Source organism: Oncorhynchus mykiss, chromosome 26, assembly GCF_013265735.2.
Source record: "Oncorhynchus mykiss isolate Arlee chromosome 26, USDA_OmykA_1.1, whole genome shotgun sequence".
NCBI lineage: Eukaryota > Metazoa > Chordata > Actinopteri > Salmoniformes > Salmonidae > Oncorhynchus > Oncorhynchus mykiss.
The window spans coordinates 38,388,370-38,532,548 of record NC_048590.1 but is presented as its reverse complement, the minus strand read 5'-3'; the positions used below and the strand labels follow the sequence as shown (position 1 = coordinate 38,532,548).

The window sequence follows — 144,179 nt, the reverse complement described above, 5'->3', positions numbered from 1 at the left end:
CGGTGCAGTGTGTGTGTCCCTTGTTGTTAACCGGTGGGAATGTGTGTGTGCCAGTCAAGTCCAATCCCAACCCACAGCCTGGAACAGAAAATCCAATCAGGGCCTGGGAGGGAGCTCCCATCCAACACAGCTAATTCACTTAACACGAGGCAAGGCACAACAGCAGAACAATGCCCACCTCCAGCCTTAGATTTCTCACCAGAACTAGAGATCATCAACAACATGCCTAATAAAGCCCAGGACAGAACTAGGAACCCTGCGTCTGCCTCTCTTCAGTGTATTTGGGTCTGAAGTGTTTCTGCTGCCTCTCTTCAGTGTATTTGGGTCTAAAGTGTTTCTGCTGCCTCTCTTCAGTGTATTTGGGTCTAAAGTGTTTCTGCTGCCTCTCTTCAGTGTATTTGGGTCTGAAGTGTTTCTGCTGCCTCTCCAGTGTATTTGGGTCTAAAGTGTTTCTGCTGCCTCTCTTCAGTGTATTTGGGTCTAAAGTGTTTCTGCTGCCTCTCTTCAGTGTATTTGGGTCTAAAGTGTTTCTGCTGCCTCTTCAGTGTATTTGGGTCTAGAGTGTTTCTGCTGCCTCTCCAGTGTATTTGGGTCTAAAGTGTTTCTGCTGCCTCTCCAGTGTATTTGGGTCTAAAGTGTTTCTGCTGCCTCTCTCCAGTGTATTTGGGTCTAAAGTGTTTCTGCTGCCTCTCTTCAGTGTATTTGGGTCTGAAGTGTTTCTGCTGCCTCTCTTCAGTGTATTTGGGTCTAAAGTGTTTCTGCTGCCTCTCTTCAGTGTATTTGGGTCTAAAGTGTTTCTGCTGCCTCTCTTCAGTGTATTTGGGTCTAAAGTGTTTCTGCTGCCTCTTCAGTGTATTTGGGTCTAAAGTGTTTCTGCTGCCTCTTCAGTGTATTTGGGTCTAAAGTGTTTCTGCTGCCTCTTCAGTGTATTTGGGTCTAAAGTGTTTCTGCTGCCTCTTCAGTGTATTTGGGTCTAAAGTGTTTCTGCTGCCTCTTCAGTGTATTTGGGTCTAAAGTGTTTCTGCTGCCTCTTCAGTGTATTTGGGTCTAAAGTGTTTCTGCTGCCTCTCCAGTATATTTGGGTCTAAAGTGTTTCTGCTGCCTCTCTTCAGTGTATTTGGGTCTAAAGTGTTTCTGCTGCCTCTCTTCAGTGTATTTGGGTCTAAAGTGTTTCTGCTGCCTCTCTTCAGTGTATTTGGGTCTAAAGTGTTTCTGCTGCCTCTCTTCAGTGTATTTGGGTCTAAAGTGTTTCTGCTGCCTCTCCAGTGTATTTGGGTCTAAAGTGTTTCTGCTGCCTCTCTCCAGTGTATTTGGGTCTAAAGTGTTTCTGCTGCCTCTCCAGTGTATTTGGGTCTAAAGTGTTTCTGCTGCCTCTCTCCAGTGTATTTGGGTCTAGAGTGTTTCTGCTGCCTCTCCAGTGTATTTGGGTCTAAAGTGTTTCTGCTGCCTCTCTTCAGTGTATTTGGGTCTAAAGTGTTTCTGCTGCCTCTCCAGTGTATTTGGGTCTAAAGTGTTTCTGCTGCCTCTCCAGTGTATTTGGGTCTAAAGTGTTTCTGCTGCCTCTCCAGTGTATTTGGGTCTAAAGTGTTTCTGCTGCCTCTCTTCAGTGTATTTGGGTCTAAAGTGTTTCTGCTGCCTCTCTTCAGTGTATTTGGGTCTAAAGTGTTTCTGCTGCCTCTCCAGTGTATTTGGGTCTAAAGCTTTTCTGCTGCCTCTCCAGTGTATTTGGGTCTAAAGTGTTTCTGCTGCCTCTCCAGTGTATTTGGGTCTAAAGTGTTTCTGCTGCCTCTCCAGTGTATTTGGGTCTAAAGTGTTTCTGCTGCCTCTCTTCAGTGTATTTGGGTCTAAAGTGTTTCTGCTGCCTCTCCAGTGTATTTGGGTCTAAAGTGTTTCTGCTGCCTCTCCAGTGTATTTGGGTCTAAAGTGTTTCTGCTGCCTCTCTTCAGTGTATTTGGGTCTAAAGTGTTTCTGCTGCCTCTCCAGTGTATTTGGGTCTAAAGTGTTTCTGCTGCCTCTCTTCAGTGTATTTGGGTCTAGAGTGTTTCTGCTGCCTCTCCAGTGTATTTGGGTCTAAAGTGTTTCTGCTGCCTCTCTTCAGTGTATTTGGGTCTAAAGTGTTTCTGCTGCCTCTCCAGTGTATTTGGGTCTAAAGTGTTTCTGCTGCCTCTCCAGTGTATTTGGGTCTAAAGTGTTTCTGCTGCCTCTCTTCAGTGTATTTGGGTCTAAAGTGTTTCTGCTGCCTCTCTTCAGTGTATTTGGGTCTAAAGTGTTTCTGCTGCCTCTCCAGTGTATTTGGGTCTAAAGTGTTTCTGCTGCCTCTCTTCAGTGTATTTGGGTCTAAAGTGTTTCTGCTGCCTCTCTTCAGTGTATTTGGGTCTGAAGTGTTTCTGCTGCCTCTCTTCAGTGTATTTGGGTCTGAAGTGTTTCTGCTGCCTCTCTTCAGTGTATTTGGGTCTAAAGTGTTTCTGCTGCCTCTTCAGTGTATTTGGGTCTAAAGTGTTTCTGCTGCCTCTCTCCAGTGTATTTGGGTCTAAAGTGTTTCTGCTGCCTCTCTTCAGTGTATTTGGGTCTAGAGTGTTTCTGCTCTGAAAAGTGTACAGCAAGAAAAGTGTCAAATAAACCCTTAGCGAGCCTCAGAGAATGAAACACATCATCATGAGACAGGGCAGCTCTTCATGGCTTCTAACATGAGGGCCCCTCGGGGCCCTGAGAAGTTACCTCTGGTTAATTGATATGGACATGGGTTAATCCACCTGATCAGGAGTTTGAGGTGTGTGATCACGTATAACCCGCGTTGGGACAAGGACAGCATTCTTCCCCGTTCCCTAATAGTCTTAACAACAACTGCCTGAGGAGGGCTTCAATGTACCCTTTATCTTTCTGCCAGATCTGAGAACTTCCCACAGACTCAGTCCTGTCGTCAATATGAAACTGTGCGCTCAAACTTAAGACTATTGAAGAATGACATTTCAATTAGGCAAAGTAGAAAACAACAAACATTGTATTGGCTTATGTCAATTAAATTCAAACTGGGGATTTGAGTGATGAGGCCATTTGTCTCATCGCTACAAGTTTATTGCGTTTGCTGCCAAATGAACATGATAAAGACCACACCAGGGCAGCGTGTTAGCTACTGACCTGCCCCTAAGTAGGTGTTGGATTGTCTGGCCTCTCTCCCTCTTCTCATCACTCTGCTGGATAGATAGCAGCCACTGCCTCCTCACCCTCTGGAATTGTTGGTTCATCAGATGTTGAGGAGGCCGTCTAATGTTAGCCGTTGTATCCATTTAGTTGCATTAGCCGAGCTGAACTCTCCCCCCTTTGCATGCTGCGACAAATAAAAGGTTATTTTCAGCCACTTGAACAACGTTGGCCTGTCCACATGTAATAGAATCCAGATGCCTCCCTGCCATACATGACGCTGCTGCAAAACCTCTAAGCCGGAGAGAAGACTACAGAAGTGCAGAGATAGTGGGTTTAAAGTAAAGTCTCTCTCCAGCCTCACTTAGCCTCTTTCTGCCTCAGTCACTGTTCCCATTTTGAAATCTGGAAGGGAGCACTGGCTGCGCTCCTATTTTCTCTCCCCTCCACTAATAAACAAAGAATGGATTCCCTTATATAGGTCTAATGAGTACCCATACGGGCAGGCGACATCAGAAAATGCTCACACAAAATAGTCAGAAAGATACCTCTGCGTCCCGAATGGCACTATTCCCTACATAGATATTTTTTGTTTACAAGCAAACATCACATTCGAGTGATGTGCACACATCTTCACACCAAAAAGCTCTAAAACAGGATAGCTAACGCTGATGTTGGGACCTTGACAAACTTAACAGTCTGAGTGATGACCATGAAAACACACAGGGCTGGTGGCTATTGCTAATTAGCTATGTTCAACAAGTATATTATTCTTCTGGCTTTATCTAGCTCTATTTGTGATATTTTACCTTGCTAGGTAATCAATACTCCGATGACATCTGTGATGTCGTAGACAAAAACCATCTAAATGAGGTTTTGTTAACTTGCACGAGCTGCATCTCAAGTTGGAGGATTCTATATTGACTCCTACATAAACAAAGCCCTTTCTGGCGTGAACCCACACGCGCTACTTTTCATGATACAGCTAGGAAATGGGTCTATCCAGCTAGGAAATGGGTCTATCCTGCACTATTGTTGAACAGGGCCCATGTAGTGGTATATTAAAAGGGCACTTAAAGAGCTATTTTCTGGTCACAGTGGATGCATTTACTGTTGTTGCATAGGGCAGTGACAGTGTCAGATAGGTCATGTTTGAAAGGACTTGAGAAGCAAAGCAGCACTAAACATTTCAACACAAGAATGTGTCAAATAGGGCCATGAAAACAAGTTTGTCTTGGAACATCATGATGCAGAAGCCCGAAGGCACTTTAGGCCTAGTAATTAGAGCCAAGCAGAAATAATGTATTTGTAAGTCACAAGTCAAGATCAAAATGCAACAAAAGCAATTAAGCAAAGTAGAAGGGGCTTCCATTTCTGACTAGATTATACATGAGAAAACATGGGCAAAATCTTGCCCAACCAAAATCAATTATTGGTAGGTTTATCAATGGACATTCCATTCTCTGTTCAGTGTTTTTAAAATAATTTTCTAAGACGCCACGTGGTCCTCTTTGAAAAAGAAATTCCATTCTAAAGACACCAACATGAAAATGTGTCAATAGTATTCCCAGGACAGGAAAAGGTAACAGTAATACTTGTTAACAATATGTTGCCAGGTCGGACTTCAATCAAACATTGACACTTGTCTGCAAAGTGCAAATACCTGCACAATAGGATGAATACACCATCTCCTCTGGTTTCCAGAGGCTCACTGAGGCTGTACAGTGACAGTCAAACTACCAACTATATAACTGGCCCCTGATCGCTCCACATATAGCTTGAAACACTTTGGCATTTAGGTCAGAAAAAGTGTGTTTTAGGTTATTGTCTTGCTGAAATTATGAATTTGTCTCCCAGTGTCTGTTGGAAAGCAGACTGAACCAGGATTTTGACTGTGCTTAACTTTATTCTGTTTCTTTTGATCCTAAAAAAAACTCCCCTAGTCCTTGTCGATGACAAGCATACCCATAACATGAAGCAGCCATCATTATGCTTGAAAATATGTGGTACCATATGTGGTACCACTTTGCCACAAACAACGCTTTGCATTCAGGACAAAAAGTGAATTTCTTTGCCACATTTTTTGCAAACAGGAACCATTTTTTTGAATATTTGTATTCTGTGTTCTTCCTTCTTCTCACTCTGTCAATTGGGTTAGTATTGTGGAATAACTACAATGTTGTTGATTCATCCTGTTTTCTCCTATCACAGCCATTAAACTCTGTTTTAAAGTGACCATTGGCCTCATGGTCAAATCCCTGAGCGGTTTCCTTCCTCTCCGGCAACTGAGTTAGCCTGTATATTTGTAGTGACTGGGTGTATTTAATATATATATATATATATTTATTTTTTTACCCCTTTTTCTCCCCAATTTCGTGGTATCCAATTGTTGTAGTAGCTACTATCTTGTCTCATCGCTACAACTCCCGTACGGGCTCAGGAGAGACGAAGGTTGAAAGTCATGCGATACACAACCCAGCCAGCCGTACTGCTTCTTAACACAGCGCGCATCCAACCCGGAAGCCAGTCGCCCTCCCTAACCAATGTGTCGGAAGCTACACCGTGCACCTGGCCGCACTGCGCCCGGCCCGCCACAGTCGCTGGTGCGCGATGAGACAAGGACATCCCTACCGACCAAGCCCTCCCTAACCCGGACGACGCTAGGCCAATTGTGCATCGCCCCACGGACCTCCCGGTCGCGGCCGGTTACGACAGAGCCTGGGCGCGAACCCCCATGGCACAGCTGGCGCTGCAGTACAGCGCCCTTAACCACTGCGCCACCCGGGAGGCACGTGACTGGGTGTATTGATACACCATTCAAAGTGTAATTAATAACTTCAGCATGCTCAAAGGGATATTTTAAAAAGTCTGCTTTTTTTTTTACCCATCTACCAATAGGTGCCCTTCTTTGCGAGGCATTGGACAACCTTCCTGGTCTTTGAGGATGAATCTATGTTTGAAATTCACAGCTTGACTGAGGGACCTTACAGATTATTGCATGTGTGGGATACAGAGGTGAGCTAGTCATTCAAATATCATGTTGAAAACCATTATTGCACACAGTGGGTGCATGCATCTTATGTGACTTGCCAAGCACATTTTTACTCGTGAACTTATTTAGGCTTGTCATAACAAAGTGGTTGAATACTTTACTCAATACATTTTATTTTTAAATAATTTGTTAAAATTGAAAAACATAATTCCACTTTGACATTACGGGGTATTGGGTGTAGGCTAGTGACAAAAAAATCTACATTGAATCCATTTTAAAATTCAGGCTGTAACACACTGTACAAACATTCAACATAATAGGCACTATTTATCCGACACACAGTCCTCTGAACAGAACGAGATGCAGAATTGCTAATTAGATTATTTATTTGGGAGAATCAGTGATTCTGTGCAGTCCGACTGCAATGTACGGAGTCAATCTCAAACATGCACATACTGTCTTCTGTCTCTAGCCTCTCAGGATGAGTAACCAACCAAGTGTGGAGTGGGTGGAACAACTTGAAACCATGACCCTCCCTCAACTACCAAGGCAGGCAGGAAGGCTAGCTGGTAGCAAGAAGAGAATCTATCCTTATAGGAAAACCAAAAATAGAAGCCCTTGCCTGAAGCCAGGCTAGGGAAGAGGCAGAGCAGGGGGGTGGGTTCCACCCACATGATCTCAACAATACAACCAGGGCCAGACACACTTTCTGGGGTATTCCAACCAGGAATGCCATTTTCAGCATGGTTACCACCTCAACGGAGTCAGAACAGGAATACATTTCTGATGAGTGATATGAATGGTAGAATTGTGTCAACAAATAATACACAACCATCAGAAGTCCATTTGTTTATGAGCATTTGGGGATAAACAAGGTGACTTAGCAATAATTGGTTTGAACAACCAATGAGGGAATGTCCAATGTGTAGCAAAGCTAGTAGCAATACCAGAATGAAAGTACACCCAAAAGCACTTCAACCCAGCTTGAACAACAAAGAGAATCAGGTGCTGGACTAAAGTTTAATTTACCCACGACACTTCAACACCCAGGAACATAAAGGAGAAATATTATTTTGGGCTATAAGACTGTTCCACTCACATCAGCCAGGTTTGACTTTCTCTCATGAAAAAGGAACATTTCACATTTTTACAAAAAGTAGTTCCACTGTCAGTTTGTATCAGTCTTGCAGATCAGAACAACTCAACCAGACAAAGTTTGAAACCTGTTCACTCAGGTTGGATAGAGGCTACTCAAAGGGCTCGCTAAACTGAAATCGAATTCTGGATTCCTCTCTGGGCTAAATAAGGTCACAAGGATCAAGGTCAAACAGGCAGACTACACAGTGTGTCAGGCAATGACATGGCCAATCATCACAGCATCTGAGCTCATAGCAGTGTGTCACTATCATGGCTGCGTTTACACAGGCAGCCCAATTCTGATCTTTTGCCCAATTATTAGCAAACGATCTGATCTGATTGGTCAAAAGACCAATTATTTGCAAAAGATAAGCAGCCTAAGTAGTCAGAGTTTTACACACCTTAGGCAAGTAGCCACACGATCAGACATTGCAATGCTGTGGTCATTTACAGTTACGAGACAACACGGTGTGTCAGGTAATGACATGGCTAATCATCAAAGACTACGAGCTAATAGTCTGTGTGGTTTTACATATGATAGCCAAGCAGTCATTGCAATCCAATGCTGTGGTCTTTTACTGTTAGCAGACACCTGATTACAGATCAGACATTTCTGTCCCGGTGACTAAGAGACATGAGTCCCGGCCCCCGAGGGGCCTGGTGACCATGCCATCCATGGAGATCTGCCAATACCAAAGTCCAGCAATAGCGGAGGCTTTCAGCTGCAACCTCAAACAGATTTCAGAGCAGATCTGCTTTCAGCTGCGGTGATCCAGTATGACAGTTAGTTCCCCTAGCACTGGCCTGGGCCAAATGGCACCCTATTCCCTAAATAGTTTATTACTTTTGACCAGGGCTCTTTAGGGAATGCAGCCAGTGACACGACACCTTGAATTTGGCCCAAAGGCCAGTAAAGTGCACCTTCTTAGGGAAAGTATGATATCCTGTGTCCGATTTTGGCATATAAACATGTTCAGTACAAGCTGGAGTTCCGTGGTATGGGGTTCTCACTTCACAGGCTCTGTCCCTTTCATTAAATAAAAACTTGTCTGTTGTTAAATTAAATTTTTATAATGTAAATGTAAGTCGTTAGAACCCACAATCGCTTTCAATTACAGAATGCAGTTCATTTGAAATGTATTTCTAATGGTAACGGATCACTGTTGGAGGAAAGGACAAAGTCAATACAAACTAATTAAATATAACAACTATTTCAATTAATCATTGAGAAAAGCCAACCTACATCCAAGGCAATTAAAGCAATATAGTGAACAGTGTAAGTGGATCATTAGCTGATTCTAGCACAGAAGCTAATGAAACAGGTTGCCAACAGTTCCTAGAAGATACTACAGTAGTTAAAGAGATTGAACGGGATGTTAAGCACTTACAAATGGGTAACATATTGTACGAATTGGAAATAGATCTTTTTTTTTGTGGGATATAACATATTATACAAAATGGATGACTCGTTTTGGCTCGTTAACACTATTTTTAAAAACTACTGACAAATTATGCAAAACCTTAATAAAATACATCTTTAAGCACCAGTTAAATCTAGAACCAGTCATAATTCAAGTAATTTTGGTCTAGCAGAAGGAGGAACAGCAACACCATATAAGATATGAGGAACAGTTGTGGAGTTAGTAACACATCTCTTCAGGCTATGGGCCTACGTTTGGAGTGCTGCATGGGTCTGGATATGAATCTGTAAAGTTGCTTTTTGCAAAGCTTCAGACTTTAATTTTCACAAAGACACCATAGGCTACAGCCAAATGAAAAATCTTATCAAAATAGTCCCCATTTTTAAAACATAATTCTCACAAATGTTCCTTGCCATCTGAACTAATGCAGCTTGTCCTGTCAGTTTACACAGGCTACAGATGAAGGGTCATTGTCTCACATGACATAACAGTGAGGACTCTCCTGCATGGCAAACACCACAGGCCAGAGAAGTTGTATTCAAGAGGCAATTCCAGAGAAATAGCATCACTGAATCATCTTAAAAAAGGTACAGTCTTGGATCTGTTCAATGGTCATTTCAGTTCTATTTAGTCCTACTCATTGACTGCATTTAGAAGTCCATCTATGAATCTGAGAGGGGTTACATTTCCGCAGCCCCATCCCTCCGCTGTATACCAAAACAAATGGCCGGGCTGCAGCTGCTTTCTCTAATCTCAGAATGTAGCTTTAAGCCTGGCATCTCTTTTCAATTATAGGACTTCTTGCATCAGAACTGCTAAGAATGATCAGCCCTCACCACAAGCATGGACTACCCTTGTGTAATGTACAGAACTTAAACAAACTATTTACAAAGGCCAATCAAGCAGAAATAGCTTTGAGACATGCCTGGCAAGCAGCCATATTTGATTTGCAATGCAAACAGGAAGGCCTTCACATTACAACTCAAATGCATGGAGGCAGATGAGTGGAAGTGGAAGGGACACAGTATGGGACATATTGACTGGAATATGAATACCCAATTTCAACCTCCAACCTTTTGGATCCTGTGCATGTCAGAGGTGTAGTATTTTATCAGTTGCTGTTGGCAGGACTGTTGTCCAGCGAGCTGCAGCTGTGATACTTGAATGGCGTGTGTTGCTTGTTGCTAATTATACCTGAACATGAGAATGTGACAGGGTGGGAGAGCACAGGAGTGCACCCACTGAACCGTGGGTTTGGGTCACATGCTCTTAACTGTCTGGGTCCAAACTAACTACAGTTCTCTACACTTCTCCCAGAGTATGCAATAGCACACTTTCTCAGATGGATTTTACAACGGTGGAAACCAATCCCATGCTTTTTAATCAATACACTTATGGAAAAGGGTGGAGAATCAGATCGTATCCTAACTAAGTGTTAAGCACAGGCAGGCACAGAAAAGCCTGGTCTTCAAAGTTCAAAAGGAATCCTGCCAAAGTATTGGAATCTCATGATTTGGCTCTTTTGTATAAGGTTACACATAGCTGGGCTGGGTCACACTGAGGTGTGAAATTCAGATATATTGTTGTTAATGTGCACGAACACAGCCCTGGGGCTGCATTCCAGAACGTGGCTGCTACTATGGACTGCATTCATATAGTAGCTTACCTTTCATACTCACACCTAAAATGGTTCTTCAGAGAATTATAGAGGTTAACTCACCTTTATACCCAAGTGTGTTACCCAGTGGAGTGATACACAACGCATTAATCAAGAGACTGGCTACAACTCAAGTGATCAAATGATGTAGTCAAATAAAATCAATTGGAGACTAAGGATACACAGTAGTTATCGATAAGAATAGTTCTCTGCCCCAACCACTTCCTCTGCTCTGCAGTCTGCACACATCAACCAAGCCCACAGAGAGCTACTTATCTTCCCCTGCGTCTCATCTTCATCCCAGTAGGCCTGGGCCTCACCTCTCCCCCCAGAACAAAGGCACCTGACTGCTGGCCTTGGCAGCAAAGCCCCCCTCCTCTCCCCTGGTCCTCCAGACCACCAAGTTGACATTGTACATCCTGCTGTCATTATGCTGCCTGTCGACAGACTGGTTGACTCCCAAATAGCACTCTATTCTCTACAAAGCTCATCAAATGTAGTGCACTATATAAGGAATAGGGTGCTATTTGGGACTTAGGGCAGCCTCCAGCCCTGCTCATTACTTCCTCTCCCTGGGTTGTGATGACAGGCAGCAGAGGCCACTCTGAACACAACACAGGCAGGATCAATAAATTAGCCATCACAGTCGTGATGAACTCCTCCACAACCGGATGCTATTGGCCTTAGAGGTCTTTATAAGCCATAAACACATTGGCCTGTGGCTTTGAGGCTCTTATTATCGCCTATAGTTGGAATGTGGCACTATCAGGTTTAGTATGTAAAATACAGAACAATGCATGAACCAGCGGTCAGCACCATGTGGGAAATGGCATGGATGCCAAACAAACTGACAGACTGTAGCCTATAATCATAACAGAATGTGTATTAACGCTTACAATCATATTGCCATTAACGTAGAACAGACCCACATACAAATGCTGTCATGTATCCCCATCATCACATATTCATATTAAACTTCTGCTGCTAAAGTGATGTATTCATTGTTCATATTAAACCATGTGAATATAAATACTGCATTCACGACTCCATTCACGGGAAAATAAGGCAGCTATGCTGGTTAGCATCAAACAGCAGTTTCATAAAGGGCTTGATTGTTATTCTAAATACTGTCACTTCATGCCACTCATCTCAGTGCTGGGAATTGGACAAACAGGCCCATTGAAACAGTAAGAATATTTGTCAATCACTGCTGCTTTGACAGAATGTAGCTCAAACTGCTAATAATGTAATGGATGAATACACACGTTTAAAAAGGTCGGAGCAGTTTCTAATACAAGGAGGAAAAGGCTTTTGATTTATGTTTTTCGTGAATGTCAGATGTGTGTAAGCATGAAAACGATAGAAGTTAATGCTGATGATGACTGACCTGCAGTGCATACTAAGCATCAATAAGAACGGTTAAATAGTTCTTATGGAGGAATATTTTACAAATGGTCAAGTGGAAAATTAACCAGGGTTGCGTTCAGTAAGACAAAACGGTGGGTAACAGCGGAATTCAATGGAAACGGTACTGTTCGACCAGTTGAAAATCATTGTGATTATAGTGCTGTACGAGTTGTGATTTCAGATGGTCACACCCATATTGATCAGGCCACACATATCAAATCTGAGCAAACATACCTCAGACTGTTGTCATGACGTTGGCCTGGGGTTAGGTTTATGACAGTCATAAATACCTCTTTCCCCCTTTTTCCTCTCTCTACCCTACTGATGTCACATTTGCAAAACCCTTGGTTAACATAGAGATTCTGGGACCATCAGAAGGTGGGGGGAAATGAACTATATTCTGGTAATCCGATCAATTGAACATATGCGGTGGTACTTAATGAATATGATGTCAGTTCGGTTGTCATCTGAGACATTCTCATCAATGATAAGATGACAAACTCTACAGTGGAAAGTCTACACATCAGAGTTATCGGATTCACATGGAATTGTTGTCCAATTTAAATATTTGAATATGAAATTATTCGTGATGGGATGAAACATGATTTTAGCTTCTAAAATGTGAGATTTTGGTTTTCATAAGACAGGGCTCTGCTCAATCAGTTGCCCTCCCCTGTGAAGGGACATGGGTTATAAAACATTTCAAACACGCCCTCCTCTCCCTTCCTATATAAGCCCTTGACGACAATATAACCTCCTGTTCCGAGGACGACGGTCCGATGTCAGAATGGTTCAGATAATAACTACAGAACGAAGCCAACATCAGCGTGAGCTTTGGTTGCGAATTGTATAAACTTTGAACTCTTATTCACTACAGAAGTGATACCTCCTAGCCGTTGAGTTAGCAACAGCCGCTGCAAACGAGGGTTAGGAAGGAACAGACAGAGTATCCCGTCTACCACACAACGACATTACTACAACCTATTCAATTTACCAGCAGAGACATTCTTCAAGGACAAAGTACTCGGTTGGGCAACACGGCCTTCCATCTACCACCAACCTACCGAAGCGCAGCTCAGAGTAAATATTTATTGCATTTTCCTTTTCCAAATGGACGGTAATTTAGAATGCATATGATACTGTATTTACGATAGCACAGCTTCGCCCTTTGTTCCTCAGTCTTCCCGCTCTTTCACTCAAACCCAACCCTTTTCTTTTGTGTAACCAGTGGTCATATCTGTTTCACCCGCTAGGGACGTTTTCCTTTATGCCGTCATTTGTAATCAAGTTATGATTTAAACATGTGTATGTGTAATTCTGTGTGATTAGTTGGGTTTAATTATTTATTTACTAAATACCTAATTTTGTATTGCTGATTTAAATTGTTAGCCAGGGTTCGTGCAGATAACCAAGAATTTACAACTTTCATATGAGACTGAATTAAGATGACGATTAATACTGACTGCTATTGATGTAAAATATTACTAGGTCTTTAAGAGTTTATTCGGAAGATAACAGCTCTATAAATATTATTTTGTGGTGCCGACTCTAGTTAATTACATTTACATGATTAGCTCAATCAATAAATTATTTTATAGAATAGCATAGCCAAAGACACGACACTGTTGATGAACGTGTCAAAGTTTTAGGGAAACGTGTCGTTCAGTACAAACCATCACACAACCTAGCAAACGTTGATGCAACCTGAATGCTCCCCATGTGTATTCAAATACTTCATTGCTTTTCTATGACAGAGTGGAAGACCAATCCTCTGGGAAAAGCCATGCAGCCCCTCCATCGGCTTCAACAACTAGACCAGGGCCCAGTTTCCAAAAAGCGTATTAAAGCTAAGTTAATCAGAACCACTGAGCTCAATGGTTCTAACGATGAACATAGCCTTACGATGCTTCTGGGAAACCGAGCCCAGGGCTGTTAAATTCCGGTCCTGGAGAGCCCAAACGCTACTGCTTTTCTACCTGGCAGTTAATTGCACTTTCCTGGTGTACTCAGTCTTATTAGAAGAAGAGCATGAAAACTAGAAGTGTTTTGGCCCAACAGGATTGGCATTGAACAGCCCTTAACTAGATGAAGAGAAGGGAAGGTGCCAACCCCATGCATTACCTTGCCCTGGCCGATCAATAGGATCAATGACTCATTTCACAGACATACCTACCATACTGGGATTTGCTGTCCCAACAGAGCTACCAGTCAGTCTTCTGAGACATTATGTACCCAGAACATCTTCACTAGAAGGCCATGTCTTTTACTGGCACGCCAAGGACTAAACCAGGGAGTCTTCTGAACCATGTACTTTTTGTCCATAAAACTGCCCCCAAAAAACCTAGCTTGTTCAGCAAACATTTCAAACATCACCCTTTTTCTGCCACTCATAACAATGTCAACCTTCTGCTTACCAGCTGAAACCAGCTGAAACCAACAAGTCTACCTCTAGCCATACTCCAAGATTCTTATAGGCTAAATGACAAGTTTGCCAAGCTTTACTAGTGGTCCTTTACAAACAGCTATAAAATAAGAATGTATCAACACTGTGCATGCAGTCATTTGAATAACGATTCACCACATGAAAAAATAACATTATATTCGTAGTATTCTCAAAAGGATCGAATTGTAGTTACACCAAGCAATGGTAGGCTATACCGTGCAAAATTAATGGTCAATTGATGATATTCTGCATTGAATAGGCTACATGATCACAGTGGTACGTCAATGCAAGTCAAGGGGTGTGGCACTACCATGCGCTGCAAGAAGGCACACAACATCTTTAAATCACAAAGTAAATATAGTAATTCGTGGAAATTCCACAGCCAACAATTATCCGGACCGTTGCATATTCCTGGTTACAATGTTGCGGTTCTTAAGACGAGCGACACCTTGATATATTGTAGCGACCAGCACCCACGCTGATGCAAAGCTCACGGACGTGGAAAACTGCTGCTGAAATACAGGACGAGTGTGGTTGGATTTAAAATGTATTCGCGTGCTTATTCGGCCAGATTCATCTATGCAATGAGTGCCTCTGATATAGGGAAACAGCTTGGCACACTGTTTTGTTTCATATTAAACATATCAAAGCATAGATACTTCAATGGCGTATCATGTATAAACGGAGATAATGCAAAGTTTTAAAAGGTGTCTCTAGTCTAGTGAGCCGCTACCATCAGTGAGTACATCGGGCTATAATATGGCGGTTTCAAATCGCACCCCTCCATGCAGTTACAATTGAATTGCCATGACCCCTACGCATGCACAGCCTATATTTCTAACAAGAATGTAGGCCATTTGTTACATTGGATATACTCAGTAATGTTAAGTTTACAAACGTGGTGTTATTATAAAGGGCTCAATTCGCCACTCATTTCACAAACAGAGCGACCCCAAAACACATGGACTTCGACTCCTGCTTCTCTTCTTACCAAACGCAATATATGTGGTAATTTACCCGAAAGGGTACATTTGGTTCTAAACTACGGAATTTCCTGTAGTATTATGAAAATGCAATGACGTTAAGGTGAAATTCCTCCACAACCAACATCCTCTGCAGCCTAATCTCACACCATGAAATGTGATTTTGACCATAAATTCCCGAAAAGTAGGGGACACGCTCACGAATTGAAATAAGAAACTGTATGCACAACAGTGCAGACTTTACATCCCAGTAAAAACTATGCAGTAAGGATAACTCTGAAACAAGACATACAATCCCATTCATTCGATAGTCAAGCAAGGGTTCTACATCGCCTTGCTCGCTGTTTTGCAACGCACTCCCATCAAATCCCTAATTAAACCAAGCATGGACAGAGAGAATATCTCATTTCGACGTCTATTCAAGAAGCGGACTGGACATAATAAGCCGGCAGAAAATGCTATCCTACCTGCTAATGTTCTACTGCTTCATTGCCTGCAATCAGCCCTTCAGATGCACATATAACCAGAAGTCCTGCTCTATTGAGTAAAAACCCCTCCTCGCTGAGGAAATCTCAAAGTGGCCAAATAGTGAACTGTAGTGGTGCTTGGTGTTGAAGGGAGGGGGTGTAGGGGAGAGCGGAAATACGTCATAAAAGAGGGACCTTAAGGGGCTTTGTAGTCACTTCTGCATTGTAGACAATTACGTCCGTAGCTGTGTTCCATCTACTGTCGTAAAAAGCGCGTTGAAGTCCATTAGAGGATAGGGTCTGAGAGAGACGTCGCCATGGTACCACAAGCAGGGGCATAATAGTGAAACATAATAGAAGTAGATCAGATGTAACATGCGTTTCCCAAAACACCACACATACTTACCACATCATTGCGCACATGTTAGGCTACACGTCATGAAATATATTGAGACAAATTACAGACAGAAGCCTAGAAGTAGCAAACTATAACTGAATTGACTATACATTAAATGTACAGTACTAGTCAAACGTTTGGATACAATTACTCATTCAAGGGTTTTTCTTCTACATTGTAGAATAACAGTGAAGACATCAAAACTATGAAATAACAGATATGGAATCATGCAGTAAAAAAAAGCGCTAAACAAATATATTTTAGAATCTTCAAAGAAGCCACCCTTTGCATTGATGACAACTTTGCACACTCTTTGCATTCTCTCAACCAGCTTTATGAGGTAGTCACCTGGAATGCATTTAAACAAACAGGTGTGCCTTGTCAAAAGTTAATGTGTGGAATTTATTTTTATTTGAAGCATAATTGTATACCTTGCTTGTTTGTATCAATTGCAAAGACATTGGCAATTTGTATTTGTAGTCAACTTTGTTCTGAAGTTATCAGCAGAGAGTTAGGGATGAACCATGTGATTCTATGTTTAGTGGAGATTTTCTGTGTATAAAGTGACGCGGTAGGCCAAAAAAGCATCTAACTACACACTTAGCCCCCCCAGTCTACTATAGAGGAGGAACGCTGTGTAGCCAAACTTGGCCCTTGTTTTCAGGGCAGAGTGTAGTAGAGGAAATAATTTGGCACTCGTTGTCAGGGCAGAGGAATGTGAAAATAAGACAAACCCGTAAGGTGGTGTTAACCCACAGAGTGAGCTGCAGACAGAAGTATAAGGACAACATTATTCCAGGGATTCTGATGTGAACACCCTGGAACACCTACACTCAGTTCAGACCGCCTGCTGCTAATCCTTACCCTTAGTTCTCATGTTAGGCTTTACTTTGTCCAAATGTTTTATTCTATTTACTATACTAAATCATCTTTCAGTATAAGGAAGTGCATTGATAAGCAAGACTGCTCCTAATATAGTATTAAAATAATATATGCTGAACAAAAATATACACGCAACATGCAACAATTTCAATGATTTTACTGAGTTACAGTTCATATTTAATTTTTTCACCTTTATTTAACCAGGTAGGCTAGTTGAGAACAAGTTCTCATTTACAAGTGCGAACTGGCCAAGATAAAGCATAGCAGTGTGAACAGACAACAACACAGAGTTACACATGGAGTAAACAATAAACAAGTCAATAACACAGTAGGAAAAAAATAGTCTATATACATTGTGTGCAAAAGGCATGAGGAGTTAGGCAATAAATAGGCCATAGGAGTGAATAATTACAATTTAGCAGATTAACACTGGAGGGATAAATGATCAGATGAACATGTGCAGGTAGAGATACTGGTGTGCAAAAGAGCAGAAAAGTAAATAAATAAAAACAGTATGGGGATGAGGTAGGTGAATTGGGTGGGCTATTTACAGATGGACTCTGTACAGCTGCTGCGATCGGTTAGCTGCTCAGATAGCAGATGTTTAAAGTTTATATTGAAATAAAGTCAATTTAAATAAATAAATTAGGCCATAATCTATGGATTACACATGACTGAGCAGGGGCGCAGCCATGGGTGGGCCTGGGAGGGCATAGGCCCACCAACTGGGGAGCCAAGACGAGCCAATCAGAATGAGTTTTTCCCCCACAAAAGGGCTTTATTACCAACAGAAATACTCCTGTTTCACCAGCTGTCCAGTCTCAGACGATCCAGCAGATGAAGCTGGATGTGGAGGTCCTGGGCTGGTGTGATTACACGTGGTCTGCGGTTGTGAGGCCAGTTGGACGCATAGCCAAATCTTCTAAAATTACGTTGGTCGGCTTATGGTAAAAAAATTAACATTCAACTTTCTGGCAACAGCTCTGGTGGACATTCCTGCAGTCAGCATGCCAATTGCATGCTCCCTCAGCATGTGGCATTGTGTTGTGTGAAAAAACAGCACATTTTACAGTGGCCTTTTATTGTCCCCAGAAAACAAATTTGTTCACAAAATTTGAGAGAAATACTCTTTTTGTGTTTATGGAACATTTCATTTCAGATCATGAAACATGGGACAAACACTTCACATGTTCCATTTATATTTTTGTTCAGTGTAGTAATACTGTAAGAACTCGTAAAAAGCTCAAGTCTCACTCAGTCTGGATGTGTACAGCACAAGGATGTCTACAGGTACAGTGGGGCAAAAAAAGTATTTAGTCAGCCACCAATTGTGCAAGTTCTCCTACTTAAAAAGATGAGAGAGGCCTGTAATTTTCATCAACTATGACAGACAAAATGAGAAGAAAAAAATCCAGAAAATCACATTGTAGGATTTTTAATCTAGTGAATGACCTGCAGAGAGCTGGGACCAAAGTAACAAAGCCTACCATCAGTAACACACTATGCCGCCAGGAACTCAAATCCTGCAGTGCCAGGCGTGTCCACCTGCTTAAGCCAGTACATGTCCAGGCCCGTCTGAAGTTTGCTAGAGAGCATTTGGATGATCCAGAAGAAGATTGGGAGAATGTCATATGGTCAGATGAAACCAAAATATAACTTTTTGGTAAAAACTCAACTCGTCGTGTTTGGAGGACAAAGAATGCCGAGTTGCATCCAAAGAACACCATACCTACTGTGAAGCATGGGGGTGGAAACATCATGCTTTGGGGCTGTTTTTCTGCAAAGGGACCAGGACGACTGATCCGTGTCAAGGAAAGAATGAATGGGGCCATGTATCGTGAGATTTTGAGTGAAAACCTCCTTCCATCAGCAAGGGCATTGAAGATGAAACGTGGCTGGGTCTTTCAGCATGACAATGATCCCAAACACACCGCCCGGGCAACGAAGGAGTGGCTTCGTAAGAAGCATTTCAAGGTCCTAGCCAGTCTCCAGATCTCAACCCCATAGAAAATCTTTGGAGGGAGTTGAAAGTCCGTGTTGCCCAGCAACAGCCCCAAAACATCACTGCTCTAGAGGAGATCTGCATGGAAGAATGGCCCAAAATACCAGCAACAGTGTGTGAAAACCTTGTGAAGACTTACAGAAAACGTTTGACCTCTGTTATTGCCAACAAAGGGTATATAACAAAGTATTGAGAAACTTTTGTTATTGACCAAATACTTATTTTCTACCATAATTTGCGAATAAATTAATTAAAAATCCTACAATGTGATTTTCTTGATTTTTTTTTCTCATTTTGTCTGTCATAGTTGAAGTGTACCTATGATGAAAATTACAGGCCTCTCATCTTTTTAAGTGGGAGAACTTGCACAATTGGTGGCTGACTAAAAAAAATACTTTTTTTGCCCCAGTGTAAATGTTTATGGTACAGCAACCTAGTAATGTTATATTTGGTGCAATTAAAGCAAACTCAATAAGTGAGAAAATATAGAGGCATATTCAGAAACCAGATTTCACAGAGATTTATTTTCACTCCGACACATTATCATGTTCAAACATCTTGCTTCCTCTAAAGCAAGTAACCGCAGGCATCAATGGGATAGACTTCAAGGCTAGGGCCTGAATCCAACTTGACTGTAGATTCATGGAAATTTCTACATATGGAGGTTTTAATGTCGTGCTTCGGTATTACACACAAAAGCAGAAACAGAGTGAAGACCACTTTCCAAAATGTAATATGCTAATGTGGGTCTAACCTGTGGTTAGTGAGAAGAGATTAGCACCGTTGTCTCAGTGGCACCCTACCAGATACATGAAGGGTTATATGAGTTACTCTTTCTTTTAAGGAAATTATTTGAGTTTCTGGAAGGAAAATAAAATCGGTATTCCATACTTGTTCTAAATGGGTTTTTTTTTAGATTCTTTAACCTATGTTTTACCAAAACAAGTTAGTATGGCTGAGTTAAATTCCATAAAAGAAGGGCTTGCCGCATGTGGATGAGCATTAAAATAAGGCTATATTCGGCCATAGCCCTTCTCTGGTTATTGTATGACTGCTGTATGACAGGTCAAATAAAGTAAATACTGCCACCCCGTGATTACCCGTGAGAAGTGCAAACGTGCCGCACACCTGCTGCTTGTAAGAGGGCATGATTTTTGTACATTACCAAAGACACTTCCTCTTTGGAATGACATGCGGTAACTATCTGGGTTAAAAAGAGAAGTCAGATCATAGTTCCAGTCTCAAACATGATATGGCATCTAAAAAGGTCAAATTGAAAGACTACCATGCCTGTGTTGGAGACAAAGGATTCAGTCTCACACAGCTGGTTTGGGCTATCCTGGATACAATCATTTTAATGAACAAATTAATCAAACAAGTTAGTTCTGCTTTGGTAATATCCTTATTTGTGGCAGACCAACTAGTAGAGCAACCCCTCTTCTTCCTCCTCCTCCTCTTCGGCTGCTTTGGGCTCAGGCTTCCCGATGGAGGACTCCATCCCAGGCAGACTTGTCCTCCTCCGGGCAGCCGTCTCAATCTTCTGCACCAGCTCCACATCCCAGGGGTGGGTGACAAAGCTGAGCACCTCCCCATCCTCCATACTCCCTACCCGGCCCACCCGTCCAGCCCGGTGGATGTAGTCCGTGTGGGATTCTGGGAAGTCGTAGTTGACCACCAGACAGACCCTCTGGGTGTCCAGTCCTCGGGAAGCGATGTCGGTACAGATCATTACGTCCACCTATAAGGATAGAATGTGAAACATAGCCTATAACATGTATCTTATTAATAACATGTTAGCTATGTGTTTTGTTATGATCTGTGGTCAATGTGTTATTGTTACTGGGTGTCTTTTTAAAGTGTTTCTTTATTGTGTGACATGGAGCTTGTCACACAATATGGACATGGATATTGTCACATGGAGTTTGATAAGGAATTTGACACTGCATGAGCAGACAAAGTATTTTCTCATCTCATATCACCTGTCCCTTCTGGAAGGAGTGGAAGATTCCAGCCCGGAGGGAGGCAGGCATCTCCCCCTGCAGTCGGACGTGTCTCAGCCCCATGTCCTCCAGGGAATAGCCCAGCCAGTTGACTGTAGAAGCCCGGTTACAGAACACCAACACCCCAGCCTTGTCCTGCTCTGCTGCCTTCAGCGCCTGGTGGAGCTCCAGAAGCTTGTCAGCTCCCCTCACCTGACCATGGAATAATATAGATTTGTTATATATAGTATACTATAAATTATATTCTATCGTTTATACTTTAATGCTATAAATTACTACATTTATAGTATACTAATGTAATTCATTGTATTCTGTCAAACAATTTAAAAAAAAAGTGAAATCGCAGGATTTGCTATGATGAATCGCAATTAAGTTCAGAATTTGCTCAATTTGAGCTGTAATAGATTTTTAGACAAAAAGCATTATGGAATATTGACATCTCGATTTTGTCCAAAGTAACGGTAAGCAAAATCTGATAAATTGATATACTCTTTCTTTAACCTCAATGTCAACTTGATTTGGCATCGCAATGTTGTTTTTAGCTGTAGAGATGATGTATTTTTAATGCCTTCAGACAATGTGAATAATCACGATAAAAAAAATAGTGTGCAATAAAATTAGTGCAGTTAACAGATTCACTTTGACAGCTCTACTATAAATACCTAAGTACTAGTACATGGTTTTTATATAGGCCCCATAGACACTTTACAATATTGAAGAACACCAAATAAACAAAACACTAATACCAAACCAATGAAAACAAGAAAAAAAGAGGGGAATACCTTCAGGAAGGTCTGTTTTACATGTGGCATGAGGAAGTGAAGATTCTTGCTCTTGATGGTCACCATGCTGCCCAGGTCCGTCACCTATAAGAACAAGTCAGTCTCATTTTAATATGCATTTTTCCATGGGTCTCAACACATTTTACATAATGAGGCAGGAATATGCACTACTTTTGACCAGAGTCCTATGTGGTAGTGCACTATAGTATAGGGAGTAGGGTGTATAGGGAGTTTGGGACGCAACCAATGTAGAAAAAAGTAATGATGATGACCTGGCTGAGAACCTCTCCGACCCCACCGGGGAACGTGGCCCCCACAACCACCAGCTGGGCCTTGCGGGTGGAGCCGGGGCCCTGGGTCTCTGAGGGGTCACAGGCCACACGGGTCTGGGCCAGGATGCTCTCCAGCATGCCAGAGAAGCTGGGATCAAACATGGTGTCTGCCTCGTCCACCACCATGAAGCTCAGCTCCCTCAGGTCTAGGTAGCGTCTCCGCAGGGCTTTGACAAGGGCCCCAGGTGTGGCCACCAACACATCCGGGGGACCCTTGGTGAAGGCCAGCTTGATGTTGCCCACACCTCTCCCACCTCCCACTGTCTTCACCATCAGCCTGAATGGGCCACACAGGCTCCTAGCCACAGCTGAGACCTGGTCAGCAAGTTCTCTAGAGGGGACAATGATAACAGAGCGAGTCCTGGGTGTGGTCTCTATAGACTCGGAATCTGCTGCTTTCTCAGCCTGTAGTTTGTGAATGACAGGCAACAGGTAGCTCAGGGTTTTGCCGCTGCCTGTCTCAGCTGCGCACAGGATGTTGTAGCCTTTCAGGAGCTTGGGGATGGTTTGTAGTTGAACGGTTGTAGGGCGAGTTATGTTGTCCTTGCCCAAAGCCTCCACTAAGTCCGGGCAGAGGTGAAGGTTGTGAAATGTAATAGGTTTACTCTTCTCTTTGAGTTTGTCACCCTCCTCTTCCTGGATTTCAGTGACAACGGGTGGAGTAAGCTGAGTGTTGTTAACCGTGAAGTAGTCACCAAATGATTTGTTGTGTTTCCATCCTTTGGAGCAGAGATGGGGCTGCTCAAATTTCCCAAGTGTGTAGCCTGCGGACTGATTCAGTTCTGGGTTCTTGCTTTTGATTAGGAGCTTGCCAGCCTTGATGGTGTTGACTTTGTTCTTGCCTCTCACCTGCTTCACATTTTCTACCTGCTCCTGCATGTGTCTGGGAATACGAATGACCACAGGCTGTGCTGTGGTTGACATGGGATGGGCACCACAGGCTGAACTGATTGTACCATGACTACATGCTAGTGCTCTGAAATGACCCGAGGACGAGTAGTTGTGTTTTGATATCAACGTAAACAATACTGAGTAGCCAACCTTCACAGACTGCATTCCGATGGTAAGTTAACTAGCTTACTAGCTAGCTAACGTTAGGTAGGAAGAATCAGCTAGTGCACGTCTTCACAAATAGACAATACCGTTTCTGTTGTATTTCATTATAGTGTATAATTTATCAAATGCCTCCGAGAACAAGATATATTTGATTATATACGTTTTTACCGGACTGTATTTTCCGTTCAATTTTCAAACATTTAAATGCACATGCGTCCGTGGCGAATAATGATGACGTCAATCTGTCGCAAGAGATGACGCATTCCTTATTGAATAGAACGGGTAGCCCAGATAGAAATCTAATATATAGAATGGACATTTCAACAACAAAAAAATTGCTCTCCAGTTTTTGTTTTTATGACATTTTGCTGTTTAGAAAGTATGTTAGATGTAATGTATATTATGGAGCGTTTTTAATAGTATGTGTCGGCTACCTGTGGAGTACTCAAATGGAACAGGGTAAAATGTGTGGGCCAACTTCCATCCACAGTGGGATCAGTCTTATATTTATGTTTTGTGTTAATGTATTATTGTACTTGAGTACAACTTGAGTTTGGCTGTGTGGATTGGAGATAGACAGCCACGTCATTATTGTGTTTCAATACTGGGTTAATTGTTCAATTCAATTATGCATGTATCTGTCTTAAGACCATTTTGATATTGATCCTTACTAGTATGGTTAAACTTTGCTGTGTACGTATGTGTGGTAGACTAGTTTGATGAGCTTCTATCCGTGCTCTGCCATGATGATACATGTACTAAATCATTATTGTAGACTATTGTACTGAAGAGCCACTGACAACCTGTGGACCTTTTTTGGCATTCTAAATCCCCAGCCCATACCTGTTTGAACTATTTTATAATAATTTACATTAAAATCGATATTTTGCGATAACCTTATGGTGACTTCCAGGACCAGTGCCTATTCAGGTCTTCTTTGACACCGCTGACCTAAAAGAACATACTTCAGAAAATAGAATAGACTTGTACATTTATACACTAAAAAACAAACAAGAAAGTCATACATGTATTGAACTTCTCTCCACCCTAGATCAAAGCCAATGTGATGGTACAACCCACATAATGAGCTCATAGCTATTTTCACCCTGGACCTGATGATGAGGATTGCCTCTGATGATCTCTGTGGTTCAGTAATTACTGATCTGTCACCAGTATTGATCCCTCACCAGGCACAGTTCCCATGCTCTGAATGAACCGGTTGTCTGATTGATTTTCTGAAGCATCAGAACATCACACATACGCTGCCAGTAATAGGGTGTCTGACTGTGTCACGTGTTGACTGTTGGTTCAAGCGTTGGGCAACACCCTGACATTGCTATCCAGAACAGTACTGGTGGCAAAAAGAGGAAAAATAGAAGAGCTTTGACAGTATTAGAGAGAACTACGGGAAAGAAGTGAGCAGTGAGGAGAGGCGAATAATGTTGGGTCTTGATTGATTTTGCTGTTGTTCTTTCAGTAAACAGTGGAGGGCAGCCTACACCAAGGATGAAAACCAGTAAGTCAAACCCGTAAACCACAAAACCTGTCATATGCTCCACTCAATGTCTATCCTGTGTATGCATTTTACACTCTTCAGAATTTTTGTACCAATTTCTCAGCCAATTTTTCCAGTATACTTCTGCATTTTTTCATAGTTACATAAAGGTTCAATTTAAATGTAAAACAATTATGAATAGGCTACATGGTGTCTACATGTAGCTATTTTCACTTAGGTGTTCAATCAAAATGCTTTTCACTGTTATACTCAGTTCAGTTATCTACCAATATGAAATAGATATATTCCTGCCATTTGCTTTCTTGTGGTTCTGTATTTTAATAAAAACAAGCAGGAAAAATACATCTGAAATAATCCTGTCTTCTCCGATATTTACAAAGTTAGAAATAAGCCTCCTTCCTCAAGTGAGGAATTCAGACAGATTCTTGTGCAATATAATAATAACAGTCAATATTTAACCCATATTATGGTTCATGTCAGTCAAGGTGATGCATTGAAGTTGTGCAGTCTGTGTACTATGCTGTGCAGAAGCACAAGCCTCAATCCTTGAAAGAGAGCGTCACATACCTCTCTCACACACAGGACAAGTGAGGGGGTAGAGGGTTTATTTGTTCCCTCACTACTTTCTTTACGAGAACTTAATATCGTTAACCACATCCATACCCTCCCACACAATTTGTGTACACTGTGTTCTTTATCTTCTCCCTTTAATGGTAAGATGAGAAGATAAGAGGCACACGGGTAACCTGAATTAAGCAGCAACCAGTAGTGGGTCTGGAGACATGCTCTTACAGCAGTAGTGTTATAATGCCTTGGTGTCATGACGATCATATACATTACATACCATACATACCCATGCATTCTGCATTGTACTCATACAGATGTCAATAAAACAAATAATAACCTACCATACAAAAGAGAATGCATACAAATCCTACTGAGTCAGTGTTTACAGTGTTGGACAGGTTGTGAGGTAGACAAGAGCTAAATCTGTTATTTACTTTTTAAATCTTATTAAAATATATTTTTTAATATGGTTTATTAAAACTTAATGTTCAAAATAACTTTTATGAAATAACATCAGGGAACTTCAAGGTTAGTAAATTATGTTATTTCTCTATTTTGGCCACATAACACCTTTGTACATAACACCCTTGTCCTATATAAATCCAATCATTTTCTCATAATATCGATATCGCAGCTATAAAATGCAGTGATTAGTTTGTTGCCTAATGTAACCAAAAAAGAGGGTTATGCTTCAACAATGGATTGTCTTGTGAATTAAACTGTCATTTCTAATTTAACTCAAACGTGCACTCTCAAGGTAACATACCTATAGCAGTTTTATCAGTATGATCTCAAACGAGTATATTTTGTAATCAATTTCAATTTCGCCAGCTGATGGCATACAGTGAATGTCAGTGAGGTTTACATGTAGTGAGCGCTTTTGCTTGGAAATTTAGACCACAGGAAATGTGATATTTTTTTCCGCATTGCTTTTGTGAACTTCAGCGTCTGTACGCCCACATGTGTTAAACAAAAACATTCTCTTGTTTTTTCTTATCTTTGCTGTATCCGTTATCTTTCACGAATATTCAATAAGAGGATTCTGTGTATGCAGGTGTTTTGTCTCAATGCACCCCAGACAGCTGCAGAAAAATTCATATTTTTCTATATAGGCCTATATCACTACTGGAATATATTCCCCTAAACTCCACAAATATGAACAATGTCCAAGAAGAGTTATCAATTAATGATTTATGTCGGTTATATAAAGTCATATTCATGTACTTAATGTATTATTGTGGAGAAATTAGCAGTAAAGGACATTTCCCTTTGATTTCTGTTGATGTATAACTCCTGTGCATATGTCATATAGAGTCAGACATCGGCACTTTAAGGTTTCCATTGTTGAACGATGTAATCCAGTACGAGGGGACATTCAACTGTCCTCATGATGTTATTGGACCTCTCTGGTGTTATTGAACCTCTCTGGTGTTATGGACCTCCCTGGTTTGAACCAACTTCTTTGGTGTGATTAAACCTCTCTGATGTTATTAAACTGCTCTGATGTTATTAAACCTCTGATGTAATGGAACCTCTCTGATATTTTTTTTACCAATTGAGTAATTCATTTTTATGATGTAGAAATTAATATTCTAACTAATGTAGCTATGTATTGCACTATGAGGTGCAATGATGTTAGGAGAATGTCCCTGTTTGACATATTTATATTGCTGTATCTTTAATCAATAACCAGCTACTTTTATTGTTGCACTTCCAGTACATCAATCAAAGCCACAACAGTACAGAGGCTTATAGAGAAGGCCCTAAGTGTTGATCCAGTATAGCTTTGCATAAGTAGATGGCTGGGTCACAGAGGGGAAATCTTGATACTATCAGGAGGAACAACTCTCTGAGCTGCTGGGTTTATTTCTTATTTATTCTACCATCAGATTCACCCTGCAATAATTCCCAGTAGCTCTTCTTAGCTTTCTTTACCAGTTGAAACCCAGTAGTGCAAGGCTCTATCTGAGCTAAAGTTATTGCACTATTTCTGATCTGTACATTGCACTCTTGAATTATATATATATATATATATATATATATATATATATATATATTTGTATTTATAATGTGACCCTCAGCTTTCATTCACTGTTATATGTTCAGTTAAAGTAATATATATATATATATATATATATATATAGTTACAATATAGTTACAATATAGTTAAGAGAGAAAGGTTGAAGGTTGGCTATAATTTGGTTTAATCTAACGGTGCACATAATGGTTGGCAGTGATACAATTAAAGTGATTATGAAATCTGCTCAACATGAAAGGGTCAAAAGGTTTACTTGATCTGCCCAGGCCAGAAAAACTATCTGTATAGTCTATCCGGAAGGGTTCCGCGACTGGCGGCCCATTTGTATAAATGTTGGACATAAAAGACTGTAAAAACACCAGCAAATCAACTCCACGTGATTTTAATTTTGGAAATCTGTTCCAAAGTATTCCCACGCATAATAGAGACATACTGTATATGTGATCATATAAAAATGTAAGCAAGGTTTGAAATGTTTTAGTCAAATGGGATATCTGTTTGGGCTTCTTGCGGTCAATTTGCAGTCTACAAATGATTTGTAATTATGTTCCGGTTCCCTGACCATCTGCTCAAGAAAAAACCGTCCCGCGGCTGAATCTAGTTGATGATCCCTGCTTTAGGGTATAGGATATATTGAACTAATCACATAAGCAATGCATTCCAGGAAAGTGTGATGGCCTACTTAGTATAAAGACAGATTGAAATACTAATGCATATGTCACAGACTTTATCATCGACATGCAGAACTATTGCATAGACCTTGGGGCAGGCAGTCTGTTGAATTAAGTGTAATTTAATTTGGATTAAATCCGAGTAGTACAACAGTGCTGTACATCTAGATAACTTTATTATACGCTATAATAAGGTTCACGTTGAGGAAATGTGTTTCAATATGAGATTTAACTACATATCCTAGGAGCTCTTGCCAGCCTTATCCGTGTTTGTGCGTGTGTGTGTGAGATAAATGTTTACTGTTAATTTCTGATTGTTTATTTAACTTTTGTTTATTATATATTTCACTTGATTTAGCAATGTAAACATACTGTATGTTTCCCATGCCAATAAAGCCCTCTGAATTGAATTGAGAGACAAGAGTGCCAGCGCTCTGTTGTGTTCCAGGGTTTGCTGACGTCACTACTGGAACTGCCCTGTCACGCGCAGTTAGTAAAAGTTGGGATAGAAGGCGCTCCAGTGAGAGTCAGTTTCACCGACAACCTTGCCTGTCTTGTTGACACCAAACAGCGATAAATCAATTTAACGTTCGCAAGGACAAAAGAGTAGACTCGTTGTAGGACAATCAAAAGTTTAACGAGCATTTTATTACCAAACGTCGCCGGGGAGGAAGAATAATTTTTGGATTTCTAATCAAGGAAGAAAAACTAGTTAACGCCGCTCTCGGATCGATTGCTCGCTACAATTTTGATTTGCTAAATTAAACACGTTTTGTTGTTTCAGTTAACGTTAGTTCTGTAAATGTTGTGACATTTAAAATAGTATTTTGCATTAGCCGTCGTTCGTGTGACGGGTGTACCCGAGCTGTCAACCCCGATGACTACTGCAAATTGCACTGGTAATGAGGAGCTGGACTTCAGGCTGATCTTCGGAGAGGACGGCCAACAGCAGTCGCTAGGCCCCGCAGGTTAGAATTTGATCTTTGCTGCGAATACCCAGTCAACTTCTCTTGACGTAGAAGAGTGCACAGATGCGATGACATTGCAAACAACAAGAACATTGCAGAAGGGGCATTGGTTACAACAGATTAGCTAATGTGAACAAGCTAGGGAATGTTCTGGCAGCAGAAAGTAGAATAAGTAGGCTAAACATCAACATTAGTCTTTTCTATTTTTGTATGTGCAGTTGCACACGGACTTTTCCACAGTTAAAATATGGGTTTTTTAGGAACATGAGCCTAAACAGCAAACAAGCGCGCGACAGCAGCTGTCAAATAGCGGTGTCCTCGTGCTAACTTTCTAATTCCCACCAAAAGTTGCAAGACTGTACTAAATAATGTATAAATAATATATTTAAATACTGCAGCACATGCTGAAATGTGTATGTGGCTCCTAGCATAAATAATAATGTAGCTAGCTAGAAATGTATTTCAAAAGACTAGCTCGGCAGCTGAGTAGGTAAGATAGCTAGCTCACGAGAGGCACAGCTGTAAGTTATTCAGACACCTAGCTTAACAAGAATGCATTATGCCTGCCTATCAGCTCTACTACTTGTTTCAAACATTCGCTCCAATCAATCCATTTTATTATCGATTATGCTTCAGAAAACGAATTGAATAGGTTTGAAACAGCAATGCCATGAACTTGGCAGCATTGGGAACGTCATATTGTAAGAAACTACCATGCATGCATTCCCAACTCTTCCATTTTGTAATCTAACTTGTTAGTAGCGTTAGTGGTCATGCAATCGATGTTGTTGATCATAATACTGAATAGAACTTAAAAAGTACAACAATTAGACATAAATAGCAATATAGTGAATGTAATAATATAGTTATTAGTATTACAAGCAAGCAAATATGCTCTATTTTTCTGCTTAGTTATTCTAAATGACCTCATAAATTAAGAGGTTATTACATCAAGTAGTATTACTCCCTTTAACTATTAATTTGTAATGCAGATAAATGTGTAAGGTGTATGTTTAAATTAGAGTATTTGGTGCGTTGACTATGCAGCTTGACAAAACTCCATTACAACAATAAACAACACAATAAATTAAACTGAATTAATAAACTGAAACTACATATTTCCCAGTATACAAGACACCTCACAACCTAGTTTAAACGTTTTTTTTTTGCATAATTTCTTTGGCCAGTAAGGCCAAAGAAATTTCAATCATCTCTACAGTTTGCGCCCAGTTTGCCGGCCACAGTGGCCCAATCCAGTATTTGACTCTCACAGATAGAGGTGTGCGTGTGTGAGAAGGTGGGGGTTCATATCAGAATCTCAGTGTGACCAGGTGTGCAGAGAAAGAACCAGATCTGTGGAAGTCTGGTGATGCATCATGCCACAATATTATATTTGTGTTTTGTTTGTGTATTTTGGACAGTTCTTTTGGAAACAAGACTAGACAAGGGGTTTAACCATTCTGAGACAAGAGAAGACAAGCAAGCTGCCATTCATTCATTCATAACCACAGATCTGGGATTCCATGCTATTTCAAAAGCATCTGTCTTTCACATAGCTAGAATGCATGCTTGGATTCTGTGAAACTAAAAGAAGCACAACTGCAAATTGTTTTAATTCAAAGCCTAGCTCAGCCCTTTTCATGAAGCTCTCGCAATACTATGAATCCAAGGCTTTGCTAGACCTTTCTCCGCCGCAATCAATTTTTCCCTAGATTATAAAAAAGTCTAATTTGGAGACAAGTAGGGAAAAGTGAAAAAAGTGTTTTTGGAATAAGCCAAGAAATAAAAACGCCACTGTGCAAGTGGTTTTAATCTGGTTGGACTGTGTGCCTTGGCCCGTATGGCTAGTGCCTGTTCACATTAATAACTGGAGTGTAACGCAGAGACACAGAACCAGAGTAACGGTGAGTAGAACGGTATGGCTCCAAGTTGAATTGCTCTCTCTCTTTCTCCTTCCTCCTCAGTCCTAGCCTCACTCACACAAGTCAGGGCTCGCTAGAACAACCTGGAGCACTGCTAGTAAGCTTTCAGTCTGACCAACTCTACCGCAGTAGGTCTTATCTCTGTGTATAAACATGTGATTAAGAAGACTGCACTGTGTCACACTTGGCCTCTCACTCACTCACTCACTCACTCACTCCTTCCTTCCTTCCTTCCTTCCTTCCTTCCTTCCTTCCTTCCTTCCTTCCTTCCTTCCTTCCTTCCTTCCTTCCTTCCTTCCTCCTCAGCCCTAACCTCTTTCTCTCCCTCTCTCCTTCCTTCTCAGCCCTAGCCTCTCTCACTACCTCTCTCTCCTTCCTCCTCAACCGTAGCCTCTCTCTCTCTATTTCTCCTTCCTCCTCAGCCATAGCCTCTCTCTCTCTATTTCTCCTTCCTCCTCAGCCCTAGCCTCTCTCTCTCTATTTCTCCTTCCTCCTCAGCCCTAGCCTCTCTCTCTCTATTTCTCCTTCCTCCTCAGCCCTAGCCTCTTTCTCTCTCTCTCTTTCTCTCTCTCTCCTTCCTCCTCAGCCCTAGCCTCTCTCTCTCTCTCTCTCTCTCTCTCCTTCCTCCTCAGCCCAAGCCTCTCTTTCTCTCTCTCTCTCTCTCTCTCTCTCTCTCTCTCTCTCTCTCTCTCTCTCTCTCTCTCTCTCTCTCTCTCTCCCTCTCTCTTTCCCTCTCTCTCGCCCTCTCTCTCCCTCTCTCTCGCCCTCTCTCTCTCCTTCCTCCTCAGCCCTAGCCTCTCTTTCTCTCTCTCTCCTTCCTCCTCAGCCATAGCCTCTCTTTCTCTCTCTCTCCTTCCTCCTCAGCCCTCCCTCTTTCTCTCCTTCCTCCTCAGCGCTAGCCTCACTCACACAAGTCAGGGCTCTCTAGAACAACCTGGAGCACCTCTATTTCCTACATTTGTATTTATTTAGTTTCTTGAACTGTGCTATTATGATTGTTCATCACAGAGGATCATACTGTTAACAGCAATTATATGATTATTAATAAAGTAACTATGAACCCAGAGAAATAGCCCAGCAGATTTCCATCCTCTCAAATAGAACAGTAGGCTGGCTATACCTTAGTTACAGGTAGTGACAGACATGTTATTCTCAGTCACTCTCTGAATCCTGTCAGTAAGGTATGTAGTACCCAGCTGTTTGTTTACATGGACTAATTGAATAGTAAACGTTAGTGTAAGAACCATTGAGAAAAAACACATGAGCCTATGTAGTCTAGACCCACTCCATTTCTTAACTTTTCAGTCTGTCCTACTCTACCGCAGTAGGTCTTACCACTGTGAATAAACATGTGATTAAGAAGACTGCACTGTGCCAAGCTTGGACTTTCTCTTCAAAGGCTTTATTCACATCGGGAACGTGTTTACATTGCCAAAGCACGTGAAATAAACAAACCTGAGAAGACACAAAACAACATCAACAAAAAACTATTTGAATTTAATAGTAAATATTGCATTCAAAAAGGTTTAAAAATATATTTGTTTTATTATCAGCTATGTACAGTGTTTTAGCAATGTGCCAATAGTTGTAGTACGAATAGTAGTGAAAGATAAATATTAGTGGTATCCACTGGCTGCCCTTTGATCAATGGCAATGGGCTACACATCTTGCTGAAGAGATTGCAAACTGAGGTATTTTGTCTAACAGATATGGGAGTTTATCAATGTTTGATTTGTTTTGAAATTCTTTGTCAGTGTGATCTGTCGGAAATATGTATCTCTAATGTGGTCATACATTTTACAGGGGGTTAGGAAGTGCATCTCAGTTTCCACCTCATTTTGTGGACAGTGTACACATAGCCTGTCTCCTCTTGAGAGCCTGGTCTGCTTATGGCAGCCTCTCTCAATAGCAAGGCTATGCTCACTGAGTCTGTACATAGTCAAGGATGTTCTTAATTTGGGGTCAGTCAAAGTGGTCAGGTATTGTGACTCTGTGTACTCTCTGTATAGGGCCAGATAGCATTCCAATTTGCTCTGTTTTTTGGTTGAGTCTTTCCAGTGTGTTAAATGGTTATCTTTTTGCTTTCTCATAATTTTGTTGGGTCTAATTATGTTGCTGTGCTAGAGAAGAGTCCCCTCAGCCAGCTGGTACTAGGGCTCTGTTCACAAACAGACTCCACAGAGCCCCAGAACCAGCTGGCTGAGGGGACTCTTCTCTAGGTTAATCTCTCTGTAGGTGAGGGCTTTGTCTCTTTCTCTCTCTCTCGTGATTTGTTGTTCAGGAAATGCAGTTCCCTTTGAAGTGAGGCATTCCAGTGAGTGCTGTAGTAAAATGCAATAGCCTAACTCAGTCAATGCTGAAGGGTTTTCCCCCACTACTGTAGGCCTACAATGGTGTTGAATGGAAGAGGGAAAAATATGGACTAATAAGTCCTTCAAATCAAATAACAATGTGACAGAATGTTCAACTCTACTGCCAGGATTAGGCCTAAATTAGTCTAAAGTAGCAACCTGTCACTTTGACAAGGTTATTCATTTAAAGGGTAAGGGCGTATTCACTTCTCACTGAATCTCGAGAGTAGTGGGGATAAACTATAGATATACTTTAATATGGTCCTTTTTTTCCTATTTAAGAAACAAACTGTTACTCTTTTTCTATCCCTACATGGTAGCTAGTGTGCTCATGTGGTATTGAGCGAGGCTGTGTACAGTGAAAAGTGAAGATGTAACACTAAACCTTTTAGGAGCCTTTTGACCCTGTCTGCCTTCTCATCCTTCCAAACTGCCATGGCCGTATGACACAAAAGGTGTCATAGAGAAGGTGGCTGGAGGTAAGTGAGGGCCCCATTGGGTGGCAGTCTAGAGGTGGTGTCAGTGAGGGCCCCATTGGGTGGCAGTCTAGAGGTGGTGTCAGTGAGGGCCCCGTTGTGTGGCAGTCTAGAGGTGGTGTCAGTGAGGGCTCCATTGGGTGGCAGTCTAGTGGTGGTGGGAGTGTGGGCCCTATTGAGTGGCAGTCGAGAGTAGAGGTCGACCGATTAATCGTAATGGCCGATTAATTAGGGCCGATTTCAAGTTTTCATAACAATAGGAAATCGGCATTTTTGGGCGCCGATTTGCCGATATTATTTTTTAAAATTATTATTATTATTTTTTGACCTTTTATTTAATCTTTATTTAACTAGGCAAGTCAGTTAAGAACACATTCTTATTTTCAATGACGGCCTAGAAACGGTGGGTTAACTGCCTTGTTCAGGCGCAGAACGACAGATTTTCACCTTGTCAGCTCGGGGGATCCAATCTTGCAACCTTACAGTTAACTAGTCCAATGCAATAACGACCTGCCTCTCTCTCGTTGCATTCCACAAGGAGACTGTTACGCGAATGCAGTAAGCCATGGTAAGTTGCTAGCTAGCATTAAATTGATCTTATAAAAACAATAAATCATAATCACTAGTTAACTACACAGGGTTGATGATATTGCTAGATATTATCTAGCGTGTCCTGCGTTGCAAATAATCTGACTGAGCATACAAGCATACACGTATCTTACTGAGCAGTGGTAGGCAGAAGCAGGCGCGTAAACATTCATTCAAACAGCACTTTCGTGCGATTTGCCGGCAGCTCTTCGTTGTGCGTCAAGCCTTGCGCTGTTTATGACTTCAAGCCTATCAACTCCTGAGTTGAGGCTCGTGTAACCGAAGTGAAATGGCTAGCTAGTTAGCGCTTGCTAATTGTCGTTTTGTTGCTGGTTCGAGCCCAGAGAGGAGCGAGGAGAGGGACGGAAGCTAAACTGTTACACTGGCAATACTAAAGTGCCTATAAGAACTTCCAAAAGTCAAAGAAGAATGAAATACAAATGGTATAGAGGGAAATAGTCCTATAATTCCTATAATAACTACAACCTAAAACTTCTTACCTGGGAATATTGAAGACTCATGTTAAAAGGAACCACCAGCTTTCATATGTTCTCATGTTCTGAGCAAGGAACTGAAACGTTAGCTTTCTTACATAGCACATATTGCACTTTTACTTTCTTCTCCAACACTTTGTTTTTGCATTATTTAAACCAAATTGAACATGTTTCATTATTTACTTGAGGCTAAATTGATTTTATTGATGTATTATATTGTATTATAAGTGTTCATTCAGTATTGTTGTAATTGTCATTATTACAAATGAATAAATAAAAACATTGGGCCAATTAATCGGTAGCGGCTTTTATGGTCCTCCAATAATCGGTATCGGCATTGATAGATCGGCATCAGTCGACCTCTAGTCTAGAGGTGGTGGCAGTCTACAGTGCCCAGACATGCCATGTGGGCTTTAGATTGTAGTGCAATGACAGAGGGGGAGTGGGCAGCTCCCCCCCCCCCCCCCCCCCCCCCCCTGTTAAGGGGAACAGGGAAAGGTTCTGTCTCGCTCTCTTTTCTTTCTCTTACCCTTTTTTGTCTTCTTTCTTTCTCTCTCTTCTGGTCCTTTTTCTCTCACATCCGGTGGCCTGTCTGGCAGCTCTGGGTCTGTCATCATCGTACCACCTCAGCGCTGTGCAAGCCTCAACAAGGACCATGCATGCTTCCTCTCTTTTTCCCCTTCTTCTCCTCCCTCCATCCCTCCTCACCCACGAAGGAATGGGAGACCACCAGTTATTTCCATCTAAGAGAGAGCCTGATCCAGACTAATGAAATCTCCAGATGCTGGCAATCTTGGCGTAAACTAACTGTAATCAGGCTTGATTTGGCGTAAGCTAGTACATCGGTTGACATGTTGGTATGTTGTAGAGTGGAATTTGTACAGAGTTTGATGTTGTAATGTAGTAGTATTGCGTCATAGCTGAAACCCAGTGAAGAAATCAACTAAGTGACAGTCTGTCATTTTTTTGGAGGAGATCTGTTGCTCTTGACTTTTAGTTTGTTCTTGTGCTTGCTCCAGCTTCATCTGTCTGGACTTGACTCCTGGCTCTGCCTGTCTCAGTCGTGGGAAAGACTGAAATTACATCGCTCTCATGGTGGACTATATTGGGCTCTCAGAGAGAGTGGTAGAGGGCAGCAGGCGGCAGGTTGCAGACAGCTCTGTTAGATCAGGAGTCCCCCAGCAGCAGGCAGGTCTGAAGCTGTCCAGTCCACAGAGCAACACTGCTTCACTGTTACCGTTTAACGGGAGCTAGGAGCAGAAGAATGTTGTGCGCCACGTCAACAGGTGAGTGACTGTATGTCCGACTCCCAGACTCTGGCCAGCTGTGTGTTGTGGTGTAACCGGCTCAGATGAGGGACTGGGTCTGTGTTGCAGGACCCTTATCAAGTGTGTCTGGAAGACTAACAATGTATCAAGTTATAAATTACAAAGCATTATTCCTCTAATTTATGGAGTTTTCCTTTGAAAAATGAGTCACATTCAGGCCTATAACAAAGGTTAAACTGAGTGGTGAAGACTTAAAGCTGCAATCTGTAACTTTTTGGGCGACTTGACCCAGTTCGCATAGAAATATGTGTTTTTGAGCTGTAATTCTCATTGACAGCAAGTCTAAGAAGCAGTAGATCTTCTATGTGCGCTATTTTTATGCTTCTCGTTCTTAAGTTTCTTTTTTGCATATTTCACTTTCAGTTTTGTATATCAACTTCAAACAGCAGAAAATACAATATTTTTGGTTATGGAAAATACATTTCACAGAGATTTAGATGGTACAACGTCTACACTATACTAACTTTATTTGTCTCATAAATTGAAATTAGGCGGACTATTAGAACTTTAGCAACCAGAGCAATTTCTGCATAGTGCACCTTTAAACATACTATGACCACTAACACTACAGTCTCAACTGCTGTGTATTGTACTCTATGCAGGACTCCACATGTTGAAAGTACATTAGGTATTTGGGTTATAATGTAGCCTATCTCTGTTCAGTGGAGCACACAGCTTAGAGTGAGAGGGCTTAACAGTTTGGTAGCCAGCAGTGAACCCTGGTTGGATTTGTTAACACTGAGGATATGTGGGCTAGTTGGCCAGGTGGGTGCCCCAACCCCCTAACCCTCCAGAGTGGACAGTGTGGAGCTGAGCTGAGGGGGTCTGGCCTGGAGGAGCCCTGGTCTGGAGTGATGAGAGAGACGTTTGTTTCCCAGGGCGAGGCACGAGCAGTTATGTGTGGCATCTGTCTACTTTAAATTTAGTGTAACTGAAGCTCCCACTGGCTATGCTACACTGTATCAACATGCGAGGGAAGAAGAGAAAGTTGTTGAAATCTTGCATTTAGTTTTCCCCCTCCCTGGTCCTCTTTGAAGAGGCGGGGCATATTGCACTGGTCTCAGTAAGAGCTGCTGCTGCTGAATCCCAGTTTATTCTAGGCTGTGCCTGTAAGCCCTGTTTTAGTCAGTGGCGACACTGCCCCAGCTGTTTTGAGCTCCACCTTTCAATAAAAATAACCTACTTTTTGGGGAGGATGCCTGTTTTGTATGTTATTGTGACATTAATACATGTCATGTATCAGTTTACAAACAATGTACAACAAATAAACAAATAAATTGAGTTAATAAAGCCGCATTCAAACTTGGTCTCGTTTTTGCTTACTTGAGTAAGGCAGCTCCAAAATACAGGTGTTTCAGCCTAGTTCAGTGCTTTCTTTGGTGGTGGGGCAACCAGCGGAACATATACGGAGCGTAGGGGTTGGTAATGTTCTCTAGTTGCGCCTTGATTGGCTCAGTGTTCTGTCACTCATGGGGACACTAGGTCACTGCCATATCTAAGGGTAGAGCTTGAAAATTCAAGCCCCTTGGGTGCTGCCATTGAGTTACATTAGAAGTGCCCATCCAAGAAGGCTCAAGGTCATTGGCCACAGATAAAATGACGTCAAGTCACGTTATATCTACAGCAGCTTTGATTGGATTGTCAACATCATACTTTGAAAATCTTAGCTAGCAGTCATCATCATGAATCAAGTCAACAATCTACTGGCAAATCATTTTTAATCCTTGTCATATGAAGATAAATATTGAAGAGAAATAAAATGTATCTGTGCTCATTGGCCATTGGACATAAACATTACACAGCAAGTTGGAAATCGCAAATTCAACAATGAGTGTTTTGGAAGGAATTAGTGCCTAACTACAAGCATTGCAAAGCAACCAATAGCCTGCTGTTCAGTGGAGTGTGGTCAGGGTTTAAGGGTCTCTTTTTCCAAGATTAAAAGGATAAATATTCAACCATTGGCAATGCTGTCAATCCAGCATGACTTCTGTGGCACTCAAAACAACTGGAAACTCAGAACTGTGAAATCTGTTTTCAATGAGTTCAAGACAACTGGGAGCTCTGAGAAAAAAATGAGGTCCAACTGGGAAAATAGGTTTTGAACGGTCATCCAACTCGGAATTGAATGTCCGGAACTCGGGCCTCTTTCTAGAGCTCTGACCTGAAGATCGCTGACGTCATCATGATTCGACCTTGTTTTTTTCAGAGTTCCCAGTTGCCTTGAAAGCACCATAAATCCAGAGAATGCCAGACTTTGATGACAAAGTTTGATGACAATTTTCCCACGAAGGACCACCGAAGTTAAACAAAACTTTCATAATGTTTTTTTAGTTTTCACAAAATGTGGAAAAGTTTGGGTTTGTGAACAATTTATGACTATTCAACTTATTTCGATATGGTTTGATGTCGGTAGCCTGTTGATGAGTAACACTATGATTGGTTGGGGGAAATCATGCTATTTAGGCCTACATTTCAGTGGAGGTAATTTGCGTAACATGATGATGCAAACCTTCTACAACTATCTGTGTAGTGTCTAGTGGAGAGGGGGCCTTTGGGAATTAAATAAAAATAGCCTTGACAAAGCTAATGTGAAATATAAATGTCAATTTGTCTATCTACCCTCTGGCATTTAACATGGCCTTGTGGGTGTGCAGAGAAAGATCTTGGTGAGTGTGCAAGGGTTCCCTTCCACTTTACAAGCCCCCAGACAGCGCGGTCATATCTCCACCCAGGGACACTGCACTTCCTTCTTACGGTCCTGAAGGTCCCCCTCCACCTCTTCCTTCTCCACTCCATGGTTGCACAATTTACTGTCAGGGCCAGCAGCTTATTGCTGCTGTTACAGTTGTAATGTACCTGAGAGGAGGGACATCATCACTCGGGACTGTGACTGGGCAGGAGAGGGGAGTGGAGGAGAAGGATATTACATACATTCTGGGGCCACCCCATCCTTTCACACTCTATTTTGGCAGTTAGATCATATACCTATTTAGTTCAGTCTCTGCACTTTTCCAGACTCACAGTTTGCAAATGTCAACCCAGATTTCAGTTTTACTCTCACTCCCACATAGTATTTCTCTGCTCTGTCTCCCTTGCTTTCACTCCTTCCTCTCCCTAGCTCTCCCCCTGTCTTTCCCCCCTCCCCCCTCTCTTTCTCTGGATCAGGCATATGCACAGTCAGCGCGGACAGGCATATTGTTTAAATGTCACCCTGGCTAGGTTGTGCTGTGAGCAGAGCCACTGATGTGATCTATCTGCCCTGGGTTATTGCAGGCTGTTGGGCTGTGTTATCGTCACTACTGCATTCGCGGCTCAAAGGACAATCATCTAATGTACTGTAGCTGGGGGTCACCGCTCATACTGCCTGACCACTGTTAACCAATGGATGCAGCCTGGGTAGTTTGACAGTCAGTGACCAACCACGGTTGACTGTATGAAGCCTATTGGTACATAGGCAACTGGATAAATATATGTGATGTGAAAAAAATAAATACCTAGGCCTATATAAAAAATGTAACATAACATTTCTGCAAAAGGGAATTCTTGTCTTATGGGACTAATATTAACTGATTAAATAAGTAAACTAAAATGAGTTTAAATGCTATAGTAGGCTATATGAATAGCTTTTGTCTGTGAACATTTTGTACTGGTGGCTTTTTAATTCAGGTGGCCACTGGGCCACTCTCAATGTTTATCGTATAATTTTATCATTAAGCATGAGATGCTTTATTTATCTAACAAACGTGTTAGCGTTGGCTAAGCCAGCCGTCAGGTTCATTGGGCCTCTACGGGGCCGGATGTACTACTTCAGACCGTCAGTGCGGTCAAAAGTATGGATTATATCCCTCATGCTCCGCGTAGGTCTAGTAATAATAACATCAAAGTCTCGACAGTGCTAAACTACAATCCTGTCAAATCATCTATCAAATAAATGGTAGATTAGGCCTATCTAGAGCTGTACTGCACAAGTTATGTACAGCCCATCACTAAATGGAGCAGCAGGTAGCCTAGCGGTTAGAGCGTTAGGCCAGTAGCCAAAAGGTCGCTGGTTTGAGTCAAATCTGTCAGTCTGTCGATGTGCCCTTAAGCTGTACTAATATGGCTGACTGTAACGTACTGGGTGTCGTGAGTATGAAGTCAGGCGCAGGGAAAACAGAGAGTTCAACATAGTGCTCTTTTAATGCACACATGGTGAACCACGACCACCCCACTAAACACTGGGTGCTCAAAACCAAAATGCCCCAGACACGGGGAACGAAAACAGTCCAGCACTATACACAAACATAAACCAACACGTTCGTCTGTAACAAACACCAGGGTTACAATAATCAATCCCGCACAAAGAAACGGGCGGGCCGGCTGACTAATAAAGCCCAACTAATTACAACCAACTCAAAACAGGTGTAATCAATAAACACATAAGGAGGGAGAGAAAATAATCAGTGGCAGCTAGTAGGCCGGTGACGACGACCGCTGAGCACCACCCGAACGGGAAGGGGAGCCACCTTCGGTCGGAGTCGTGACACTGACCCTGTAAAACAACACCTATCCGGTGTATGTGACACTAAAACATCTTTAAAACAAAATGTTTAGCTATTTTCTATTTCTATATAACTCCTAGGCTCTTTTTGTCTCTGTCTCTCCCCCCCTTCTCTCTTTCCCTCCCCCTCTCTCACACACTGTAGTCGACATACAGAGTTCAACGGGAGGTTTGAGGCATCCCCAGTCCTCCCCCTCTAGTCAGCATTGAGGGCCATAGGTGTAGGCCAGGCCAGCCCTACTAACAGTAATATACAGTACAGTATGCGTGCCTTGTGCGTCACAGCCTCTGTGTTTAGAAATGGGGGCAGGTGGCCAGCCAGTCAGTCAGCCAGCCAGGCAGGCAGCTCAGTTGTTGGATAGGCAGAACAGAAAGGAAGTAATTAAATGTGTTCTTCAGGTAATCACTATTGTCTGATAATGATGACGTATCAAATCCAAGGCATAATTTGACCAAAATCCAAACTATTGAATAATGGTTATAATTGTGTAACGATGTGTAATTGAGCTATTACAGATGGTAATAGTTATACAATTGTATCATTAAAAAGCTGCTGCAAAATGTTGAGGGTAGATAGATGGCCTTTTACTACAGTAAGTAACAGAAATGATGAGCTAGAAATGGACTGTTCTTTATGTTATTTCAGAGTTGGTTGGATGGCTAATTAGTACTCAGTGCAAGTTCTGCTTCAGTCAATGAGTCCCCCACTGTTCCAGCCCCTAGCTCTGTGTTGGTCAGCAGCTCTTGAGGAGAGTAGAAAGGAGAGCCAGGCCCTGAACAAAGCCCAGTGTGCAGGGGGTCTAAACAGAGACGTGTGTCTAATCAACCTGCCTGGATACACAAAGGGAACCCAGCGTTAGGTTACTACTGTTACCTCCAGGCCTCACACACACTGACTGAGCCCTGTGTGGCTCTGGAGGACAGGTAGAGTGCATGTACACCAACGTTCAAAAGTTTAGGGTCACTTGGAAATGTCCTTGATTTTGAAAGATTTTTTGTATTTTTTAATTGTCAATTTAAAATAACATCAAATTGATCAGAAATACAGTTTAGACAATGTTAATGTTGTAAATTACTATTGTAGCTGGAAACTGATTTTATGGAATATCTACATATGCATACAAAGGCCCATTATCAGCAACCATCACTCCTGTGTTCCAATGGCACGTTGTTAGCTAATCGAAGTTTGTCATGAAAAATCAGCTGGAAACAATAGTCATTTACAACATTACCAATGTCTACACTGTACAGTGGGGCCAAAAAGTATTTAGTCAGCCACCAATTGTGCAAGTTCTCCCGCTTAAAAAGATGAGAGAGGCCTGTAATTTTCATCATAGGTACATTTCAACTATGACAGACAAAATGAGAAAAAAAGTTGTACACATTGTAGGATTTTTAATGAATTTGCAAATTATGGTGGAAAATAAGTATTTGGTCAATAACAAAAGTTTTGCAATACATAGTTATATACCCTTTGTTGGCAATGACAGAGGTCAAACATTTTCTGTAAGTCTTCACAAGGTTTTCACACACTATTGCTGGTATTTTGGCCCATTCCTCCATGCAGATCTCCTCTAGAGCAGTGATGTTTTGGGACTGTTGCTGGGCAACACGGACTTTCAACTCCCTCCAAAGATTTTCTATGGGGTTGAGATCTGGAGACTGGCTAGGCCACTCCAGGATCTTCGTTGCCACTCCTTCGTTGCCCGGGCGGTGTGTTTGGGATCATTGTCATGTTGAAAGACCCAGCCACGTTTCATCTTCAATGCCCCTGCTGATGGAAGGATGTTTTCACTCAAAATCTCACGATACATGGCCCCATTCATTCTTTCCTTTACACGGATCAGTCGTCCTGGTCCCTTTTCAGAAAAACAGCCCCAAAGCATGATGTTTCCACCCCCATGCTTCACAGTAGGTATGGTGTTCTTTGGATGCAACTCAGCATTCTTTGTCCTCCAAACACGACGAGTTGAGTTTCTACCAAAAAGTAATATTTTGGTTTCATCTGACCATATGACTTTCTCCCAATCTTCTGGATCATCCAAATGCTCTCTAGCAAACTTCAGACGGGCCTGGACATGTACTGGCTTAAGCAGGGGGACACGTCTGGCACTGCAGGATTTGAGTCCCTGGCGGCGTAGTGTGTTACTGATGGTAGGCTTTGTTACTTTGGTCCCCGCTCTCTGCAGGTCATTCACTAGGTCCCCCCGTGTGGTTCTGGGATTTTTGCTCACCGTTCTTGTGATCATTTTGACCCCACGGGGTGAGATCTTGCGTGGAGCCCCAGATCGAGGGAGATTATCAGTGGTCTTGTATGTCTTCCATTTCCTAATAATTGCTCCCACAGTTGATTTCTTCAAACCAAGCTGCTTACCTATTGCAGATTCAGTCTTCCCAGCCTGGTGCAGGTCTACAATTTTGTTTCTGGTGTCCTTTGACAGCTCTTTGGTCTTGGCCATAGTGGAGTTTGGAGTGTGACTGTTTGAGGTTGTGAACAGGTGTCTTTTATACAGATAACAAATCAAATCAAATTTCGTACATCAGCTGATATCTCAAAGTGCTGTACAGAAACACAGCCTAAAACCCCAAACAGCAAGCAATGCAGGTGTAGAAGCACGGTGGCTAGGAAAAACTTCCTAGAAAGGAACCAGGCTATGTGGGGTGGCCAGTCCTCTTCTGGCTGTGCCGGGTGGAGATTATAACAGAACATGCCCAAGATGTTCAAATGTTCATAAATGACCAGCATGGTTGAATAATAATAAGGCAGAACAGTTGAAACTGGAGCAGCATCACGGCCAGGTGGACTGGGGACAGCAAGGAGTCATCATGTCAGGTAGTCCTGGGGCATGGTCCTCCGAGGGAGAGAAAGAAAGGGAGAAATAGAGAATTAGAGAGAGCACACTTAAATTCACACAGGACACCGAATAGGACAGGAGAAGTACTCCAGATATAACAAATTGACCCTAGCCCCCCGACACAAACTACTGCAGCATAAATACTGGAGGCTGAGACAGAAGGGGTCAGGAGACACGTTCAAACAGGTGCCATTAATACAGGTAACGAGTGGAGGACAGAGGAGCCTCTTAAAGAAGAAGTTACAAGTCTGTGAGAGCCAGAAATTTTGCTTGTTTGTAGGTGACCAAATACTTATTTTCCACCATAATTTGCAAATAAATTCATTAAAAATCCTACAAATGTGATTTTCTGTATTTTTTTTCTAATTTAGTCTGTCATAGTTGAAGTGTACCTATGATGAAAATTACAGGCCTCTCTCATCTCATTTTAAGTGGGAGATCTTGCACAATTGGTGGCTGACTAAATACTTTTTTGCCCCACTGTATTTCAGATCATTTTGTTGTTATTTTAATGGACAAAAATTTTGCTTTTCTTTCAAAAACAAGGACATTTCTAAGTGACCCCAAACTTTTGAATAGTAGTGTATGTACGCACTAACACATGCATGAGTGTACACACTCACAACACAGGTGTAGCAGCACAAAGAAAAAGGGTAAATGAAAGAACAGTTCATGGTGATGAATTTGTCACGCGAGAGAGAGGTAGAGCGAGGCAACGAGAGTGGTAGATCCCCTTACTATAACCGGAGGCTGTTTCTTAGGACATGACGAGTGTCAGTAATGATGACCCTGACCCACTCCAGGGCAGGGTAGACCATGAGGAGAGCCTGTGCCGGGGAAGGAGAGGAGAAGAGGCGTGAGCGGCCAGACCAGTGAGAATCCCCAGGGCTCCAGAGAGAGTTGTCTGAGTCAGGTCGAGACCACCTCGGAGGCCTCTTAGCTGGGGCTGCACGTCAGGTTGCCTGGGGATGGTGGAGAATGCAACATGGTTGACCCTGGGGTGTGTCACGGAGAAGCCTATCCTACATCACCTATAGCAAAACGTCTATTTAACTCCACTGCCAGGCGATTTCCAGCTATTATTAGCTTAGGAACAGCAAAGCCTCTTAGGGCTCTTTATTTAACCAGATCGGCAGTCTGATGTGGGGGCACTTTAGTTGTGTATGACGCAATCCTCTTGCAGCCTGTCAGAAGTGGAGAAGAGGGAGGAGCAGGGGCCTCAGGCCAGGCTAGACCGGGAGTAGAGTAAAGCAGCTGTGCTTTCTATTCATTGTCTGGTTAGATTATGAGATGTTCAGATGAGATAAAGGAGAGTTTAACTCATCTGACCTCATGTCTTACCAGGAACTTTTCCAGAGGACTGACTCATATCTCGTATGAGGCTCCGTCAATGTCATAAATCATAGATCCATTAATTCAACCTTTGAGCATGTGGGTTGGTGTGTGCGTGCATACGTGCGTGTGCCGGAGTGTGTGAGGGAATTTTAATTATAGTTTGTTGATATAATGGTTCTAAAACAGGGACAGGAGGGTTGTGGTCATGTTGACCAGCTTTCTTAGACCTGTCTGATCCACATGCATCCCCGACTACCCTCTCCCCCCTCTCCTCCTCCTTTCTCCTCTTCTCCTCCTTCCCCCTCTCCTCCTCCTTTCTGCTCTCCTCTTCGCCTCCTCCTTGCCCCTTTCCTCCTCCATCCCCCTCTTCTCCTCCTGAGAGCAGGTGGTTGGGGTCTGACACCCCCAGGGGAGCCCCTTCGCCAGGTATTCAGTGGTGTTCCAGTGGGCTAATCTGGTCTCAGAGGGGTGTGAGCCAGGGCACCCGGTCCACTCCACTCCTCCCTCCCCATGTCTATCCCCTGCCTCCCCCCAGAAGCACCCCCTTTCTTCTCTCCCTCCCCCTTCTGTCTTTTTCTCTCAACCCTCCCCCTCTCTGTCTGTAAACCTCTTTCCCCTTCCCTCCTCCCCCCAGAAGACCATCCAGTGTGATGAAACCGTGGCATTAACAGGAGGGTTTCAGATCAGTCATCTGAGGAGGCTGGCGGAGCTTGTTGAGCAAGAGGGTTTCAGATCAGTCATCTGAGGAGGCTGGCGGAGCTTGTTGAGCAAGAGGGTTTCAGATCAGTCATCTGAGGAGGCTGGCGGAGCTTGTTGAGCAAGAGGGTTTCAGATCAGTCATCTGAGGAGGCTGGTGGAGCTTGTTGAGCAAGAGGGTTTCAGATCAGTCATCTGAGGATGCTGGTGGAGCGTGTGGAGCAAGAGGGTTTCAGATCAGTCATCTGAGGAGGCTGGCGGAGCTTGTTGAGCAAGAGGGTTTCAGATCAGTCATCTGAGGAGGCTGGTGGAGCTTGTTGAGCAAGAGGGTTTCAGATCAGTCATCTGAGGATGCTGGTGGAGCGTGTGGAGCAAGAGGGTTTCAGATCAGTCATCTGAGGAGGCTGGTGGAGCTTGTTGAGCAAGAGGGTTTCAGATCAGTCATCTGAGGATGCTGGTGGAGCTTGTGGAGCAAGAGGGTTTCAGATCAGTCATCTGAGGAGGCTGGCGGAGCTTGTGGAGCAAGAGGGTTTCAGATCAGTCATCTGAGGAGGCTGGCGGAGCTTGTTGAGCAAGAGGGTTTCAGATCAGTCATCTGAGGAGGCTGGCGGAGCTTGTTGAGCAAGAGGGTTTCAGATCAGTCATTTGAGGAGGCTGGCGGAGCTTGTTGAGCAAGAGGGTTTCAGATCAGTCATCTGAGGAGGCTGGTGGAGCTTGTTGAGCAAGAGGGTTTCAGATCAGTCATCTGAGGAGGCTGGCGGAGCTTGTTGAGCAAGAACGTTTCAGATCAGTCATCTGAGGAGGCTGGCGGAGCTTGTTGAGCAAGAGGGTTTCAGATCAGTCATCTGAGGAGGCTGGTGGAGCTTGTTGAGCAAGAGGGTTTCAGATCAGTCATCTGAGGAGGCTGGCGGAGCTTGTTGAGCAAGAGGGTTTCAGATCAGTCATCTGAGGAGGCTGGCGGAGCTTGTTGAGTAAGAGGGTTTCCACATCATAAAACATACACCTAATGAGCTCTTAGACTGGTCATGCAGAGCATTTAAACACACTTTCCCTCACATACAGATTGTAGCCTATATGCTGTATAAAGTATAGTCAGACTTCACAGGCCTTTCCAATGCCATGTGGAAGTAGGACAATGATGAGACTTTTGACAATAGCTATGTTTCCATCAGGTCGGCGACCGATTTTCATGCGAATATTCTAAGATCCACATTTTCCCGCCAGAGATGTTTCCATCAAATTGACTTGTTGTGGGTAAAAGGCTGTGAATGATGATGTAGTGCAAAAAAAATTGACTTTTGAGATTAAATTCTCATGTACCGAATGGGTTTCCATCACATTTTCAACTCTACTGATGGTTTTGTCACAAAAAATGTTATTTTTGTAGCGAACGTGTTCCAGGGTTTCCGTTAGGAGAATGTGGTGCCGGACATTTGACCGGCGACATTTTAATTCACCGGACATTTTGAGAAATTTACCAGACCCATTTGCATTGGGTGTGTAACCTGATTAGGGCGTCCACACACTGTGCTCAGAATGACAGAAATCACATTTAGAATATGGTCATTCATATTAACAAAACAATGATTTGGTCCTTCTTAACAAATTCTGATGTTCACTTTGAACATGTTAGAATAACATGTACTTTTCCACAGCCAACAAGATGAGTAACAAACAGCAAAATCACTAGCCTATGTCAATCTACTATAGTAGAAAAGTGTAGGTTACCTATTCTATTGGTCAGCTTGTCGAGACAGAAATAGCCTATTCCAAACCGACTCTGGGACAGAGTTCTTCACATTTTAAGTGCAGCCATGCGCACAAAGCAGTTGGCTACAGATGAATGTTAATTTCATAATGCAATCAGCAGGAAAACACCACTGTCAAAACTGCACTTCACATGTGAACAGTTTGATGTGACCGCGATGAACATATATGTTAGGGCCCTTCCCACTCTATCTGTCGGATACATTATTTTGTAGACAGTTCTTGATAGAATAAAACAAAGAGCCCTTCATAAGAACCAGAAGATCTTTAATGTCCCACTGCTGGGAAAATTAGATTGAGATCAGATGGCTTCACTGCTTCCTTTGTTAATTAGCTCATGTGTTGTGTCTGACTCTGTTCTAGCTGTATCTCTGTCAGTGGTCACAAACAAGACAGGGAGATGACCATTTCTGTCAGTCTCTCTGTCTTTCTCTGTCTTGTCTCTCATCATTGAGTGAGTGATGTTAATGAACTGAGCTGGCAGCCTGCAGTGTGGTAGGGTTGAGTATTAATTGATGGCTGGCCATGCCACCTCAATCATTTAGAACAGCATTTAAATGAGGGGGAGATGTACATTTACAACACAACATGTGCCACACACACACACACACACACACACACACACGTACAACACAGTTGTCAGATAGTTTTTTCTCTCTTTCCAGCAGGCTCTTGGAAAGAATATTCAATAGATCTTTAACAACTGAGGTGTATTTGTGGACCTGCTCTTGTTAATTAATATGCATTTGAAAATGACTGCCTTGAAAGTAACCCCTTCTTAATATGTCTGCATTTGGCAATGAATATTGGCTTCTTTGCACTTAAAATATATCCAGGCAAATGTATTTTGAGTGCTTACTTCTGGCTAATGTAAACTGAATTGTTTTCCACTTTCAATTCATACCTCCCAATGGATTTCTTTAATGCAATGTGATTCACAAAGTATTGGCCTACAGGTTTGTCTAACTCGATTTCTACCGTTGACCATTTATTGAATTGGCTACATTTATTGAATTGCGTGGGAAACTACCAGGGCTGTCCAATCCTGTGCCTTTTGAAGGGTGTTGTCACAATACCAGTATTTAGATTTTGATACCAATACCAGTTTACTATCACAATACTTGATACCATCACAATACCAAGGGAAAAAAGAAGGCATATTAGCCAAAGTCACAGAATGGCAGTTGATGTCATTACATTTTTGAATGTATGCATTAATGAGTCAGTCATACAATCAGTTTGGCTTTGGTAAAACAAATAACTAACTACATGACAACATAATGGTAATAATTTATTTGAATGGAAAATCTCTAGTCTATTGATAAACTGGGTCATCAAGATTTAGACTAGGCCTATTCACAATACAGATGAAATCATATTCAGTAGGATGTGTGCATGCTTTTTAGTTATTGAGCTTGTTTTCACTGATTTCATGGGACTGCAGATATCAAAACAATCTGTTTCCCTTCCATTTGAGACTTATTATATTGTACTGATCAACTAAATGTGCATAGAATAAGTAATCTCTTCTTTGATCAAAGTCTGTGCTGTCTCTTTAAGACCCCTGACGTCATTCTCACACACAGAAAGATACAAATGCTGAGCAAAAATGATCTTGACTTGGAGAAACTGAGGCGGGGGAGATTAAGTGAATGAATAAACGTTTTGGTGACAATAAGCTTTGAAATCTGCAATATTTAGCGTTATGGTTTGTATACTGCATGTAATCACAAACAAGGTACTAGGGTAGTGAATTGATGTTAGCTTCAGCTGTAAGCTAGGAAGGACAGTTTGCCTACAAAGCTGGAAGCTACCGGTAACGTTATCTTTCTGCATTGTAAAGTGTTGTATTATGTAGCTCTTGGACATTGTTTAGCCAACAGTAATCAACAGTAATCAACATTTCTACATGACGTTTAAGCGTGTTAACTTCTGTGCAGCGCAAGTGGTGATGCAGCCCAGACTCCCAGAGTTCCTCAGGACAGGCTAGTCTAGAGCTAGTCTAGAGCTAGTCTAGAGCTAGTCTAGTGCTAGTCTAGAGCTAGTGTATTGTTGTGCTACGAGGGGACTGCAATGATAGACTTGATCCTCTCTCAATCAGTAGACGCCGTGAGAAACATTTGACAGAAGTACCAAAAGTAATACTAATTCTAGTACCGAATCGTTTTTCAGCTTCTAGTATCGGAAAAGTACAAGCGTTTCAGTATACCGTGCCACACTACTTTTGAATGATATTTTTTTAAAACTTGACTAGAAAGTAACGGAACAACACAAAGTAAATGTGTGTTTTTCCAGATGCTATGGAAAGATAGGCCTACAGTGTATGACTATCCAGCCCGATAGCAGTGCTTTAGTTAGTGTATCCTTCCACATACTGTACGCCATGCCTTTGTTAGTGTGTTGTCTTGTCCTTCCTCTGAGGGCTCGGGGGGGCGGGTCGAGGCAGCACAGTGCAGCAGGCTGTTGACCCGCTCTGTTGTCCTCCTCCATACACACACCATACATTCTATCTATTCCTCCGTCAGTCAGATGATGTCTCCCTCTGTCGTCACAGGATACAGCAGTCTTGTGACACTGACAGGCAGGCAGGGCCACTGTGGAGCAGCTATGAATAGACTGCTGCGAGGGAGGGAGTGAGAGAGGGAGTGAGAGAGGGAGGGAGAGAGAGAGGGGGAGTGAGATAGGGAGGGGGAGAGAGAGAGGGAGTGAGTGAGAGGGTGGGAGTGAGAGAGGGAGGGGGAGGGAGGGAGGAGGTAGGGGAGAGTGGGAGAGAGAGAATTGAGTAGGCTGCTCCTCTTCTAAAATGTTCCTTTTTACAGTCTGATTCTGATATTTCCATTCATCTTTAGCTTAAGAAGACTGTGGTTTCCTAACTGTGTTGACGCACAGGATTTGTGTCTCTTCTCAAGGTCCTTTCAAAGTGTTTTGTTTTGAAGAACAAGCTTTTTTGCGGAAAGTGTTTTGTATTCGAACAGCAATTTCAAACCCCCATTGCCTATGACATGAACTGGGTGTGTAAATATCATGATTATGTGCACCTTTGGTTAGGTTATTTGTACTTTACAGGAGAGCACAGCACAACGATATTAAGTGATTTACACTACTGCTGCAACAGTAGTTAAACGTGATCTGTATTTTCACAAAGTTACATAGGTTCAATATTGCAAAATCTCTTCATCTTTTATAAGTCCTAATATAGAACAGAACTATGGAATAGAACGTGACATGGGGTATTTCTCGTGATGAGTCCAGGGGCGTGTAGTGACGCTGTCCTGTGTTCGTTCGTGTCCCAGTTAGGTCCAGCCAGTTTATCAATAACTACAAATAGAATGGTGTTGGTGGACAATAGGTTGTTGTCTGTGAGCCACCTATCCTTTGTGTGTGTGCGTGCGAGCTTGTCTTTGTGCCTGTGTGTGGCCAGACCATCACTGAGGCAGGGCTGATGTGTATTATTAGAGTGCTGGTGCTGCCGTGATGACAGGAGAGAGCATGCACCGTTGTGTGAATTTGTTTCCTGAGGAGCGATGCTCATCGGTTATCCCTCTTGGAACCATGCCCGTTTTCTTTCTGCCCGTCTAAACACGTGCACACACACACACACACACACACACACACACACACACACACACCTCTCTCATCCCCCCGCCCCTCTGGAATGTAGGACTATGTCTGGAATGGAGGTAGCCTATCAGTAGACCATAATGTACCTACTGTTGTAGATGAGGACTATCCTTGTTTGTAGTGAAGCAAAGTAACTCCTCCTATGTGTGTATGTGTGTGTCAAGCCAACTCCTGTTCAAGACTAGCAGAATGAAAACCACAGCAATAAAGCACCAATAAAGGTGTTTGTCAGGGAGATAGTGGAGCTGTTTGCCTGGGTCTATCCTTATCACTCCCCTGGCAGTGCAGTGGCTCAGCTCTCACAGGAATAGGGGTAAAAGTAATGTTCTGTTGAAATAAATTCAGTTCAAAGGCATTGCCAGATCACAAGTTTAGCATCCTCCTCATATAATACAAATAGGTATTGAATGGCCCATAGAGCGGTTATTGTGATGGTGACTTATGGTCCTTTTTCTCTCCATCATTCCTCTTCAGATCTGGAGCCTGATGACAATACGTCGTTCTACATCCTCAATGTGGGCCAGCAGTCCGTGGTCAACAACCAGTCTATGGGCCAGTCATGCAATGGCAGCATGCAGCCTCACTCCCACTCCCAAGTCATCAGCTCCTCCCCCCATCAGCACCTGCAGTCCCACAAGGTGTACAACCCCATTTATGAGGTCCAGGACAATGTCAACAAAAACAAATCCAGACCTGCAGGTGGGGGTGGGGGGCCTCCCAAAGCCTTTGAGTGTCCTAGCATCCAGATCACCTCTATCTCCCCCAGCTGTCAGCAGGAGATGGACGCTAACGAGGACAATCTTAGAGGTAATGATGGGGACTACCACCATGGGGACCGGCCCCTGTCCAGGGACCACCTGTACCTGCCCTTAGACCACTCATACCGGGACTCAACTCTCAGCCCATCCCCCTGCAGCTCCCTGTCCTCCAGGAGCTGGTTCTCAGACGCCTCGTCCTGCGAGTCCTTTTCCCACGAGTACGATGACGTGGACTCTGAGCTGAACGAAGCGGCCGCAAGGTTTACCCTGGGGTCTCCTTGCACATCCCCTGGCTGCTCCCCTCATCCTGGGGTCCTGGAGGAGGGTCTGTGGGCTGGGCATCAGCACCACCACCCTGCCTTTCACCACTCCCACTCCTCCCACTCCCTGTCCCCCCGAGTCTCCCCGTGCCACTCCCCACGCACCTCCGTTACCGACGAGAACTGGCTGAGCCCCCGGCCGCCGTCCCGCCCCTCCTCACGCCCCACCTCACCCTGCGGGAAGAGACGCCACTCCAGCGCAGACATCTGCTACCCGGTGGGCTCCGTGTCCCCACACCACTCCCCGATCCCCACCCCTGAGCCGTCCCCAAGGGGCAGCGTGACAGAGGACACCTGGATAGGAAGCCCCTCCATGGGCATGTTCCAGTGCTGCCCTTCCGAGGCAGACATCCCCTCCAAGACTAGGAAGACGTCCCAGGACCGGACATGCTCCATGGGGGGGAAGGGGGACCTGGGCCTGGACGACTCTGGGAACGGGTCCCCCCTCATGGACTCTCCCTCGGAAGACACTTTGCACTCCCTGAAGAAGGACGGGCCAGGGGAACAGTTTCTCTCAGTGCCCTCACATTTCACATGGAACAAACCCAAACCAGGACACACACCCATCTTCAGGTATGTCACTTCCTCTACCTGCCCTCTCAATCACAGATAGAGTTGGAAAATTCCACAAACTTTCCCAGAAATGTTGGTTGGAGGATTCCCAGAATCAGGAGGGAATAAGCAGGGAGGGGATCCTCCAACCAGGATATCTGAATAACCAAGGAAGATATTTTGCAACACTAATCACAAGTCATCTTTAGCTTTAGTCAGCATTTAGAATGAATACACACTCATCAGAGTCATTAGTATTACTAGGTCAAGGTAGAGTACATGAAAGGTGCAGATAGGAACCTTTATGGGACCTTTATAGGATTAGTGATAAAGAACAAAATGTTCAGTAGCCTGTTTGATCCCGATAAGAGCATTAAGACACTGTTCATACTAGTATTTTATGAAGGAAGATTCTTACATTGAATCAAGTTTAATAGCAATAGATTACAGTTCACTCCTGGTTATGCAATGGCTTGGACAGTTGGGCAAGCATTCCTCAAATTTGAGCTTGCAGTCGGATATCCTGAGCTCCGAAGTTACAATTGTGTAGCCTAATTGAATTGGAACAGGGGAACTACCATGCACTTAGTCTGCACCTATCAGGGGTGCACTAGTATAATATTCTGTAGCTTATACCGTTATAATTGTGTCTGTAGGTTTGACTCCAATGCTCTCAAACTTTAGGTCACTGCTTTAGACCCACATGGGCTGAAACATTTAATGAGCCACAGAGACATGATGGCGCTGTCTGAAGTAGCACAACAGTGTAACATAAGGTTGTTGGTGCCTGGGGGGAAGCACATGCTCACGTCTCTCACTCACTCACTCACTCACTCACTCACTCACTCACTCACTCACACACACACACACACACACACACACATTTTTTATCTGGAAATCGGCGTAACCAGAAGCTCTTGATCGTCGTGACGCACTGACTTCTATCAGAAAGAGCGGGTTAAAGTTTCCCTTCTCTGCTCTCCCAATGTGTGCAGCAGATGAAGTCTCAGCCTTGTTTGTGTGCTCTGGCCTCTAGCGCTATGAAATCAGCACAGGTCACATATGGCTGAGGGGCCACACCACCACTATCTAACCCAGCCTTCCTGAAACACCACAGTCTAGCTGCCCATTCACAGACACCTTCCAGAAAGGGGTCAACATTGTACCTTGTTATAGTGGTCTAGTACCCTGCTACAAGAGTATATTCATATCTAGGATAAACCACTATTTATAAAATGATTAGGTCTTTAGGACTAGAGTAGGCTTCCACTGTTGGATGTAGTGAGTGCTGTGACTGTGGGGTGATCTCTCCTGTCTGCTGTAGAAGGTTCTGGAAGAGTCTCCACTAGGGTTGTCACCATGATACCAGTATCGCGATACTCAGAAGTATCGTGGCAAGAAAACAAAAAATGAATTAATTTATTATGACATAACAGTCCTATAGTATAAAATAAAACCTTTTTGTAAATAACCATAGAGTTTAGTTTTCTTCCTGTTTTTTTTTTACCAAGGAAAATGTGGTATGGTAGTTTCGCCACACTGGTATCGTGACAACCCTAGTCTCCAGTCAGAGAAGCTGTGTCTGGGAGGTGTTCTGCTGAACAGATGGTCCTGGCGTCTGTCTGCTGGGTGGCTGTCAGTGTTCAGTGGAAACAGAGGCATGGGGCAGGGGGCTCCGAGTCTAAGCCTCAGACAGACTGGGGGTGGAGGAAACAGAGGCATGGGGCGGGGGGCTCCGAGTCTGAGCCTCAGACAGACCGGTGGTGGAGGAAGAGGCATGGGGCGCGGGGCTCCGAGTCTGAGCCCCAGACAGACTGGGGGTGGAGGAAACAGAGGCATGGGGCGGGGGGCTCCGAGTCTGAGCCTCAGACAGACTGGGGGTGGAGGAAACAGAGGCATGGGGCGGGGGGCTCCGAGTCTGAGCCTCAGACAGACTGGTGGTGGAGGAAACAGAGGCATGGGGCGGGGGGCTCCGAGTCTGAGCCTCAGACAGACTGGTGGTGGAGGAAACAGAGGCATGGGGCGGGGGGCTCCGAGTCTGAGCCTCAGACAGACCGGGGGTGGATTCAGGGAGCCCTCTTTCCCAATCCCTCCCAGTCCCTCCCTATATCTTGATCCCAGATCTGTTTTCTGTATAGACAATTGGCATGAAAATGACATTTATAGTTGGCTATACTGCACAAAAAGATCTATAACCAGGCTAGTCCATCCCACCTCAGGGCTAACTATAGAAATCCATATTCACATACCGGTATTCAGGTTGATATGACATTTAGTGGGGCTAAGAAAGGCTTTATGGCTCGGCACACTCATACTCAGGCTGACTGGATCAGGCAAATGAGAAATAAGTGCACTCAGGCTAAAGGCCAAAGTTAGTTACTTTAAGGAGCAGTTCTCTCACTTAAAGACCTCCTCCCTCTTTCCCCTGCCCCGCTACAAAGTTTCTCCCTGCAGGCGGACACAGAGTCTGAGGTGCTAGAGGAGCTCCTTAAACCTGACCCCAAAAAAACATCTGGGTCCAAACGTTTAGACTAGAGGTCGACCGATTATGATTTTTCAACACCGATACCGATTATTGGAGGACCAAAAAAGCCGATATCGATTTAATCGGCCGATTTATAAAAAAAATAAAATAATAATAATTAAAAAAAACATATATTTGTAATAATGACAATTACAACAATACTGAATTAACACTTATTTAAACTTAATATAAAACATCAATAAAATCAATTTAGCCTCAAATAAGTAATGAAACAAGTCTTAACTGAGTTGCCTAGTTAAATAAAAGGTATAAAAAAATATTCATATTATTTTTAATTTTTTTAATAATCGGAAATCGGCGCCCAAAAATACCAATTTCCGATTGTTATGAAAACTTGAAATCGTCCCTAATTAATCAGCCATTCCGATTAATCGGTCAACCTCTAGTTTAGACCCTTTCTTCTTTAAGGTTGCTGCCCCTATCATCACCAAGCCTATCTCTGGCCTTTTTAACCTGTCTCTCCTCTCTGGGGAGGTTCCCATTGCTTGGAAGGCAGCCACGGTGTGTCCTTTATTTAAAGTGGGAGATCAAGCTGATCCTAACTGTTATAGGCCAATTTCTATTTTGCCCTGTTTATCAAAAGTGTTGAAAAAACCTGTCAATAATCAACTGACTGGCTTTCTTGATGTCTATAGTATTCTCTCTGGTATGCAATTTGGTTTCCGCTCAGGTTATGGATGTGTCACTGCTACCTTAAAGGTCCTCAATGATGTCACCATTGCCTTTGATTCTAAGCAATGCTGTGCTGCTTTTTTTATTGTCTTGGCCAAAGCTTTTGACACGGTAGACTATTCCATTCTTGTGGGCCGGCTAAGGACTATTGGTGTCCCTGAGGGGTCTTTGTCCTGGTTTGCTAACTAGCTCTCTCAAAGAGTGCAGTATATAAAGTCAGAATATCTGCTGTCTCAGCCACTGTCTGTCACTAAGAGAGTACCCCAAGGCTCGATCCTAGGCCCCACACTCTTCTCAATTTACATCAACAACATAGCTCAGGCAGTAGGAAGCTCTCTCATCTATTTATATGCCTGTCTTATACTCAGCTGGCCCCTCCTCGGATTTTGTGTTAAACTCTACTACAACATAGCTTTCTTAGTATCCAACAAGCTTTCTTTGCCCTTAACCTTGTTCTGAATGTCTCCAAAACAAAGGTCATGTGGTTTGGTAAGAAGAATGCCTCTCTCGCCACCGGTGTGATTACTACCTCTGGGGGTTTAGAGCTTGAGGTAGTCACCTCATACAAGTACTTGGGAGTATGACTAGACGGTACACTGTCCTTCTCTCAGCACATATCAAAGCTGCAGGTTAAGGTTCAATCTAGACTTGGTTTCCTCTATTGTAATCGCTCCTCTTTCACCCCAGCTGCCAAACTAACCTTTGGCCTCACTTCCCCCTATCTGAGAGATCTACTGCAGCCCTCATCCTCCACATAAAACACCCGTTCTGCCAGTCACATTCTGTTAAAGGTTCCCAAAGCACACACATCCCTGGGTCGCTCCTCTTTTCAGTTCGCTGCAGCTAGAGACTGGAACGAGCTGCAAAAAAACACTGAAACTGGACAGTTTTATCTCCATCTCTTACTGACAGTTGTGGCTGCTTCACGTGATGTATTGTTGTTTCTACCTTCTTGCCCTTTGTGCTGTTGTCTGTGCCCGATAATGTTTGTACCATGTTTTGTGCTGCTGCCATGTTGTGTTGCTACCATGTTGTTGTCATGTTTTGTTGCTACCATGCTGTGTTGTTGTCTTAGGTCTCTCTTTATGTAGTGTTGTCTCTCAGGTCGTGATGTGTGTGTTGTCCTATATTTTATTTCATTTTTTATTTTTATTTTTTTGTTATTGTTTGTTTTTAACTGACTTTCCTAGTTAAATAAAAGTTAAATAAAGAATGAGAGATGTACAGGGGAGCGGCTGTAGGCCGCAGGTGGTGACTGGTAGCACCAGACTGGGAGTCCCAGAGCCCCGCGGTACCGAGCAGCATACCCTAGAAAGGTTACGCTAATCCAGGCTCCGACCTCTGCTCCAACCCGCTCCCTCTGCCCGGCACAATGCTCAGGTTTCCTAGCTACCAAACCCCTCTTGTGTTACTGTGGCCGCTGGCCAGGGAAAACATACACTTCCGGTGTTATGTCGGTGGCATTGGAGGGTACGAGACAAGCCACTGTTACACCCACCTTTGTTTTTAGGCCTTAAACCTTTAGAGACGGTTTCCCAGACCTAGATTAAGATTACTTCTGGACTACAAAGCATGCTCATTGGAGAATCCTTATTTATTTATTTATTTTATTTTACCTTTATTTAACCAGGTAGGCAAGTTGAGAACAAGTTCTCATTTACAATTGCGACCTGGCCAAGATAAAGCAAAGCAGTTCGACAGATACAACGACACAGAGTTACACATGGAGTAAAACAAACATACAGTCAATAATACAGTATAAACAAGTCTATATACAATGTGAGCAAATGAGGTGAGAAGGGAGGTAAAGGCAAAAAAGGCCATGGTGGCAAGGTAAATACAATATAGCAAGTAAAACACTGGAATGGTAGTTTTGCAATGGAAGAATGTGCAAAGTAGAAATAAAAATAATGGGGTGCAAAGGAGCAAAATAAATAAATAAATTAAATACAGTTGGGAAAGAGGTAGTTGTTTGGGCTAAATTATAGGTGGGCTATGTAAAGGTGCAGTAATCTGTGAGCTGCTCTGACAGTTGGTGCTTAAAGCTAGTGAGGGAGATAAGTGTTTCCAGTTTCAGAGATTTTTGTAGCTCGTTCCAGTCATTGGCAGCAGAGAACTGGAAAGAGAGGCGGCCAAAGAAAGAATTGGTTTTGGGGGTGACTAGAGAGATATACCTGCTGGAGCGTGTGCTACAGGTGGGAGATGCTATGGTGACCAGCGAGCTGAGATAAGGGGGGACTTTACCTAGCAGGGTCTTGTAGATGGCATGGAGCCAGTGGGTTTGGCGACGAGTATGAAGCGAGGGCCAGCCAACGAGAGCGTACAGGTCGCAATGGTGGGTAGTATATGGGGCTTTGGTGACAAAACAGATTGCACTGTGATAGACTGCATCCAATTTGTTGAGTAGGGTATTGGAGGCTATTTTGTAAATGACATCGCCAAAGTCGAGGATTGGTAGGATGGTCAGTTTTACAAGGGTATGTTTGGCAGCATGAGTGTTATTATTATTCAAATAGCTTCGAAGGAATAGACTTGATCTGGGTCTGAGAAGCCTACCTTTTTATTTAGAATAGTTGTGACTCGTGCAGTACATCTTTATAGTATGCAATGTGATCATATTCATGGGGGCTTTCCTCTGCCATGTGCTGTGGGGGAATCTAGGCTACCAGGACAGGCTGTCCTATAGCCTACTTTGATTCAAAATCGCATGGGAACAGATGCCAGTGGTACGATACCACAATGTTAGAGACACGTGCTTCTATTTTTCTTCTACTGTCATTCTTTCCTCTGGACAACAGTTTATTCAGTGAACCGACTCCAAAGAAAGCCAGCCACCACATTTCTCCCATTTAGTTCTCCCACTGATGGTGTTCGGAGTCAGCCAGCTGCCCAGCTTCTGATAGAGCCATGGAGGATAGGCAAAAACTGACTGACTCATGTTTTGCTACTCTGTTGAGTTCTTTTTGAGTTCCCTGGCCTTTAGTAAATTAACATGCATTTTATTTGGTGTCTGCATGCTATGTGAGGGCTGAGTGGAGGGCATTTCTGTGTGGCATGTTTGTCTGCCTGTTGAAAGCACAACTTTAGTTTTGCCACGACCTGCCGGGGCACATAAAGAAACAATAGACCATGGTTAGTGACTTTCTTTGACTAGCGGAGAAGGTTAGGCTAGCCTTCGTGGTTAGGCTAGTTACTGTAGCGAGGCATAATGTGGTGTAAATGTCTGCCTGTTAGGACAGCTTACAGTGGTGTGTATCATTCCTCTTACTCATAGACCATGGACGCACACACACCCACAAACGTTTAATTTCTCCCCATTTGTACTGCACAGTGCTGTGTTAGAGCAAACTGTGTCTCCCTGTAACTGTAACAGACCAGGAACACCTTTATCATGCTGTATGGAACACATACTGAGAGCTCCTGAACTGGCTCAATGTAGCCAAGTCTTTATAACTGGCTCAATGTAGCCCCGTCTTTATAACTGGCTCAATGTAGCCGAGTCTTTATAACTGGCTCAGTGTAGCCAAGTCTTTATAACTGGCTCAATGTAGCCAAGTCTTTATAACTGGCTCAATGTAGCCCTGTCTTTATAACTGGCTCAATGTAGCCCCGTCTTTATAACTGGCTCAATGTAGCCCCGTCTTTATAACTGGCTCAATGTAGCCAAGTCTTTATAACTGGCTCAATGTAGCCAAGTCTTTATAACTGGCTCAATGTAGCCCTGTCTTTATAACTGGCTCAGTGTAGCCAAGTCCTTATAACTGGCTCAATGTAGTCCCGTCTTTATAACTGGCTCAGTGTAGCCAAGTCTTTATAACTGGCTCAGTGTAGCCAAGTCTTTATAACTGGCTCAATGTAGCCAAGTCTTTATAACTGGCTCAGTGTAGCCAAGTCTTTATAACTGGCTCAATGTAGCCAAGTCTTTATAACTGGCTCAATGTAGCCCTGTCTTTATAACTGGCTCAATGTAGCTCCGTCTTTATAACTGGCTCAATGTAGCCCCGTCTTTATAACTGGCTCAATGTAGCCCCGTCTTTATAACTGGCTCAATGTAGCCCCGTCTTTTTAACTGGCTCAATGTAGCCCCGTCTTTATAACTGGCTCAATGTAGCCAAGTCTTTATAACTGGCTCAATGTAGCCAAGTCTTTATAACTGGCTCAATGTAGCCCCGTCTTTATAACTGGCTCAGTGTAGCCAAGTCCTTATAACTGGCTCAATGTAGCCCCGTCTTTATAACTGGCTCAGTGTAGCCAAGTCTTTATAACTGGCTCAATGTAGCCCCGTCTTTATAACTGGCTCAATGTAGCCCCGTCTTTATAACTGGCTCAGTGTAGCCAAGTCTTTATAACTGGCTCAATGTAGCCAAGTCTTTATAACTGGCTCAATGTAACCAAGTCTATATAACTGGCTCAATGTAGCCAAGTCTTTATAACTGGCTCAATGTAGCCCCGTCTTCATAACTGGCTCAATGTAGCCAAGTCTTTATAACTGGCTCAATGTAGCCAAGTCTTTATAACTGGCTCAATGTAGCCAAGTCTTTATAACTGGCTCAATGTAGCCCCGTCTTCATAACTGGCTCAATGTAGCCAAGTCTTTATAACTGGCTCAATGTAGCCAAGTCTTTATAACTGGCTCAATGTAGCCAAGTCTTTATAACTGGCTCAATGTAGCCAAGTCTTTATAACTGGCTCAATGTAGCCAAGTCTTTATAACTGGCTCAATCTAGCCAAGTCTTTATAACCGGCTCAATGTAGCCAAGTCCTTATAACTGGCTCAATGTAGCCAAGTCCTTATAACTGGCTCAAGGTAACCAAGTCTTTATAACTGGCTCAATGTAGCCAAGTCTTTATAACTGGCTCAATGTAGCCAAGTCTATATAACTGGCTCAATGTAGCCCCGTCTTTATAACTGGCTCAATGTGGCCAAGTCTTTATTACTGGCTCAATGTAGCCAAGTCTTTATAACTGGCTCAATGTAGCCAAGTCTTTATAACTGGCTCAATGTAGCCAAGTCTTTATAACTGGCTCAATGTAGCCAAGTCTTTATAACTGGCTCAATGTAGCCAAGTCTTTATAACTGGCTCAATGTAGCCCCGTCTTTATAACTGGCTCAATGTAGCCCCGTCTTTATAACTGGCTCAATGTAGCCAAGTCCTTATAACTGGCTCAATGTAGCCAAGTCTTTTTTATGAAGATTCAGTGTGTAGGCTAGTAGATGATGAATTACTAACATCCTGAATAGTTTTGACAATAATTTACCTAAATAGGTTTTTAGAACATTATTTCTCTGTAGGTTCTAGATCAGTAGAGCCATAGACCAGCCAAGCTACCCAGAGACACACTGAGAGAGACAGTTTGTCTGTGTGGATGGGCACAGATGGAGTGTTTCTTTTTGAGTGCAGCTGTTCAAATATGATTGTGCCCTACATAGATAAAAACATACAGAGGGAAAAACCCCCATCAGCCTGCAGCCTCTCCTGTGACACAGCCTCATCCATACTACAGTGCTGAACAACACAACCATACTCTCCATCTATCTATATACCGTTTATAGTGTAAAACCCCTTCATGATTCACTGCTAGTTACAGTCCCTGCATGACCTATTACAAGTGTGATTATTCCAGTATGGTTAGCCTAATGTTGGTGGTAATTCCTATGATTCACTGTCTGACTGATGGGGTTGAACACACAGCCTACAGCCCCATTTAGACACTGTACTCTGTGTGTCACTCAGACCTAGTCTAGGCCTAGTGTGATCCTCCACAATGTTTCCAGAGGTCATGATTCAGCACAACCTGTTGTGCTCTCACTTCTTTATATTACCATATATAATGTGTAATTGCATTGGTTCTTCTATGTAGTTATTCTCTTTGATTAAGGGCAGTCAAACCTACTATTCCAAACCTATTCCAGTAGCATATTTATGTTAAAAGCACAACCTCTTTTCCCTGACCAAATACAGTTGCGATAGTTGAGTGGTTCTATATGCTAAAATTGACTCATCTTACAAGTAAATGCTCTTAGTTCTCAGAGTAGGACATGTGGGTGTGCTGGCCTGGCAGTAGTTTGTAAACAGAGCTACTGTACTGTGCTGCCAAGGCAGGTTTGAATGAATCCAGCCGGCTTAATTAGCTCTAACCGGCCCCTGCTAGCTAATATGTTAGACCTAAATCTCTGATTATAGAGCCTTTTTGTTATCCATAGGATGATTATGTAGTCACAGCGGCTCACAGGTAATGTCTTCCCAAAAGACAAGAAATGCTAGGTGAAATAGGCTATATCTATTTGTTATCCATAGATCACCTAGGTAATGCCTAGGTGATCTGTATCTTGTTGTTATCCAAACCATCAGTACCCTTATTGTCTATGTTTCGGTCTGTCCCCAGGACCTCCTCCCTGCCCCCCCTGGACTGGCCCTTGCCCCACCTGTTTGGCCAGTACGAGCTGAAGGTTGAGGTGCACCCCAAGGCCCACCACCGAGCACACTACGAGACGGAAGGAAGCAGAGGGGCGATCAAAGCTGCATCAGGTGGTCATCCTGTTGTCAAGGTAAGACCATATAGGTGATTGTACTCTTTCCCCTAGATTGTTTTCCAGACAGGGCTCAAAGGGCCCTCAAAGCGGGTGGACCTTCCTCACTAATTCACTGGCCTAGTACATGGTCAGTGAATAACCCATAGAAATCATAATAACCAAAACATTCAGTTATTACCAGCTGGTGTAACCAACCTTACCTAATAACTGGCAAAACACAGGTCAAATGGCTCTTTAGGTCATAGTATACACTAGGTCATGGCCAGTTTGTTGTGCCCATCTGTTAGCATGATGCCTGACTGCCCTGCAGTGTGTTACATAAGGTAAGTCTAGAGGCGAAAGAAACGCCTAGAACACATGGAGTAGAACACATGAAAAATGAAAGTAGAGCCGCACAGTCTAGGAGCTCAGATGCAATAATGTAATAACCTAATATCCAACGTTTAGACAGACAAGCTGTCTTCATCAGGGTATAATGACAAACACTGCAGCGTGACTAGTTTATATAGTGTCAAAGGGCACACACAGGTGTCTGTAATCATGGCTGGGTGTGGCCTGATATCATTGGTTAACACTGATATATTAAAATAGCATAAAAAAAACATAAATGGATAGTCTGATCATAGATACAATTTGGTTACATAAGCCTACAAACATTAACAATAGCAAAATCACAATAATCACAAGAATGGCTTCAGATCAAAGTCTACGTTGAGATCGAAGGGAGCAAGGGTCTTTAAATTAAAGGACCATGCAGCCTCTCATTTTAACAATAAATTGTCGAGGTCACCCCCTCTCCTAGGGAGGGTGACATGTTCAATGACAATATAACGTAAGGATGAAATCGAGTGGTTTGCTTACAAAAAGTGGGCCGCAACTGGGTAAGTCGAGTTTTTGCACAAAATGGTGCTACGATGCTCCGAGATTAGTACTTTTAATTTGCGCTTTGTTTTAACCACATAATTTAAAGATAAATAACTGCCTCAGTGGAGCACGTGATAACACCTTTGATAGCATAAGGTAAACTTTTCTGAATTTAACCTATACCACCAGGGAAACTATCACCTTAGTCATGTAACCATGATGTTGGTGTAGCAACCTGGACGCAGGAAGTAGAACTTAAGAAACTCTCTGATGGTAACTACAAGAGGCAGTGCAGCTCAGTTCAGTTCTGGAGGTGACCTGCATCTATACTGACAGTGACAGTCTGGAAAAGGGCTCCCGAGTGGTGCAGTGGTCTAAGACACTGCATCTCAATGCAAGAGGCGTCACTGCAGTACCTGGTTTGAATCCAGGCTGCATCAAATCTGGTCGTGATTCGGATCCCATAGGCTCTCAGCGTCGCCCGGGTTTGGCTGGGTGGGGTAAGCCGTCCTTGTAAATAAGAATTTGTTCTTAACTGACTTGCCTAGTTAAATTAAGGTTACATTTGTATTTTTTTTATTTAAAAAATCAGATTGATGCCCGTGCCTTGTAGAATCAGGACTGGTGCCAAGACTGGGACTGTCACAACATGCAGTACCTCAACTGTCAATTTATACAGCCGTCTAGGTTACGGCAGCCAGTGCTAGTGAATTCAAGTATTATGTGTAAGTATTACCAAACAATAAACGCCCCACCCCTCCCTCTGTACAGGTAGAAAGGGTGAGCTGCTGCAGCAGGCACGCCAAGCAGGGCAGGGTACATCATCGCAGTCACCGTACTCGAAGCCCAATTAGTTTGTCTGTCATGTGATACCCCAGAGACTGCGGCAGAGTGAGCCTCAGCCTTACTACTGTACCAGACCTGGGTTGAAATAGTATTTGAAATATTTCTGTTACTTAACTTGTGCTTGATTGTGCTTGACTAGATCAGTGAATCCAATAATAATAAATGCCATTTAGCAGACGGTTTTATCCAAAGTGACTTACAGTCATGCATGCATACATTTTAAGTATGGGTGGTCCCGGGAATTGAACCCACTACCCTGACATTACAAGTGCCATGCTCTACCAACTGAGGTACAAAGGACAAGTTCCAAAGGTCTAAACCCTGTCCAACTACAACTCCACTCCAGGCAGGCTCAAGAAAAGGCTCCCAAGTATTTTGAAGGTTTTGAATACTATTTGTTCTGAGGTCTGTTACAGTACCTTTGTAACGCCACATTCCTGACCCAGGGCTCCCGTTCTGTTATCCAGCTGACAACCAGAGCAGAGCCAGGCAGCGGGTGAATATTTTATGCTCAGGGGACAGGGATCCTTTGTGTGGTGACTGAAGCGGGGCGGACGGCATCATGGGCCATGACCAGGGGTGTGTAACCCAACAATGCCCCGGCTTGGACTGTGTGTTTGCATAACCCAACAATAACCCTGCTTATAAGAGCCAGGAGGTGGCTTGTCATTCCAGTCCACTCCCTCAGGATCATCTTTTAGTTGGGGTTTTAATGGAACTATACACTGATACCCACAACAACCCCAATGTAATACTCTTCTAATTGAAGTGACCTTTAAAAATGTGGACGAGAGGAAGATTCCACAGTTTGGTGTCCAGAACCACTCATTTCTTTAATTTTTGGTTGTTGGTTTTTGGTTATTTTTGGTTATTTTGACGCAAATGTTGTTGACCATTTGTTCCATATAGCATAGTTTCTTAAAAACTATGCCAACTCATCTCAGGGCGAGTTATACAGACTTGGGTCCTGTTCCTCCATCAGTCAGAGCTAATGCTGAACCATTTCAATTGCAACCTCTCATTCTACCCCACCATGTGTGACGATGCATAATTTAGCTATGAGAATGTTGAACCCAGGCAGGTCTAGTGGTGTTGTCCTTGTTTACTAAACAGAACTTCCTCATTGTTTCTCTGTTGACGCTCTGTTTCCCCCTTTAACACTGTGGGACCAAGAGGCTGTCCTGTTATATTGACACTCTGTTTCCCCCTTTAACACTGTGGGACCAAGAGGCTGTCCTGTTATATAGACACTCTGTTTCCCCCTTTAACACTGTGGGACCAAGAGGCTGTCCTGTTATATTGACACTCTGTTTCCCCCTTTAACACTGTGGGACCAAGAGGCTGTCCTGTTATATTGACACTATGTTTCCCCCTTTAACACTGTGGGACCAAGAGGCTGTCCTGTTATATTGGCACTCTGTTTCCCCCTTTAACACTGTGGGACCAAGAGGCTGTCCTGTTATATTGACACTCTGTTTCATGTCCCCTTTAACACTGTGGGACCAAGAGGCTGTCCTGTTATATAGACACTCTGTTTCCCCCTTTAACACTGTGGGACCAAGAGGCTGTCCTGTTATATTGATACTCTGTTTCCCCCTTTAACACTGTGGGACCAAGAGGCTGTCCTGTTATATTGACACTCTGTTTCCCCCTTTAACACTGTGGGACCAAGAGGCTGTCCTGTTATATAGACACTCTGTTTCCCCCTTTAACACTGTGGGACCAAGAGGCTGTCCTGTTGTATTGACACTCTGTTTCCCCCTTTAACACTGTGGGACCAAGAGGCTGTCCTGTTATATTGACACTCTGTTTCCCCCTTTAACACTGTGGGACCAAGAGGCTGTCCTGTTATATTGACACTCTGTTTCCCCCTTTAACACTGTGGGACCAAGAGGCTGTCCTGTTATATTGGCACTCTGTTTCCCCCTTTAACACTGTGGGACCAAGAGGCTGTCCTGTTATATTGGCACTCTGTTTCATGTCCCCTTTAACACTGTGGGACCAAGAGGCTGTCCTGTTATATAGACACTCTGTTTCCCCCTTTAACACTGTGGGACCAAGAGGCTGTCCTGTTATATTGGCACTCTGTTTCCCCCTTTAACACTGTGGGACCAAGAGGCTGTCCTGTTATATTGACACTCTGTTTCATGTCCCCTTTAACACTGTGGGACCAAGAGGCTGTCCTGTTATATAGACACTCTGTTTCCCCCTTTAACACTGTGGGACCAAGAGGCTGTCCTGTTATATTGACACTCTGTTTCCCCCTTTAACACTGTGGGACCAAGAGGCTGTCCTGTTATATTGACACTCTGTTTCCCCCTTTAACACTGTGGGACCAAGAGGCTGTCCTGTTATATTGACACTCTGTTTCCCCCTTTAACACTGTGGGACCAAGAGGCTGTCCTGTTATATTGACACTCTGTTCCCCCTTTAACACTGTGGGACCAAGAGGCTGTCCTGTTATATTGACACTCTGTTTCCCCCTTTAACACTGTGGGACCAAGAGGCTGTCCTGTTATATTGACACTCTGTTTCCCCCTTTAACACTGTGGGACCAAGAGGCTGTCCTGTTATATTGACACTCTGTTTCCCCCTTTAACACTGTGGGACCAAGAGGCTGTCTGTTATATAGACACTCTGTTTCCCCCTTTAACACTGTGGGACCAAGAGGCTGTCCTGTTATATTGACACTCTGTTTCCCCCTTTAACACTGTGGGACCAAGAGGCTGTCCTGTTATATTGGCACTCTGTTTCCCCCTTTAACACTGTGGGACCAAGAGGCTGTCCTGTTATATTGACACTATGTTTCCCCCTTTAACACTGTGGGACCAAGAGGCTGTCCTGTTATATTGGCACTCTGTTTCCCCCTTTAACACTGTGGGACCAAGAGGCTGTCCTGTTATATTGACACTCTGTTTCATGTCCCCTTTAACACTGTGGGACCAAGAGGCTGTCCTGTTATATAGACACTCTGTTTCCCCCTTTAACACTGTGGGACCAAGAGGCTGTCCTGTTATATTGACACTATGTTTCCCCCTTTAACACTGTGGGACCAAGAGGCTGTCCTGTTATATTGACACTCTGTTTCCCCCTTTAACACTGTGGGACCAAGAGGCTGTCCTGTTATATTGACACTCTGTTTCCCCCTTTAACACTGTGGGACCAAGAGGCTGTCCTGTTATATTGACACTCTGTTTCCCCCTTTAACACTGTGGGACCAAGAGGCTGTCCTGTTATATTGGCACTCTGTTTCCCCCTTTAACACTGTGGGACCAAGAGGCTGTCCTGTTATATTGACACTATGTTTCCCCCTTTAACACTGTGGGACCAAGAGGCTGTCCTGTTATATTGGCACTCTGTTTCCCCCTTTAACACTGTGGGACCAAGAGGCTGTCCTGTTATATTGACACTCTGTTTCATGTCCCCTTTAACACTGTGGGACCAAGAGGCTGTCCTGTTATATAGACACTCTGTTTCCCCCTTTAACACTGTGGGACCAAGAGGCTGTCCTGTTATATAGACACTCTGTTTCCCCCTTTAACACTGTGGGACCAAGAGGCTGTCCTGTTATATTGACACTCTGTTTCCCCCTTTAACACTGTGGGACCAAGAGGCTGTCCTGTTATATTGACACTCTGTTTCCCCCTTTAACACTGTGGGACCAAGAGGCTGTCCTGTTATATTGACACTCTGTTTCCCCCTTTAACACTGTGGGACCAAGAGGCTGTCCTGTTATATTGACACTCTGTTTCATGTCCCCTTTAACACTGTGGGACCAAGAGGCTGTCCTGTTATATTGGCACTCTGTTTCCCCCTTTAACACTGTGGGACCAAGAGGCTGTCCTGTTATATTGGCACTCTGTTTCATGTCCCCTTTAACACTGTGGGACCAAAAGGCTGTCCTGTTATATAGACACTCTGTTTCCCCCTTTAACACTGTGGGACCAAGAGGCTGTCCTGTTATATTGGCACTCTGTTTCCCCCTTTAACACTGTGGGACCAAGAGGCTGTCCTGTTATATTGACACTCTGTTTCATGTCCCCTTTAACACTGTGGGACCAAGAGGCTGTCCTGTTATATTGACACTCTGTTTCCCCCTTTAACACTGTGGGACCAAGAGGCTGTCCTGTTATATTGACACTCTGTTTCCCCCTTTAACACTGTGGGACCAAGAGGCTGTCCTGTTATATTGACACTCTGTTTCCCCCTTTAACACTGTGGGACCAAGAGGCTGTCCTGTTATATTGACACTCTGTTTCCCCCTTTAACACTGTGGGACCAAGAGGCTGTCCTGTTATATTGACACTCTGTTTCCCCCTTTAACACTGTGGGACCAAGAGGCTGTCCTGTTATATTGACACTCTGTTTCCCCCTTTAACACTGTGGGACCAAGAGGCTGTCCTGTTATATTGACACTCTGTTTCCCCCTTTAACACTGTGGGACCAAGAGGCTGTCCTGTTATATTGGCACTCTGTTTCATGTCCCCTTTAACACTGTGGGACCAAGAGGCTGTCCTGTTATATAGACACTCTGTTTCCCCCTTTAACACTGTGGGACCAAGAGGCTGTCCTGTTATATTGACACTCTGTTTCATGTCCCCTTTAACACTGTGGGACCAAGAGGCTGTCCTGTTATATTGGCACTCTGTTTCCCCCTTTAACACTGTGGGACCAAGAGGCTGTCCTGTTATATTGACACTCTGTTTCCCCCTTTAACACTGTGGGACCAAGAGGCTGTCCTGTTATATTGACACTCTGTTTCCCCCTTTAACACTGTGGGACCAAGAGGCTGTCCTGTTATATTGACACTCTGTTTCCCCCTTTAACACTGTGGGACCAAGAGGCTGTCCTGTTATATTGACTCTCTGTTTCCCCCTTTAACACTGTGGGACCAAGAGGCTGTCTGTTATATAGACACTCTGTTTCCCCCTTTAACACTGTGGGACCAAGAGGCTGTCCTGTTATATTGACACTCTGTTTTCCCCTTTAACACTGTGGGACCAAGAGGCTGTCCTGTTATATAGACACTCTGTTTCCCCCTTTAACACTGTGGGACCAAGAGGCTGTCCTGTTATATTGGCACTCTGTTTCATGTCCCCTTTAACACTGTGGGACCAAGAGGCTGTCCTGTTATATTGACACTCTGTTTCCCCCTTTAACACTGTGGGACCAAGAGGCTGTCCTGTTATATTGACACTCTGTTTCCCCCTTTAACACTGTGGGACCAAGAGGCTGTCCTGTTATATTGACACTCTGTTTCATGTCCCCTTTAACACTGTGGGACCAAGAGGCTGTCCTGTTATATTGACACTCTGTTTCCCCCTTTAACACTGTGGGACCAAGAGGCTGTCCTGTTATATTGACACTCTGTTTCCCCCTTTAACACTGTGGGACCAAGAGGCTGTCCTGTTATATTGACACTCTGTTTCCCCCTTTAACACTGTGGGACCAAGAGGCTGTCCTGTTATATTGACACTCTGTTTCCCCCTTTAACACTGTGGGACCAAGAGGCTGTCCTGTTATATTGACACTCTGTTTCCCCCTTTAACACTGTGGGACCAAGAGGCTGTCCTGTTATATTGGCACTCTGTTTCCCCCTTTAACACTGTGGGACCAAGAGGCTGTCCTGTTGTATAGACACTCTGTTTCATGTCCCCTTTAACACTGTGGGACCAAGAGGCTGTCCTGTTATATTGACACTCTGTTTCCCCCTTTAACACTGTGGGACCAAGAGGCTGTCCTGTTATATTGACACTCTGTTTCATGTCCCCTTTAACACTGTGGGACCAAGAGGCTGTCCTGTTATATTGACACTCTGTTTCCCCCTTTAACACTGTGGGACCAAGAGGCTGTCCTGTTATATTGACACTCTGTTTCATGTCCCCTTTAACACTGTGGGACCAAGAGGCTGTCCTGTTATATTGACACTCTGTTTCCCCCTTTAACACTGTGGGACCAAGAGGCTGTCCTGTTATATTGACACTCTGTTTCCCCCTTTAACACTGTGGGACCAAGAGGCTGTCCTGTTATATTGACACTCTGTTTCATGTCCCCTTTAACACTGTGGGACCAAGAGGCTGTCCTGTTATATTGACACTCTGTTTCCCCCTTTAACACTGTGGGACCAAGAGGCTGTCCTGTTATATTGACACTCTGTTTCCCCCTTTAACACTGTGGGACCAAGAGGCTGTCCTGTTATATTGGCACTCTGTTTCATGTCCCCTTTAACACTGTGGGACCAAGAGGCTGTCCTGTTATATTGACACTCTGTTTCATGTCCCCTTTAACACTGTGGGACCAAGAGGCTGTCCTGTTATATTGACACTCTGTTTCCCCCTTTAACACTGTGGGACCAAGAGGCTGTCCTGTTATATTGGCACTCTGTTTCCCCCTTTAACACTGTGGGACCAAGAGGCTGTCCTGTTATATTGACACTCTGTTTCCCCCTTTAACACTGTGGGACCAAGAGGCTGTCCTGTTATATTGGCACTCTGTTTCCCCCTTTAACACTGTGGGACCAAGAGGCTGTCCTGTTGTATAGACACTCTGTTTCATGTCCCCTTTAACACTGTGGGACCAAGAGGCTGTCCTGTTATATTGACACTCTGTTTCCCCCTTTAACACTGTGGGACCAAGAGGCTGTCCTGTTATATTGACACTCTGTTTCATGTCCCCTTTAACACTGTGGGACCAAGAGGCTGTCCTGTTATATTGACACTCTGTTTCCCCCTTTAACACTGTGGGACCAAGAGGCTGTCCTGTTATATTGACACTCTGTTTCATGTCCCCTTTAACACTGTGGGACCAAGAGGCTGTCCTGTTATATTGACACTCTGTTTCCCCCTTTAACACTGTGGGACCAAGAGGCTGTCCTGTTATATTGACACTCTGTTTCCCCCTTTAACACTGTGGGACCAAGAGGCTGTCCTGTTATATTGACACTCTGTTTCATGTCCCCTTTAACACTGTGGGACCAAGAGGCTGTCCTGTTATATTGACACTCTGTTTCCCCCTTTAACACTGTGGGACCAAGAGGCTGTCCTGTTATATTGACACTCTGTTTCCCCCTTTAACACTGTGGGACCAAGAGGCTGTCCTGTTATATTGGCACTCTGTTTCATGTCCCCTTTAACACTGTGGGACCAAGAGGCTGTCCTGTTATATTGACACTCTGTTTCATGTCCCCTTTAACACTGTGGGACCAAGAAGCTGTCCTGTTATATTGACACTCTGTTTCCCCCTTTAACACTGTGGGACCAAGAGGCTGTCCTGTTATATTGGCACTCTGTTTCCCCCTTTAACACTGTGGGACCAAGAGGCTGTCCTGTTATATTGACACTCTGTTTCCCCCTTTAACACTGTGGGACCAAGAGGCTGTCCTGTTATATTGACACTCTGTTTCCCCCTTTAACACTGTGGGACCAAGAGGCTGTCCTGTTATATTGACACTCTGTTTCCCCCTTTAACACTGTGGGACCAAGAGGCTGTCCTGTTATATTGGCACTCTGTTTCCCCCTTTAACACTGTGGGACCAAGAGGCTGTCCTGTTATATTGACACTCTGTTTCCCCCTTTAACACTGTGGGACCAAGAGGCTGTCCTGTTATATTGACACTCTGTTTCCCCCTTTAACACTGTGGGACCAAGAGGCTGTCCTGTTATATTGGCACTCTGTTTCATGTCCCCTTTAACACTGTGGGACCAAGAGGCTGTCCTGTTATATTGACACTCTGTTTCCCCCTTTAACACAGTGGGACCAAGAGGCTGTCCTGTTATATTTGTTTTCACAGAAACACTGTTGTTTTGATTACAACCTGAACACCTGCCTTACTGATACAGGCCCAAGACACAATGTGCTGCTAGAGTATTTACAAAAAGTCTCAGGTAAGAAGTGCTGATCTTGGACCAGCTCCCCACCGGTTCAGAAAATCATATTAATTATGAATTCTTTATGTATAAAAACAAAACTGATCCTATATCAGCAGTCGTACTCTGAGTGAATATACAGTAGGCCCTGGTGAATAGGGGTTAGTCATCAAGGGTCAGTCACTAGGCTAACAACAGACTGACTAACAGCCTTTTCCCCTCCAGGTGCAGGTCTGTAACTAAGCCTATAGTCCCTAGCCATAGGAGGACAATGGTCCCTCAGTGTCTCCAGTGTGTCACTGCATCCTTCTGCTCTGATGGCACCAGTCTTCCTGTGGGGTCCACTGACTCAGGTGATGGGACTCGTGATGTCAGGCTCTACCCTACCCATGCCCACGGCGTTCAGGCTCTACCCTACCCATGCCCACAACGTTCAGGTTCTACCCTACCCATGCCCACGACGTTCAGGTTCTACCCTACCCATGCCCACGACGTTCAGGCTCTACCCTACCTGTGTCCACGACGTTCAGGCTCTACCCTACCCGTGTCCACGACGTTCAGGCTCTACCCTACCCGTGCCCACAACGTTCAGGCTCTACCCTACCCATGTCCACAACGTTCAGGCTCTACCCTACCCATGCCCACGACGTTCAGGCTCTACCCTACCCGTGTCCACGACGTTCAGGCCCTATCCTACCCATGCCCACGATGTTCAGGCACTACTCTACCCTTGCTCACGACGTTCAGGCTCCACACTACCCATGTCCACGACGTTGGTGTAGTGGACAGTAAAAACAGTTTACTCACCTTTTGCGGAAAAATGCATTGAAAGTACAGGAAGTTTGACTTTTCTCACTGCGACCGGCGATCAGAGTTAACCCAACCTATTTTTTTTACCACTACCACTGCAGAAGGCGCAGGACAGACGGCGGGCGGGCAGACATGGGCATGTAGGTGTGTGCGTACGTGTCTCCCCCTCAGCCAATCAGCCTACATTATTCATGCTACAGTATCTGCTTTATGCAAATTTTACCAGTCCTGTTCCTGAAGCACTTCCTGGCTTGTCTCCCTATCATCTATTTGTCTAGACTCTCTGTGACCGAGCCCTGTTTATATGTCAGAAGTCAGCCAGTCATTGTCTGTTGTTTTCTCTTATCACAGTGGGCCACAGATGCAGTTATAATGGTAGAGGTTGTGTGCCTGAGGCAGGAAGCTGTTAAAATATCCTGGTCCTCCCACCACCTGAAAGGGAAGGGTGGACTTGTCTCTGTTTTCTGCTACTGTTAAGATTCATGATTTTACTGCTGTATGTTGACTTGTTGCAAACCAAAGGAAAAGAAAGGATGCTTTAAAGCATGCCTCTCTATAGGACGTGTACTTCAATGATAATGCTGCTCACCTAGTTTGAGCAACAGGCATTTGTTTGCTTGGGGGGCCTCATCTTAAATGAGTGGTTTTTATTTCATCCCCCGTATTGTTTAGTAGATTTGAAAGGTCGCTAGCTACAGGGTCTCCTTCCCATAACCCCAAGGGTCACCAGGTTATCAGGCAGGGCAGCGTCATTTACATGAGAGGAACATGCAAGACTAACTGATCTTATCCACACTGTGATCAAACGGCCACCGAACTGTTCCCTTGGGCGTACATGCACATACATATCCTACTATAGGTTAACGAGTAGTATAAGGGAAAGTCATAAATGTAGTCTCCTCAGTCTGTGTCTCCCCCCCAAAAATAAACCATAGAGTGCAACAGAAAGAAAGCCACAGGTCTGCATGTCATAACAGTCATCTTCTAACTAAAACCTACAGTAGCCAGACAAACAAAAGCAAAACAATGTGACACTGTTTACATGGCACTGTTTGGACAGAGGTGATTCATACCACTGTGTTCTGTGTGGAATGCTGCTTATTCCAGTGGATACCACGCTAGGCTATGCTACGCTAAGCTGTTCTAATGTAAACATAGCCTGGGTTACGCCATGCTAAGCTAGGGCTTCTCCTCCGAGGCTAGCCAAACTGCTGGGCAGGCAGACCATAATTGTCAGGCACACCTGTTGCTAGGGGATGGGTAAGTCCAAAGCCTCTGGCTTAGCAATCCATGTGCGTATTTAACCAGCCTAATTGTGCGCTTGCTGCTTCGACACAAAGAAAAGGAGATCCACAGTGTTACACAGTTGGGCCATGGATACAGACACACACACACAGGTGTAGAACTTAGTGTGAAATGCTTAGTTACAAGCCCTTAACCTTTCTAGGGTAGGTGAGACGCTAACGTCCCTCCAGGCCAACATCCGGTGATACTGCAGAGCGCTAACATTCTAAATACACAATTTTTTTATAGTGAACATTCTTGTAAATACATGTATTACATAATTTAAAAGACGAATGTCTTATTAATCCAGCCGCTGTGTCAGATTTCAAAAAGGCTTTACTGCGAAAGCAAACCATGCGATTTTCTGAGGACAGCTCCTCGCATACACAAGTATTACTAGCATTTTCCAACCAAGCATTAGCGTCACGAAAATCAGAAATAACAATAAAATAAATCACTTACCTTTGAAGATCTTCCTCTGGTGGCAATGCCAAGTGTCCTAACTACACAGTGAATGTTGGTTTTGTTTGATAAAATAAATTTTTATAGCCGAACACAAAACATTTGTAAACCGCTTGCGTTGTGATTTCCGTCTCACTCAACTTTGGACGAAGCGTTCGTGGTAATTACACACACTAAACAAATGTTTATCCAGTCATGGTTGGTTTCATTGCAATCCTCTGGTTGTTACTAACACAACCATACTTGATGGTTCTTTTCCTGGGACGTATTGACCGAAACAAACCGATTTTGAAGACCCCAATCAATGACCTCATTGCGCACCAATGGTAGGACCGCTCTATCGTTGATTGACTGTATTTTGGCCCAATGACCACTAATCATCTTGAAATCTTGCTTGGAAGATAGCCAATGAGCTGAGGTAAACGGCAATATGTAGTGGTTATACGTTCGAAGACCAGCCTTTGTCGTAAACGAGGTTCATTCACCATTGCAAATCCTACTTGACGGAGCCACGGGTGTTACGCATAGCAGTACATAGTCAATAGCATTTTCAGAAAGTTTATATATTTAAATTATGGCGAATAAATCAGGAAAAGCTAAATCAAAGTCTAGGTATACAGATTTAACCCAAATTATAGAGGAAATTGATAGAGAAAGCGAGACCGAGTTGCTTCAGCACCTTCTGTCCCCTCTACCTCTGTCCCTTCTGCTCCAGTGGTGTTCACCTGCCCAGACTCATCTCTGCAGGCATGAATGTGCCTCAGGGCAAAAAAGGCACAGTAGGGAGATGTCGTTGTGCCCTTTGTCACAGGAAATGCCCCATCACCTGCACCACCTGTTCAGGAAGCCTCTGCTTTACAGCAGAAAGAGACTGCTATGGGCCATGGCACCAGCAGCACAATATTGTGTAGAGGACTGAGGGTCTTCACAATATTGTAAATAGAAAATGTGTAAATAGTTACCCTTGTTATTTGTTTATGTTTAATTATTATTATTTATTTATTTTATTTGTAAATATTTTTTATATATATTTTTGGGGGTGGGGGGGGGGGTGTGTTAGAATAGCATTTATGTATTTTGTATATAGTTATTCCCTTCAAAATGTATCACTGTACCAATTCGACCACTTGGGTACATTTGGGTACATTTGTGTGGGACACCTGGGTGACGTCATGCTCAATGTCATGTAGCTCGCTCATTTTTGAAGTTATCTGTCTAAAACTTTGCTCAGCTATTGTTGCCATCTTATGTTCTTCATTCAAACCATCCCCAGCATCCTATCTGTATGTTTGGCTGTTCTTGGTCAAATCATCCCCAGCATCCTATCTGTATGTTTGGCTGTTCTTCATTCAAATCATCCCCAGCATCCTATCTGTATGTTTGTCTGTTCTTGGTCAAATCATCCCCAGCATCCTATCTGTATGTTTGGCTGTTCTTCATTCAAATCATCCCCAGCATCCTATCTGTATGTTTGGCTGTTCTTCATTCAAATCATCCCCAGCATCCTATCTGTATGTTTGGCTGTTCTTCATTCAAATCATCCCCAGCATCCTATATGTATGTTTGGCTGTTCTTCATTCAAATCATCCCCAGCATCCTATCTGTATGTTTGGCTGTTCTTCATTCAAATCATCCCCAGCATCCTATCTGTATGTTTGGCTGTTCTTCATTCAAATCATCCCCAGCATCCTATCTGTATGTTTGGCTGTTCTTCATTCAAATCATCCCCAGCATCCTATCTGTATGTTTGGCTGTTCTTGGTCAAATCATCCCCAGCATCCTATCTGTATGTTTGGCTGCTCTTGGTCAAATCATCCCCAGCATCCTATCTGTATGTTTGGCTGTTCTTGGTCAAATCATCCCCAGCATCCTATCTGTATGTTTGGCTGTTCTTCATTCAAATCATCCCCAGCATCCTATCTGTATGTTTGGCTGTTCTTCATTCAAATCATCCCCAGCATCCTATCTGTATGTTTGGCTGTTCTTGGTCAAATCATCCCCAGCATCCTATCTGTATGTTTGGCTGTTCTTGTTCATTTGAAAGATGATGCAGCAACAATAAAAAACAGAAAACGTATGTTCCTTGTATTTTCTTCTACCAGATCTATTGTGTGATATTCTCCTACATTCAATTCACATTTCCACAAAATTCAGAGTGTTTCCTTTCCAATGATACCAAGAAAATGCATATCCTTGCCGTGCGGTAGCAGAGAGCATAGTCTATAACTTGGGTGACTGGTGCCTTTGAACACTCTGACACGCCTAGTATATAGGTCCTGAATGGCAGAAAGCTAGGCCCCAGTAATGTACTGGGCCGAACGCACTGCCCTCTGTAGCGCCTTACGGTCAGATGCCGAGCAGTTGCCATGCCAGGCGGTGATGCAACCAGTCAGGATGCTCTCAATGGTGCAGCTGTAGAACTTTTTGAGTATCTGGGGACCCATGCCAAATGTTTTCAGTCTCCTGGGGGGCAAAATGTGTTGTTGTGCCCTCTTCTTGACTATCTTGGTATGTTTGGACCATGATAGTTAGTTGGTGATGTGGACACCAAGGAACTTGAAACTCTTGACCCGCTCCACTACAGTTTACACTTACAGTATTGTGTATTAGGTAAAAGGCTTCTGTAAACTAAAACACTAAATATAACATGTTTTATATTGCAGCACTTGCATTTAGTCTTTAATGTTCAGTCTTTTTAATAACTCTAAATTAGTCCATGGTGTCTGAAAATGGGATTTGAAAGACAAGATGGGCTGAGGCTGTCCAAGAGCGCATTACGTTTCCTTCTCTGGCCACACAGAGAGGGATATATCACCAACCCCCTCTCTGACTACCGGCGACTGTGGTTCTATTTCTATACAGCATAACCAGCAGCTTTTGTCACATACAGTGCCTTGCGAAAGTATTCGGCCCCCTTGAACTTTGCGACCTTTTGCCACATTTCAGGCTTCAAACATAAAGATATAAAACTGTATTTTTTTGTGAAGAATCAACAACAAGTGGGACACAATCATGAAGTGGAACGACATTTATTGGATATTTCAAACTTTTTTAACAAATCAAAAACTGAAAAATTGGGCTTGCAATTGGGCTTGCAGCCCCTTTACTTTCAGTGCAGCAAACTCTCTCCAGAAGTTCAGTGACCTAAATGACTAATGATGATAAATACAATCCACCTGTGTGTAATCAAGTCTCCGTATAAATGCACCTGCACTGTGATAGTCTCAGAGGTCCGTTAAAAGCGTAGAGAGCATCATGAAGAACAAGGAACACACCAGGCAGGTCCGAGATACTGTTGTGAAGAAGTTTAAAGCCGGATTTGGATACAAAAAGATTTCCCAAGCTTTAAACATCCCAAGGAGCACTGTGCAAGCGATAATATTGAAATGGAAGGAGTATCAGAACACTGCAAATCTACCAAGACCTGGCCGTCCCTCTAAACTTTCAGCTCATACAAGGAGAAGACTGATCAGAGATGCAGCCAAGAGGCCGATGATCACTCTGGATGAACTGCAGAGATCTACAGCTGAGGTGGGAGACTCTGTCCATAGGACAACAATCAGTCGTATATTGCACAAATCTGGCCTTTATGGAAGAGTGGCAAGAAGAAAGCCATTTTTTAAAGATATCCATAAAAAGTGTTGTTTAAAGTTTGCCACAAGCCACCTGGGAGACACACCAAACATGTGGAAGAAGGTGCTCTGGTCAGATGAAACCAAAATTGAACTTTTTGGCAACAATGCAAAACGTTATGTTTGGCGTAAAAGCAACACAGCTCATCACCCTGAACACACCATCCCCACTGTCAAACATGGTGGTGGCAGCATCAAGGTTTGGGCCTGCTTTTCTTCAGCAGGGACAGGGAAGATGGTTAAAATTGATGGGAAGATGGATGGAGCCAAATACAGGACCATTCTGGAAGAAAACCTGATGGAGTCTGCAAAAGACCTGAGACTGGGACGGAGATTTGTCTTCCAACAAGACAATGATCCAAAACATAAAGCAAAATCTACAATGGAATGGTTCAAAAATAAACATATCCAGGTGTTAGAATGGCCAAGTCAAAGTCCAGACCTGAATCCAATCAAGAATCTGTGGAAAGAACTGAAAACTGCTGTTCACAAATGCTCTCCATCCAACCTCACTGAGCTCGAGCTGTTTTGCAAGGAGGAATGGGAAAAAATTTCAATCTCTCGATGTACAAAACTGATAGAGACATACCCCAAGCGACTTACAGCTGTAATCGCAGCAAAAGGTGGCGCTACAAAGTATTAACTTAAGGGGGCTGAATAATTTTGCACACCCAATTTTTCAGTTTTTGATTTGTTAAAAAAGTTTGAAATTTCCAATAAATGTCGTTCCACTTCATGATTGTGTCCCACTTGTTGTTGATTCTTCACAAAAAAATACAGTTTTATATCTTTATGTTTGAAGCCTGAAATGTGGCAAAAGGTTGCAAAGTTCAAGGGGGCCGAATACTTTCGCAAGGCACTGTATAAAGCATGTGGCTTGTTGCGTTGTCACTTTTCTACACCAGTCCCCCTCTGCTCCACTGTGTGTAGTCTTTATTCCTCTGTGTTGTCACTTTTCTACACCAGTCCCCCTCTGCTCCACTGTGTGTAGTCTTTATTCCTCTGTGTTGTCACTTTTCTACACCAGTCCCCCTCTGCTCCACTGTGTGTAGTCTCTATTCCTCTGTGTTGTCACTTTTCTACACCAGTCCCCCTCTGCTCCACTGTGTGTAGTCTTTATTCCTCTGTGTTGTCACTTTTCTACACCAGTCCCCCTCTGCTCCACTGTGTGTAGTCTCTATTCCTCTGTGTTGTCACTTTTCTACACCAGTCCCCCTCTGCTCCACTGTGTGTAGTCTTTATTCCTCTGTGTTGTCACTTTTCTACACCAGTCCCCCTCTGCTCCGCTGTGTGTAGTCTCTATTCCTCTGTGTTGTCACTTTTCTACACCAGTCCCCCTCTGCTCCACTGTGTGTAGTCTCTATTCCTCTGTGTTGTCACGTTTCTACACCAGTCCTCCTCTGCTCCGCTGTGTGTAGTCTCTATTCCTCTGTGTTGTCACTTTTCTACACCAGTCCCCCTCTGCTCCACTGTGTGTAGTCTCTATTCCTCTGTGTTGTCACTTTTCTACACCAGTCCCCCTCTGCTCCGCTGTGTGTAGTCTTTATTCCTCTGTGTTGTCACTTTTCTACACCAGTCCCCCTCTGTTCCACTGTGTGTAGTCTCTATTCCTCTGTGTTGTCACTTTTCTACACCAGTCCCCCTCTGCTCCACTGTGTGTAGTCTCTATTCCTCTGTGTTGTCACTTTTCTACACCAGTCCCCCTCTGCTCCACTGTGTGTAGGCTCTATTCCTCTGTGTTGTCACTTTTCTACACCAGTCCCCCTCTGCTCCACTGTGTGTAGGCTCTATTCCTCTGTGTTGTCACTTTTCTACACCAGTCCCCCTCTGCTCCGCTGTGTGTAGTCTCTATTCCTCTGTGTTTGTCACTTTTCTACACCAGTCCCCCTCTGCTCCACTGTGTGTAGGCTCTATTTCTCTGTGTTGTCACTTTTCTACACCAGTCCCCCTCTGCACCGCTGTGTGTAGGCTCTATTCCTCTGTGTTGTCACTTTTCTACACCAGTCCCCCTCTGCTCCACTGTGTGTAGTCTTTATTCCTCTGTGTTGTTGTGGCATGGCTTTGTTGACTCTTTCAATAGGCATGCATGGGTAATAAAGAGGGAGATGAGCAACTCTCTGCTCTGCAGTTTGCACTGATTGAACCGACCGGAGCTGTTGTCCTGCCCCAGGCTCTATTTGATGTAAACATGAGGTAGGCTGTGAGGCTCCACTCTCATTTGATGTAATCAGGGTTAGTGTGCAGTGAGACGGCAGGGAGAGGGTACTTGGTGGTGGGAGAGAGGGGGAGATGTTTATTGTTCATTTTATATTGTTTATTTCACTTGTATTTATTTTCTATTTCACTTGCTTTGACATATGTTTCCCATGCCAATAAAGCGCTTTGAATTGAATTGAGAGAGAGCGAGCGAGAGAGAGAGAGGAAGGATGAGGAAAAGGGGAGAGAGGGGGGGGTGGTAAAGAGAAGGGGGAAATAGCCTTCAGCTTCAAGCAGAGGTAAGGGGAGAGACATGGGGGGAGGAAGAGAGGGATAGAAAAGGGGAAAGAGTCACTGAGCTTTGAGCAGACCTGCAGAACCATATACTGGCTGAGCATACAGTAGACGTTGCTCTGCTCTGCTCTGCTCTGGTGTGCGTGTGTGCGTGTGTGTGTGTGTGTGTGTGTGTGTGTTGACCTTGTTTAAACAAACGGCCAAGCGGCTCTCTGGGCCCTGGTGTGCTGGGTACACAGCAGGGCTGTGTGCGTGGGTGGGCCCTAAGCCGTGTCAGAGCAGAGACACCACTGAACGTCATGGCCCAGAAGCCGCCCATGACCTTGACCACCGTTGTTGCCGCTCCAACATATCTCTCTCTCTCTCTCTGTCTCTCACACACACACACGCACGCACGCGCACGCACGCACGCACTAAGATCTGTAGTTTACACCAGTGTGAGAATGCACTCATATACACACACTCATAGACACATGCACAGAGCCTTGCCATGGCAACACCAGAGAAACACAGGGAAACAACTTGGCAGAGGCATGCGCCTAAAGAACGTGGTGTATTACAGTAGAGAGGGAGGGAGAGGGTCGGAGCTGAAGGGGGTGTGGAGCGAGGGGAAAGGAGAGGGAGGGAGAGGGTCGGAGCTGAAGGGGGTCTGGAGTGAGGGGAGGAGGCAGGGAGGGTCGGAGCTGAAGGGGGTGTGGAGCGAGTGGAAAGGGGAGGGAGGGAGGGTCATAGCTGAAGGGGGTGAGGAGCGAGGGGAAAGGTGAGGGAGGTAGAGGGTCGGAGCTGAAGGGGGTGAGGAGCGAGGGGAAAGGAGAGGGAGGGAGAGGGTCGGAGCTGAAGGGGGTGAGGAGCGAGGGGAAAGGAGAGAGAGGGAGGGAGGGAGGGTCGGAGCTGAAGGGGGTGAGGAGCGAGGGGAGGAGGGAGGGAGGGAGGGTCGGAGCTGAAGGGGGTGTGGAGCGAGGGGAGGAGGGAGGGAGGGAGAGGGTCGGAGCTGAAGGGGGTGAGAGGGGAGGGAGGGGGAGGGAGGGTCGGAGCTGAAGGGGGTGAGGAGCGAGGGGAGGAGGGAGGGAGGGAGGGTCGGAGCTGAAGGGGGTGTGGAGCGAGGGGAGGAGGGAGGGAGGGAGAGGGTCGGAGCTGAAGGGGGTGAGAGGGGAGGGAGGGGGATAGAGGGTCGGAGCTGAAGGGGGTGAGGAGCGAGGGGAGAGGAGAGGGAGGGAGAGGGTCGGAGCTGAAGGGGGTGAGGAGCGAGGGGAAAGGAGAGGGAGGGAGAGGGTCGGAGCTGAAGAGGGTGAGGAGCGAGGGGAAAGGGGAGAGATGTAGAGGGTCGGAGCTGAAGGGGGTGTGGAGGAGAGGTGAGGAGCGAGGGAAAGGGGAGGGAGGTAGAGGGTCGGAGCTGAAGGGGGTGAGGAGCGAGGGGAGAGGAGAGGGAGGGAGAGGGTCGGAGCTGAAGAGGGTGAGGAGCGAGGTGAGGAGCGAGGGGAAAGGGGAGGGAGGTAGAGGGTCGGAGCTGAAAGGGGTGAGGAGGAGAGGTGAGGAGCGAGGGAAAGGGGAGGGAGGTAGAGGGTCGGAGCTGAAAGGGGTGAGGAGCGAGGGAAAGGGGAGGGAGGTAGAGGGTCGGAGCTGAAGGGGGTGAGGAGAAAGGGGAGGGTGGATTTAGGCATGGTGAAACATGCAGCTCTCACGGTGAAGTTTGGCGGGCTACGCTTCTGTTGGTGATACGGCGCCCAGCCCAGCCCAGCCCTAGCCCCAACCCAGCCCAGCCCTAGCCCCAACCCAGCCCAGCCCCAACCCAGCCCTAGCCCCAGCCCAGCCCCAGCCCAACCCAGCCCAACCCAGCCCAAGCCCTAGCCCCAGCCCTAGCCCCAGCCCAACCCAGCCCTAACCCCAGCCCCAACCCAGCCCAGCCCCAGCCCAGCCCAGCCCAGCCCTAGCCCCAGCCCAACCCAGCCCCACCCAACCCAGCCCAACCCAACCCAACCCAACCCAGCCCTAGCCCCAACCCAAACCAGCCCTAGCCCCAACCCAACCCAGCCCAACCCAACCCAGCCCCAACCCAACCCAACCCAGCCCCTATCCAATCCAACCCAGCCCAACCCAACCCAGGCCTAGCCCCAACCCAACCCAACCCAGCCCCAGCCCAGCCCCAGCCCCAGCCCAGCCCAACCATCCCTCAACACTTTTCAAAGGCTGTTTTAAATTTCTCCTTGTTGCATGTCACCCTCTTCTCCCTGGGCCCTCGGCCAGGCTGTTTTCTCTTTAATACTGGATCAGTGGAACAGATTCCACAGAACCAAAATAAGCCTCTCTTTATTTAGACCTGAATCTGTAATGGTATCCAGTAGTTTTATATTTAGGTAACCTAGCAGGCAGCCTATGCTTGTGTTCCAAATGGCATTCTAGTCCCTACATAGCTACCTGCTTTCAACCATTTCCCTGGTAAAAAGTAGTGCAATTACTGCACTATGTAGGGGATAGGGTGGCTTTTGGGACGCAGACATATATCCAGCAGCAGCAGTGCGGTGTGTGTCAGACATGTGACTGGTATTAATGTCAGCAGGTTTAATTTGACTACTGACTGACGTGATCCATCAGATCTTATTGACCAGCTGGTCCCAGAGGATTTGAGGAGGTTACGAAAGTGCAGAGACCACCCTCCTGTGGTATTTCACACCAACCATGGATTTGGTGGGGGATGTGAGGTGAGGAATGTGAAACAAGCAGGCAGAGGGTGCGTGTTTGTGTGTCTGTGTATGTGTGTGTGTGTGCATGTGTCTACTCTGCCTGTGTCTACGTGTGTGTGTGTGTGTGTGTGTGTCTACTCTGCCTGTGTCTACGTGTGTGTGTGTGTGTGTGTGTGTGTGTGTGCGTGTGCGTGTCTACTCTGCCTGTGTCTACATGTGTGTCTCCATGTGTCTACTCTGCCTGTGTGTGTGTATCTGCATGTGTCTAGTCTGCCTGTGTCTACGTGTGTGTGTGTCTGCGTGGGTCTACTCTGCCTGTGTCTACGTGTGTGTGTGTGTGTCTGCGTGTGTCTACTCTGCCTGCGTCTACGTGTGTGTGTGTCTGCGTGGGTCTACTCTGCCTGTGTCTACGTGTGTGTGTGTGTGTCTGCGTGTGTCTACTCTGCCTGTGTCTACATGTGTGTGTGTGTGTGTCTGCATGTGTCTACTCTGCCTGTGTGCGTGTGTGTGTGTGTGTGTGTGTCTGCGTGTGTACTCTGCCTGTGTCTATATGTGTGTGTGTGTGTGTGTGTCTGTGTGTGACTAGTCTGCCTGTGTCTACGTGCGTGTGTGTGTGTGTCTGCGTGTGTCTACTCTGCCTGTGTCTACATGTGTGTGTGTGTGTCTGCGTGTGTCTGTGTGCGTCTACTCTGCCTGTGTCTGTGTGTGTGTGTGTCTGCGTGTGTCTACTCTGCCTGTGTCTACGTGTGTGTGTGTGTGTGTCTGCGTGTGTCTACGTGTATGTGTGTGTGTGTGTGTCTGTGTGTGTCTACTCTGCCTGTGTCTACGTGTGTGTGTGTGTGTCTGCGTGTGTCTACTCTGCCTGTGTCTATGTGTGTGTGTGTGTGTGTGTCTGCGTGCGTCTACTCTGCCTGTGTCTATGTGTGTGTGTGTGTGTGTGTGTGTGTGTGTCTGCGTGTGTCTACTCTGCCTGTGTCTACGTGTGTGTGTGTCTGCGTGTGTCTACGTGTGTGTGTGTGTGTGTGTGTGTGTGTCTACTCTGCCTGTGTCTACGTGTGTGTGTGTGTGTGTGTGTGTCTGCGTGTGTACTCTGCCTGTGTCTACATGTGTGTGTGTGTGTGTGTGTGTGTCTGCGTGTGCCTAGTCTGCCTGTGTCTACGTGCGTGTGTGTGTGTGTGTCTGCGTGTGTCTACTCTGCTTGTGTCTACATGTGTGTGTGTGTCTGCGTGTATCTACTCTGCCTGTGTCTACGTGTGTGTGTGTGTGTGTCTGCGTGCGTCTACTCTGCCTGTGTCTATGTGTGTGTGTGTGTCTGCGTGTGTCTGCGTGTGTCTACTCTGCCTGTGTCTACGTGTGTGTGTGTGTGTCTGCGTGTGTCTACGTGTGTGTGTGTGTGTGTGTGTCTGCGTGTGTCTACTCTGCCTGTGTCTACGTGTGTGTGTGTGTGTGTGTGTGTGTCTGCGTGTGTCTACTCTGCCTGTGTCTATGTGTGTGTGTGTGTGTGTGTGTCTGCGTGTGTCTACTCTGCCTGTGCCTACGTGTGTGTGTCTGTATTTTTTGCTTATTTGCCCTCGCATGTGTTATGTTTACATAACACTTTACACATTACAGTATTTGGAAAGGTGTAGCCTTGCTATGATGTTGGGACTGAAAAACGGAAATTGCAAAGAAAATAGTTATTTTGGAAGTAGTTTTAAATGTCAGAGGTTGTTAAATTAGCCATCTCTGTCTTCTGTTTCTGTTCTGTTTAACCGTGTGGTGTTGACTCACTGGGAGTGCTGAAGCAGGGCTTTTTCTACTCTACAGTCAGGCCCTAATCAGTTTTACCTGACGTATTATTTCATTTGGAGCAGCCCACATCTGCTGAGTGTGTTTCATAACATGATGGCTCACTACCAGACCTGGGCCTCGTGTTATAGACTAGTGACTGAGAGAGGCCTTGGTGTAGTAGGTCTTTACAGAAACCTCTACTCCAGACCTGGGCCTTGTGTTATAGACTAGAGACTGAGAAAGGCCTTGGTGTAGTGGGTCTTTACAGAAACCTCTACTCCAGACCTGGGCCACGTGTTATAGACTAGAGACTGAGAGAGGCCTTGGTGTAGTAGGTCTTTACAGAAACCTCTACTCCAGACCTGGGCCTTGTGTTATAGACTAGAGACTGAGAAAGGCCTTGGTGTAGTGGGTCTTTACAGAAACCTCTACTCCAGACCTGGGCCACGTGTTATAGACTAGAGACTGAGAAAGGCCTTGGTGTAGTAGGTCTTTACAGAAACCTCTACTCCAGACCTGGGCCTCGTGTTATAGACTAGAGACTGAGAAAGGCCTTGGTGTAGTAGGTCTTTACAGAAACCTCTACTCCAGACCTGGGCCTCGTGTTATAGACTAGAGACTGAGAAAGGCCTTGGTGTAGTGGGTCTTTACAGAAACCTCTACTCCAGACCTGGGCCTCGTGTTATAGACTAGAGACTGAGAGAGGCCTTGGTGTAGTAGGTCTTTACGGAAACTTCTACTCCAAGATGAACTGCAGGTGTTCAAAGTATTTTATGTGAACAGAGTATTTTGTTTAGAGATGCGAAAAGTACCTCAGCATGAAACATGGTTTCACAAAAGAATAACAATACTTGATTTCTGACCACGTTTTGTGCTCTAGTGCTCGTCACGTCACTTCCTCTCTCTCTCTCTCTCTTTCACCCCCCCGTGCTCTCACAGTTTCACACCCACACAGAAACATAAAGTCGCTATATGCTGTCTGGAACACACATGGTGTGCTGTGAATAAACATTATAACGCCACACACTCACAGATTTACTCACTCAATCAGTCAGTCAGTACTCACTTCCATAGTCCGCTTGCCATATCTATACTAGTAATAACAGACTGTAAAGCACCTCATAAAGCCATGCCTAATAACTTTGAGCTTTTTGAAAGTAGACTTAAGGTTTTGTTTACGATCACAGGTAATTGTAATGATAATTATCACTAGTTAGCTAGACACATGCAGACACACACACACATTGATGTATTTCATGTTGATGGGGTTCTCTAGGGATTGAGGATGACCCCATAATAGGGGGGTATTATACAGGAAGTAATGTTGATCGTATAAACAACTTTCAGCACATCTAAATATATTCAATTGCCAAAATGAAGACAAGCTTTTTGGACATTTGGAGTTGCAGTCAGAGTCTGCACATCCATTGTCTCAGAGATTCGTTGCACTCTATTTCTTATGAGACTTTACCTTTCTGCTCGACTCACCTGGTACCCTACAAAGACTAACCTTGTAGGGACAATATTAATAGCACTATAACAGCTGTGTTCCTGTATTCAGGTAGGGTTAAATCAATGCCAGTTCTCCTATTTGCAGATCTAAGAGACCATTATAGTGCACCTCTCTTCCTCTGTTTAAAAGCTCTGATGGACTAATCCATTACTAGGCTGGACTGTTCACCAACCCTGTCCGCTCAGCTGGGTGCCAATGTGTTGTGGATGCAACAGGCCCTATCCCTGACTCTGGCCTTGTTTCGACGGGCGAAATGGCACCGCCTCTGAGGCTGATCGCCCCAAGTGTGTGTGTGTGTGTGTGTGTGTGTGTGTGTGTCACAGTGTAAGACAAGGATGTGACCTCGCACGCTTCGCCCCGGCCGTCCGAAAGCTTCTTAGCATAGTCAGGGAAGAGTCAGATTGTCTCCTAGGTATCAGCCTGTAGCACGCAGGTCCAACAGGAGCAGGCTTAGAGGGCACACACACTTCCAAGACATCCAGCTAGGAATGATTTCAGGGGACATTCCCTGTCACTTAGTTCTATCCTAAGCCTGTGTGTGCCCCTCTGCCAGGTGCTCTTTACTCCATTGTTCTAATGCATGCAATATCAAAATGCTTTGGTTTTTGTTCATTAAAGCAGTGGCTGCATTTGATTAGTAAGCACCCAGTACTTCAGCATGAACAATGCATTGCGGAACTGGAAATTCTAACTGAGACAAATTGTCCAGTACCACATCAACCTGAATTGGAAGTAGGCCTACTGCTCAGCTGTAATGTGTCTGCCGTGTGTTGAAAGGTTAAGAATCAAGAATGAAGTCCAAATGGAACAGAACAGGTCTAATCACCCATACTCTAAAGGTCTCCATGTGTTGCTGGTGCTTTCCTAGATGTGCCTGCCTGTATAAATAGGCGGAGCTGCAAAGCAGAGAGGAGAGTGACCTAACCTGGTTGAGTTGAGCCTGGCAGGGCTGCAGTGGGCAGCTGCTGGGCCTGCTTTTACATTTTTTTGCCATCTACCCTGAAGAGGAATTAACCAGCCAGACCAGACCAGCCGGGCCTTGTAACCTGTAACTAGGCCTATGAGGAGCCAGGTCATCATAAACCCTGCCCTCTTTCTCTCTCTCACACACACACACACACACACACACACACAGAGGTTAGAGGTCAGGGAGAGGGGGTAGGTTCGGGTTCACTGCGTTAACAAAGCCCCTGACCAGCATCGTCTTGCAAGACTGTGTGTCCCGGCTACCTCACCTCCCTACCCCTATTCAGAACACTGAGGCTTTATGCTCCTAGAACCCTGCTCCTGTCTTCAGCGTTATAGTAGTAGAGGTGTAGAGGTCTTTACCACCCTATATGATACCCAGGGGACTCGTCTTCTCTCAAAGACCACTAAACATAACACATCATTTCCACTGACTCTGTCTGACCCCAACAGGCCCCCATACCTCTATTCTGACCCCGCTGGGTCCCAGCTATGTGTTTTAGTCAGAGAGAAAATAGTCTGAAAATTCAATAAAAATCAATGGAGTGGCTGATAGGATCTCTCCCCCCTAAGTGAGCACACACCACCACAGTCAAGCTTTCAGTTGGAGCTGGAAAGGAAAAGGATGTTCAATAATTGGTTTCAGAGAAAGTAAATATTTTGAAACCTAGCGGCATGTGATTTTTGGTGGTTGGTGTTTTTCTCAGGTACACTTGTTTCCACCCAGACCATAATTTCACTGTTTTGGCTGCTGTTGGTCTGTGGACTGCATAATGACAACTCCCACCCTCAAACCCCCCTCCTTTCTTTTCTCTTTTTTTCTCCTTCCACACCTAACCTTTTTCTCTCTTTCCCCAAACGGTAACGCCGGTGTGTGACGCAGGGTGGGGAGCAGGGGTAACCCTCCAGCTGCAGTGGAGCCAGGGGTTGGATGTGGCTTGGCTGGGTTGGGGAGGTGGGTACGGGGGGGTGGTGGGTGGAAGTTGTGGTGGAGGGGGTGCCATCCTGCCGTCACGGCCTCTGCCAAGCACAACATTCCTAACAGTAGTGGGATTGTGTTGTCGGTGTTTTCTCTGTCCCTCTGAGGAGTGGATGGAGGGGAGGGCCTCTCACCTGCATGGCAGGCTGATGGCCATTTTGGCTCCTGAAAGAGCCAAGAAGGAGAGAGCAGCTGCACAGGCTGCCCAGGGCCCAGGCCAAGCTGGCACTGGCACCACAGCTGGATCAGGGTCATGGGCGTTGGTTGGCAATTTCACTGACAGGTTTAGTCTAGAACCCAAAACCGCAGCTTCACCAATAAAAGGTTATTTAAAAGGTGCACGATAGACCACACAGAATGAGTTGAAGATCATATTTTTCCAAGTTTGCTCTCCATTCAGTAAAGTTGTAGTCATTTTGTTTCCGGCACTGTGGTGCACCAAAGAATGTCTTTCAAGATTATTATTTTTCACTCCCTTTCCATTTCCATGTTCTTTCTCCTTTCTCTCTCGTGTTTTGAAAACGTGTCTCCTCGTTTTTTGCTTGGTCTTTTTGGGTAGCTCCGACCTGTTGGGGGTTTGTCTCGGAAAATACTGGGCTACGGTCTTAGATGGTGGTTCCTCTGCAGAAGGGATTTTGGAGGTAACTGTGCATATGCGGATTGTGATCCCTGTTAAAACAGAGAGTAGACAAAGGGGAAATTATGAGGGTCTTTAGTTAGAGGAAGAGAACGTGTTTGCGTGTGTGTGCCTGTGTGTGTGTGTGTGTGTGTGTGTGCCTGTGTGTGTGTGTGCGTGCGTGTGTGTGTGTGCCTGTGTATGTGTGTGTGCCTGTGTGTGTGCCTGTGTGTGTGTTGACCTGGTTGGAGGCCAAGTAGAGGGATCCAGATGAATCTCCAGAGATCCTGCCAGAAATTCCTGACTGACTGGGGTTTTCACTTAAATGTTTGAAGCTGACATTTAGGCTAGACTTCCTCCAGAAAAGAGAGAAGTGGGCATTGGGAAGTAAAGGAAATGTGCAGATTGTCCTGGAAGTGCGATGCTCATATGGACTCGATCTACATACTCATGTTTTTTTTGGGGGGAGTTTCTCCCCCCTTCCCTCCATATCTCTGCCTTGTCTCAGCTGATGGGCTACAACGAGAAGCCTGTCAACCTACAGATGTTCATCGGCACGGCAGACGACCGCTACCTCAGACCTCACGCCTTCTACCAGGTGCATCGGATCACTGGGAAAACGGTGGCCACCGCCAGCCAGGAGATCATCATTTCCAGCACCAAAGTTCTCGAGATTCCTCTGCTTCCCGAAAACAATATGTCTGCCAGGTGGGTGTCATGGTCGCTCAAGGATTACATTACTCAGTTGAATTATGAGTGCTACCTCCTAGCACAGAGGAAGACCTTGAAAGTGTAAAAAGAACAGTTTATGATCAAACAGGATCATAATATCCACAGACAGACAGACACATACATACATACATACACACGGTAAGGATTTTATTTGTCTTAATTCAAACCAACAGGAGGGTTAAGTTCAGCAGGAAAATATGAGAATTTCCCACCAAGCAGAATATGCTTTCAATACACTTTATTCCCTTATTTAGGGATCTACATTGACCAAAGTATATATTTAGGCTTTTATTTCAAAGGCTCTGGTTTTCCAAGATGTTTTATCTTAGATTTGGTGTTTCCCTCATAGCTGTAGCATTAATAAATCATTTTTACTGCATTACACTTTGTAATTTGACTCAGATAGATATGTTTTCACAATATGATGGCAAAGGTTTATTATGGAATTCATTCAGCCTTTCATTCAGCCTAATAAATTGCTTAATTGATACCCAATCGGGGGATGTTGCTTAGCTCCCCACCCTATCTCTCTTGCAGTATTGACTGTGCTGGCATCCTGAAGCTGCGGAACTCAGACATTGAGCTGCGGAAGGGGGAGACTGATATCGGGCGGAAGAACACGCGTGTGCGAGTGGTGTTTCGTGTTCACATTCCCCAGCCCAATGGGAAGGTTCTCTCTCTACAGGCTGCATCCATCCCCGTGGAGTGTTGTGAGTGTCCAGATCCTGTTCAGATGCACACACACACACACATACATACATACATACATACAGCCCTTTTCTCTCTCTTTACCGCCCCCCCCCCCCCCCCACTCATCTCTTTTCTCTGTCTCTCTCTCATATGTACATTGCTGCCTATGTAAACCCCTCTCCTCTCCTCTATCCTCCCAGCCCAGCGTTCGGCCCAGGAGCTTCCCCAGGTAGAGAAGGCCAGTCTGACCGGCTGTCTGGTCAGCGGGAGAGAGGAGATGGTCATCACAGGATCCAACTTCTTCCCCGAATCAAAGGTCATATTCCTGGAGAAGGGCCCTGGTAAGAGACTTGTACACACAGCGTCTCACACACAGGAGGGAGATCCTTAGGGACATCCTTGCTGAGGAATGTGATTGTTTTTCTTGATTATTTGTATTATATTGTATTTGACTTTATTTTGTAAATTGTGTATACAGTATGCAGGGCTCCCTTGTAAAAGGGATGTATGGTGTCTCCCATTTTAAAATAAAAGTCAAATAAAATATTGTTGACCCACAAGCTGACTCTTAATTCACATGGTCGAACCATCCAACGCATCAGGAGAGATTATTTTTAGTTTGTCCTCTTGCTACAATGGTTTTATATGAGATACAGTTGAAGTCGGAAGTTTACATACACTTAGGTTGGAGTCATTAAAACTTGTTTTCCAACCACTCCACAAATTTCTTGTCAACAAACTATAGTTTTGGCAAGTCTGTTAGGACATCTACTTTGTGCATGACACAAGTAATTTTTCCAACAATTGTTTACAGACAGATTATTTCACTTATAATTTGCTGTATCACAATTCCAGTGGGTCAGAAGTTTACATACATTAAGTTGACTGTGCCTTTAAACAGCCTGCTAAATTCCAGAAAATTATGTCATGGCTTTAGAAGCTTCTGATAGGCTAATTGATATAATTTGAGTCAATTGGAGGTGTACCTGTGGATGTATTTCAAGGCCTACCTTCAAACTCAGTGCCTCTTTGCTTGACATCATGGGCAAATAAAAATAAATCAGCAAAGACCTCAGAAAAATAATTGTAGACCTCCACAAGTATGGTTCATCCTTGGGAGCAATTTCCAAATGCCTGAAGGTACCACGTTCATCTGTACAAACAATAGTACCTAAGTATAAACACCATGGGACCATGCAGCTGTCATACCGCTCAAGAAGGAGACGTGTTTTGTATCCTAGAGATGAACGTACTTTGGTGTGGAATGTGCAAATCAATCCCAGAACAACAGCAAAGGACCTTGTGGAGGAAACGGGTACAAAAGTATCTATGTCCACAGTAAAATGAGTCCTATATCGACATAACCTGAAAGGCCCCTCAGCAAGCAAGAAGCCACTGCTCCAAAACCGCCACAAATAAGCCAGACTACGGTTTGCAACTGCACATGGGGACAAAGATTGTACTTTTTGGAGAAATGTCCTCTGGTCTGATGAAACAAAAATATAACTGTTTGGCCATAATGACCATCGTTATGTTTGAAGGAAAAGGGAGAGGCTTGCAAGCCAAAGAACACCATCCCAACCGTGAAGCATGGGGGTGGCAGCATCATGTTGTGGGGGTGCTTTGCTGCAGGAGGGACTGGTGCACTTCACCAAATAGATGGCGTCATGAGGGAGGAAAATTAGGTGGCTATATTGAAGCAACATCTCAAGACATCAGTCAGGAAGATAAAGCTTGGTCGCAAATGTGTTTTCCAAATGGACAATGATCCCAAGTATACTTCCAAAGGTGTGGCAAAATGGCTTAAGGACAACAAAGTCAAGGTATTGGAGTGGCCATCACAAAGCCCTGACCTCAATCCCATAGAAAATTTGTGGGCAGAACTGAAGAAGCGTATGCGAGCAAGGAGGCCTAGAATCCTGACTCAGTTACACCAGATCTGTCAGGAGGAATGGGCCAAAATTCACCCACCTTATTGTGGGAAGCTTGTGGAAGGCTACTCAAAATGTTTGACCCAAGTTAAACAATTTAAAAGCAATGCTACCAAATACTAATTGAGTGTATGTAAACTTCTGACCCACTGGGAATGTGATGAAAGAAATAAAAGCTGAAATAAATAATTTTCTCTACTATTATTCTGACATTTCACATTCTTTAAATAAAGTGGTGATCCTAACTGACCTAAGACACATCATTTTTACCAGGATTAAATGTCAGGAATTGTGAAAAACTGAGTTTAAATGTATTTGGCTAAGGTGTATGTAAACTTCCGACTCCAAGTGTATATAATACTGTTTGGTTTATCCAAATTAAACACCTTAGAATATCCACAGTAGCAAATACTCTGTAGTTTGGATCCAGTGAGTTGATCCAAGCTCTGGGTTGCTTTAGGTACTGTACTTCCAGCTTAACTAAAATCAAATCAAAATGCATTGGTCACATACACATGGTTAGCAGATGCTATTGCGAGTGTAGCGAAATGCTTGTGCTTCTAGTTCCGACCATGCAGTAATATCTAACAAGTAATCTATCAATTTCACAAGAACTACCTTATACACACACACACAAGTGTAAAGGAATGAATAAGAATATGTACATATAAATATATGGATGAGCGATGGCCAAACGGCATAGGCAAGATGCAGTAGATGGTATAGAGTACAGCATATACATATGAGATGAGTAATGTAGGGTATGTAAACATTATATAAAGTGGCATTGTTTAAAGTGACTAGTGATACATTTATTACATCCCTTTTTTAATTATTAAAGTGGCAAGAGATTTGAGTCAGTATGTTGGCAGCAGCCACTCAATGTTAGTGATTGCTGTTTAACAGTCTGGTGGCCTTGAGATAGAAGCTGTTATTCAGTCTCTCTGTCCCAGCTTTGATGCACCTGCACTGACCTCACCTTCTGGATGATAGTGGGGTGAACATGCAGTGGCTCAGGTGGTTGTTGTCCTTGATGATCGTTATGGCCTTCCTGTGACATCGGGTGGTGTAGGTGTCCTGGAGGGCAGGTAGTTTGCCCCCGGTGATGCGTTGTGCAGACCTCACTACCCTCTGAAGAGTCTTACGTTTGTGGGTGGAGCAGTTGCCGTACCAGGTGGTGATACAGCCTGACAGGATGCTCTCGACTGTGCATCTGTAAAAGTTTGTGTGTTTTTGGTGACAAGCCACATTTCTTCAGCCTCCTGAGGAGGCGCTGTTGCAACAACATAACCATTGTTGTGTAGAAAACAGCTGGAGTGTAAGGACCCTTCTCAACATCCTCTAGATAGAACGTCACCATCACCAATCACCTCTTTCAACACAGAGATCAAACAGGTTCCAATAACTGATTTACTGACTGCGGAGGAAGAGTCAGACCCAACTAGATAGAAACACCTGTAAAAAGAACAGTCCCATGCCTCCTACAGCCCTGGGGTGCGTTCCACACCATGCTGCTATCCCGCCCACTAGCACTGCTCTACTATTTAAGGCACATGTATTTTTCTGTCATCCATGGAATGTTACTACTGAGTTATGAGTTATAATACACACAAAGCTCAAGAGCAAGAGCCACTAAAAATGGATCTCAGTCTCTTTTTCTGATCTTATCTGTCCATCCCAAGAGAAAGATGGGTAGCATATCTGACTACTGCTACTGACTGACACACAGGTTATCACACACTCACAGAGTACAATCTACTGCTTACACCTGACTCCTCAGTCTCTCTCTAGTCCTTATCAGTGTTAATATTTAGCCCTGCCCTGACCTGTTTAGTGTATTAACTTAATAAGAGAGAGTCTCTGAGTGTGGTCGGTCCTTCTGCTCATACTGTACCTCTTCATTGGGTTGAACTTAACGTACTACAGCCCACTATTTAGACTCTCCCTCCTTTAACTCTTTCAATAATAAAACACAAGTATGGGCGGGCTCCAGGATGGAAACTGTGAAAGGGTGACAGCGTTCTGTGAACCAGTCCCTGCCTGCCCACCATAGCTTTGTGAAAGAGGCCAAACTGAATCAAGTTCAAACACGGAGGAGAGTCAAGGGGGCTGTTACTTATTGACTAAGATACATTATTTTGAGAAATTGAGTGGAAACCTTTACCCTAGAAGTGGAGTGGAGGAAACTTGGGCCCTGCAGACATGATGTGTCTCATCATGGGGGAAAGAGAGAGATAATGATGATCTGGTTTGTGTAAATTGTCCCTCATCAAGGCTAATCCAGACGCTTATTGCAGAACATGTCTGATTGGAGGGAGCGGATGGAGGGATGGAATAAAGAGAGGAGAGGAAGAGAGTAGTAATGACAGAGTTTTCCACCTTCTCCTTCCATAAACAGAGTACAACAGTGGAATCACGTTGAGTGTGAAAGACAAGTTTATTGTGGTTAGTTAGTTCATGTATAGTCAGTGTTACCTGCTACCTGTAGGGTGGGGACTTCATGCGGGGGTTGGTGGATGGGGTCTTCCTGGGGGGGTAGGATGGGAACTTCATGCGGTAGGGTGAGGGCTTCCTGGGGGGATAGGGTGGGGTCTTCCTGGGGGGATAGGATGGGGTCTTCCTGGGGGGATAGGATGGGGTCTTCCTGGGGCATACATACAAATAAATGCAGTGGTGGCACACCGCTCCTAAATGCACAGAGGAAGAGAGGAGGGTTGGGTAACAGGAATCCCTAGCTCCAGGCACCAGTTGATAACAAGTTCTACATTACAGTTTATGGAATCTCTACTGGACTCTCTACTGGACTTGTTCAATTCCCATTTTTAAAGATGATAAAAGTCATTTTGAATAGAAACGTTTGCTAAATGACCATATTATGTTTTTATTACAAGCAGTAATTGAGGTCTTTTAGTGAGTTGGTTGTGTGTCCATCCAGTTTACCAGTTCTTTGTTGGCTGCACTGCAGATAGGGGAGGAGTGAGAGAGGTAGTTGAGGAAGGGGAGCCATAATGATGCAGGCAGGCGACTCTGGTCCATCTGGCTACAGCAGGTCTGTCAGTGTGAGGTCTGGTCTTTGGCTCGTTCGCTCATCACCTCCTAATGCTAGGAAAAGCAGAAAGGTCCTTTCCCTCTGTCCAGATGAAACAGGATCACATGCATTGGCTTCATGCTGACTTCTATCACTGTATTACCTGCTCTGGGGGAGGGAGGGAGCAGTTTGGCTCAGAGGAAGGGGAATATGAAAGTGCATTATTATTATTATTATTCTGAGGGGAAAAACATATTATTTGATCAGAGTGAACCTCATCAAACAGGAAAAGGACCCGTATAGTGTACTCACTATACTGGCTCTACTGTACTGTACTCACTATACTGGCTCTACTGGCTTACTGACTGACTGTACTGTACTGACTATACTGGCTTACTGACTTACTGGCTCTACTGTGCTCTACTGGCTTACTGACTCTACTGGCTTACTGGCTCTACTGGCTTACTGACTTACTGGCTCTACTGTACTCACTATACTGGCTCTACTGTACTGTACTCACTATACTGGCTCTACTGGCTTACTGGCTATACTGTACTGTACTCACTATACTGGCTCTACTGGCTTACTGGCTCTACTGGCTTACTGGCTCTACTGTACTGTACTCACTATACTGGCTCTACTGTACTGTACTCACTATGCTGGCTCTACTGGCTTAATGGCTCTACTGTACTGTACTCACTATACTGGCTCTACTGGCTTACTGACTCTACTGTACTGTACTCACTATACTGGCTCTACTGGCTTACTGGCTCTACTGTACTGTACTCACTATACTGGCTCTACTGGCTTACTGACTCTACTGTACTGTACTCACTATACTGACTCTACTGTACTGTACTCACTATACTGGCTCTACTGGCTTACTGGCTCTACTGTACTGTACTCACTATACTGGCTCTACTGGCTTACTGACTCTACTGTACTGTACTCACTATACTGGCTCTACTGGCTTACTGGCTCTATTGTACTGTACTCACTATACTGGCTCTACTGGCTTACTGACTCTACTGTACTGTACTCACTATACTGGCTCTACTGTACTGTACTCACTATACTGGCTCTACTGTACTGTACTCACTATACTGGCTCTACTGGCTTACTGGCTCTACTGTACTGTACTCACTATACTGGCTCTACTGTACTGTACTCACTATACTGACTCTACTGGCTTACTGGCTCTACTGTACTGTACTCAATATACTGGCTCTACTGGCTTACTGACTCTACTGTACTGTACTCACTATACTGGCTCACTGGCTCTACTGTACTGTACTCACTATACTGGCTCTACTGGCTTACTGGCTCTACTGTACTGTACTCACTATACTGGCTGTACTGGCTTACTGGCTCTACTGTACTGTACTCACTATACTGGCTCTACTGGCTTACTGACTCTACTGTACTGTACTCACTATACTGGCTCTACTGGCTTACTGGCTCTATTGTACTGTACTCACTATACTGGCTCTACTGGCTTACTGACTCTACTGTACTGTACTCACTATACTGGCTCTACTGTACTGTACTCACTATACTGGCTCTACTGTACTGTACTCACTAGACTGGCTCTACTGGCTTACTGGCTCTACTGTACTGTACTCACTATACTGGCTCTACTGTACTGTACTCACTATACTGACTCTACTGGCTTACTGGCTCTACTGTACTGTACTCAATATACTGGCTCTACTGGCTTACTGACTCTACTGTACTGTACTCACTATACTGGCTCACTGGCTCTACTGTACTGTACTCACTATACTGGCTCTACTGGCTTACTGGCTCTACTGTACTGTACTCACTATACTGGCTCTACTGGCTTACTGACTCTACTGTACTGTACTCACTATACTGGCTCTACTGTACTGTACTCACTATACTGGCTCTACTGGCTTACTGGCTCTACTGTACTGTACTCACTAGAATGGCTCTACTGGCTTACTGGCTCTACTGTACTGTACTCACTATACTGGCTTACTGGCTCTACTGTACTGTACTCACTATACTGGCTCTACTGGCTTACTGACTCTACTGTACTGTACTCACTATACTGGCTCTACTGTACTGTACTCACTATACTGGCTCTACTGTACTGTACTCACTATACTGGCTCTACTGGCTCTACTGTACTGTACTCACTATACTGGTTCACTGACTGTCTGTACTCACTATACTGGCTGTACTGTACTCACTATACTGGCTCTACTGTACTGTACTCACTATACTGGCTCTACTGTACTGTACTCACTATACCGGCTCTACTGTACTGTACTCACTATACTGGCTCTACTGTACTGTACTCACTATACTGGCTCTACTGTACTGTACTCACTATACTGGCTCTACTGGCTTACTGGCTCTACTGACTGACTACCCTACTGACTCTACTGGCTTACTGACTCTACTGGCTTACTGACTGACTGTACTGACTATACTGACTCTACTGGCTTACTGACTGACTGTACTGTACTGACTCTACTGGTTTACTGACTGACTGTACTGTACTGACTATACTGGCTTACTGACTGACTGTACTCTACTGACTCTACTGGCTTACTGACTGACTGTTCTCACTATACTGCCTCTACTGGCTTACTGACTGACTACTCTACTGACTCTACTGGCTTACTGACTCTACTGGCTTACTGACTAACTGTACTGTACTGACTATACTGGCGTACTGGCTTACTGACTCTACTGTACTGTACTCACTATACTGGCTCTACTGGCTCTACTGGCTTACTGACTGACTGTACTCTACTGACTCTACTGGCTTACTGACTCTACTGTACTGGACTCACTATACTGGCTCTACTGGCTTACTGACTGACTGTACTCTACTGACTCTACTGGCTTACTGACTGACTTCTCTACTGGCTTACTGACTCTACTGGCTTACTGACTGACTGTACTGTACTGACTACTGACTCTACTGGCTTACTGACTGACTGTACTGACTATTGACTCTACTGGCTTACTGACGGACTGTACTGTACTGACTACTGGCTTACTGACTGACTGTACTGTACTGACTCTACTGGCTTACTGACTGACTGTACTCTACTGACTATACTGGCTTACTGACTCTACTGGCTTACTGACTGACTGTACTCTACTGACTCTACTGGCTTACTGACTGACTGTACTGTACTGGCTCTACTGGCTTACTGACTGACTGTACTGTACTGACTATACTGGCTTACTGACTGACTGTACTGTACTCACTATACTGGCTCTACTGGCTTACTGACTGACTACTCTACTGACTCTACTGCCTTACTGACTCTACTGTACTGTACTCACTATACTGGCTCTACTGGCTTACTGACTGACTGTACTCTACTGACTCTACTGGCTTACTGACTCTACTGTACTGTACTCACTATACTGGCTCTACTGGCTTACTGACTGACTGTACTCTACTGGCTTACTGACTGACTACTCTACTGACTACTGGCTTACTGACTGACTACTCTACTGGCTTACTGACTCTACTGGCTTACTGACTGACTGTACTGTACTGACTACTGGCTTACTGACTGACTGTACTCTACTAGCTTACTGACTGACTGTACTCTACTGACTATACTGGCTTACTGACTCTACTGGCTTACTGACTGACTGTACTGGACTCACTATACTGGCTCTACTGGCTTACTGACTGACTGTACTCTACTGACTCTACTGGCTTACTGACTGACTTCTCTACTGGCTTACTGACTCTACTGGCTTACTGACTGACTGTACTGTACTGACTACTGACTCTACTGGCTTACTGACTGACTGTACTGACTATTGACTCTACTGGCTTACTGACGGACTGTACTGTACTGACTACTGGCTTACTGACTGACTGTACTGTACTGACTCTACTGGCTTACTGACTGACTGTACTCTACTGACTATACTGGCTTACTGACTCTACTGGCTTACTGACTGACTGTACTCTACTGACTCTACTGGCTTACTGACTGACTGTACTGTACTGGCTCTACTGGCTTACTGACTGACTGTACTGTACTGACTATACTGGCTTACTGACTGACTGTACTGTACTCACTATACTGGCTCTACTGGCTTACTGACTGACTACTCTACTGACTCTACTGCCTTACTGACTCTACTGTACTGTACTCACTATACTGGCTCTACTGGCTTACTGACTGACTGTACTCTACTGACTCTACTGGCTTACTGACTCTACTGTACTGTACTCACTATACTGGCTCTACTGGCTTACTGACTGACTGTACTCTACTGGCTTACTGACTGACTACTCTACTGACTACTGGCTTACTGACTGACTACTCTACTGGCTTACTGACTCTACTGGCTTACTGACTGACTGTACTGTACTGACTACTGGCTTACTGACTGACTGTACTCTACTGACTATACTGGCTTACTGACTCTACTGGCTTACTGACTGACTGTACTGTACTGACTATACTGGCTCTACTGGCTTACTGACTGACTATACTGACTGACTATACTGTAAGACTACTGTAGGGCCTTGATGAGGGCAGAAGGCGAGTGGAGAATGATGTAAAAAAAAAAAAAAAAAACTGGTTGAATTGAAATTGCATTTAACACACCAGGCATCAGTGTTTTTCCTTTCTTCCATACAAAAGGTCTACAAGCTACAGTTATTCTAGCTGTCTGAATAGCCCTCATTGTTTTGGTAGATATCATAACACATGGATGTGTTTTTAACTCTCTGAGAGAGGGGTGTATATAGAACATGTTTTTTTTTCTGAGGGTGAGGGGTGGATGGATATGTTTTCTCTCCGTCATCGGGTAGGTTCCTGTTGGAGCTTGTTTAGTGGTGGGCGGAGGATGGTGGCAGTACATGTGGGGCCCTCTCCCTCCTCCCTATTGAATGTCAACATGTGCTGCAGAAATACGCTCAGTATGCTGAAGTCAGACAGAGCTAAGGCACCCAAGGTCATTATTCAGGCATTACCAGAAAGCTGACTCAGATACCTAGAGGAGTAGCTAGAGCCCCCCTTTCACAAAAAGATAAGGAATCTTCCAGTAGAGATACAATAGCCTAAAGTGGCTTATGTCATAAACCTGTTCTGTTTCATTCTGTGGGATGGTGGAATCTCCATTGAGCTCTATAGAAGAGTCTAATGCACCACAGGATTACTGGGGCAAAGACTGTCATCTGCCTCTGTTAGGATGAGATCAAGGGTCTTCCTAACTAAAGTAGTATGTTATCTCTCTGAACAGTTATCAGTTAAGAGGAGATCAGAGAAGGGCCATCTACTATAGATGGCTATTAGAAGGGGAAGCGTTTGGAAGGAAAAGCAGAATACTGTAGATGTACAGGACTTAACCTATAACTACAGTACAGCTATAAGATCCCATTGTAAAGATGGGGAGTCTTTCAGCAGGCATTAGGGCAGATTGTTTTGGGGAAGCGGAGAAGTAACACAGGTACAGTCAGATGTAATCAGATCCATATGTTATGAACAGCATGAAACAGACCCATTTTCAATTGCAAGTTAGTGTGGCATCATGTCATTAAAAAAAAGTTGTAGCTACTTACTACTGTAAGTGACTGCAGTAGTTGCTGAATACATATCTGATTTAGTAGTTGTGATGATCGTAACCTCCTTAAACGCAGCAGCCCGTTATAATTCTCTCAACTGTTTTTCTGAATGGCTGGATGCCTAAGATGTCTGGCCAGATCATTAGATCTGTAGGAGGAAAACTGGAAAATAAGGGGATGTTTCCTTTCCTAAGCCAGCCAGAACTCTGGCAGCGCAACGTAGCCTAGCGCGTGGTGGACCGACCGGCGGAGGGAGGAGGGAGGCAGGGATTTTAAATAAATAGAGTTATTCCACTCGTCTCTCCATAATGTTAACCAGGCAAGACAAACAGGATATTTAGACTGATTACTTTTTAATAGCTGTAAAAATACTCTCCACAGAGTTTTTGTGTCCATAAAGATGACATCATTGAGATGTTTCTGGTCCCCCAGCCAGAACCAATTGAAATCCCTCTGCTTTCCGAAGTTTTTCTGTGGTTCATATTGAGCCATGTCTGCTGGGGCAGGGAGTCTTACACTGACTGTAACGGAGAGGAGGACCAAAATGCAGTGTGGTTAGTGTTCAACATGTTTAATATAGACGATAAATGAGAACACTACAAAATACAAAACAACACATGTGAAAAACCAAAACAGTCCTATCTGGTGCAATGACAGAAGACAACCACCCACAAAGTACCCACAGAATATGGCTGCCTAAATATGGTTCCCAATCAGAGACAACGATAGACAGCTGCCTCTAATTGAGAACCAATCTAGGCAACCATATACATACAAACTACCTAGAAAGGAAACAGCCCCATAAACATACAACAAACCCTAGACCAGACAAAACACATAAATCCCCCATGTCACACCCTGATCTAACCAAAATAATCAAGAAAACAAAGACAACTAAGGCCAGGGCGTGACACTGACATGATGATCATTAGGAAAATAGACAGTAACCCAGAAGATACATTCCAAAATATTACACAAGACTTAAAGATGGCTCTGAAATATAGTGCAATGATCATAGATTGTCTTCATATTTAGGTTATTTTGCCGGAGTGTATTGCATGTCAGGTGCATTGAGCTACTTGACTTATTCAACTCAGCATTACTGTATGATCTTTAGATTTAATGGTCTTGGTTTTCTATTTGAAAACTATTTGACAGATACTAGAATTCACTTCCTCCCAGATTCACATTGATATAGGAATTAATCCAAGAGCTGGCAATTCAATTAGGGGAGGATTTGATGGAGTCCTTTGTGTCAAATGTGTCTGTTGACTCCATCTGTTTGTGGAGGAGAAGGAGGTGGGTTGGCTCTATGCTGAATCCCTATGGGTGCCATTCTGCCATTTATTCATTAATTCACACATAATTTGAAAAGCAGACTAAGAGCCGAATGCATTGTCTCTCGCCAGGCCCAGCCTGGAGTGGGAATGCTGTGATCTTGCCGTCTGTCAAAATGGAGTCCTACAATGTGTTTTACTCATCTGTCATGTCTTCTCTCTCTCTTTTTGTCGTTTTAGATGGACGACCCCAGTGGGAAGTGGAGGCGAAAATCATCCGTGAGAAAAGTCAAGGAGTAAGTAGAACACAAGCTTTCTACACCTCTCTGTAGCTTAGCTGTCACAAGCATGATGTATATTATTCTGTATCATTAGGCTATATTTTTACAGCTGTTATATTGATGTAGCATTATTCATTCATTATTACTAAAGTATCCTAACTAATGTGAATGTCTGTGAAAAGTGGAAACGTTGACTGTGTTGGATCCTTCTCCCAGTCGAGCATCGTAGTGGAGGTCCCTCCCTACCACAGTAAGACCGTGACCTCGGCTGTTCAGGTGCAGTTCTACGTGTGTAACGGCAAACGGAAAAGGAGCCAATCACAACGCTTCACTTACCTGTCAGGTAGGAGGATCTACATTCTACACTAGAGGTCGACCGATTATGATTTTTCAACGCCGATACCAATACCGATTATTGGAGGACCAAAAAAGTCGATACCGATTAATCGGACAATTTTTTAAAATGTATTTGTAATAATGACAATTACAACAATACTGAATGAACACTTATTTTAACTTAATATAATACATCAATAAAATCAATTTAGCCTCAAGTAAATAATGAAACATGTTCAATTTGGTTTAAATAATGCAAAAACAAAGTGTTGGAGAAGAAAGTAAAAGTGCAATATGTGCTATGTAAGAAAGCTAACGTTTCAGTTCCTTGCTCAGAACATGAGAACATACAGTGCCTTGCGAAAGTATTCGGCCCCCTTGAACTTTGCGACCTTTTGCCACATTTCAGGCTTCAAACATAAAGATATAAAACTGTATTTTTTTGTGAAGAATCAACAACAAGTGGGACACAATCATGAAGTGGAACGACATTTATTGGATATTTCAAACTTTTTTAACAAATCAAAAACTGAAAAATTGGGCGTGCAAAATTATTCAGCCCCTTTACTTTCAGTGCAGCAAACTCTCTCCAGAAGTTCAGTGAGGATCTCTGAATGATCCAATGTTGACCTAAATGACTAATGATGATAAATACAATCCACCTGTGTGTAATCAAGTCTCCGTATAAATGCACCTGCACTGTGATAGTCTCAGAGGTCCGTTAAAAGAGCAGAGAGCATCATGAAGAACAAGGAACACACCAGGCAGGTCCGAGATACTGTTGTGAAGAAGTTTAAAGCCGGATTTGGATACAAAAAGATTTCCCAAGCTTTAAACATCCCAAGGAGCACTGTGCAAGCGGTAATATTGAAATGGAAGGAGTATCAGACCACTGCAAATCTACCAAGACCTGGCCGTCCCTCTAAACTTTCAGCTCATACAAGGAGAAGACTGATCAGAGATGCAGCCAAGAGGCCGATGATCACTCTGGATGAACTGCAGAGATCTACAGCTGAGGTGGGAGACTCTGTCCATAGGACAACAATCAGTCGTATATTGCACAAATCTGGCCTTTATGGAAGAGTGGCAAGAAGAAAGACATTTCTTAAAGATATCCATAAAAAGTGTCGTTTAAAGTTTGCCACAAGCCACCTGGGAGACACGCCAAACATGTGGAAGAAGGTGCTCTGGTCAGATGAAACCAAAATTGAACTTTTTGGCAACAATGCAAAACGTTATGTTTGGCGTAAAAGCAACACCCTGAACACACCATCCCCACTGTCAAACATGGTGGTGGCAGCATCATGGTTTGGGCCTGCTTTTCTTCAGCAGGGACAGGGAAGATGGTTAAAATTGATGGGAAGATGGATGGAGCCAAATACAGGACCATTCTGGAAGAAAACCTGATGGAGTCTGCAAAAGACCTGAGACTGGGACGGAGATTTGTCTTCCAACAAGACAATGATCCAAAACATAAAGCAAAATCTACAATGGAATGGTTCAAAAATAAACATATCCAGGTGTTAGAATGGCCAAGTCAAAGTCCAGACCTGAATCCAATCGAGAATCTGTGGAAAGAACTGATAACTGCTGTTCACAAATGCTCTCCATCCAACCTCACTGAGCTCGAGCTGTTTTGCAAGGAGGAATGGGAAAAAATGTCAGTCTCTCGATGTGCAAAACTGATAGAGACATACCCCAAGCGACTTACAGCTGTAATCGCAGCAAAAGGTGGCGCTACAAAGTATTAACTTAAGGGGGCTGAATAATTTTGCACGCCCAATTTTTCAGTTTTTGATTTGTTAAAAAAGTTTGAAATATCCAATAAATGTCGTTCCACTTCATGATTGTGTCCCACTTGTTGTTGATTCTTCACAAAAAAATACAGTTTTATATCTTTATGTTTGAAGCCTGAAATGTGGCAAAAGGTCGCAAAGTTCAAGGGGGCCGAATACTTTCGCAAGGCACTGTATGAAAGCTGGTGGTTCCTTTTAACATGAGTCTTCAATATTCCCAGGTAAGAAGTTTTAGGTTGTAGTTATTATAGGAATTATAGGACTATTTCCCTCTATACCATTTGTATTTCATTAATCTTTGACTATTGTTCTTATAGGCACTTTAGTATTGCCAGTGTAACAGTATAGCTTCCGTCCCTCTCCTCGCTCCTCCCTGGGCTCGAACCAGCAACACAACGACAACAGCCACCATTGAAGCAGCGTTACCCATGCAGAGCAAGGGGAACAACTACTAGAAGGCTCAGAGCGAGTGACGTTTGAAACGCTATTAGCGCGCGCTAACTAGCTAGCCATTTCACTTCGGTTACACCAGCCTCATCTCGGGAGTTGATAGGCTTGAAGTCATAAACAGCGCAATGCTTGATGCACAACGAAGAGCTGCTGGCAAAATGCACGAAAGTGCTGTTTGAATGAATGTTTACGCGCCTGCTTCTGCCTACCACCGCTCAGTCAGATACTTAGATACTTGTATGCTCAGTCAGATTATATGCAACGCAGGACACGCTAGATAATATCTAGTAATATCATCAACCATGTGTAGTTAACTAGTGATTATGATTGATTGTTTTTTATAAGATAAGTTTAATGCTAGCTAGCAACTTACCTTGGCTTACTGCATTTCGCGTAACAGGCGTTGTGGAGTGCAACGAGAGAGGCAGGTCGTTATTGCGTTGGACTAGTTAACTGTAAGGTTGCAAGATTGGATCCCCCAAACTGACAAGGTGAAAATCTGTCGTTCTGCCCCTGAACGAGGCAGTTAACCCACCGTTCCTAGGCCGTCTTTGAAAATAAGAATGCGTTCTTAACTGACTTGCCTAGTTAAATAAAGGTATACAAAAATCGGCAAATCGGCGCCCCAAAATACAGATTTCCGATTGTTATGAAAACTTGAAATCGGCCCTAATTAATCGGCCATTCCGATTAATCGGTCAACCTCTATTCTACACCAATCATAGTGCTTGAATTGCAAGTCTTTAGAATCACTGGCGGTTGTGTTCCACTGCAGATGATTAGATCTTGCAACACGTGGTGTTTAGCTAACATCTCATCAACCACATTTATATGATGTAGCAGTTGTGTGGCAGTGGGAGTGTTCTAAAGACATACTGGAACAGGATCATGTGGAGTCACGTTGAAACCTGCTTGTCACTCCTGTGTTGACCTCTCAGGGGGATTGACAGAAAGCAGATACAGCCATGGAAAGCAGCAGCACACGCATACAAACATACACACACTGCCGAGGATCCTGCTTTTGGGCTTAGCTAACTAACCCGGTTTTGGAGAGCTTTGAACTTTCCCTCCCAGTTTGCATAGCTGTGGTTAAAGAAGGGGCTCCTCCACTAACAGTTACATGTGCATCCGCCAATTGTTTATGTAAAGCACCATGAAACTCTATTGCTGTCTATTTCTGATGTGTATTTGCATTTAAGTTTTAGTGTGCAAATTTCTGCTCTCCAGGAACATTTTATTGCACACAGGAATTGTGGGAATTTCAACCGGTGTTGTTTGTCTAAAATGAAATCTCTCCAAGGCTGAATTTTCTTTTTTTTTTTACCTGGATTCTACAGTATCCTAATGTTTCTCATTAAGTCAAATCCCTGCATATTTACTTGATATTGTTATTGTTTTCCAACAATAACGTCGAATCAACGTTAGTCAAAACGAAAACTGTGTTGGTGGAATATAATGACAAGTGAGCAATTTCTGATATCTACCACAGCAATGTGTGTGAGTGTGTTTAGATGTGTATGTGCCCTTCCACCCACTCTCCGTTTGCAGCACGTCGCCCACTCTTCTAGTGCTTCCTGTTTTCCACGCTACCCTACCAGGACAGCCAATTAGAGCACAGCACAGGAAGCCTTCTCTGTCAGTGTAGACGCCACTATTGTTACCACGGACACCGCACCCTTAATTGTGACATCACCGGCCCACCAATCACACTGTGCTACCTAGTGTGCGTGGGTAGTAGGGCCCTGGCTGGCCTGGTTTAGGGCTGAACTGTGAGAAAAGAGCATCAGTTAACTTCTGAGATCCCTTAAGGAGGATGTCATGATTAGAATGTGTAGGGTTCTCAGGTGGTCAAGACAAGAAAAACTTTGTCATTAGGGTTGGCCAAGTATGGATAGGTGCTGAGGAAGACCCCTTCTGTCTCTACAATATCGTAGTGCCTTTCCCCTTCAAAACCAAAACATGTATAAAAGCACCATTTAACCCAATCTATCACAGTATCTCTGTCCCTTCCCCCTCAGACACAGGTCTTCCTGGCTGTATTCTCTCAGTAACATGCCTGTCAGAGGGAGGGCCCTGGGAGGTAGTAGGGGTACTAGGGGCTGTGAACTGGTTTGTCCTCCTCCTGGTTTCAGCATGGCTGGAAGGCATTTTGCTTCTCCCCATACTGCAGTCAACATGATGGCACCCAAACCCAACAACATATGCTCCCTCTCTCTGATTCAGAGCTGAGTCAAAATAAAACCCTGCCCGGTCACAAGCACCAGATTGGGAAATAGGTTACTGATTGGTACACAGCAGAGTTGTGCTATGCGCCGTTGTAAAGGTGCTCCGTTTAAGTAAAGATTTCTAATATAGTTAAAACATACATTCTGAACTTGGGTGAACCAAGTTCATGTTGATGTTCATGTGGATGTTGATTGGGAAGTTAATCCTGAGATTTGGCTATTTGTGGTGTTCCAGAATTTGGTCAAACAAATGAGTACTGCCTTGTGTTTTTCTTTGGAATTCATTATCTGTTATCATAATCATAACATATGTCACCAAAATATTTATGGCTGCAATGAAAGATTTGAATATATTAATGCTGGTATCATGTGAAAGGCAATGCGTTGGTTTCCCATACTGAGTGTCTCTCTCTCTCTCTCTCTCTCTCTCTCTCTCTCTCTCTCTCTCTCTCTCTCTCTCTCTCTCTCTCTCTCTCTCTCTCTCTCTCTCTCTCTCTCTCTCTCTCTCTCTCTCTCTCTCTCTCTCTCTCTCTCTCTCTCTCTCTCTCTCTCTCTCTCTCTGTCTCTGTCTCTGTCTCTGTCTCTGTCTCGCTCACTCTCACTGTCTCCAGTCCTGGTGAAGCAGGAGCACAACAGAGAAGAGATGGAAGGGCCCCCTGCTGTGCCCCCCATGCCCGGTATGTCCATGCCCCTGGCCCATGCTGCCATCCTGGTCCGCAGTACCCACACCCAGCTGCCTTCCCCTGAGCAGGGCCACCCACCGGACGGCCTTCTGTCCAGCTCTCCCCGGGGCCTGGCTGCGGGCCCCGGCTCCAGCCTCCATACTCTGCAGCCTGCCTGCCCCCTCATGGGCTCCCCCTCCTTCCAGCACCTGCCTCACCTCCAGGGCCGAGGCCTCCACACGCCTGCTGACTGCCACATGACGTTCCATCCGGGCCCAGCCCCTCCCAACAGGCCCTCCTACCAACACCATCCTATGCAGCAGAGTCACACCCACCCCAGCCACCTAAGCAACCTAAATCCCAACCTGCCCTACAATGGCCAGCCCAGCCTTTCCATGAACACTGGGGTTCCGCAGGGCTATGAGAGGATGCCTTACCACCAGCAGCAGTCTGACCCCGGGGCCTCCCACCCCCACCCCATGGGGCTGGGTATGGTGTACCACTCCTCCCCATCCACCTCCGCCCAGCAGGTCTCCAGCCCCCACAGCCCCATCTCCACAGCCCCCCACAGCCAGCCCATGACCCACTCATCCCACTCTGCCCCTCACCTGCTCTCCATGGGCTACCACTGCCCCCCCAACCCCAGCCAGGTGCCCTCGCCCACCCGCCCCAACCACCCCATGGGCCAGCCCTCACCCACCCACCCAAACCATCCAATGCAGCCCTCCCCCCAGCTGCAGAGAGCTATGGGGGGCTACCACCCCACCAGCCAGAGGTCTGCCTCCTGTCCCACTACCTCCAGTGCCCCTCCAGCCCACATGGTTCCCTCGCCCCATTCCGGGCCACCCTCCCCCCAGCTCCACTCCCTGCCCTACCAGTCGCCCACCTCCCCCACCGGCAGCCCTCTGGGCCCCCCAGCACACAGTCCCCAGGCCAGCAGCCCTGTCATGTCCAGCCTGTCCCCAGGCTTGTGCAGCAGCAACCCCGTGCAGCAGCACCCCCTTGCCCCCCAGCAGAGCCCCTTCCCTACGGAGGGGGAGAGTGTGAACATCAAGCAGGAGCCGGAGGAGAGAGAGCCCACCTTCAGAACCATCGGCCTGCAGGACATCACACTGGACGACGGTAAGACACAGCTCTGTCTGTCAGCCTCTCCATCTCTCTGTGTCTGTACTCACCTCACTCTCTCTGTGTCTGTACTCACCACACTCTCTGTGTCTGTACTCACTACACTCTCTCTCTGTCTGTACTCACTACACTCTCTCTGTGTCTCCTTACATTTTCATTATTTTATTATCCTTTAGAATTAAAAAAAAGTTGCATTACATTACATTGTTGCATAGCATCCAGCTAACACGTGTTTTACAAAAATGCTTCTGTTTTATAACACTGTGGAAAAAGATACCTTCCACCAGTTACTGAATTCTCCTGGGTGAAATTATGTCTCGTTGTAGTGATTTGTATTTCATAAATACAGCACTTAAATCGTCCGTTGGGTTTTGTACACAGTAGGGTTGTTATTGAGTGGTCCTGACAGGAGGATTGGACATCATAGCAGCACAATAGACTAATGACTCTCGCACTATTGACCTCGTCACAAATAGCTCATCCCTATCTGACACACACACATACATACACACACACACACACACACACACACACACACACACACACACACACACACACACACACACACACACACACACACACACACCAGTAAGGAGATTAATTCTTTGGGTTTTATACCACAGAGACCACAGCCGCTCTAATTACTGTGTGTGGAAGGCCCTTTCCATTCTGAAGAGGACTAATGTACCTCTATTTACGGTGGTATAACAAACTGACTGGAGAATGATGAGACTAACTCATTAACAGTGCCTCTTCACTTCAAGAACACTACAAATCCTAACTCGGCACAAGCCGTTTGAGAAACCACCATTCCCCATTTAGTTTCTAATCTGCCATGCACAGCCACTTCTGCTTCTCTGCACACTGGTCCCGCTCAGTCACGTATTCAAATAAACAGCAGTCAAATGGCCCATAGTTAATAAACAGCCTGGAGTGGCTGTGACAGAAAGTGTGTGTGCATCAGGAAGTGCTGTATTGTGTGCTAGCAAGGGCCAGGCTAATTACACGGTCCATTATCAATAAGTCATGTATGAAAGGCCATCAGACACAAGTTCACCAGCTGCATAATACACTACATGTGTATGCCTACACACACTCATACACTCAGACTTAGTCGCACAGTTGTGTGTACGCACGCATAATCATAATCAGTATATCCTTAATTACTCACTCTCTATTTCTCTCTCACACTCTCCAACACACATTCACACACACATTGTGCAAGTAAAAGTCTGGCTGCCTCAGTCAATTTCCCTCAGACGGTGTAGCTACAGGTAACTGCCAAAATAAAGGAAACACCACGAGACAGAACAGCTTCAATGCACTTTGGCATAGATTCTACAAGTGTCTGGAACTTTATTGGAGGGATGCAACACCATTTTTCCATGAGAAATGTGTTGATGGTGGGGGAAAAATGTTCCAGAATCTCTCATAAGTGTTCAATTGGGTTGAGATCTGCTGACTGACACGGCCATGGCATATTGTGAAACATCAGCAAGTTGTGCAGTCTTGGTCAACGAAGCTCCTGTCAAATGTGCCCCCTCCTACCCAACTCACTGAGATCTCTTCTAGCCATGGTAGCCAAAATAATGGGCAACTGGGCCTGCCCAGCATTTTTATATATGACCCTAAGCATGATGATGAGATGTTAATTCCAGACCAGTGTGGAAGCACTTGCTTTGTGGCCCTCATTTACTCAAGTGTTTCCTTTATTTTGGCAGTTACCTGTACATACCAAGAAGAAAAGTGTGAGAAAAGTTGTTGACTGAAAAGACTGACAGGTTCACCCTGGGATTAGTAAGTCCCTGTCTGAGCGAGGCCTAGAAATAGCTTCTGTGCCATGCAGGCTCTGTAGGACGCACAAACAAACATTCACACAAAACACACACACACACACACACTGGCTCTGTAGGACATCATGAAGCAGTGAATGACTGAGCAGCGCAGTGCAGCAATGGAAGGACTGAGTTTTTAGGAGGTCAGAGCAGCACATGAAATATACCACAGAGCAGACCAGGGTTCATGTGTATTTAATTATTTGTTATTTATTTTGTTGTTGTTGGTGTATTTGACTATTTTCAAATAATGTGGCCTAATTAACTACTTCTATTGGAAGTATTTTCGGTAACACTTTATTTGGATAGTCCATATGTAGATGCTCTACAGACTATCAGTAATATTTCAACTAACTATCTATTAACCCTAGCTCTAACTTTAACCCTAAACTTAATCCTTACCCTAACCTTATTCTTAACCTAACCCTAACCTTAGCAAGCAGTTGTTTATCAACAGATAGTTTGTTGATAGTATGACCATCTGTAGAGCATCTACAAAGCAAAAATCCGGACGATCCAAATCAAGTCTGACCGTATTTTCAAATCCTTATTTCAAATACTATATTAAAATAACTGGGTTAAATGCATGGGAGTGTATTTGAGTCAGTGTATTTGAGTGTTTTCAAATACTTTCCAAGTGTATTTCTAAATACATTCCAATATTCAACTACGTTTCTTTTCAAATAAATAAATATCTAAATACTTCCATCTAAATGTCTTTGAAAGTGATTGAACTCTGGTCTACTAGACTATCTGTGTGTCTTTCTGTTAATGTCTGTCTATCTGTCTGAGTTCTAGTAGTCTAACTAAGAACAGGGTCAGTGCTGATATGTACATTTTGATATGATAGTCATTCCCTGGTAGGATTTCAGTATACAGTAGTATCACCAGGGGTGCAACTTTCACTTGGGGAATTGCATTTTTGTCCCCCCAGTTTTATCATTGGAATGTGATACAAAACAAGGCAACTGTGTGCTTTAGCACCATGCGGACGCCTCCGAGCGGTCGGGTAGGCTGTTTGGAGTGTTTATCCTACTATTTAAAAAATATATATAATATTAGTTCCCCCCCCCACTTCTAAAACCAAAGTTGCGCCCCTGAGTATCACTGTAGTATTGCCTGCATAGACTTGTGTCAGCACAAGTCTGTGTGTGTGTACCACCATGTCACAGTGTAAAACCGCTGTGGTGAGCTAACAGATGGCCTTGGTGACTGGTGACGTACCATGGCAGGGGCCATGTAGAGGGTGTGTGTGTGTGTGCGTACGTACGTGCGTACGTACGTACGTGTGTGTGTGCGTGCAGTAGGTCTACTGTGGGTGTGGGGGGTTCAGGAGTGGCACAGACTTACTGACAGATGGAGAGACGAGTTGAGGATCCCACCCAACTGGCAGTATGCATCCCCACTTCTCATACTCCTCCTAGATGAATTCTCATCTCCAATAAAGGTTTATAACAAAGAGTATGTATTTATCAGTAAGAGGCAGGAGGAGGCAGTTGTTCTGCTAGAGCTAGCAGCTGAAAGGAAACTGCTGTGTACAGGACCTCTGCTTCTTTATTGGTAGGTACAGTAGTCTATATTTGGTTTAGTGTCCATATTTAGTGTCAATATATTTCCAATCTTCCTGAACAGTGTTAATGTGAGTGCACTATTAACAGGGACAGTAATTGTACAGTAGTGTGTATAGCGTGCTGTAGGTGTGTGCAACCTTGCTCTCCCCCTTCCTCTCGTGTGAATGTGAGTGAACCCTCCTGTGAGGGTGATTACGGCCGTCATGGTGACAGACTGAACCACTTGTGGTGCCGACCCGTGTGTTCATCTAATTAATCAGCTGGCCCTGTGTTTGCACAGACAACACACATACACAGTGCAGATGGGCGGGGGGGGTAGCCGAGGCTGTGTGTGTGTGACACCGCGTGCCTGCATCTTTTGTTTGCTCTCCTGCTCGGGCTACAGCTGCCTCTCGCCGTGAGCACGGCATTCTGGGTTAATAATAGGCCAGGCCTGCTGCTCCCGCTCTTCTTGTGAGAGACATCGACATAGAGCAGGCACACACACTTATTTCTAGCGCTGTCATAGTGTACACACACACACACACACACACACACACACACACACACACACACACACACACACACACACAGAGAGACACAGGCACATAGTACACACAGTAAATGCACCCACCAAAAACAGCCATATCCACGTCAGTACTATGAGTATGGCGCCACACATTGTAAACACTGTGCACACAGTAGTTAATCACATACTTTAGGCAGTTTTCTCAGGCACAACTCTATATACAAATACACGAGCAATGCCGCTCCCAGAGCATGTGCACGGTCCCTGTTGACACAGCATAGCCAACAACACACACACACATCTACATTTAAAACATGGGCTAATCTGGGTCTGCTACTAAGGCTCTTGAAACATAGCTTTCACCAGACTCCAATCCCCTCCGTGAGGTAGGCCCTGTCCGTCTCTACTACTACAGACCCAGGGAACCAACCTCTAGTCTACAGGTTGCACTACCACTAGACGGAAGTCACAGAACCCTGGCACCATGCTGCTGGTCAGTTTGGGTCAAGCAGGCCTCAGTCTCCAGAGTCCTGAGTTGTCCCCAACAGTGGAAACTCTCCTCTGGTACTCTGTGGTTTGGTGGCTTTGTGGCTTGGTCCAAGTCCCAGCCCAGCCAGTGGCTGCTTCTAACTTCTAACCGAGCATGGCAGATAAATAACACAACTCTCTATTCATGTGAGGAAAAAACAACAGTGGTAGGAAAATGCATCAGGCCTGGACCTAACCAAACTCAGCTAGTTAAACACAATCACAAACACACACCACCGGCCCTGGAACAAGTGGAAACCGACTTTGTTTGTCGTCTTTCCATACAATTAAAGACTTAGGAATGTAATTGGCAGTGTAGCACCAGCACTGGGTTCTGGGCTCTGGGGTTCAGGTCCTGCCAGTGTGCCTTTCTCTCTCTCTCTGTGTGCGTGTCTGTGTGTGCATGTCTGTGTGTGCGTGTCTGTGTGTGCGTGTCTGTGTGTGCGTGTCTGTGTGTGCGTGTCTGTGTGTGCGTGTCTCTGTGTGCGTGTCTCTGTGTGCGTGTCTCTGTGTGCGTGTCTCTGTGTGCGTGTCTGTGTGTGCGTGTCTCTGTGTGCGTGTCTCTGTGTGCGTGTCTGTGTGTGCGTGTCTCTGTGTGCGTGTCTCTGTGTGCGTGTCTGTGTGTGCGTGTCTGTGTGTGCGTGTCTGTGTGTGCGTGTCTGTGTGTTCGTGTCTGTGTGTGCGTGTCTGTGTGTGCGTGCCTGTGTGTGCGTGTCTCTGTGTGCGTGTCTCTGTGTGCGTGTCTCTGTGTGCGTGTCTCTGTGTGCGTGTCTCTGTGTGCGTGTCTGTGTGTGCGTGTCTGTGTGTGCGTGTCTGTGTGTGCGTGCTTTTCAGTGAGTTTCTCCGTCAAGATGTTGGCCAGCGCCAGGCAGACGGAGTGCCCGGGCAGGCCGGAGATCCTTGGTAATGTTGGAACTTAACATTGACCTTCAGCCAGGAAAACAGAAAGAGAAACCTTTTATTTGTTTACAGAGTCCCATATCAATGTTTTGAATATAATATTGTCTTGTTTGTATGCAAATGGCCTCTTGTACCAGCTCGTGGGTTGTGTTATCGGTTAGCTTGTCAATTTTAGATGTCATTGTTGATTTGTGTTTCCTAACAGAGAGCCACTGTTATAGTTGATATCCCTATTAAACCCTGTAGTGTGCTTTGTGTGACAGCTGCTGTAAGGGGAGTGTATATGTCAAGTGTCTCAGAGAACTGTTGAGTCACACACACACACACACACACACACACACCATAACACATGGCAGTCAGGTTACTGCAGTTATCCGGCATTCTAATTATGTGGATGCAGGAATTCTTCTAACTCACTAAACTAGCCTCCAGTCCGGACAAATCTCTTAAAATGCCATTAAGTGCCATTAGGTGTTTAGTCACTGTGAAATGCAGCAGACACATAGAATGTGTCATTATCTGATCCCTACTGCACATCCTAAGGTCATGGTCTATTGTGGTAGAAGTTTAGATGAATCTTCTGGTTGGCCATTCCGGATCCTATTGGCTTCCATTCCAACATTTTAGGATGGCCATTCTGGCTCCAATCCTGTTGGCTTCCACCTTGTAACTCACTCTTGTGGTCATCTGATGGCTTCCTGTGAGCAGACATTAAAGGGGCCAGATCAAAAGACATGTGTGTTGTGAATCACTTACAAATGGGAAATCCACAGATGATTCACAGAGATGAGTGACTTTGTTAAAACTGCAGCAGTGTTCTAATGAGGCTATAGTGTTCTGACTGGAGCTCTACTGTTACTGTGATCTGTCTCTCTGGCAGCGTGTCAGACTAGAGTAATAGACTACAGAGCTACAGTTAAACAAAAAAAAGAGATGTTAGCCTAGCAACCCTGGAATGTTTTTAGTTGTCTAGATTCTGTTACTGAAACTGACCATATATTTCCAATGAAATATGATCATTAAGTGGACTTGTCCATTTGACTTGAACGCCTGATGTTTTCTCTTCTACCCGAGGCTCTCAGAAGATGTGTGCATGTCATTGCAAGTCTTCCTTTTGACCAACTGAATCTTGGCTTGCCTGTCCCGTGCCTTGCACAAGTGTTATCCATCGTCACATGTTTTCTTCATTTGGTAGAGTGGAGAGAACAATCACTCAGTCTTCTTGTTATTTTCTGAAGCTGGTTCTCTGTTGGAGCGCCCTACATGCCCTTTTCTGCTTCACACTTCAGTGTTTGTCTGTCAGGGAACGTTTTTTTCAATCTGTCAGACGGGAACCAGGGTGATTACCTGTTTTCCATCCTAACTGATGACTTGTTTATCATAGAAAATCCACATCTGTTTGATTGTTTCACTTCTGTTTCTCATTGCAGAGATCATTTTAGCAGATTCCTTTTAGACATGAAATGTACACATCTAGACATGACGTTAAAGATCACTGTGATTCCAAGCAAAGAAAAGCAAAGAAAAATAATTGGGGTCAGAAAGGACACACAATGTAGATTTAATAAGGGCAGTCTGTTTCTCCCCTATGTCTGGGTTAGGTAAAGTGATTCATGTGAGTTTCCCCTTTGAGATAATGACATGACACACACTGAAAACCTAGTTTTACCACCAATCAGTACACTGATGGACTTTGATCGAGGAGGGACTCTCTGTCTTTGACTGTAATTAGCCTAAGTCACAGTGATTGAAGGGTTCGTTCCCCACGACAGTACTGTCTGAGAGGTGACACTGGTCTGATGGGGAGGGAAGTCATGTTCATGGGCTGGTTTAGTCACACATCCAGTAACGTAGATTAGCCCAAGGACCTTAGAAGCGAAATGACAGTTCACTGTATGAGGAGCAGTTCCCTGGCTTAATAGGGACCCCCCCCCCCTCCTAGTCATATAAAGAGGATCTCCCTTCCAGAGGGTTAAAGAGACCCAGGGTTCTCTGTAGTAAGCTGGGCTAAATCATCACGTTTCTGATGCAGTCATAAAAACAAGTCAATCTGAGACATTGGTTCAGGTATGAAACTACTGAAGTCAAGCACAATTTGAAAGATTTTTCCCAGATCTACATCAGATTATAGACCTAGTTGATAATATTTTATATAACTGTCAGTCTTGTTAGAGCCCATTTTGAAAATTTACCAGTAGTCGATTAATAGGATATCTAATGCCCGTGTGAAAGTTTGCATCGTTTTGTGTGTTTTGTGTGTGTTCTGTGGAACGTTTTCTAAACAGACACAACTGCAGATAGACATTGTGCTTGAGACTTACATTAAACACATACAATAATGGTTCATTTTTAGTTGAACATTTCAGCTCGTGTGCTGTGATTAGAACGTGGATACATTGTTGTAGACTGATGTTTTATGTAAAGCTGTCTGTCGCAGTTAACCGACAAATACAGTCTATGTGTGAAGATAGATAGCCGTGTGTGATGGGAGAGGAAGAACCATCCGCCCACGCCAACAGGATAGAGACAGTGGCTAGCCAGCCAAGCACAAAGGCCTGCCCCTCCCTCTGTCACATCAGCAGTAGTAGCAGCTCACAGATCACACAAACAAATACAAATAAACACCTCTATTTCTATCATGGAACCACCAATACGTTTTCACTGCTTTTTTTAATGGTAGTCAACTAGCAAGTACAGTTGACGCTACAGTATTCATTGTCGATACTGTAAAATTATGTTTGAAATAGTTGTATTACTTTTTCTGAGACAAATTTATTTGGGGGGATTTTTGAGAATGTACCAGTTTAACAGGAGTGCAATGACTTTGAGACGTTGTAATTGTATTCAGATATATAGCTGATGATTCTTAGGGATGGGGGTAACAGTTGATATATAGCTGATGTTCTTAGGGATGGGGGTAACAGTTGATATATAGCTGATGTTCTTAGGGATGGGGTAACAGTTGATATATAGCTGATGATTCTTAGGGATGGGGGTAACAGTTGATATATAGCTGATGATTCTTAGGGATGGGGGTAACAGTTGATATATAGCTGATGATTCTTAGGGATGGGGGTAACAGTTGATATATAGCTGATGATTCTTAGGGATGGGGGTAACAGTTTATATATAGCTGATGATTCTTAGGGATGGGGGTAACAGTTGATATATAGCTGATGATTCTTAGGGATGGGGGTAACAGTTGATATATAGCTGATGTTCTTAGGGATGGGGGTAACAGTTGATATATAGCTGATGATTCTTAGGGATGGGGGTAACAGTTGATATATAGATGATGATTCTTAGGGATGGGGGTAACAGTTGATATATAGCTGATGATTCTTAGGGATGGGGGTAACAGTTGATATATAGCTGATGATTCTTAGGGATGGGGGTAACAGTTGATATATAGCTGATGTTCTTAGGGATGGGGGTAACAGTTGATATATAGCTGATGTTCTTAGGGATGGGGGTAACAGTTGATATATAGCTGATGATTCTTAGGGATGGGGGTAACAGTTGATATATAGCTGATGATTCTTAGGGATGGGGGTAACAGTTGATATATAGCTGATGATTCTTAGGGATGGGGGTAACAGTTGATATATAGCTGATGATTCTTAGGGATGGGGGTAACAGTTGATATATAGCTGATGATTCTTAGGGATGGGGGTAACAGTTGATATATAGCTGATGATTCTTAGGGATGGGGGTAACAGTTGATATATAGCTGATGATTCTTAGGGATGGGGGTAACAGTTGATATATAGCTGATGATTCTTAGGGATGGGGGTAACAGTTGATATATAGCTGATGATTCTTAGGGATGGGGGTAACAGTTGATATATAGCTGATGATTCTTAGGGATGGGGGTAACAGTTGATATATAGCTGATGATTCTTAGGGATGGGGGTAACAGTTGATATATAGCTGATGATTCTTAGGGATGGGGGTAACAGTTGATATATAGCTGATGATTCTTAGGGATGGGGGTAACAGTTGATATATAGCTGATGATTCTTAGGGATGGGGGTAACAGTTGATATATAGCTGATGATTCTTAGGGATGGGGGTAACAGTTGATATATAGCTGATGTTCTTAGGGATGGGGGTAACAGTTGATATATAGCTGATGATTCTTAGGGATGGGGGTAACAGTTTATATATAGCTGATGATTCTTAGGGATGGGGGTAACAGTTGATATATAGCTGATGATTCTTAGGGATGGGGGTAACAGTTGATATATAGCTGATGATTCTTAGGGATGGGGGTAACAGTTGATATATAGCTGATGATTCTTAGGGATGGGGGTAACAGTTGATATATAGCTGATGATTCTTAGGGATGGGGGTAACAGTTGATATATAGCTGATGATTCTTAGGGATGGGGGTAACAGTTGATATATAGCTGATGATTCTTAGGGATGGGGGTAACAGTTGATATATAGCTGATGATTCTTAGGGATGGGGGTAACAGTTGATATATAGCTGATGATTCTTAGGGATGGGGGTAACAGTTGATATATAGCTGATGATTCTTAGGGATGGGGGTAACAGTTGATATATAGCTGATGATTCTTAGGGATGGGGGTAAAAGTTGATATATAGCTGATGATTCTTAGGGATGGGGGTAACAGTTGATATATAGCTGATGATTCTTAGGGATGGGGGTAACAGTTGATATATAGCTGATGATTCTTAGGGATGGGGGTAACAGTTGATATACAGCTGATGATTCTTAGGGATGGGGGTAACAACTGGAATACAGAATATCAAGGCTTTTAATTAAATTGATGAAAAAGTATCATTCTTGATTTGTGTTAATGAATAAATTATTATTTAACCCCATACACAGCAAAATGTGGTTAAGAAATATAAAGGGAAGATCTTAAGATGAATTAATTTGAACGGACTCCCTAATATCTCGATAATACTCTGAATTTAATCTACACATGATTTGACTGTTAATTTTCCTCTCACTCCATCTACCAATAATATACCACATATATAAATACCCATATATAATATGACCCATATAAAGCAGATGCTGACTTGTCCATCAGACACGGTGGGCCATTAAATGTATGATTTCACAACAGACAGTTGCACAACAAGTGGCCAGTTGTAGGTAAGAGAAGAGGAATCCCCAAGCAGCAGGGCTGGTACTGTTGCTGTGGTGTATGGACAGGTCTGGCTGAATACCTGCGTGTCTATCTGTCTTAATGTGTGTCAAACTGTCAGAGCTCAGAGGACTCACTCGCCATCTCCTCGCTCTAAACCAGATAGTCAAACCCTCTCCTTTCTTTGCCCTCTGTCTCTTTGACCTGCCATGACTTTTGACACCTATGTGCCACATCAGGAAATGAACGGTGTATGAATGCCGCCACTGCTGCACGAATGCAAAGCTACCAGTCGCTGCTGTGTGGAAAATATCTTCACTTTTTCCACAAATACCAAACCAGGCTACGTATCCTCTCCTTTCACTCTCTCTCTCCTCTTTCTCTCTTTTCTCTCTCTCCCCTCTCTCTTCTCTCCCTCTCTTTCTCCCTCTCTCTTTCTCACCCTCCTTTTTGTTCCACAGGTACTGTAGTTAACCAGATGCAGCTTCAGTTAGCGTGATATGGGGGTTAGAAGTTGATTTAATTTACGGCTGTGGTTTTTACAGGCTCCCCGCTGGTTCTCCCGCTGAGCCACGCTGGACCCGGTGTGAGCTGAAAACAGCTTTGGCACCACTGTAACAGTCAGGCCTCTGTTGGAGGCATCTCCAACATGCCCCACCGCCAGAGAGCGAGAGAGAAAATAACTTATTTATTTAATATTAGGCCTAGCTAGCTCTGCCTGGCAGAGTAATTACCTACAGCACTGTGCTTGAGTGCCTCTCTGGGGTCGACAACATGTGTTGTAACAATGGATTAGTTTTATACAGGCCCATTTACTACGCTCGCAAACCCACAATAATAGGCCAGAGGAAATGTACTCAAGCTCAATTAAGAGGTGGAAGAAATGAAGAAACGCAATAGAGAAATGGTGCTCGCTAGGCCATTCAATAAATGGAGGATGATATTTATAGGAGTCGACATGTTGTGGTGGTAAAGACTAAATATCTTGGACGCTGTCAAAGGTCATGTCTGACGGTAATGACACACGGCAGTGAATGGAATAGTTTCTCCTCGCTTTCTGGTTGTTGACGGTGGTTTTGTCATTCCAAAGCTGTGAGTTGAACCTCTGGGTCTTGCCAGTGTATGTATGAGTTTTTCCCTCTATCTCTCCACTGTGATATGCTGAAGCTGAACTTTTCTGTGTTCAGAGAAGTCAGTAAGTGAGCGGGGCAACATCGCCCTCTGCTGGTAAACATTTGTATTTTCTCACAGTCCGAATGCATTCAGGAACACAATTTAGATTTGATTTCTTGATAATATATGACAATCAATGTGGTCTCAAAAACTTTGGGTCAATTGAAGTTGAAGAAAGCCTTGCTAAGGTTTAGTAGCCTATAATAATAAACCCTCTGGACTGTGTTGTTCAGCTGTAGTGAACCTGTATCCTCTCTCTTTGTGTTTCCAGTGAATGAGATCATCGGCAGAGACATGTCCCAGTCCCCTGGTGGCGGTGCCCAGTCGTAGCGCTGTCCGTGGCCAGGCATCCACACACCCAGCTGGGCATAGCAGTGTCTTCACCAGCCCCAACACCACCACCTCCACCACAGGACTTTACCTGCCTCTAGGCAGGACAGACTGGGCTGAGATTCCCTTTTACACTTCATGGACCTACCAGTCCACAAAAAGACCCTCCAGACACACATGAACAAACCTTTCATTTACCCACATGACAGCAAAAGAGCTCAGATTCACCCACCTACACATGTACAGTGGGGCAAAAAAGTATTTAGTCAGCCACCAATTGTGCAAGTTCCCCCACTTAAAAAGGTGAGAGAGGCCTGTAATTTTCATCGTAGGTACACTTCAACTATGACAGACAAAATGAGAAAAGAAATCTGGAAAATCACATTGTAGGATTTTTAATGAATTTATTTGAAAATTATGGTGGAAAATAAGTATTTGGTCACCTACAAGCAAGCAAGATTTCTGGCTCTCTCAGACTTGTATCTTCTTCTTTAAGAGGCTCCTCTGTCCTCCACTCGTTACCTGTATTAATGGCACCTGTTTGAACTTGCTATCGGTATAAAAGACACCTGTCCACAACCTCAAACAGTCACACTCCAAACTCTACTATGGCCAAGACCAAAGAGCTGTCAAAGGACACCAGAAACAAAATTGTAGGCCTGCACCAGGCTGGGAAGACTGAATCTGCAATAGGTAAGCAGCTTGGTTTGAAGAAATCAACTGTGGGAGCAATTATTAGGAAATGGAAGACATACAAGACCACTGATAATCTCCCTCGATCTGGGGCTCCACGCAAGATCTCACCCCATGGGGTCAAAATGATCACAAGAACGGTGAGCAAAAATCCCAGAACCACACAGGGGGATCTAGTGAATGACCTGCAGAGAGCTGGGACCAAAGTAACAAAGCCTACCATCAGTAACACACTACGCCGCCAGGGACTCAAATCCTGCAGTGCCAGACGTGTTCCCCTGCTTAAGCCAGTACATGTCCAGGCCCGTCTGAAGTTTGCTAGAGAGCATTTGGATGATCCAGAAGAAGATTGGGAGAATGTCATATGGTCAGATGAAACCAAAATAGAACTTTTTGGTAAAAACTCAACTCGTCGTGTTTGGAGGACAAAGCATGCTGAGTTGCATCCAAAGAACACCATACCTACTGTGAAGCATGGGGGTGGAAACATCATGCTTTGGGGCTGTTTTTCTGCAAAGGGACCAGGACGACTGATCCGTGTAAAGGAAAGAATGAATTGGGCCATGTATCATGACATTTTGAGTGAAAATCTCCTTCCATCAGCAAGGGCATTGAAGATGAAACGTGGCTGGGTCTTTCAGCATGACAATGATCCCAAACACACCGCCCGGGCAACGAAGGAGTGGCTTCGTAAGAAGCATTTCAAGGTCCTGGAGTGGCCTAGCCAGTCTCCAGATCTCAACCCCATATTGGAGGGAGTTGAAAGTCTGTGTTGCCCAGCAACAGCCCCAAAACCTCACTGCTCTAGATGAGATCTGCATGGAGGAATGGGCCAAAATGACCTCTGTCATTGCCAACAAAGGGTATATAACAAAAGTATTGAGATAAACTTTTGTTATTGACCAAATACTTATTTTCCACCATAATTTGCAAATAAATTCATAAAAAATCCTACAACGTGATTTTCTGACAAACTGTAGGATTATTGGGGTCAGTGAGTGGCAGAAAGACGAGGAACATGTTCTCTGTTCAGTTGATTTCGGGTTCATTTTTAGCATTAGTTCTCAGGCCTGGGTTCAGATCCCCAGAGGTGATCACTGGTTTAGAGAGTGATCACCTCCTAAACGGTTTCTATGCAGCAAAACTCTGCTCAGGGTGTCTGGATGGAGTATGAAATATACCCTATCAAGTCACAATGGTGCCCCTAACAGTGTAGTGCTCAGTGAGGAACAATAGGACCCCTCAGTAAGAATAAAGAAGGGTTGAATACTGTACTCATGATTTTCTCACCAGCATAGACCTTGACGGTACAAACACCCCGGTTGTTTGAGTGATGTCACAACAGCACCCCCTGGGAGTGTAGAGGTAGTACTGCAGCCCCACTGCGACACCCCCATCACCCTTGTCCTTCTTTGTCTCTGGGTGCCTGGGAGCCCCTTCTCTTCTTCTCTGGTGCTGGACTGGGATCTGTAATATGCAACATTCCACACTTCTAGTGACCTTCCAGCCATGTAGATATAGTGCCTTCAGAAAGTATTCACACCCCTTGACTTTTTCCACATTTTGTTGTGGTACAGCCTGAATTTCAAATATATTAAATGTAGACGTTTTTGTCGCTGGCCTAAACGCAATACCCGATAATGTCAAAGTGGACTTATGTTTTCAGAATTGTTTATAAATTCATAAAAAATAAAAAGCTGAAATGTCTTGAGTGGTTGAGGAGTAAAAATGAACTTAACAAGTCACATAAGTTGCATGGATTCAACCACAAAGACCAGGGAGTTTTTCCAATGCCTCGCAAAGGAGGGCACCTATTGGTAGATGGGTGAAAAAAAGCAGACATTGAGCATATCCCTTTGAGCATGGAGAAGTTATTAATTATACTTTAGATGGTGTATCAATACACCCAATCACTACAAAGATACAGGCCTCCTTCCTAACTCAGTTGCCAGAGAGGAAGGAAACGGCTTAGGGATTTCACCATGACGCCAATGGTGACTTTAAAACAGTTACACAGTTTAATGGCTGTGATAGGAGAAAACAGGATGAATCAACAACATTGTAGTTATGCTACAATACTAACCTAATTGACAGAGTGAAAAGAAGGAAGCCTGTACAGAATAAAAATATTCCAAAACATGCATCCTGTTTGCAACAAGGCACTAAAGTAATACTACAAAAAAAAATGTCAAAGCAATTAACTTTTTGTTCTGAGTACAAAGTGTTATGTTTGGGGCAAATCCAATACAACACAATACTGAGTACCACTCTCCATATTTTCAAGCATAGTGATGGCTGCATTATGTTATGTGTATGCTTGTAATCGATAAGGACTGGAGATTTTTTTTAAATAAAATAATAAGCAGAATGGAGCACAGGCAAAATTCTAGAGGGAAATCTGGTTCATTCTGCTTTCCACCAGACACTGGGAGGTGAATTCACTTTTCAGCAGGACAATAACTTAAAACACAAGGCCAAATATACACTGAAGTTGCTTTCCAAGAAGACAGTGGATGTTCCTGAGTGGCCAAATTACAGTTTTGACTTAAATCTGCTTGAAAATCTGTGGCAATACCTGAAAATGGTTGTCTAGCAATGATCAACAACCAACAACCATCAACAACCAAAAGGTTAATTGTTGCACAATCCAGGTGTGCAAAGCTCTTAGAGACATACCAAGAAAGCCTCACAGCTTTAATCACTGCTTAAGGTGCTTCTATAAAGTATTGACTCAGGGGTGGGAATACTTATGTAAATTAGATTTCTGTATTTTATTTTCAATAAATTAGCAAACATTTATAAAACGTGTTTTTACTGTCATTATAGGTTATTGTGTAGATATAATCCATTTTCTATTCATGCTGTACCACAACAAAAGGTGGAATAAGTCAAAGGGTATGAATACCTTCTGAAGCCACTGTATCTGTGTATTAATACTACTCTCTTCCTGACTCCCCACACCTCCTCTTCAGGTTGAACAAATGCCTTATAAACCTTGTTAAATAGCAGCTTTGAATGATAGGATGGTAAACGCTTTTGTTGTTTGTTTGCACAGCTGACTCTTCATGCAGAGTATGACTTTGATTTTTATAGAAATTAGATGGATTTCTGAGTTTGTGATATGGAGACGCTTGACTTTCGATGAATATGTTTTATGCGATGGATAGATGAACACTGGTTTCCTCCAGACCGAGGTAGCCTGTTAAGACAAGTACATATATATATATTTGTAACTGTAAGTAGACTCGTTGGAGTTTAATTAAAGGTGGTGTTTGAATTATCCACAGAGCAAGACGGACCTGTGTTCCTCTGAGCTCTGTCATGCAATAACTAAAGAGTGTCTGAAATGGCACCCTATTCCCTGTATAGTGCATTACTTTTGGCCAGCAAAAACTACATTTAATCCTGATTTAATGGTCAGATTGGATTACCAAATCTGGAGGATCAGAATAGTTTTGTTTTCTTTTGAAAAACCCAATTCTAACATGTAATTTTATCCGATTGCAGAAATCCAATCAGATAACTTTTTAAAAACTGGGCCCAGAGACTCTGCCTTCCACTTTGTAACAACCATACCTTCTGAGGGTAAAGCAGCTATTGGAAATAATATGTCACATTGAAAACTGCAGATATAACCTGTTGATAAATGTCTTTTATATATAGTCATTTATATATACTGTATTTATGTATAGCCCCCCCCCCTCCACCACCCCTGATGAACAAGGTTAAGTTAGTTTTAAAAAACGACTTTCATTTTTGTATGTTGTTGGTTCTTCCAGCCCCCCTGTGTGTTGCACATCACGACAAATGATCATTTTGTCTTCAGGACAAATATATGTATTTGTCAATCTTCCTCCTTGGGGAGACATACAGACTGCGAATGTATGGAATATGGATAGCAATAATAAAAAGATTTTCAGTTTGCCTGAGAATTACAACAACAAAAAGTCCAAAGAAAATGACAAAGCTGAGTGTTGAAAAGCAACATATTCTAGTCCAACATCATCATAAGGATGTTTCCAGAATGTGATTCTGAATGCTGGATAGATGTATGTATGTATGCCATACATTACGTAGTCATGCTGTAATATAACATGTTGATTGGTCTGGGTAGGAACAACTCCTATTGCCTTAACATGTTCTCTGTGATTGGACAATGATATATGTATATTCTTGCATGTATATTTTTTCTCTGAGAGGGTGTTGCTAATGACAACTGTCAATCATGTCCAATCAGAAATAGAAAATAATTCTGCTATACACAAAAACCTGCCTGATGCCTTTAAAAACATTTTTTTATTATTAAAAAAGAACCTTGATGCCTATAGTTGTAGATGCAGCAGAGATGCTTGGTTCTGTTACTTCAAGACTCTGTTTACACAGGTAGTTCAATTCTGATCTTTTTCTCACTAATCAGAACAGCCCTGAAAAAGTTCTGTGATTGGTCAAAGAACCAATTAGTGGAACAAATATCAGAATTGGGCTGCCTGTATAAACGCAGCCTTCTAGAGTATCAGCACAATACTTATTAGTCCTGCATACCAGAGGGCCAGTCAGTGAATCTGCCTTGTAAAGGACACAGGTCAAGCGTCTTAGTAGATTATATTAAGTGTGGATGTGTGCGTTTGTACCCAATAAACTGTAGATAAGTGTTTTTTTTATAATGAATTTCAGTTCTGTACAATACAAGCACACAGATGCATTAGGCTACTATGCAAACCATGACGAAAGCATCATGACGACGTGATATTTGGCATCGAGTACAAAATAACTGGTTTGTTTGTAATAATCTCGTGGCTTTTGTGTAAAACCTTTTCAAATAGTGAGGAAAGAATGTCACTATTTGTTTATTTAAACTATAGGAAGGCCTTAACTCATGTGTTAAATATGAATTACTGGTTTGTTGTCTGTATGCTCTTCTGGGTTAATAATTTACTTGAGAATATATATTTTGGACAGCAGGACGTTAGTTACAAGAGGAAGGGCTGGCTCTGGTGCTGCTTGTTACTGTTACCTGATTCACAGTATAGAGCTGATCAGAACCGTACTGTGCTGGCTTGGATGTTTCATTTTCACATGGTCCTTTCCAGCACAGTTCCCGCACTATGTAGATGCGTAAACAGGGCAGCCCAGTACAGCTCGGCTTGGCGCAGCTTGGCTCTATAGTGTGAATGAGGCATATGAGTCCAGAAACAAAAGCAGCATTAAATTCAGTAACCATTCGCTCTCTGCCATCCTCTTCTGTAAAACCAAAGATAAACAATATGTTCCCATTTTACATACTGGTAAAATGCAACACAGACTGACATTAGAACTCTATTTTTGATACTTTGAAATGGATGTCATTCCTAACGGTTGGGTGCATATATCTATAAATATATGTTTTGTAAAAGAAAAGGGAAATACAGGTTTTAGCTGATGTTTACAGGAACCTTGTATTGTCATTTCATGTACATTTTGTATTTTAAAACCATTTTGTAATTTAAGACTGCAGTGCTTTTTGAACGTATTCTAAGGGAATACCTTGCATTTAGGCTCTTACAGTAGTGTATCAATAAAAATACAAACGTCAATCTGGGGCTCTTACAGTAGTGTATCAATAAAAATACAAACGTCAATCTGGGGCTCTTACAGTAGTGTATCAATAAAAATACAAACGTCAATCTGGGGCTCTTACAGTAGTGTATCAATAAAAATACAAATGTCAATCTGGGGCTCTTACAGTAGTGTATCAATAAAAATACAAATGTCAATCTGGGGCTCTTACAGTAGTGTATCAATAAAAATACAAATGTCAATCTGGGGCTCTTACAGTAGTGTATCAATAAAAATACAAATGTCAATCTGGGGCTCTTACAGTAGTGTATCAATAAAAATACAAATGTCAATCTGGGGCTCTTACAGTAGTGTATCAATAAAAATACAAACGTCAATCTGGGGCTCTTACAGTAGTGTATCAATAAAAATACAAATGTCAATCTGGGGCTCTTACAGTAGTGTATCAATAAAAATACAAATGTCAATCTGGGGCTCTTACAGTAGTGTATCAATAAAAATACAAATGTCAATCTGGGGCTCTTACAGTAGTGTATCAATAAAAATACAAACGTCAATCTGGGGCTCTTACAGTAGTGTATCAATAAAAATACAAACGTCAATCTGGGGCTCTTACAGTAGTGTATCAATAAAAATACAAACGTCAATCTGGGGCTCTTACAGTAGTGTATCAATAAAAATACAAACGTCAATCTGGGGCTCTTACAGTAGTGTATCAATAAAAATACAAATGTCAATCTGGGGCTCTTACAGTAGTGTATCAATAAAAATACAAACGTCAATCTGGGGCTCTTACAGTAGTGTATCAATAAAAATACAAATGTCAATCTGGGGCTCTTACAGTAGTGTATCAATAAAAATACAAATGTCAATCTGGGGCTCTTACAGTAGTGTATCAATAAAAATACAAATGTCAATCTGGGGCTCTTACAGTAGTGTATCAATAAAAATACAAACGTCAATCTGGGGCTCTTACAGTAGTGTATCAATAAAAATACAAATGTCAATCTGGGGCTCTTACAGTAGTGTATCAATAAAAATACAAACGTCAATCTGGGGCTCTTACAGTAGTGTATCAATAAAAATACAAACGTCAATCTGGGGCTCTTACAGTAGTGTATCAATAAAAATACAAACGTCAATCTGGGGCTCTTACAGTAGTGTATCAATAAAAATACAAACGTCAATCTGGGGCTCTTACAGTAGTGTATCAATAAAAATACAAACGTCAATCTGGGGCTCTTACAGTAGTGTATCAATAAAAATACAAACGTCAATCTGGGGCTCTTACAGTAGTGTATCAATAAAAATACAAATGTCAATCTGGGGCTCTTACAGTAGTGTATCAATAAAAATACAAACGTCAATCTGGGGCTCTTACAGTAGTGTATCAATAAAAATACAAACGTCAATCTGGGGCTCTTACAGTAGTGTATCAATAAAAATACAAACGTCAATCTGGGGCTCTTACAGTAGTGTATCAATAAAAATACAAACGTCAATCTGGGGCTCTTACAGTAGTGTATCAATAAAAATACAAACGTCAATCTGGGGCTCTTACAGTAGTGTATCAATAAAAATACAAACGTCAATCTGGGGCTCTTACAGTAGTGTATCAATAAAAATACAAACGTCAATCTGGGGCTCTTACAGTAGTGTATCAATAAAAATACAAACGTCAATCTGGGGCTCTTACAGTAGTGTATCAATAAAAATACAAATGTCAATCTGGGGCTCTTACAGTAGTGTATCAATAAAAATACAAACGTCAATCTGGGGCTCTTACAGTAGTGTATCAATAAAAATACAAACGTCAATCTGGGGCTCTTACAGTAGTGTATCAATAAAAATACAAATGTCAATCTGGGGCTCTTACAGTAGTGTATCAATAAAAATACAAACGTCAATCTGGGGCTCTTACAGTAGTGTATCAATAAAAATACAAACGTCAATCTGGGGCTCTTACAGTAGTGTATCAATAAAAATACAAACGTCAATCTGGGGCTCTTACAGTAGTGTATCAATAAAAATACAAACGTCAATCTGGGGCTCTTACAGTAGTGTATCAATAAAAATACAAATGTCAATCTGGGGCTCTTACAGTAGTGTATCAATAAAAATACAAACGTCAATCTGGGGCTCTTACAGTAGTGTATCAATAAAAATACAAATGTCAATCTGGGGCTCTTACAGTAGTGTATCAATAAAAATACAAATGTCAATCTGGGGCTCTTACAGTAGTGTATCAATAAAAATACAAACGTCAATCTGGGGCTCTTACAGTAGTGTATCAATAAAAATACAAATGTCAATCTGGGGCTCTTACAGTAGTGTATCAATAAAAATACAAACGTCAATCTGGGGCTCTTACAGTAGTGTATCAATAAAAATACAAACGTCAATCTGGGGCTCTTACAGTAGTGTATCAATAAAAATACAAACGTCAATCTGGGGCTCTTACAGTAGTGTATCAATAAAAATACAAACGTCAATCTGGGGCTCTTACAGTAGTGTATCAATAAAAATACAAATGTCAATCTGGGGCTCTTACAGTAGTGTATCAATAAAAATACAAACGTCAATCTGGGGCTCTTACAGTAGTGTATCAATAAAAATACAAACGTCAATCTGGGGCTCTTACAGTAGTGTATCAATAAAAATACAAATGTCAATCTGGGGCTCTTACAGTAGTGTATCAATAAAAATACAAATGTCAATCTGGGGCTCTTACAGTAGTGTATCAATAAAAATACAAACGTCAATCTGGGGCTCTTACAGTAGTGTATCAATAAAAATACAAATGTCAATCTGGGGCTCTTACAGTAGTGTATCAATAAAAATACAAACGTCAATCTGGGGCTCTTACAGTAGTGTATCAATAAAAATACAAACGTCAATCTGGGGCTCTTACAGTAGTGTATCAATAAAAATACAAATGTCAATCTGGGGCTCTTACAGTAGTGTATCAATAAAAATACAAACGTCAATCTGGGGCTCTTACAGTAGTGTATCAATAAAAATACAAACGTCAATCTGGGGCTCTTACAGTAGTGTATCAATAAAAATACAAACGTCAATCTGGGGCTCTTACAGTAGTGTATCAATAAAAATACAAACGTCAATCTGGGGCTCTTACAGTAGTGTATCAATAAAAATACAAATGTCAATCTGGGGCTCTTACAGTAGTGTATCAATAAAAATACAAACGTCAATCTGGGGCTCTTACAGTAGTGTATCAATAAAAATACAAACGTCAATCTGGGGCTCTTACAGTAGTGTATCAATAAAAATACAAATGTCAATCTGGGGCTTTGTGTTTTTCTCTTTCTATACTGAACAAATATATAAACGCAACATGGAAACAATTTCTAAGATTTTACTGAGTTACAGTTCATATAAGCAAACAAGTAAATTGAAATAAAATTTCCCATGACTGGGGAAACAGATATGTCATCCAGAACTGGGACATTTTCAGCTTCCAGGAATTGTGTACAGATCCTTGCAACATGGGTCCATGCATTATCATGCTGAAACATGAGGTAATGGGGTGGATGAATGGCACGACAATGAGCCTCAGGATCTCATCACGGTATCTCTGCATTCAAATTGCCATCAATAAAATGCAATGGTGTTCGTTGTCCGTAGCTTATGCCCATACCATAACCCCACTGCCACCCATGGGACACTGTTCACAACATTGACATCAGCATACCACATACCATCTGTCCGGTACAATTGAAACCGGGATTCATCTGTGAAGAGCACACTTCTCCAGCATGCCAGTGGCCCTCAATGTTGAGCATTTGCCCACTACAGTTGGTTATGACGCCGAACTGCAAGACCCTGGTGAGGACGACGAGCACGCAGATGAGTTTATGCAGAAATTCTTCAGTTGGGCAAATCCAGTTTATCAGCTGTCCGGTCTAAGATGATTCCGTAGGTGAAGAACCTGGGGGTGGAGGTCCTGGGCTGGCTTGTTTACACATGATCTGCGGTTGTGAGGCCGATTGGGCATACTACCAAAATCTCTAAAATGACATTGGTGGATTATGGTAGAGAAATTAACGTTCTTGCAGTCAGCATGTCAATTGCACACTCCCTCAAAACTTGACATCAATGCCATTGTGTTGTGGACATTTTAGAGTCGCCTTTTGTCCCCAGTACTAGGTGCACCTGTGTAATGATCATGCTCTTTAAATCAGCTTCTTGATCTGCGACATGTAAAAAAACTATGTGCACAAAATTTGAGAAATAAGCTTTTTGTGCATATGGAAAATGTCTGAGCTTTCATTTCAGCTCATGATACATGGGACCAACACTTCACATGTTTACATTTTTGTTCAGTGTTAATAAATTGGTTGTGTGGGAGGAATGATGGTGATGGTCCTTAAGAGATCACCTTTTCACTGATAGACAAATCACTTTATGCAGGGCCTCATTTCATTGGAGTCATCCAGACCTACACTGGAATATACATGTGGAATTGACTAGATCAGCCTACTAATAGGGATTACTAGAACACCTTATTTATGAATTTGTATGTGCCATTAACGATTCGAGACATCTAGTTGTCCAATTCAATCCAGTGTAAAAATACATTTCATTGGTGCATTATGCCATACATTCAAAAATGCTTTTCACAGCAAAAATAAAGGTTACTAGTTGTCAATAAGCACACCATCCACCATGTCACAGACTACTGTATATCTTCGATAGAATTTAATTGACACAGTTCAGAACAAATTAAGGCAATTTAAAACACTGGGGCAATAAAGTTATGTATTTATTCAAACAGTTATATACACATACAGTAGTTAAATTCATACAAGTCAAGTCTCAAACTTGCTTAAAAGAAACAATTTTTTTCCCATCAGCCACCAGAGGTCAGCCAAGCCACAGAGGGGGCTGCTATTGCACTCTGGGTAATATAGGCATAGCAAAGATGAGAAACCAGACTAATGTTCTCAGCAGCCCAGTCACAGGAACCACTCATTCAGCGTTTTCTTAATATACATTTTTTTACACAGTTTGATAGTCCAAAAACAAGGGAGAATGGAAAGCATGCTGCAGAAGGACACGGTTTTCTATCAAATATAGTCTGGAAGAAAACAGATGGCACAGAGATCTACTCCCTTTAAAGGATATTGCTTGAAGATCATGCAGACGAACAGCCAACTCTTTTCACATTTAAATAAAATCTACATTTTAGGAAGTTTTTTGGATTAAACAAAGAATCAATATTTGTCATGTTAGTATACTACAGAACTAAATGAGACTTTGGCTAATTGAGCCTTAGCCTACTCGGATTGTAACAAAGACAGAGTGCTTGGACATATTATTCTAAATATAATTGCATGCCATACAAATGCTTTCACAGCAGAAACAAACACTGTTACACAAGTAGCTGTCATTAAGCTCAGCATCCAGCATGTTACTGTGGCTCTCACTACTGTACATAGTGGCCTTGTCTTTTCTAGTTTTAGAAAAGGGAGTAGTGGAACAAGCATCTGATTTCCCTTCTATGCAGTACCAGACACACAGGAAGGAGGATGTGCATCAAATATAAATATGTGTACAACCAAGTTCTGTGGGGAGAGGTGTCTGTCGGTCTGTGTATGAATGTTGAGAGGGAGCTTGAGAAAGAGGCTAAGAGGGAGGAGAGTCAGCAGATTGTTTGTGGGGAGGTGTGTGCGTGTGTGTTTGTATCAGTAGTGGAGGGAGAGGAAGTGACAAGGGAGAAGGAATCAGTGGTTGTGGTCCTCGACTCCTCCCGCCATGGTAGCGGTCAGCTGATCGAGGTCAGTCGCAGCACACCAGCAGACGGACGGGGAGACCAGACAGGGGGTGGTTGGCGCGCTCAGCCACGGCCCGCCTGGCTGACTCCTCGCTGGGGAAGGTGATCAGGGCCTCGCCGCTACGCTGGCCGCTGAAGTTGTACAACAGGAGGACGGCGTCCGGCTGGAGCTGGAGGCAACAAACCACAGGAGATGGAGGAGAGATGAAGAGAGTCGTGGAGAGAGAGAGAGAGACAGAGGGGATAGAAGCCACACCGCTCAGTCATTAGCACCATCCCAACACCAGGGGGCCACAATCTGGCAAAGAAGAGAGGAGATCCTGCACTGATCAACCCAGTAGAGTTGGAGAGGAGATCCTGCACTGATCAACCCAGTAGAGTTGGAGAGGAGATCCTGCACTGATCAACCCAGTAGAGTTGGATGAGTCAGACGAGAAACCACAGGTCAATGCAATTCCTTCTAATGCATGCTTCCCTTTAGAAGAGCTACAGTCCAAAAGCAATCCCCTGATCAGTCTGTGGGAGTAGGTTAGCACACTCAGGTCAAGGGCTAGATGGATGAGGAGAGGAAAGGAGAGAGCGAGCGAGCGAGGAGAAACAGAAAGAGTCACTCTGGAGCACACTCTTGATTTGACGTTAAGCAGGTGGACCGGCAGGCAGGCAGGCAGGCAGGCAGGCAGGCAGGCAGACGGGGGCCATGTGAGGTACAGGGTAGGCTGGTAACTTACCCAAGTCTCCCTACAGACAGAGCCACTCTTTGGGCTGGATCAGACTCCTGGTCTGTCCTCGACTCATCTGAACCATGCTGCTGTAGTCTTCAGGAGAGTACTACAGTGTAATGAGGTTCACAGTCAGACAGGGGGACTTGGTAGAGCATTATATACACACACAGCACATAAATACAATCACACTTAAATGTAGATACACCACAAGTCCCCAACAACCCACCTAAAAACTGTCTTTGGAACATACAGTGGGGCAAAAAAGTATTTAGTCAGCCACCAATTGTGCAAGTTCTCCCACTTAAAAAGATGAGGCCTGTAATTTATCATCATAGGTACACTTCAACTATGACAGACAAAATGAGAAAAAAAAATCCAGAAAATCACATTGTAGGATTTTTTATGAATTGATTTGCAAATTATGGTGGAAAATAAGTATTTGGTCAATAACAAAGTTTCTCAATACTTTGTTATATACCCTTTGTTGGCAATGACAGAGGTCAAACGTTTTCTGTAAGTCTTCACAAGGTTGTCACACACTGTTGCTGGTATTTTGGCCCATTCCTCCATGCAGATCTCCTCTAGAGCAGTGATGTTTTCGGGCTGTTGCTGGGCAACACGGACTTTCAATTCCCTCCAAAGATGTTCTATGGGGTTGAGATCTGGAGACTGGCTAGGCCACTCCAGGACCTTGAAATGCTTCTTACGAAGCCACTCCTTCGTTGCCCGGGCGGTGTGTTTGGGATCATTGTCATGCTGAAAGACCCAGCCACGTTTCATCTTCAATGCCCTTGCTGATGGAAGGAGATTTTCACTCAAAATGTCATGATACATGGCCCAATTCATTCTTTCCTTTACACGGATCAGTCGTCCTGGTCCCTTTGCAGAAAAACAGCCCCAAAGCATGATGTTTCCACCCCCATGCTTCACAGTAGGTATGGTGTTCTTTGGATGCAACTCAGCATCCTTTGTCCTCCAAACACGACGAGTTGAGTTTTTACCAAAAAGTTATATTTTGGTTTCATCTGACCATATGACATTCTCCCAATCTTCTTCTGGATCATCCAAATGCTCTCTAGCAAACTTCAGACGGGCCTGGACATGTACTGGCTTAAGCAGGAGGACACATCTGGCACTGCAGGATTTGAGTCCCTGGCGGCGTAGTGTGTTACTGATGGTAGGCTTTGTTACTTTGGTCCCAGCTCTCTGCAGGTCATTCACTAGGTCCCCCCGTGTGGTTCTGGGATTTTTGCTCACCGTTCTTGTGATCATTTTGACCCCACGGGGTGAGATCTTGCGTGGAGCCCCAGATCGAGGGAGATTTTCAGTGGTTTTGTATGTCTTCCATTTCCTAATAATTGCTCCCACAGTTGATTTCTTCAAACCAAGCTGCTTACCTATTGCAGATTCAGTCTTCCCAGCCTGGTGCAGGTCTACAATTTTGTTTCTGATGTTCTTTGACAGCTCTTTGGTCTTGGCCATAGTAGAGTTTGAATGTGACTGTTTGAGGTTGTGGACAGGTGTCTTTTATACTGATAGCAAGTTCAAACAGGTGCCATTAATATAGGTAACGAGTGGAGGACAGAGGAGCCTCTTAAAGAAGAAGTTACAGGTCTGTAAGAGCCAGAAATCTTGCTTGTTTGTAGGTGACCAAATACTTATTTTCCACCATAATAATAAATTCATTAAAAATCCTACAAATGTGATTTTCTGGATTTTTTTTTCTCATTTTGTCTGTCATAGTTGAAGTGTACCTATGATGAAAATTACAGGCCTCTCATCTTTTCAAGTGGGAGAACTTGCACAATTGGTGGCTGACTAAATACTTTTTTGTCCCACTATACATACAGTTTAAGTCGGAAGTGTACATACACCTTTGCCAAATACATTTAAAAAAAACTCAGTTTCACAATTCCTGACATTTAATCCTAGTAAACATTTCCCGTCTTAGGTCAGTTAGGATCACCACTTTATTTGAAGAATGTGAAATGTCAGAATAATAGGAGAGAATAATTTAATTCATCACATTCCCAGTGGGTCAGAAGTTTACATGCACTCAATTAGTATTTGGTAGCATTGTCTTTAAATTGTTTAACTTGGACCAAACATTTCAGGTAGCCTTCCACAAGCTTCCCACAATACGTTGGGTGAATTGTGGCCCATTCCTCCTGACAGAGCTGGTGTAACAGTCAGGTTTGTAGGCCTCCTTGCTCGCACACACAGTTCTGCCCACAAATGTTCTTGAGGTCAGGGCTTTGCGATTGCCACTCCAATACCTTGACTCTGTTGTCCTTAAGCCATTTTGCCACAACTTTGAAAGTATGCTTGGGGTCATTGTCCATTTGAAAGACCCATTTGCAACCAAGCTTTAATTTCCTGACTTATGTCTTGAGATGTTGCTTCAATATATCCACATAATTTTACTTCATGATGCCATCTATTTTGTGAAGTGCACCAGTCCCTCCTGCAGCGAAGCATCCCCACAACATGACACTGCCACCCTCGTGCTTCACGGTTGGGATGGTGTTCTTTGGCTTGCAAGCTTCCCCCTTTTTCCTCCAAACATAACAATGGTTATTATGGCCAAACAGTTCTATTTTTTGTTTCATCAGACCAGAGGACATTTCTCCAAAAAACACAATCTTTGTCCCCATGTGCAGTTGCAAACCGTAGTCTGGCTTTTTTATGGCAGTTTTAGAGCAGTGGATTCCTCCTTGCTGAGCGGTCTTTCAGGTTATGTCGATATAGGACTCGTTTTACTATGGATATAGATACTTTTGTACCTGTTCCCTCCAGCATCTTCACAAGGTCCTTTGCTGTTGTTCTGGGATTGATTTGCACTTTTCGCACCAAAGTACGTTCATCTCTAGGAGACAGAACGTGTCTCCTTCCTAAGCGGTATGACGGCTGCGTGGTCCCATGGTGTTTATACTTGCGTACTATTGTTTGTACAGATGAATGTGGTACCTTCAGGCGTTTGGAAATTGTTCCTACGGATGACCCAGAATAGTGGTCCACAAAAAAAATTCTGAGGTCTTGGCTGATTTCTTTTGATTTTCCCATGATGTCAAGCAGAGGCACCGCATTTGAAAGTAGGCCTTGAAATACATCCACAGGCTAAATGACGTCAACTAGAGGTGTACCTATCAGAAGCTTCTAAAGCCATGACATTTTCTGGAATTTTCCAAGCTGTTTAAAGGCACAGTCAACTTAGTGTATGTAAACTTCTAACCCATTGGAATTGTGATACAGTGAATTAATCTGTCTGTAAACTATGGTTGGAAAAAATGACTTGTGTCATGCACAAAGTAGACCTCCTAACCGACTTGCCAAAACTATAGTTTGTAACAAGAAATGTGTGGAGTGGTTGAAAACAAGTTAATGACTCCAACCTAAGTGTATGTAAACCTCTGACTTCAACTGTACATGCATACATTACACTTGTAGTGTAAGACACCAATCCACCACTCAGAACAGTTCCTCACCCAAACTGAGTGCTCAGTCAGACAGCACAACAAGTTTCTAATTGATCCAGATAGCAGAAACCAGGGGATAACCGGTCAGGATGAGTTTACAGTGGTTTAGCCAAGAGTCAGGACTGAATTCAGCAACACTCTCTCTTTAGCATACACAGTGTGTAGGACTGTAAAGCCCTACAGTAACTGGTCAGGTGTTCTCACATGCTGGGAGCTTAGAGTTAGCCCCGAGGAAAACACACACACACACACGACATTAAAAACTTTTCTAAACAAACCTTTAAGAGCACAAAGAGACCCAAACCTTTAACAAAAACACCTCAGTCCCATCCCAGTATCCTCAGGCTAGAACACCTAATACACCTGCCCAACCAGCCCAGTCAGTCACAGTACTGTGAGAGTTCAGTTCATACCTCCTCTGTAGACTCACTCCGCCTACTCAGCCAGTCAGCCAATGAGGGAGAAGCAAGAGAAGGGGAGAGCACAAGTGCACACGTCCCTTATTGAATATGCTGCAGTGCTGAACCATGGTTTGTGTTGCAGTAAAGCATTCTGGTTGCTAATATATGAGCACACAGACTGTTCAGTTCTGAATGATGGGTTTGCCTACAGGCTTGTAGTTAAACAAAGATGGTTTTGTCATGAGGTGGGGGAATTATACAAATATGCTATTCATGAATAAGAAGGGTTTGGACAGTTTGTCCAGGTATTTCTTCATTTGTGTGTCTTGTTTTATACTACTGCACTGTTGGAGCTAGAAACATAAGCATTTCACTGCACCCGTGATAAAATTTACACAATTTGCAGATGTTATGTAACACAAGCCATACAATGTACCGACAGTAGAGTCCTACACGGGTCAGTTCTGGAGCCGCACCCGCCCAAAACCAATTCAGAGCCCCATCTGACGAAAGATTTTTCTCCTCAACCTGATCCACCTGCATAGAATTGCCAAGAGCTGACAAAACCTTAACATTCAAGATTGTTTAGATAATCAAATAATTGAATTGAAACTTAAACAATTCCAAGAATCGAATATAGGCTGCAATAATACATTTATAGGCTATAGCCTACTCAAACTTTAACCAGCGCCCCGGTTTAAACTTCATATGGCCTGCGTATGGTCCAAATGAACGAAAGCCTGAATTAACTGATATTAAACTGAATTGGCCCACCTTAAACAAATACCTGCTTGCAAGTTCTGCTGTCTGCATAGCCACTCCATCTACCAGGTTGTTGTCCTGGTTCCACTATGGTGTATTTCAGAACCTTTTTATTTCTCCGGTTAGGCCTACGTTAGCCTTTTTCACGTGAGCTAGGCTAGCCAGGGGAAGTACACTTGGCAACATATTCACGTGGGGGGATAAAACACAAGTTTCAGCACCACACAATGGACAGTTCCCTGATCCACTGCGTGCATGGCTGGTAGCCTACATGTCTGCCTCACCGCTCACAGAATGGAATTCGCAACACAATAACCTCCAGGGTTTGTAAAAAAATATATTATCTTGATTTAAAATGCTTCCGACCAGCAAAATAATTGTTCTGAACCGCGAGCCGACCCGTGGGTTGAAATAACTTTTTCATTGCACCCGCTAGCTGATTTTTTTTTGCAGGTCAACCGTAGGGAGGTGACCAGATGCAGGACTCTAACCGACAGCTCCTAAACCAGACAGAAGATGTATTTTTACAGGTAACATACCACAAGGTAATGTTTATATGAGCCCCTTTCAAACAGCCCCTTATTTCCAACTCATTTGCAGGTATACTCCTTTTATACATGTCAGTGAGTAACTGGCAGGGATGTTGTTAAACCATGGGGGCTGTTTGCATTTCAAATTAGGGGAGGTGTTAAAACAATGGAAGTGTTTATGAATTTACCTGAATAAAAGCAGAGAACCAATCACACAGACCCAATACCTGTATTTTGGTTACAGCATCTGAACATGCAGGAATCATGACTAGGTCTTAGGTGGCTTTTAATTTGCCATGTTTTTTTACCCCCACAAAAAAAGCTGGCATGGTAAAATTGTGGGATCTTTGTATATGAAAGGGACAATACACAAAAAAAGAGTGGCAAAGAAATCAACCAAGAGACATTAAACTGCAATGGAGTTTGAGACGGGGGCTGGGGAGACTGGAACTAAGGAGACTGGGGTAGAGGGAGGGGGGACTATGGAGGAAAAAGAAAGGTTAGTATTGGGGGTCATATTGGAGGTTCTGACCTGGTATCCCTGGAAGAAGCTGAGGATGTCTTTGACCCCGGCGTTGTAGGGCAGACCCTGCATCCTAACTAGAGCGCCGTGCTGGGGCATCATGGGAGAGGCAACGTGGCCTTGGGCATGGGGCTGCTGGGCCGCTAACGCTACTGACCCTGGAGGAGACGCAAAGTAGCTCATCGTGGAGGGAGAGACTGGGGGGCTAGAGCGAGAGAGAAACACATTTATTTTTCTTTCTTTGGAAGCAAGTGTACATTATTCAGAAGATGTTCCAGTGTCAAAATCAATACCAAACATGGCACTTTGAACTGCATACATACATGAAACACACATGACAAAAGAGGATGTACAGTTCATATTGACAAAACCCGAGAAGGAAATGGTTGTGTGGTTTGTACACTAACCTGGGGTAGTTCACACTAACCTGGGGTAGTGCGCAGTGTAGTTCGCACTAACCTGGGGTAGTGCACAGTGTAGTTCGCACTAACCTGGGGTAGTGCGCAGTGTAGTTCGCACTAACCTGGGGTAGTGCGCAGTGTATTTCGCACTAACCTGGGGTAGTGCGCAGTGTAGTTCACACTAACCTGGGGTAGTGCGCAGTGTAGTTCACACTAACCTGGGGTAGTGCGCAGTGTAGTTCACACTAACCTGGGGTAGTGCGCAGTGTAGTTCACACTAACCTGGGGTAGTGCGCAGTGTAGTTCACACTAACCTGGGGTAGTGCGCAGTGTAGTTCACACTAACCTGGGGTAGTGCGCAGTGTAGTTCACACTAACCTGGGGTAGTGCGCAGTGTAGTTCACACTAACCTGGGGTAGTACGCAGTGTAGTTCATGTTCATGTTCATGTAGAGCTGTGCAGGGTGGTGCTGTGGTGGGTAGTAGGCTAGGGTGGGGGTGGGGTGGGGGCTGTGTGGGGGCTGGGGTGTTCTGGGGGTGGCCAGTAGGGGGGGCTGGTACAGAGCAGCCTCAGAGAGCATGGCAGGAGAAGGGAACGCAGCATAGGCCGGAGGAGCCAGACCTGGGGAGAGGACAGAGAGCGAAGTTCAGAATCTCAGATACAACCACACAGGAACATTGGATCCTTATCATAACCTCAATATTACTACACCATCATGCCTAAGCCTGCACATCAAACATCACGCTGAACCATCACACAGCTCCCAGCGGCATACAACATCAATCAAATGTATTTATAAAGCCCTTTTTACATTAGCAGTTGTCACCGGGTGCTTACACAGAAACCCAGCCTAAAACCCCAAAGCCCAAGCAATGCAGAAGCATGGTCCCTAGGAAAAACTCTAGTTTTACATATGATTGATAAGACTGTTAGTCACATAAAAGCCTCAAGGTAGTATTCTACTCAGTTGCTCCAGTTCTGTCCTTGATGTTACCCTAACCCTACAACATAAACACAGTGAGGGATGTAGGGAGGTTGTGTATTTACACACAAACAGGCTGTATGGGTCTGTTGCCACATTGACACAAAACACAGTCAGATGACCTTGTGGGTTGAGGGTGGATTTGCAGGTACACTCCCCAAACCAATCTGGCAACTCAAGTGACCTTGTGGGCTGAGGGTGGGTTTGCAGGTACACTCCCCAAACCAATCTGGCAACTCAAGTGACCTTGTTGGGCTGAAGGCGCCGAGTGACCTTGTTGGGCTGAGCGTTCCCAGGTACACCATGTCACCAACCTGGCAACCCGAGTGAGTGACTGCCATAACTCCAGGTCAAGCCAGTGAGATTACAGTTGTCAAACATGAGGTTGAATAAATGGAAACAAAGTTTACAGCAAACAAACAGCCATTTGAGCAACTGCTCTCAAAGTGTGGCCATCAGAATTCACAACAGCCAATAGCCACACCAAGAGTGTGCACTGCCTTCTAGTGATATGATAAGCAGGAATATAATCTCTATAGCAACAGGGCACTAATAGAACAAAGTACACTGGGATAGATAGACACACCCACTTTAACCATGTGTATGCAAACAAACCCTTCAGAGTTTTAATGGGTGTGTTACAACTAATATGGGAGGGCATAATTACTACAGCCAACCCTGCCTGTGTAATACACTGCTCAAAAAAATTAAGGGAACACTAAAATAACACATCCTAGATCTGAATGAATGAAATATTTTTATTAAATACTTTTTTCTTTACATAGTTGAATGTGCTGACAACAAAATCACACAAAAATGATCAATGGAAAACAAATGTATCAACCCATGGAGGTCTGGATTTGGAGTCACACTCAAAATTAAAGTGGAAAACCACACTACAGGCTGATCCAACTTTGATGTAATGTCCTTAAAACAAGTCAAAATGAGGCTCAGTAGTGTGTGTGGCCTCCACGTGCCTGTATGACCTCCCTACAACGCCTGGGCATGCTCCTGATGGTCTCCTGAGGGATCTCCTCCCAAACCTGGACTAAAGCATCCGCCAACTCCTGGACAGTCTGTGGTGCAACGTGGTTGCGTTGGTGGATGGAGCGAGACATGATGTCCCAGATGTGCTCAATTGGATTCAGGTCTGGGGAACGGGCGGGCCAGTCCATAGCATCAATGCCTTCCTCTTGCAGGAACTGCTGACACACTCCAGCCACATGAGATCTAGCATTGTCTTGCATTAGGAGGAACCCAGGGCCAACCGCACCAGCATATGGTCTCACAAGGGGTCTGAGGATCTAATCTCGGTACCTAATGGCAGTCAGGCTACCTCTGGCGAGCACATGGAGGGCTGTGCAGCCCCCCAAAGAAATGCCACCCCACACCATGACTGACCCACCACCAAACCGGTCATGCTGGAGGATGTTGCTGGCAGCAGAACATTCTCCACGGTGTCTCCAGACTGTTACGTCTGTCACATGTGCTCAGTGTGAACCTGCTTTCATCTGTGAAGAGCACAGGGCACCAGTGTCGAATTTGCCAATCTTGGTGTTCTCTGGCAAATGCCAAACGTCCTGCACGGCGTTGGGCTGTAAGCCCAACCCCCACCTGTGGACGTCGGGCCCTCATACCACCCTCATGGAGTCTGTTTCTGATCGTTTGAGCAGACACATGCACATTTGTGGCCTGCTGGAGGTCATTTTGCAGGGCTCTGGCAGTGCTCCTCCTGCTCCTCCTTGCACAAAGGCAGAGGTAGCGGTCCTGCTGCTAGGTTGTTGCCCTCCTACGGCCTCCTTCACATCTCCTGATGTACTGGCCTGTCTCCTGGTAGCGCCTCCATGCCCTGGACACTACGCTGACAGACACAGCAAACCTTCTTGCCACAGCTCGCATTGGTGTGCCATCCTGGATGAGCTGCACTACCTGAGCCAATTGTGTGGGTTGTAGACTCCGTCTCATGCTACCACTAGAGTGAAAGCACCGCCAGCATTCAAAAGTGACCAAAACATCAGCCAGGAAGCATAGGAACTGAGAAGTGGTCTGTGGTTATCACCTGCAGAACCGTCTTGCTAATTGCCTATAATTTCCACCTGTTGTCTATTCCATTTGCACAACAGCATGTGAAATTTATTGTCAATCATTGTTGCATCCTAAGTGGACAGTTTGAGTTCACAGAAGTGTGATTGACTTGGAGTTACATTGTGTTGTTTAAGTGTTCCCTTTATTTTTTTGAGCAGTGTATGTTCCCTGAACAAACCATCAAAAAAAGGCATAACATTGACTGAAACATGTCCGTTTTAATAATAAACAAGCATTTCTGAAAGCTACTTGTCCTGCTGTCCTTGCTACATATTCTCCTGTTTACATGATATGTTCTGAAACATCAATGGGACATGCAGTGATTCAGCTAGGTGTATTATGGACTTACAGGGTAGTTTGCAGGGTGGAGGGGACAGGCCGCTGCGGTTCAGTGTTCCTCCCATCAGGACGAAGCTCATCTCCTCAGTAGAACACTGGAACACCTCCACATAGCGGTCCTTCATCATCTTCTTGTGGCACTTCTGGGCCACCATGAACGCCCTGTCAGCTGACCTCATCTGAATGAAGGCGTCACCTGAGGGACGACCCTGGAGAGGAGAGGGAGGTTAGAGATGAGAATGATGCTCTGATGGAAGGGTTAGGGTGGGAACTTGTCACATCTCAATAGTGTAGAGCTGCTTCCGAATCCTCGGCTTGTACCCATCACTTCATCTACACTAAGTATTTCATATAAGACGAGTGAAAGTACCATGGTGTGTGTGTGTACCAACCAGTACCTGTTGGTTGAGCACCATATGAACTCCATGTGGTTTAATATCAATAGTGTGTTCTCCCATGAACTCCAGTATATCCTCTATAGCAGCGGTGTAGGGTAGACCTCGCAAACGAACACAGTCCCGCGTGCTGCCAGTCGCCAGGTAAGGGGGCGTGGCCAAGACCGGCATAGGGACCATGGAAGAGGACGGCAGCGTGGAGATCAGAGGGGTGGACATGTAACGGTTTAGGACCTAACAGAGGGCAGAGGTCAAAAGGTTAGACGACAAAGTCGGCACCGACTTCATTATATTGCTGTTCCTGTGGTGTTGAGTCATGTTGACATTCATTTACAAGAGGCTCTGATATAATAGTCAAACAAACAACTCCTGTGTCACGACACAAGTACCATCCTCCAGCAAACTGACTCATGGGGACCGCATTCTATGCTGTGTCACGTATAGTCCTTCAACT

At 43.9% G+C, this 144,179-nt stretch overlaps 4 protein-coding genes across 11 annotated transcripts in view; 1 reads left to right on the top strand and 3 right to left on the bottom strand.

The window, feature by feature from the left end:
- LOC110526625 (talin-2) overlaps nucleotides 1-15,792 on the bottom strand; it is a 142,011-nt gene extending 126,219 nt beyond the window's left edge. For 3 of the 4 annotated variants that reach the window (XM_036964203.1, XM_036964205.1, XM_036964206.1), the window contains exon 1: nucleotides 15,649-15,792. The gene's annotated coding sequence lies outside the window, so the exon portion shown is untranslated. The remainder of the gene's footprint in view (nucleotides 1-15,648) is intronic. The other variant, XM_036964204.1, reaches the window with a different exon arrangement.
- A 3,642-nt stretch (nucleotides 15,793-19,434) lies between these two features.
- ddx28 (DEAD (Asp-Glu-Ala-Asp) box polypeptide 28) lies at nucleotides 19,435-23,327 on the bottom strand. The gene is made up of 4 exons (XM_021607758.2): nucleotides 21,984-23,327; nucleotides 21,712-21,795; nucleotides 20,909-21,121; nucleotides 19,435-20,667 (listed from the first exon to the last, which is right to left on the bottom strand). The coding sequence occupies exons 1-4, from the start codon at nucleotides 23,097-23,099 to the stop codon at nucleotides 20,350-20,352; spliced, it is 1,731 nt and encodes a 576-aa protein (XP_021463433.2). The 5' UTR covers nucleotides 23,100-23,327; the 3' UTR covers nucleotides 19,435-20,349.
- A 5,065-nt stretch (nucleotides 23,328-28,392) lies between these two features.
- Nucleotides 28,393-121,426, top strand: LOC110506757 (nuclear factor of activated T-cells, cytoplasmic 3-like). 3 transcript variants are annotated; one of them, XM_036964593.1, is made up of 10 exons: nucleotides 28,393-28,859; nucleotides 51,307-52,483; nucleotides 62,067-62,229; nucleotides 89,501-89,700; nucleotides 90,262-90,434; nucleotides 90,615-90,755; nucleotides 102,466-102,521; nucleotides 102,723-102,849; nucleotides 107,925-109,097; nucleotides 121,008-121,426. In XM_036964593.1, exons 1-10 carry the CDS (start codon nucleotides 28,769-28,771, stop codon nucleotides 121,064-121,066), a joined length of 3,360 nt encoding a protein of 1,119 aa, XP_036820488.1. In that variant the 5' UTR covers nucleotides 28,393-28,768; the 3' UTR covers nucleotides 121,067-121,426. The 3 variants fall into 3 exon arrangements, with proteins under 3 accessions (XP_036820488.1, XP_036820487.1, XP_036820489.1); XM_036964592.1 differs by having other exon boundaries at nucleotides 90,238-90,434; XM_036964594.1 differs by lacking the exon at nucleotides 28,393-28,859 and adding an exon at nucleotides 35,315-35,976 and having other exon boundaries at nucleotides 90,238-90,434.
- A 10,650-nt stretch (nucleotides 121,427-132,076) lies between these two features.
- The window catches only part of LOC110506123 (epithelial splicing regulatory protein 2), a 26,532-nt gene continuing 14,429 nt past the window's right edge, over nucleotides 132,077-144,179 (bottom strand). Inside the window, exons 12-17 of one of the 3 annotated variants that reach the window (XM_036963857.1) lie at nucleotides 143,729-143,959; nucleotides 143,341-143,539; nucleotides 140,335-140,545; nucleotides 139,533-139,728; nucleotides 133,838-133,937; nucleotides 132,077-133,279 (exon numbers count right to left, since the gene is read on the bottom strand). In XM_036963857.1, coding sequence (XP_036819752.1) covers nucleotides 133,848-133,937; nucleotides 139,533-139,728; nucleotides 140,335-140,545; nucleotides 143,341-143,539; nucleotides 143,729-143,959 — 927 coding nt within the window. In that variant the 3' untranslated portion in view covers nucleotides 132,077-133,279; nucleotides 133,838-133,847. Of the gene's footprint in view, nucleotides 133,280-133,837; nucleotides 133,938-137,720; nucleotides 137,743-139,532; nucleotides 139,729-140,334; nucleotides 140,546-143,340; nucleotides 143,540-143,728; nucleotides 143,960-144,179 lie in introns of those variants that run through there. The other 2 variants (XM_036963858.1, XM_036963856.1) reach the window with 2 other exon arrangements.

Bases quoted from the DNA above. Each gene is read 5' to 3' on its own strand.
- LOC110506757 (XM_036964592.1), top strand. From the start codon at position 28,769: ATGACTACTGCAAATTGCACTGGTAATGAGGAGCTGGACTTCAGGCTG. The intron at 62,230-89,500 runs GTAAGACCATAT...GCCTTGTCTCAG, and splicing joins GTGGTCATCCTGTTGTCAAG to CTGATGGGCTACAACGAGAA. The intron at 109,098-121,007 runs GTAAGACACAGC...TTGTGTTTCCAG, and splicing joins GGACATCACACTGGACGACG to TGAATGAGATCATCGGCAGA.
- ddx28 (XM_021607758.2), bottom strand. From the start codon at position 23,099: ATGCAGTCTGTGAAGGTTGGCTACTCAGTATTGTTTACGTTGATATCA. The intron at 21,122-21,711 runs GTATTCCCCTCT...TTCCATGGTCAG, and splicing joins TAAAACAGACCTTCCTGAAG to GTGAGGGGAGCTGACAAGCT. The intron at 20,668-20,908 runs GTGATATGAGAT...CTATCCTTATAG, and splicing joins ACTCCTTCCAGAAGGGACAG to GTGGACGTAATGATCTGTAC.